We start from the raw sequence: 144,179 nt of genomic DNA, 5'->3' as shown, positions 1-144,179 counted from the left end.
TGCCCATGCTTAGTAAATACTAACGAGCCACAAACACACAAAGTTAGGGGAGGCGGCCTAGGTCAGATGTCAGACCGGTTATGTTACTCATGGTCTGCACCGTACTCCCGACAATACATACTTCTCACCATCCCAGAGGAGAGGATGAGATAGAAGAACCACACATTTCAAATTCCCATCTCTTCCTTGGCAACCCCTCTAACGTGCATCCAAGGATTACCCACCAATTGGCAGGAAAGCAGTAAGCAGTAATACCAGCCCCTTCCTCCTAGTCACAGATGTTCGCACTGAACATATCAACCATGTATCAGCAAAATACAAATCTAGAGCTCCTGCCTCCTCACATACACCCATATAATAAACCGGCTGCATCAAGCGTCTGTAATCTCGTCGGCCGTCCCTGGTGTCACATGAGGTAATTGAACACTGCCCGTGTCCGACTCTTCAGAACCAGTCCTCAAGGAGCCCTTGTCCGAACCTGCCTCCGCCAATGAGGCCGTTCCATTCTCTTGAGAGATTGCCGTGACAGCCTGCAATGCGGCAACCCGTTCCTTCTCCGTTTGAGTCTCCGTTGGTTTTTGACTAGGAGTTCGGGGTCTGCGGATGCGCAGTGATTGGCGGGGCAGCCCCTCCTCTGGCGTATGCTGGCCGTGTCCCCCTTCACCTGTGCCCGCTCTGTACATTTCTAGCCAAGCCCAAGCTTCTTCCGGGTTGTCATGAAAACATGTTTTATCATCCCACGGCCACTCTGAGGCGCGCGGGGAACATTAGAGAGTACTGGAGACGCTTGTCTCGGAGTTCTTTCTTGACAGCCAAGAACGAGGCACAGCGGTGCTGCACATCAAACGTATAATACGGGAACAGTGTCACATTACAATTATTGATTCTATAAGGGCCCGAAGACCGTGCCTTATTCAACAGAATGTCCCTGTCTGCATAATGGAGCAATCGAGCCAGAACCGGCCTGGGTGGTCTACCTGGGGCCAGTGGTTGAGCAGACACTCTATGGGCTCTTTCCAGGGTGTATAAAGAGGATAGTCCTTCTGGGGCAACTACTGTCTGAAGCCAATTTTCCAGGAAGTCCACCATATTGGCCCCTTCCACTCCTTCCGGCAGTCCCACTACGCGGATGTTATTTCGTCTATTCCTCCCTTCAGCATCTTCAGCCCTCCGCTCCAATATTTCATCCAGAGCCATGTGGGCAGGCTCTAGGGTCTCCCAGGTTACTTCCATCTGCTTTACTCTGTCAACAAGCTTAGTGTGATCCAAGCGAAGAAGGCCCAACCCCTGCGCTACATGCGCAATGACCAACCGGGGTGCATCTCTGGTGTCAGTAATGGCCTTGAGGATCTGGTCTACCTGCTGCTGAATCATCCCCTCTGAGGATTGCACAGGCACCTTCTGCTTATCCTATACTTCTGTGTTCTTGTCCAGCTCTTGGGGCGCTCCCGCATGTTTCTCCCGAGGCTTTCCCATTACTGGTTGCGTTGCAAATGCCAGGACCTGTGCATTCCCTCAACTGATCTCCTCCGGTACTCGCACCCACCGTAGCCGCTGATCTGATGCCTCCACCAGTCGGATCTCCTGCCGCTGCCTTGACTCCCTCCACTTGCCTTTCATCTTCCGCTCTCCATGGCCGCCGTCTATAAGTTCTTAGTTACTTTTCGAGAAATCTACCAGTCTCATCCAAAGTTGTCATCTAATTCAGAGTGTCGAGGAGTTTAGCAGTAACCCCTGCCAGATCAATCCACTTCTCTCCAGTAGTGTTTGCATGTGGGTAATAATGCTGTGACCCAGAGTTTAAGGTCAATCACTGCGTCCCGCTGTGACTCCGCCAATAGTAACCAGTACTCCTCTGCTCCGTCTCCTTCCCCTCAGAGGCAACGCCAGCAGTGCCTTTCAAAGCCTGGTGTCCCAATGGCTACGCTCACTCCCCACCTCCTACCGCAGCAGCCGCACCCCACAATGCCAGAAGAGCAGCCCCTCCCAAAATTTGCAGCCACGCTCAGGGAGGTTATGATGCAAGCCCCTCAGGCAGGGCCAATCGTGACATCTCACTTTAGTCTGCACTCAGAAGTCACCTCACCATACACCTTGCTGTCTGGCCATCTGCTCGTGGCCTCGTGGGTCAGCGAGCAAGGTCTTTGCATCCCGCAGCCACTCCCAGTCACCACTGTTACTGTACGCTGTCCAGGACCCTCAAGAGAATTCAGTACTGGTTTGCAGCCACCCGATAGTCTTCCAGCCGCTTTCTGTACCGCAGGGTGCAGGACTTTCCGCCTTGTTAGGGTGACCAGGAGTCCGGGATTTGCCCAGACGGTCCCCGCTTTGCACCCGCTGTCTGGGCAGATCTCGAGAAAGATAGCTCCTGTCCCGGTTTTCGGATAGGGTAGACTAAAAACCGGGGGAGGTGCCTTTCCACACTTCACAAAGCAGGGACAGTTAGCAGTTGTTGCAGAAAGCAATTCAATTCTCAGGCAAGCCACTGGGTTTAAAATTGCATCTCATGTATGCTCTTGCTGCCTGTCCTGCAATTCTCTGTTGAGGAGCACTGTCACTCTTTGGGCTCACCTAACGCACAATTATACTCCTTCCTCTATTCTAGTCAAATGTCCTGGTTTTTTGCCTCAAAATTCTGGTTACCCACCGCCTTGTGGAATATCCAAGAAAGTGCTCTGAGATGGCGGTCCCCTCACAATGCTGGCTTTCTTCTGTGGTCCAGCGGCTCCGTTCACAGTAATGCGCGCCCCCGCCTATTTGCGCATATATCCCCGCTCAGTAGGGCGGCTGTCTCCCATAGCTCTATCAATCAATCAATCAATCAATCAACAACATTTGTAAAGCGTGCTACTCACCCGCTAGCGTCTCAAGGCGCTGGAAGGAGGGGGGAGCTGCTACTGCTCAAACAGCCAGGTCTTGAGTTGTTTCCTGAAAGAGAGGTGGTTCTGGGTCAGCCGTAGGTGAGTGGGGAGGGAGTTCCATGTCTTGGCCGCAAGGTAGGAGAAGGATCTTCCTCCGGCGGTGGCTCTGCGAAATCGTGGGACGGTGGCGATGGCGAGGCTGGCGGATCGGAGCTGCGGGTGGGTGCGTAGAACATGAGGCGGCTGTTGAGGTATTTGGGGCCCATGTTGTGGAGAGCCTTGTGTGCGTGGTTGAGGAGTCTGAACGTGATCCTCTTGCTGACGGGGAGCCAGTGCAGGTCTCTCAGATGGGCAGAGATGTGGCTATGATGGGGGATGTCCAGGATGAGTCGTGCAGAGGCGTTCTGTATGCGCTAGAGTCTTTCTGTAGTTTGGCTGTGGTTCCAGCGTAGAGGATGTTCCCGTAGTCCAGCCGGCTAGTGACAAGGGCCTGGGTGACCGTCTTCCTGGTTTTGGTGGGGATCCACCGGAGATCTTTCGGAGCATGCGCAGGGTGTTGAAACATGATGACGAGACGGCGTTGACTTGCTTGGTCATCGTGAGGGAGGAGTCCAGGATGAAGCCCAGGTTGCGTGCATGGTCCGTGGACTTGGGGGCGGTGCCCAGTGCAGGGGGCCACCAGGAGTTATCCCAGGCAGAGGGGGATGGTCCCAGGATAAGGACTTCCATCTTGTCTGAGTTCAACTTCAGATGGCTGAGCTTCATCCATTCTGCGACGTCTTTCATTCCTTCCTGGAGGCTGGTTCTGGCAGCAGCGGGGTCGTTGGTGAGGGAGAGGATTAGCTGGGTGTCATTGGCGTAGGAGATGATGTTTAGGTTGTGATGGCGTGCGATGGCTGCGATGGGGGCTCATGTAGACGTTGAAAAGGGTGGGGCTGAGCGAGGATCCTTGAGGAACGCCGCAGATGATTTTGGTGGCCGCGGATCGGAAGGGGGGGAGGCGGACCCTCTGGGTTCTTCCGGAGAGGAACAAGATGATCCACTTCAGGGCCTTCCCTTGGATTCCGGAGTTTCTGAGGTGCTGTATCAGTGTGCGGTAGCATACGGTGTCGAAGGCAGCTGAGAGGTCCAGGAGGATGAGGGCAGATGTTTCCCCATTGTCGAGCAGGGGCCTGATGTCGTCAGTAGCTGCCATGAGGGCGGTCTCGGTGCTGTGGTTTGCTCTGAAGCTGGACTGCGAGGGGAAAAGGGATCCGTTAGTTTCGAGGAAGGCGGAGAGTTGTTTGTTGTCTGTCTTCTCGATGACTTTGGCAGGAAAAGGGAGGAGTGAGATGGGGTGGAAGTTCTTGAGATCCGTGGTGTTCGCGGTTGGTTTCTTTAGGAGGGCGCTGAGCTCGGCATGTTTCCAGCTCTCCGGAAAAGTGGCGGCTGCGAAGGAGCTGTTGATGATGTCCAGGAGCTGGGGTGCGATGATGGAGTCGGCTTTGGTAAAGATGTGGTGTGGACAGGGGTCGGTTGGGGAGCCGGAGTGGATGGTGTTCATTATGCGGGTGGTGTCTTCGGTGATCGAATCCTCAGCAGCAGGAGCAGCGGCGATTCACGGGAAGAAAACGCACAGACTACTGGACCCAGAATCCTCAGCTGCGAGGCAGCGGTGAACTTGCGGCAGTAGCGGCAGTAGTGGGGGTGCTTGGGCACACTCATGGGGAGTCGTGCAGTGTGTGGAGTGATTGGCCCTGAAGCAATGTCAAGGGTCACAGCTCACCACTGCGTGGACTCCACCATAAATGGCCAAGTGGGAGGGGGAGCAGCTGGGAACCGGGAGCGGGGCGGCGAATGGGAAGGGGGCTTAGAGGAGAAAGGGGCGGGGCCACAGAGGAGCAGCGGCGGGGATCGGGGAGTGGGGGGAGAAGAGCGGGAAAAAAGGAGGCGATCGGGCGAAAACAAGAAACAAAGCAACAAGTCATGGGTGGCAGATAAAGGCAAATACAGGCACAAAAACACAAAGCAAACCCAGAATCCTCAGCAGCAGGAGCAGTGGAGATTCACGAACAGAAAATGCACAGACTACTGGACCCAGAATCCTCAGCTGCGGGGCAGCGGCGAACTTGCGGCGTCCTTTGGTGTGGAGACAGGTCGTCAGTCCGCCATTCCCCACCTGATCAACGCAGCGAGTTCCAGCCCTGTTAACTCCTGGCTCCGCGGGTCAGCAATGCGGAGGGGGGGATCCCGGGATCACAGTAATCGCACTGTTTTTGTGGATCTCCACTGCGTTGTTGTTGGTTCCAGTGTCCTTCAACCAGCGCCATAGGCAGACCCCCAGTGTCTCCGCCAGCGCCATCTTGAGTCCCCCTCTGCAGTTGCAATGTTGTTCCGAGCCACCAATTTAAAAAGGCGCCCAAGTCACAATCGCCAGCAGCGGGTGTCCCCAAATCCCGCCAACACTATCGCTGCTGCTCATGGGATAGATTCACGGTTCTGGGACAGGATAATTCTCGGGATTGGCGCGGAGCTGCAGACTCACGCGTCTAACCCCATCAGCTCCTTGGCCATGCCCGCTCTAGCAACACCCAGACATGTGAGACATAGACAGGCTACAGACACCAAATGGTAAGCTCGAAAAATGGCACTTTCTGCTTCCAACATTCTGTGGAGGGCTAACAGGGATCGCTGACTGTGGCTACAACACCTTCCGTTAAATAACCTATTTGGATGTAACTTTGTACCCTACAGGATATCTCTTACTCGACAGATATATATAGCAATTTTCTGCAAGAATCCCTTTCGTAAAATCATTTTGACCTTTGCATTAAGGGGTCTTAGATCTTCATTGAAGCATCCTGTCCTGATGATGGTCTCATAGATTCACCTTGGTCGAAACTGTAACTTTGACGCTCTAACCCAATTACTTTTAGTCTCTGTTAAGATTAAAATGTGGGAGATTTTTGTTCCTATGCCTAGGACATTCTCCAAACTATATCCTCTTAGGAATGAGCTATTGTGCATAATCTAACTGTCTTGAATTTCTTTTCTGATCTGTTACCAATGTTTGAAGTATCTTCTTATGTTTGAACCCCTAATGAAACCACTTTTTTATGAATGAAAAATATAAAGATATAATAGATACATCCTGTTGCATTGATTTATTTCTTAGCTTAAAGAATCAAGATAATTTTGCTTTGAATTGGTTTTGTTATGTCATGACCAAACTTAAAAAAAAATAATGAGGGATTCTATTTGAATTGTTTTTCAAATATATCCCTTGTAAGCATATTTACCTGACGCTTATTTACCAAAGCGCACAAGGGTATACTGGGTTGCCCATTTTTGTGTAATAACTTTCTAAAAGTGGCATTTTCAAAATTGTAATTTAATATCCAACTTCATCATCGGTTAAGGTTTTTCATTACAGTTGCAAAGACACCAAACATGGACTGTTTACGTCAACCTACTTGGTATTTACAACTTATTAAAGGTGATAAGGTAACTCCAATGCTATCCCATGGTAGAGATAGGCCTTGTAATAGAGTAAAAAATGAAATTAAGAGTATGTCACTATCAGGAAATGTAAAACTAAAATGTACATGTCCAATATTTTAAATACAATGCACCATGCCCTATAGGCTATTCATGGCCTACCCTGGGGCTGACGTACATGTACATGGTTTGGGCCAGACAAAAAGGTTTATTTTTCCAGGTCAAAATTACAGTTTTGAACTGCACACACTGGCTATAATGGCAGGCCTGAGACATGGCTAAAGTGCTACTTAAGTGGATGGCACAATCAGTGCAGAAGGCCCACTAGTAGCATTTAATTTACAGTTCCTGGGCACAGGTTGTGCCACCTCACTAGGCATTTACAAGTAGATAAAATATGCCGATTGGGTATAATCCAGTCTTGCCAGGTTTTAAGGAGGGACCACAAATACTTGAGCACTGGTTAGCAGTGGTAAAGTACTCAGAGTACTAAGGCCAGCAAAAACGTAGTCAGCAAAAGAGGATGTCTGGGGGCAAACTGTTAGGGGGAAAACCACACCAAGCATGCCAGGTCTAACATGTGTCCCCCACAACTGAAAGTGGGTAGAACTACCCAGCCCCTAGGGAGTTCTTTTCGCCAAGGCGGAAACACCTGGGTAGACCAACAGCATTGGCGTGGTCTGTTCCAGTATGGTTCGCATAGGTAAACAATTTGGGGATACCTTATTACATTTAATAAGCTGTAAGCCTTAATTGGGAGCAGGTAGATATGTTGAGTTTTGTACCTATAAAATTGTAATGATAAACCATCTTTAATGATAAAGTCAGATTTTTCATTACAATTTTGAAAATCCCACTTTTAGAAAGTTATCATTTTCCTGCCCTAATCTCTTTGTGCCTGCAGCCTGCCTTGGGTCACATGACTGGGTGTAGCTGACAGTCAGAATTTGTGAATTCCTCCCATACAGTCACTTAATAGATGGATTGGGTGTGCCTCAGTGGGCTATCTGCAGCCAGGATGGGGGCAGCGGAGAAAAGCCCCACTTACACCTGAATAGCCTGTGCTCTGCCTTTACCCAAAGGGTTTAACAACCCTGTATTGTCACTGCAGTCAGCTAGGAGCCAGGGCAGGGGAGTCAGTAAATTCCACACACTTCAAAGAACCTTTTCAGATTCTTCTCCGATCTTACAGAGGAAAGGCACCAGGGTAAAAAAACAAGACCTTCAGACCCACTCTTTACTACACTTCTGGACCTGTGGATTCTCTGCCCGGAAGTAGGAGTGCCACTCTCCTGAACTGATGCTCTAAAGAAACTGCTGCCCTGCTGTGCTGAACTGCTGCCCAGGACCTGCAACTTCATATTGAACCCAGGAACCCAGAGTGACTCAAAGGGCTTGTTTGCTGGCCTCCTGATATGAGTCTCAGGGACATAACAGGGTCTCCAACAGCTCCTGACCCCCAAGTGATGCCTCTCAAGTCCCGGACTCTTAATGTGGCTCACGAGCTATTGAAATAAAGCTTTTTGGATCTTTGCAAATGGGTCTTTTCGCTCTGAAATCCTGCACAATCTGCCGCCAGCCCACCTCTTGATATAGCAGCATCAGCAGCCCGAGGGGGACCGATAGCGTGAAGCTCCAGCCTGCCCATCCACAACATATGGCCTTCTCTTAGCACCATGCTGACTGCTACCAGCAATGCTCTCCCTGCTCCTTGTGACCCTCCCCAACGTGACTAGGATGGGTTCCATGTTTAAATAATGATGTAACAAATATTGATAAAAAGAATATTGATGTAAAAATATTGATAACAAAAAAATCGCCTCCCTATACTTAAACAGGTAAGTACAATAATATCTACTCAAAAATATTGATGTAAAAAATTTGATGTAAAAAATATCGACTTTAAAAAATAACATACCTTAAATAACATTTATTTTTATAAAAATGTAATTAAACACATATGTAAATAATTTAAAATAAAATAAAATATTCTATATTTAATTAACACATTAAACTATTCAAAAAAGAATAATACATACATTTAATAACAAAATAAAAACATTAATAGTTAAAACATTGGCTAGCGAGGGGATACAAATTACTATTCCCAATCCAGTGACTGCAACAGTAGGGAAAGCGCTGGATAGCGTAGGGGTTATCTTTCTCCCTTTAACTGCCTACTCTGACTTTTTCCTATTTCTTCTCTCCTTTCCTCACTGGCCTAAGCTTTTTTTCATACTTTGGTAAAGTAAAGTGCTCAGAGTACTAAGGCCAGCAAAAACGTAGTCAGCAAAAGAGGATGTCTGGGGGCAAACTGTTAGGGGGAAAACCACACCAAGCATGCCAGGTCTAACATGTGCCCCCACAACTGAAAGTGGGTAGAACTACCCAGCCCCTAGGGAGTTCTTTTCGCCAAGGCGGAAATACCTGGGTAGACCAACAGCATTGGCGTGGTCTGTTCCAGTATGGTTCCCATAGGTAAACAATTTGGGGATACCTTATTACATTTAATAAGCTGTAAGCCTTAATTGGGAGCAGGTAGATATGTTGAGTTTTGTACCTATAAAACTGTAATGATAAACCATCTTTAATGATAAAGTCAGATTTTTCATTACAATTTTGAAAATCCCACTTTTAGAAAGTTAGCATTTTCCTGCCCTAATCTCTTTGTGCCTGCAGCCTGCCTTGGGTCACATGACTGGGTGTAGCTGACAGTCAGAATATGTGAATTCCTCCCATACAGTCACTTAATAGATGGATTGGGTGTGCCTCAGTGGGATATCTGCAGCCAGGATGGGGGCAGCGGAGAAAAGCCCCACTTACACCTGAATAGCCTGTGCTCTGTCTTTACCCAAAGGGTTTAACAACCCTGTATTGTCACTGCAGTCAGCTAGGAGCCAGGGCAGGGGAGTCAGTAAATTCCACACACTTCAAAGAACCTTTCCAGAAGCTTCTCCGATCTTACAGAGGAAAGGCACCAGGGTATAAAAACAAGACCTTCAGACCCACTCTTTACTACACTTCTGGACATGTGGATTCTCTGCCCGGAAGTAGGAGTGCCACTCTCCTGAACTGATGCTCTAAAGAAACTGCTGCCCTGCTGTGCTGAACTGCTGCCCAGGACCCGCAACTTCATAAGCATGGGCGAATTTTGCGAATCTCGCGTTCTCGAATTTTGCGGATTTGCGAACTCGCAATCCGCAAAATCCGCGAATTCTCGCGAATTTGCGGATTTTTTTTTTTGTGTTTGCGCGGGTTTCTGCCAGTTCGCAAGGGTTTTGTACAATTTCGCAAATTGCAAACTTACCTGTCGGGTCGCAAGTTTCGCGAACTTGTTGTTTCTACGTGTCCAGCCTGTTTGGGACACTCTTCTTCATCACTCCCACTCTCTGTCACCACTGCCACTCTCTGACTACTCATGCCACCCTCTGGCCCACCCATGCCACCCTCTGTTTCATCACAGCACCCTCTGGTTGTCCAGTCAGTGTACATTATTGTGGCAACGCAAGCACACCTTCCCTGCCTCAAGTGACCTGAATTAATTTGGGGCTGATTAATGTGTCACTGAATATTTTTTTAGCTGGCACCTGCTTCCTTAGTGCTTCCTGATTAGTGATCTTTTGCACTTGCTAAGTGCTTTCATTGTTGCACAATTAGTTACAACACCTGCCCTGCCCCAACTGACAATAATGAATTAGGGGCTGATTAATGGATTTGAACTTCCAGCCTGGCTCCTGCTTGTCTCCCTTAGCTGTAATTCAGGACCTTTGTGGCATATGTGTAACTATTCTGAGGTTCAGAGCAGGGTCACATAATAGTTGCAACTGGCAACTGAACTCTGGAGGGGCCCCTCAGGAAGCACTACAGGAAATGGCTACTAATGATGAGCCTGAACTTTTGAACCTGGTAAGTAGTTTCAGTTTTGCTAAGATCGTATTTCTGCAATTTTGCACTTATTCGCGGGGCGCGAAGTTGTACTGGGAAGCCGCGAACTCACGCGAACAGTGCGAGCAAAATCCGCTGCTCGCGGATTTGCGGATTTTGCAGGAGATTCGCAAATCTCGCGGATTGCGAATTTACCGAAAATCCGCAAAATCCGCGAGCGAAACGGATTTTCCGCCCATGCTTAATATTGAACCCAAGAACCCAGAGTGACTCAAAGGGCTTGTTTGCTGGCCTCCTGATATGAGTCTCAGGGACATAACAGGGTCTCCAACAGCTCCTGACCCCCAAGTGATGCCTCTCAAGTCCCGGACTCTTAATGTGGCTCAAGAGCTATTGAAATAAAGCTTTTTGGATCTTTGCAAATGGGTCTTTTTGCTCTGAAATCCTGCACAATCTGCCGCCAGCCCACCTCTTGATATAGCAGCATCAGCAGCCCAAGGGGGACCGATAGCGTGAAGCTCCAGCCTGCCCATCCACAACATATGGTCTTCTCTTAGCACCATGCTGACTGCTACCAGCAATGCTCTCCCTGCTCCTTGTGACCCTCCCCAACGTGACTAGGATGGGTTCCATGTTTAAATAATGATGTAACAAATATTGATAAAAAGAATATTGATGTAAAAATATTTATAACAAAAAAATCGCCTCCCTATACTTAAACAGGTAAGTACAATAATATCTACTCAAAAATATTGATGTAAAAAATTTGATGTAAAAAATATCGACTTTAATAAATAACATACCTTAAATAACATTTATTTTTATAAAAATGTAATTAAACACATATGTAAATAATTTAAAATAAAATAAAATATTCTATATTTAATTAACACATTAAACTATTTAAAAAAGAATAATACATACATTTAATAACAAAATGAATACATTAATAGTTAAAACATTGGCTAGTGAGGGGATACAAATTACTATTCCCACTCCAGTGACTGCAACAGTAGGGAAAGCGCTGGATAGCGTAGGGGTAAACATTACTATTCCCACTCCAATGAGTGCAACATTAGGAAAAGCGCTGGATAGGGGAGGGGTAACATTTACTATTCCCACACCAGTGAGTTCAACAGTAGGAAAAGCATTGGGTAGCCTAGGGGTAAAAATTACTATTCTCACTCCAGTGAGTGCAACAGTAGGGAAAGCACTGGATAGTGGAGGGTTAAAAATTACTATTCCTATTCCCACTCCACTGAGTGCAACAGTAGGGAAAGAGTCAATAGCAGAGGGGGAAACATTACCATTCTCACTCCAGTGAGTGCAACAGTAGCGAAAGCACTGGATCCCAAAACAATGAAAAAAAAAATCAACATTTTTATTAAATTTAGTTTCCAATATTAACATAATTAATTTGTCATCTCCTCTCACTTTTCTGTTTTGGGAGTCTTTGCTCCCGAGTTCCAATCCCTTTCCCCCCTTCTCTCCACTTCTCTATCAATTCTATTTCTCTTTACTTCTCTTTTCTCGGCAACAGTTTTCATATTTACCTTCTCTCACTCTTTTTTCCTTCCTTGAAGCTCTGTATTGCTGATTTCTACAATTTTCATGTTCAAACTTCGATCAGGCTGTTGTGAAGGTTACTACTGTCTCCTCTTTATCCCTTTGATGTTCTGATTATCTTTCTCCCTTTAACTGCCTACTCTGACTTTTTCCTTTTTCTCCTCTCCTTTCCTCACTGGCCTAAGCTTTTTTTCATACTTTCTTCTCATCTTTCACTATGAAAGGTCTTAGAACCATCTACTGGAATGTTAAGGGTCTTCGTAACCCTATTAAAAAACAACGTGTTCTGTCTCATTTAGCTCATTTGTAATATCAAGTGGCTTTGTTACAAGAAACGTATATTTCCTCACAGGATATTTCTTCATTGCGTAAACAATGGGTGGGAGAATCCTTTTGCTCCTCCGCCGTTAATAACAAAAATGGTGTTGTTATTTTATTTAATAAATCGTTGATTGTTCAAATACACAATGAAATTTCTGATTCCAATGGTAGATGGTTATTTCTAGACTATACTTTAAATAATGTTCATTTATCTTTCTGCAATGTTTATGGCCCTAATAGTGTAGATTTGACCTTTTGGAATGACTTCTCTTTATTATTCTCTTCTCAAGCGTCTGATGATTTGATTATGGGTAGTGACTGTAATCATCTTATGGATCCTTTTCTGGACCGCAAGTCAGAAGCACGCTATGTCCCCAACAAAATGCAAAAATCATTTCACAAATCTATTTCCTCCAGGGGTCTAATAGACTCATGGAGAATCTCTCATCCTGATTCCCTAGAATTTTCTTTTTCTCCTCCTGTACATTCATCACACTCCCGTATCGACTACATTTTTCTCTCACACCATGCCTTTCAATTTATGACCAACTCTGAAATAGGTTCCATTCTCATTTCAGATCATGCCCCTGTTATCCTAGACATGGACTATCCTTCACCTATTTCTGCTTCACGTCGTTGGCGTTTCAATAACACACTGCTCCTTGACCCCCAGTTCATTGATCACTTTACACTTTTTATGGGCGAATTTTTTGAAAATACTTTAAACACAACCTCAGATTTTCACTTCCTCTGGGATTGTGGTTATAGACTTTGTCTCCCGTAAAAAGAAACAAGCCCTCAAACATGCATCACACGTTCTCCAAAGCATCAAGGACCTCGAGCACCTTTATTTTACTTCTAACTCCCCTGACACACTATCTTCCCTCATCAAAGCTAAAATGCAATATAATAAACACTCCTGGGACTCTGCTTCTAATCAACTCCTTAAATTCAATGCCAAAATGTATGGTGGTCACAACAAAGCTGGCAAGTCACTTGCGAATTATCTAAAAATTAAAGATTCTCAGGGGATTTCGCAATCCTCGGACGCTAAAATTCTTGACTGCTTTGTTCAATACTACTCTTCCCTCTACACTCCTGAATCCAATCCCTCCCCTGAACAAATCGATTCCTTTTTTCACTTTCTTCCTCACTCACCCAATACTTCTGTACATTTCTTCTCCCTAGATGTTCCTATTTCGGAGAAAGAGATTGTTAATGCAATCGCTCTTCTTCCCAAGGATAAAACCCCTGGTCCAGACGGTTTTACAGTGTGTTTCTTTCTTCATTTCAAAAAAACTCTTGTACGATATTTACTTACTTTAATCAATCACTTTCTTACCTCAGGCAAATCCAAATGTTCTTTTACACAGGCAATGCTTTGCCTACTCCCTAAAAAAGATAAGGATCCTTCCCTCTGCAAGAATTATAGGCCCATTTCTCTGATAAATACTGACTGTAAAATCTATGCAAAATTGTTAGCTATGTGCATTAACAACGTCATCCCTGATCTAGTGAACATATATCAATCTGGCATTGTTAAAGGTAGGTCTATCACTGATAATTCGCGAACCCTTCTCAATATTATACATCTGGCCGCCAAGATGGACTCTCCAGTTGCTGCAATCACCCTTGATGCTGAGAAGGCTTTCGTCCGTGTTAACTAGGATTTTATGTTTGGAGTGCTCAGGTGGCCTGGTTTCAGTCCTCATTTTATCAAATACATTCAATTGCTATATTCGGATCCTAAGACCTCTATTTGGGTTAAAGGCGCCCAATCAAGTTATTTTTCCCTTCATAGAGGCACTAGACAAGGTTGTCCTCTTTCACCCCTTCGTTTTATCCTTGCCTTAGAACCTTTCTTGGAAAAAATAAGAACTTCTTCCTCCTACTCCGGCTTCGTTTATAGGGATGTAGAAATTAAATTCACTGCATACACGGATGATATTTTACTTTATATCTCCAATCCGTCTGACTCATTACCTGCACTCTTCACTTTGTTTCACGATTGTTCTTCTGTTTCTGGTTACAAGCTGAATATCGATAAATCCGAAGTCCTTCCCCTTAACAAGTTTTGTCTTTCTCACATGTTTGAAGGATCTGGTTTTGAATGGAACCCAGATGTATTAAATGTTTAGGTATCTTGTACACTAACTCCATTAGAGAAACCATAAAAATCAATCATTCTGATATACTTAAAAAAGTTTCTTCACTTATTGAAGGTTGGTACCCCCTATTTCTTTCTTGGTGTGGTCGAATGGCGACAATTAAAATGATGTTACTCCCTATCATTACTTTTTACCTTTCTATGCTTCCCATCACCCTTCCTCGCTACTTTTGTACGACTATTAATCGTCTCTTAATAAAATTCTTATGGAACAATCGTAAAGCTAGGATTTCCCTCTTTCGCCTTCAACAACCCAAAAGCCTAGGTGGTGCCAGTTTTCCTAATATTTCTCGTTTTCACTCTGCTTTCACACTTAAACAAATTTGGCCATTCCTCACTGACTCTTCTTCTTCTCCCCTAACAGCTTGGAGCACCTTAGAACTTGCACATCGTACTCCCTTTTCATTCCTTACAGCCACTCGTTTATCTCAACCTCCAATTAGAATCCTCACTCCTGTTTTTAAGCACTCTAAGGCACTAGCTCTTATGCTTTTCCGCTCTTTCCTCTCCTCTTCTCGCCTTCATGCTTTGACTCCCATTTGGTACAATAAATCCCTTAAACTCAAAAATAGAGCACTGTTTTGGAAGGAATGGATTGATAAAGGAATCATTACTTATGAACACCTGCTCAAAGATAATTCTTTAAGAACCCTTAAAGATTTACAAGACTCCTTTTACCTTTCCGACACACATTCTGCTCACTTTACCTCCCTTACGCATACACTATCTTCTCTTATTTTTCAAACCAGTCCCTCCTCCACAATCACGCTCTCCCTCATCCCTCCGCCTGACTTTTCTATTCCTTTTAGAGCTTCTGCCATTTACAAGCTATTATCACACTCCCTTGCTGAAAGGACCAAATATAGAATTTAACTTCGCAGGGAATCAGACTTAAATCAGGAATTCTCTCTACAAACTTGGGATTCTATCTGGTCTAAAACACACTCAGTCTCTCGCTCGGCCAGCACTACACAGACTTTTTATTTCTTTTATATTAGGCTCTTTTTTACACCCTCTGATTTATATAAGTTTAAAATACTCGACTAAAAAAAGTGTTGGTCATGCTCATGTGACGATAGTGACCTTCTTCACATGTTTTTCCACTGCCCATTGGTTAAATCACTTTGGTCTCGCATTTGGTCCACACTTAATAGTATTTTATCTACTAATGTTCCATTTGGCATTGTTCATGTTTTTTTGGGTGGGTCTTCCACCATATGGAATGTTCAATGCAATGTTCGTAAGTTTATTGATATGTTTATAGCGATTACATTTCAGATTATTACCACCAACTGAAAAGACACTTCTAAGATTGCCTTTTACGCTTGGTGGAATTTGTTATGCCACCACCACAGACTTGATCGCACTTACGCTACAACTGTACCCCTGTTAATCAAAAGAGACTTATTATGGGTACCTTTCACCGAATACCTTTCCCCACATGCTCTTTGATTATTTTTTAATCATTATTTTTTTTTATTTTTTTATTGTTTATTGCATCTCGGTAGCCATATGTACTGAGTTTATATCCCATGTAGCTCCTCTTTCTCTTTTCCATTCATGCTTTTCCCCTCTCGTCTTTTCCTCCTTCTCTCCTTCTTTCTTTTCTTCACTTTCCCCATATACCAAAATACCCACAAAAGCTCTTGTTATTGGTACAGTTCTACCCCCTTTTCAGGGGCATACATTTAATGGTTCTCTCTTTATTTTTTTATTTTTTTAAACCTACTTTGATTTGTACCTTTACCTTTGCAATGAGGTTTTACGTTGTATACTTCTTTTCAATAAAGCTTTTTAAACTTAAAAAAACATCAATAATATATAAAATTAAATATATTATTATTTACAAAGATAATAAAAAATTATTAATTATACATTTAACACTACAATATCCACAACACTCACCTAAAATTAATTACACAATTAAATGTTATAATGACTAATTAACTAATGAAAATTAATGTATTATTATTTATTAAATAATCAATAAAAAATTAATTACTTACCACGTTTCACACCATTTACACACATAAACACCACAACACACACCTAAAATTAATTACACAATTACAATTAATAATCACCAATTCATTCATGGTAATTAATTTTAAAATATTGAATAATTAATCAATTAATTACTTACCACCCTTCACACCATTTACACATATAAGCACCACTATACACACCTAAAATTAATTAAACAATTGAGACAATTAATTATTAATTGACTTATTGAAATGAATTAACAACTAATTAATAAACTATTATTAATAAATTAATTAACACATTAATTATTCAATACATTTTATATAATTAAATTACTTCCCACACTATTCCCCTATAAATCCACAACCCGCTATGGAACTAAAAACGCAGAATTAAACTTAAAATAAATTAAGAACTAGTAAAATTCTAAAACATATAATAAAATGACAAACAATTCTCATTAAAAACACTAAAATACATAACAATATTAATAAATCGATATTTTTGTAAACTATATTTTTTACAACAATATTTATTACAACAATATTTTTGTAATCGATAGTACTTACCTGTCAGTCGATAATCTTGTAAAGTACATTTTTGTTGTTGATATTTCTTCCCCACAATATTTTTGTGGCGATATTAATGTGCCACAATATTTCTCCGACGATATTCCTGCTCTGCACCACTAAGATGATTGGCAAAAAGCTTGAGGAGGTAAATCTGCAGCTGGACTAATCTGAGGCTGTATCCGACCCATGCTGCATTGCGGTAGGCCTGAACCTTTGAATTTGACCGCGTCTAGTACGACCAGATAGCCACAGTTGTCACTTTCTACTTTTAGGTGCTATTTTTCAGATAATTTGTCAGAAAATCATAACTCCAGTTCTACTGATGGGATTTTTGTGATATTGGTCAAATATTTTATTAAATACTCAATTTTTTAACTAGTTTGGGATTTTCTTGTGTTGTGTTTTCACTTTATAACTGTTTGTGTACTGCACAAATACTGTACACATTGCCTCTAAATTAATCCTGACTGATGCCAAGCCACTCAGCATCAAGAACAGGTTAACTTAGTGACTTTTTGTGGTTCACCCTGCAAGGGATTGTAGCTGTTGCTTGCCTAGGGTTCACACCCCAGTCAATCAAAAACTCAGTTTCTCGCAGCTCCTTATTGATGTCATGTGTAGCCTGCTATTTGCTCCTGTGTGTACTCCCAGTAATTGATCCTATGGCTATAAATACCAACACTATATTCCACCACTGTATTGCATGGTTTATATCGCATGACAAAAATATGACATCCAATAGATACACCTAGCCCCTATATTGCAAGGAAAGTCTTGCTAAGTAGATGTGGAGTTAAGAAGCCTTATTATATACTGACCTTGAATATGCAGTACTGAATAAAGTAGTAGCTGTGATATTTTTGTAGGGCAATAATATTGACCGCCTTATAGTGTTATACAACAGACGATGAGCCTAAGTGCATCCCTCCTGGATTAAGCTGTTGTTTGAGTGTACAGTGGACATTGAGGGCCTCATTTATGAAGGCCTTGCGCCACTACTACGTCACTAATTCCCATCTTAAAAGTGACGCACCAGTGGTGGAAAACCTTCATAAATAAGGCCCTGAGACTTTAGGGCCATATGTATGAATACATTTTCCCATAGACACAGAATGGGTAAAACCCTTTGATACATCTGCTCCAAGGTTTTTCTGCATGTGCAATTGAAGAAAGATGTGTGAGCTCCTATGAAAACATTAGTGAATTGGCAAACAAAACATGCACCAGTGGCGTAACAATGGCCTCCCCCGTCCCTGGGTGAGCTCCAGGGAGCCCCCTGCGGCACTGTGCACGGGTGGACCATAGATCTCCTGACAGAGTCCAGAGGTTGAGGGGGGGGCGCACTCCCTGCACTTTGCAGGGGCCCCCCTCAAGTTTCATTACGCCACTGACATGCACTTACTTAGCCGTGGAGGGTGTCATGCACAGATGTATTTTTCCCTTCAAGACAACTGTTTGTAAAGTTGGCAACGTTAAGTACGAGTCTCGCAGAGGCGAACCCCCGAAGGGACTCAGAAGCCGGCGCCATAACCCGGCAGAGCCCCCGGGAAGAAAAGGGGAGGGGGACACGGATTGGCGCGAAAAGGCAGGCGCCGGGCAAGGTGTCCCCCTCTCAGCCTCCCCCCCTGGAGGGGCAACGGCCAATCGGGAGGGCGAGCGGGGTTCAAACCCCCAAATCACCAAAGTGGCGCGAACCACGGAGTTGCAGTTGGGGGGCTTAAAAGCGCGGCTCCCCCAGGTAAGCTCCTAGCATCCAGGAGCGGGGGAGCAGCGCGACGGAAGTGCGAAGAGCTTGTTGACGACGTGGGAGGCCTTGTCGCATAGGAGCACCTGAAGACAACGGAATTGCTGGACAACGCCGCCGCGCTGCACAGCTGCCTCGACCGAAGCCTACCCGGCGAGCACAGGACCGACTCTCGCCCGGTGCCACCTGGGGAACACACAGCAGCCGGTCGACGTGACCGGACGACACAGCATCAGTTGCACGACGCGACCGGAGTCCACCCGGCCAGCGCGTGGTACGAGTGGAAGCACCCAACCCGGCCGGTGCCCACCCGGCGAGCGAGCGACCCGCGGCAGACACCCGACATGACCAGAACACCCGGGTCAACCCAGGACTGCTGGACAAGGAACCCGACGCGACCGGAGCCCACCCGGGTCAGCGCGGGACGGCAGACAAAAAGCCCGACTCGACCGGAGCCCACCCGGCGGGTGGATGACCCCTGCGGCAGAGGTAGGGGCCTGACGTGACCCGAGCCCACCCGGACCAGCGCAGGACTGTGAGCGACCGCCCGCAGCCAGTGCAACTCCCTCCCGGTCCCACAGCTCGTCACCACCGGCCAGACTAAAGCGGCGCCTCTTTCAGAGCTGCACATTTGACTCCAGCGTTGCAAGTACCCGACTGGGTAATCGTGACTGCAACTCCCTCGCAGCAGGCTTACTGGCTGGGGACGCGGCGCGGCAAGCCTGCTCCTTCCAAACCCTACGGTTAGCGAGTGGTGGGCGGACAAAGAGGGAGAGAGGAGTGTTCTCAGTGCAAGGAGCGCAGGGGAATCGAGGGACAACACCAGGCGCCCCCTAGCGGCGGGAGGGCACAGGGCAGCACTCGAGGGCAGGGCCAAATAAGCACTGACTGCTACAAGGAAGCTGCTTAGGCCTGATGAACTGCAAAACAAAGAGCAGCGCTAAGGAGCAACAGCAAGTTTGGTGCAGGGGCATTGGCGGGAGCACCCCGCCCCACCACAAGTTAATTTGGTGCATAACACCTCAGCAGCACCCTGCGCAGAACACATGGCAAGGAAAGGGGGCAAACAGCAGGAGAAGGAGGACCTGCAGGACCTACTGAGGAGGATGCGAGCAGCCGCGGCAGTGCATGGGGAGGAATGGTTGTAGCAACAACTCAACCGCGACCCAGGGGAGGGGACCAGCAGACAACAAAGCGGCGAGGGTACACCACCAGCAGAAAAAAGGAGGAGGAAGATGCCAGTGAAATTCACAAATGTAGCGAAAGTCACGAAAGCGCCTGGAAAATGGAACCAGCCACCTGCAGCCACCACGGCGGCGGAGGGACCGGTCCAGGGGCCCAAGGACGCAGCTCCTGACGGTGAGCAAATTAGCGCAATAATTCAGGAATGTTGCAGGGCTATGGCGCCAATGTTACTGAAAGGATTGGGGGTGCAAGGCACAGTGACACAAGGGGCGCAAGCAAACGCGGGGCAGGGGACGGGGCTGCCGGGAGGGACCACAAACCCACAGGGGTGGAGACCACAGAGTTACCCTGGCACTTGATCAACCCAGGGGCGGCGTGACAGCACCACTTAGGGCCAGCACCAGCGGAGTGGGAGACAGGGTCGCCCACGATAGCCTGGTGTATTGCACCGCCAGCAGCCTTGCCCACGGGTCTAGGTCCATCACCCGAAAAATATGCTCGGCCCTCGCCAGGTCCGGCATCCTTGACCACCAGAGCCACGGGGTTAGCTAGCCTCATACCCCTAGCGGTAAAAGAAAGGATCTGGAGTAAGGAGTTTATAGATATATTCTCGTTGCTGGAGATTCAGTTAGAAGGGCTGGATTTAACAACGTGTGATAAGAAGGAGGAAGATAGGAAGGAGAGAAGGAGGGAGCGCAAGGAGCGGTCATTTGACAATTGGTTAGACACATTCAGGATCATGGCATGCATTATAGTCGAAAAGTTCCCGCGCTGTGCGGCCGATCTATGGTTGTACGAAGCCACATACACAACGCACAGCGATAGTTCCAGGGCGACGCATGGCTAGAATATGACAAGGGCTTCAGGCAAAAATGCAGACACACCCTGAGATGGATTGGAACGAGGAAGACATATCCGGGTTCATCCATAAGATGATGGTAGCGAAAGAGGTCAGGACATGGGGGGGGAAAGCGATCACTTCTTTCGGCCCCCCTTTCAGAAGGGAAGAGGGAGGCCTTTTCAGCCATTTGAGAAGCATAAGGACGCCAGAGCAGGTAGAGGGGCACACACCAACGGGCCACCAGCTATATGCTGGAAATTTGAGGCTGGGGAATGTACATATGGATCGGCATGTAAATTCCAACAAACAAGTTCCACGTGCGGGGGAGGGAAAACCGCAGCGAGCTGTAGGCACAAGGACGATCCGAAACACGACGAAAGGGATAAAAAGATGCAATGAGGCAAGCAGAAGGGACGGAGAGGGGGTGGAGGAACATGACAGCCCCCCGCTAGCGTGGTCCCCCATTAACACACAGAGATTAAGGACGCTAGCCAATAGTTATCACAACAAATCAGACGCGGAGACACTAGTGCACGGCTTTGAGAATGGCTTTCCTATTTCCTTCAGCGGCCCCCTCCCCCCACCTGTGAGAAAAACCTGAAGTCATCAATGCTACACCCAGGGGTGGTGGCCAAGAAGATAGAAAAGGAGAGACAACTAGGCAGGATTGAGGGCCCCCTCCCGGCCAAAAGCGGGAAGGAACTGATATTATCACCGCTGGGAGTGGTACCGAAAAAGGAGCAAGGGCAATTCCGGTTGATCCACCATCTCTCGTTCCCAGAAGGCAGGTCAGTGAACGATGGAATTGAAGCAGAGGTGTGCTAAGTAACGTATTCCACGATCGACGACGCAATAGACCTGATAAAGACCACAGGCAACGGTACCCTCATGGCAAAGGCAGATATTGAGTCAGCGTTCCGCCTGCTCCCAGTCCACCCAGATAGTTTCCACTTGCTAGGTTTCCAGTGGGAGGGACAATACTACCACGACAACGCAATGCCCATGGGATGCTCAGTGTCATGCGCATACTTTGAGCTGTTCAGCACATTCATAGAGGGGGCACTGCACGATAGGCACCCGGCAGGCGGGAAGCTGCATTTCCTAGACGACTTCCTGTTTACCGGCCCAGCGGGGTCCCCCGTGTGCAAGGATACACTGGGGGCATTCACTCACCTAACGGGCGAGCTAAGGATACCTCTGTTCAAAGACAAAACCGAGGGGCCAACCACGAAGATCGTGTTCCTAGGGATCGAGCTTGACTCAGTCTCAGGGACATCTAGGCTACCTCCCGAGAAGGTAGAAGAATTCAGACAGGACATAAGGAAGCTATGCGGGCGAGACAAGGCCACATTGAGGGACATACAGCAGCTCATAGGGAAACTGAATTTTGCAACAAGGGTCATACCGGCAGGCAAGGTGTTCGCAAGGCGTTTGACACAGCTGACACGGGGCCTAAAGCACAGGCATCACCACATGCGGCTCGGGCCGAGGTGAAGAGGGACCTGCAGATGTGGGACACCTTCTTGGCGTACTTCAACGGGGTGCTGATTTGGAGGGAGGGCTGGCTGACCAGTAAACAAAACGAGCTATACACCGATGCATAAGGAAGCACGGGGTTTGGGGGAATTTTGAGGAAACAATGGTGCGCAGGCCAGTGGCCCAGCAGCTGGCACAGACAAAGCATAACAGGCAACATAACACTTTAGAGCTCTTCCCTATCATAGTGGCGTTAGTAATCTGGAAAGGGGAGCTACAGGACAAGAAACTGACACTGTGGTCAGACAATAAGGGCGTAGTGAAGGCGATTAACAGAGGGTCGGCCAGGTGTCCAGACACACTGAGACTAATGCGGCGTCTGGTTACATTACAGCTGGAGGGCAACATAGAGCTGCGAGCAAGGCACGTACCAGGGGTGGAGAACGACGTAGCAGACGCACTCTCAAGAAAAATGATGGGCAAATTCAGGGAGCTGGCACCCAAAGCAGAGAGGAACATGACCCCCTTCCCGGCCCAGCTATGGGAGCTGGCAAAACAGACCTGTCGGAACTGATCACACACGCTCTTGCCCCCGCGGCAGCCAAACGCTACAGTAAATACATAGAGACAGTGATGAGAGTGGGGGGCATCCAATCCCTAGCTAACAACAATGACACCAACAGGGCAGCAGAGCAGTTCATTTGCTGGGCCTACAGGGAAGGGAAATCTAGGTCGTGGGCACAGGCCCACCTAGCAGCCGTATCACACTATGCAAAACTAGAAACAGGGCACAACCCTACTGCATCCCATTACATCAAGGCAGCAATGACGGGGTGGAGAAGGAAGGAAGGAAAGGCGGTGGACACAAGACGCCCAATAGACTTTGAAAAGCTGGGAGTGCTACTAGAGGCACTGCAGGGCGTAACAACAGACGGTTATGAGTGGCTGCTCCTCCTTTGGGGCATTCCGCATCAGCGAGTTAGTAGCACCGGCCAGGGATGGGCTGGCCGAGAACTGCATTCAGGCCAGCGATGTGACGCCCAGGGCGAAGGGAGTAGAGATGGTCCTAAGGCGGTCAAAAACAGACCAGGCAGGAAAAGGAGCCTTAATCAGTTTACATTGTATTCAGGATCAGAGACACTGCGCCGTGTGCTGCCTGCGGGCATTCATGGCAGTGCGCCAAGCGGGGGAGGGGACACTGTTCGAACACAGGGACGGCACGCACCTCAGCAAATTCCAGTTCACAGCAATAATGCGCCTAGCGCTCAGCAGGGCGGGCCTGCCGACAAGGGGCTTTGGGTCCCACTCCTTCCGGATAGGGGCGGCCACGACTCGAGCACAACATGGGCTGTCCGAGGCTGGAATACAAGCGGTAGGAAGATGGCGCTCGCAAGCATACAAAACATACGTACGCCCTCAGCTGCTATGACCATATCGCGCTGTGACCGTCCCTGCTCTCTGCAGATGAGGTCACTCCCCCACGCTGCTCCCTGACCTGCCTCACCTCTGATTGGTATTGTAGCGCATCTCCGCTGCTTGCTGAGAGAGAAACTGATGATTAATATTGCTGCCTTGCATTGTATTTCTATTACCGTATCGCGCTCTGTGTTACTGCTTAACCATTTATTTTGCTGCTAGAAGGGCATCTGCTTGCTCCGTGTAAGGCCGCCGGCCATTTTGTTGTTGTTGTTGTGTCGCCCTGCCCTGGTATCCACCCCGCTCCCGCCTTCCCAGCTGACCCTCCCTCCCACGAATACTACCTGCGCAGCACTGACCATATCGCGCTGTGACCGTCCCTGCTCTCTGTAGACGAGGTCGCTCCCCCACGCTGCTCCCTGACCTGCCTCGCCTCTGATTGGTATCGTAGCGCATCTCCGCTGCTTGCTGAGAGAGAAACTGACGATTAATATTGCTGCCTTGCATTGTATTTCTATTACCGTATTGCGCTCTGTGTTACTGCTTAACCATTTATTTTGCAGCTAAAAGGTCATCTGCTTGCTCCGTGTAAGGCCGCCGGCCATTTTGTTGTTGTTGTTGTTGTGTCGCCCTGCCCTGGTATCCACCCCGCTCCCGCCTTCCCAGCTGACCCTCCCTCCCACGAATACTACCTGCGCAGCTCTGACCATATCGCGCTGTGACCGTCCCTGCTCTGTGCAGACGAGGTCGCTCCCCCACGCTGCTCCCTGACCTGCCTCGCGTCTGATTGGTATCGTAGCGCATCTCCGCTGCTTGCTGAGAGAGAAACTGACAATTAATATTGCTGCCTTGCATTGTATTTCTATTGCCGTATTGCGCTCTGTGTTACTGCTTGACCATTTATTTTGCTGCTAGAAGGGCATCTGCTTGCTCCGTATAAGGCCACCAGCCATTTTGTTGTTGTTGTTGTTGTGTCGCCCTGCCCTGGTATCCACCCCGCTCCCGCCTTCCCAGCTGACCCTCCCTCCCACGAATACTACCTGCGCAGCTCTGACCATATCGCGCTGTGACCGTCCCTGCTCTCTGCAGACGAGGTCGCTCCCCCACGCTTCTCCCTGGCCTGCCTCGCCTCTGATTGGTATTGTAGCGCATCTCCGCTGCTTGCTGAGAGAGAAACTGACGATTAATATTGCTGCCTTGCATTGTATTTCTATTACCGTATTGCGCTCTGTGTTACTGCTTAACCATTTATTTTGCTGCTAGAAGGGCATCTGCTTGCTCCGTGTAAGGCCGCCGGCCATTTTGTTGTTGTTGTTGTTGTGTCGCCCTGCCCTGGTATGCACCCCGCTCCCGCCTTCCCAGCTGGCCCTCCCTCGCCCCTCCCCCTCCACTATCCATTTATGACAGATGACTTTGCGTGCAGCATTCACGCGCAGCGGTCGCGCCGAAGGTGCGCCAAAGGTAAGCTCGTCTACGCCCGTCCGCGCCAGGACCGCGCCCAGCGCCTGTCCCCCTGGTCCCCGCCGCTCCCAACCCTCTAGAATCACATATGATGCCGCTACTCTCCTCGCCCTCAACCCCGGACGTTCACCACTATGCTGCGAAGCTACTCCAGGACATACTCACGGCCCATTCGCCTGCCTCTCCTGCAAGTTCAACTGCTTCAGGACCCTCACCAAATCCACGTCCCCCAAACACAGCTCCGACTCTAACTGCCTAAAGTGCATCCTGCTCAACACCCGCTCGGTCCACAGACACGCAACAGAACTCTGGGACCTACTCGACACTGGGTCACCTGACATCGCCTTCCTTACTGAAACATGGATGAACACATCATCAGCACCCGACATCGCCATAGCCATACCGGACACTTATAAGATTATTCTAACAGACCACACCAATCAAACAGGAGAAGGCATCGCCATCATCCAAAGGAACACCATCAAAATCACAACCAGCTCCGACGACAATCTTGCAACCGCCGAACATCTCCACTTTCAGATCCACACCGACCCCAGGACCACACTTAGAGGCACCCTCATCTACAGGCCTCCAGGTACCCGCACTCAATTCAGCGATGACATCGCGGACTTCGTCAGCCCACACGCCCTCGCCTCCGAGAACTACATTCTTCTAGGAGACCTCAACTACCACCTTGAAAACAAACACAACAGCAACACCACCACCCTTCTGGACAACCTGGCCAATCTCGGACTCAAACAACTTGTTGACACCCCCACCCACACAGCCGGACACACGCTCAACCCTATCTTCACCTCCAGCAAGCACATCTCCTTCAATTGCACTAAAGCTCTCCACTGGACGGATCACAGCTGTGTTCACTTCAGCTACAAAACCACCCTGACCCACAACCGTCACAACCTATTCCTCGGAGAAACTGGAACAAAATCACCTCCGACCAATTCCTCACATCACTCAACCAAAACCCTCCCACCCTCTCAATGGACCCAAACCAAGTGGCCACCAACCTCAGGCAATGGATTACCCACAGTGCTGACGAATTAGCACCCCTGAAAAAGCACCAGATGAAATCAGCCAGCAAAAAGGCTCCCTGGTTCAATGACGAACTTAAAAAATCCAAGAAGATATGCCGCACCCTGGAGAAGATATGGAGAAAAAACCCAACCTCGACAACATGGCCTCCCTCAAGACAGCCACTCGCAAACACCACCAACTGATTCGATCCGCCAAGAAATCAGCATTCAAGGATCGTCTCGACAACAACACCCATAACAGCAAGGAACTCTTCAACATAGTCAAAGAATTCACCAACCCCACCGCAGCATCTGACGACATCACTCCCTCCCAAGACCTCTGCGACGCATTATCCTCCTTCTACAACAAAATTGCCGACATCCACAACAGCTTCGAGAATACTCCCAGCGATCAACCCTCCCCACCCCCCTCAGATCCTACTCTGCCAACTAACAACCTCAGCGCCTGGAACCCAATCACCACTGAAGACACCATTCGCCTCATGAACTCAATCCACTCTGGCTCGCCTACCGACCCCTGCCCCCACCACATCTTCAACAAAGCTGACTCCATCATCGCACCCCATCTCCGTGATGTCATCAACTAATCGTTCAACTCTGCCACCTTTCCAGAAAGCTGGAAACACGCCGAACTCAGTGCCCTTCTGAAGAAACCCACAACAGACCCCTCTGAACTTAAAAACTACCGACCCATATCCCTCCTCCCATTCCCGGCCAAAGTCATCCAGAAAGCCGTCAACAGCCAGCTCGCCGCCTTCCTTGAATCCAACAACTCCCTTGATCCATCTCAATCCGGGTTTTGAGCCAAACACAGCACCGAAACCGCCCTCATTGCAGCGACCGACGACATCCGAACACTCCAGGACAACAGAGAAACAGTGGCCCTCATCCTACTCGACCTATCCGTCGCTTTCGACACAGTCTGCCACAGCACCCTTATACATCGCCTCAGCAACATCGGCATACAAGGAAAAGCCTTGGACTGGATCATCTCATTCCTCGCTGGGAGAACTCAAAGAGTCCGATTTCCCCCATTCTACTCAGAGGCCACCGAAGTCATCTGCGGCGTACCTCAAGGATCCTCACTCAGTCCCACCCTCTTCAACATCTACATGAGTCCTCTCGCCTCCATTGAACTTGAACCTTGTTAGTGACCGGCCGTGTTTTCATTGCTCCAACCGGCAGCAGACCGCACCTAGTCTGGGTGGTGGTCCACTCATTTGTCAGAACGAATGGAGGCGTGGTGGAAAACAGCGGGGCGTTCACTAGGGGACAGACCAACACACACATGCATCCGGTGGTTCTGTCGGTCAGGCATGCGTTGGGAACAATTGGCGGCAGCCCTCAAAGGCCTACGCAAAGACGCAGGCGGCACCCGGACGTCTTGATCATACACCAGGGAGGGAATGACCAAGCCGGGATGGGGTGGAGAGCGCTGCTCCTCTGGATACAAAAAGACCTAATCGAGACGTCCAGGGTTTTTGGGCGCACAGCAATAGTATGGTCCGAGCTAATCCGTAGAATGGAATGGCGAGGAGCAGAATCCTACAAAGGGGTGGAAAACTCAAGGAAAAAGTTGAACCTCGCAGTGAGCAAGTTTTGCAGGATAAACGGCCTGGGATCGGGCAGGCACGGATTGATACACATGGGCCGCCCAGAGTACTACGCCAGCGATGGGGTGCACCTCTCTGAGGAGGGCATGAGAATCTTCTGGGACAACCTGTGGAGCGCCATGGTACTGGCGGGGTGTCAGTAAAAAGCAAGACGTAGGGGGGGGGCGCAGGAAGACTGCAGCCTCCCTGGCGGCGTGGCGAAGGGCTATGCTGAGAACGGTTGGTACGGACGCACAACGGAGGGCCGTGCACCAGAATAGGTCCACTTACCTTCAGATGCCGCACAGCTGGGTGAGGTGGACTAAGGGAAGAGACCTTGGGATGCCTCACGGCTGGGATTCGTTGCTACAAAAGGGAGGGGGTAGCAAGCAGAGACGGCGCTCGCAGCCCAGACCCCGCCGGATGGCAGGGCACAACAAAGTCGGACAAGGTAGCGAGGTGGCCTAACTCTGGGGACAAAGGCTACCCCCTTCCTAGCGCAAACGAGGCGCAAAGAAAAATCCAACCTACCCCAAGAACCGGCCCAAAGGGGCCAAGAGATGATCACCAGAAAATGTAGAATGATATAACATGCAAAGTACAAATATAACTGTTTCCTTGTAACCCTAATAAACTGCGGCCAACAATTGACCACCACAAGACAAGAAGTGTAGTGGCTTCTCTTGGCGGGAGGGGAAATAACCGAAGGGGTAAAGATGATGTATGCATGTAGAGTGGGGCAGAGTGCGAGGGTTATCGCAGAGGCGAACCCCCGAAGGGGCTCAGAAACCGGCGCTATAACCCGGCGGAGCCCCCAGGAAGAAAAGGGGAGGGGGACACGGATTGGCGCGAAAAGGCAGGCGCCGGGCAAGGTGTCCCCCTCTCAGCCCCCCCCCCCCCGCCCCCCCCTGGAAGGGCAACGGCCAATCGGGAGGGCGCGAGGGGTTCAAACCCCCCAATCACCAAAGTGTTGCGAACCCCGGAGTTGCAGTTGGGGGGCTTAAAAGCGCGGCTCCCCCAGGTAAGCTCCTAGCATCCAGGAGCAGGGGAGCAGCGCGACGGAAGTGCGAAGAGCTTGTCCCACCCATCCACACCAAACGAACAGCGATGTCGCAGGGCTGTAAAGGGCAAACTACGTGACGGAGGGCTACGCTGAGAACGGTTGGTACGGATGCACACCGGAGGGCGGTGCGCCAGAATAGGTCCACTCACCTTCAGATGCCGCACAGCTGGGTGAGGTGGACTAAGAAAAGCGACCTTGGGATTCCTCACGGCTGGGATTCGTTGCTACAAAAGGGAAGGGGTAGCAAGCAGAGACGGCGCTCGCAGTCCAGACCCCGCCGGATGGCAGGGCACAACAAAGTCGGACAAGGTAGCGAGGTGGCCTAACTCTGGGGACAAAGGCTACCCCCATTCCTAGCGCAAACGAGGCGCAAAGAAAAATCCAACCTACCCAAAGAACCGGCCCAAAGGGGCCAAGAGATGATCACAAGGAAATGTAGAATGATATAACATGCAAAGTACAAATTTAACTGTTTCCTTGTAACCCTAATAAACTGTGGCCAACAAATGACCACCACAAGACAAGAAGTGTAAGGGCTTTTCTTGGCGGGAGGGGAAACAACTGAAGGGGTAAAGATGATGTATGCATGTAGAGTGGGGCAGAGTGCGAGGGTTATTCTCTGTACTCGTGGCAATAATGGCGCAGGAGCGGTGTCACACTGAGACTTGAAAAAACAAAGATCTTTTTCTTTAGCAACAAATCTAACAAGCGTCAGACCAGAAAGTGCCTGTTTTGTAAAAGTCTTTTGCGGAACAAATTTACATTAGCAGTGCGGGATTGATTGCTGCTATTTATCCTCCATACTGACATATGTTTGCAATCTCGTTCCCCAGCAGTCGGTACATTGCATGGCGCCATTTGGCGCGCGCTGAGATACACGTTCCTCTGCGCACATATTTCAGGCTTCTGACAGGCAGCCAGGCTGCAGTGCTAACTGTTAATTGGCACTTCCACGCGACCTACGAGCCATGCGCCAGGTGGCAATGAAACTTCGTAAATTGAATTAAAATACATAATTGTGCAACAGGCCCTCACGGTGCCGTGATATTTTGAGAAGAAGAGAGAAGGTTAATGTGCAAGGTGAGATTGCCTGCCTTTACTACTCACTACTATCACGTTGTTTCTGGAGCCGTGATTGAAAAGTACACGTCTTTTTTCATAAGTAGAATCCCTCAACACTAAAATACTAGAGACTTCCCCCTCCATTTATGAAATATCAATCGTCTTTCGCCAGTTGCATCTAAGCTCTGTAAGGCTCCCTCTGAAGTAATCAATAATAATTATTTCTATTTCTCACTGCTGGGGGTAAAACTCAGATGAAGCGGTTGTATTTAGATTCTCTTCTTAAATTGCACAACTTTATCTTTCCCTCCATTAGAACTCTGTTCCACACCAATAGCTATTCTGGGGCACTGTTTGGTTGTGTGCAAGCCCATTAGTCAAGTAAAAGTTTCATGGTGGCCAGTGCATAATCTGAGCCGGTGGTGCCTGAGGGGGGCACCGGCACTCATTTTTGGGGATGGGAACAAGCACTTATTTTTTTTCCTCTTCAGGCATTACCCGAGATCAAGAGGGGGAGATAACAAACACAGGGGAAAGAAAGAGGAAGAGAAAGATGGAAAACCCTTCTCAAAGGGAATCAGCACACTGATATTTAAAAGCACCGGATGTGAGTATAGCTTTGAGCATTGGTGCTCTTTCTTTTACAAATAAAGCACTGATTCATGGCTAGACAGCTTTCTCTACTTTGTTTTCCCGTGTATTTACTATTAAAATGCTTTATCATACATCCAGCACAAACAAAATTATTTCTGGGTACTCTCTGACACTTCGGGAGATATTTAAGAATTTTGCGGCGCAGGGCAGCACAGCAAGTCACCTTGCTGCACGACCCTGCATTAAAGGGAAAGCCAAGAATTTGCTGTATTTATCCAATACAGCACATGCCTGTCCTTCTTCCATGCGCTGGTGCTGTTTTGGCTGCCTAACACCAAGGCAGGCACCTTTGCACTATGAAAGAATTCTGGGTAACCCAATAAACCCTTGTAGGCTTGGACAATGAACAATTCAGGGTAAGGAGTGGCTACAAGGGATTTTGTTTGTCTGCTTAATTAAATTGATTTGCTATCTTGAGTCTTCAGAGTTAGTTTTCAGAAATCTAACCCAAGTGTATCCATAGGATAACCAAACTAAAGCTAGCAAATCAATTTAATTAAATAGACAAACAAAATCCCTTGTAGCCACACCTTACCCTGAATTGACCTTTGCACTACGGCACAAGGGTGCCTGTGTTATAGACAGGATTGTTCCTGCAAAAAATAATCCTGAGAGGCTTTTCCTCTTTCTATGTGTGATGCAAAATACAGCACACATAGAAAGAGGAAGTAACTAGGAGAAATAAAGATATTTATCCTCGCTACACCTCTCCTGGGGAGACGCATCCTTTTGGCGGGAAACAACCTTTACATCACGGATTTTACACCGCGATGCAATCACAAAGCAGTTGTTACAATGACTGCGCTGTAACCACGCAATACCATTACTAGGCAAGTCATTACATCGACTTGCAGTAGATGGCGGTCTAACATAAGGAATAGTATAGTTTACTATTCCAACACCTTCCCTACTGTTACGTAAGCTGGAGTTGGAATAGTAAATTATCCATTTCTAATTTTATGGAGCAATCTCCTGCAAGTCGATGTGATGACTTGCGTAGTAATGGCATTGCGTGGTAACAACGCGGTGGTTGTAACAATCTCGTTGTGAAATATCATGTAGAAAAAGCACGCATTGTAAAGCGCTGGCGCACTCCCAGGTTTACAAGGTCTTGTAAATCAGAGAATGCATCAACAAGCCATGGGAGTTGCTTGGGAACACCCATGCAATGCCCATAGAATGCCTACCCAGGGCAGTGTAAGGCAACTCAGTGATTTGTGCCATGTTGCATTACTCCAGATTATTGGAGCCACTCAAATCCACATAAAGTGGCTTCATTAATCTAGATTTAAAGTTTGCGTCACTCTTGAACCAGGTTGTGTGGTGCAAGAGCAACTCAAACTGTCATAAATATGTCTCTTAGTTATTAATGACCTAGCTTAGAGGTCCCTGGAACATGCCATTCACTGTAAATCAGGTGTTATCTATCCTGTTCCGCCTGCCTCAGTTCCCACAACTCATTTAAAGTAAGAGAAACCACTGGGTTTCCAATGCTGGCATCCTACCTGGCGGTGCTATAGTCAGGGCTCCCAGCTATGTTTTTTTCCTTTTCACAGTCATTGTGTAAGGCCCTGTGGTTGGAGAAAATTCAAGCTGACAGAGCATTGCTATATGATTTTTTGAAAACAATTACCTACTTTAGGGGTTTGTTCCTGAAATGTAAAATAAATAAGCAGGCCACCAGAACATGACAGTTCCATGCAAACATTGCATTTTCACGAAAAAAGAGCATTTTTGGCCCAAAATTCCAGCAAAATTTGAAGACTCTTTAACCACCACATTCTACACTAAAGATTACCGACCAGATATACAACCGTTTATTGCAGTCGCAAATAGGAAACCGGCCAGTTTGCGACCACAAAAAAGGGTGTTGGTATGCACAAACGCTATTTTGCAAGTCAGTGACTCACACAATAGTGTTTGCGAGTCACTATTAGGAAGGGGCGTGTCAAGGGCGTCCCTTCCTATTAGAAAGCCAGGATGGCATGTACCGTTGTTTTGCAACCGCATTTAAAGTCGCATAACCCTCACGCATTACCACCTACTTCAAGTAGGTGGTAATGTTAAGCCAATCACAAATAAGAAGAGGTACCCAGGGAAACCCTTCTTTGTGAATGGCTGCGAAAATATTTTTTTAAGAGCAGTCAGTGGTCCCATGAATCATTACCTACTCTTAACAAATGAAACAGAGAGGTTTCAATATTCTTTTTTAAATTCATCCTGTTATCCTTTAAGGAAAACGGGCTGCATTTAAAAAAAAAAAAAACTGCTATATTGAAAAAGCACTCCCAGACATGGTGGCGTGCTGGACATTCCCAATGGGTCACATTGCTGCTGCATGAATATTGATGAAGGAGGTCATTTGTGACCCCACTAGGAATCATAAACAGTGTCTGAGACACTGTTGCACATTCCATTTTGCGAGTTGCAAATTGTGAGTCGCAAAATGTTGCAATTTGCAATTTGCGACTCAGAAAATGGAATGCCCGTACATGTGGCCCTACATCTTGCATCTCTAGCTGCCTGTGATTTCTTTGCCAACGAACTAGATGAAAAGGAGGAGATTGAATGCTTTTGGTTTTACATTTTCTACAGGGCATTGTGCTGCTTTCTGCTGTTCCCGATTTTTGCCAGATTTTAAGATTCCTTTACTTTGCAGACTTTTAGGAAATTATTCCCTCAGACATAGTTTGGTCCAGCAACAAGTTTGAGGAACTGTAGGGTCTCCAATCTTTTCCCGAAATGAAAGTGATCTTTTTTTGTACCTTGAGTTAATGAAAAAATGATTCCCCTCAGTGGCCTCTGGCATAGCTAAACAGTATCAGCTGTCATTCAACCGCGACCTTGTGAGTTGTCAGGATTCATATTATGGTGAATCACACATGTTTTTTTATTATAAACCAGTATATTTCAGACTAATTGTCCAAAGTAATCTATTGCCTGACCCAAAATATGCACTTTCGAATGCAATGCGATTTACATGTGATTTGTTATTTAACTAGCACCACAGGGCTAACATTGTGACTAAAAGTTTTATGTAGAGCATTCAAAAATTCCCCGGAGGTCCCAAATACAGTGAGTTACAGTACTCCAACTTATATCCCACTCATTTTAGGCATAAAAAAATGTTTGGTCACAGAGTAAGTTGATGATGTGTGTCGATCTGTAATAGTGAACAATGGCCCAAATGCATCAATGTAGGATTTTGCATTTCTTAAATAGCGAAAATTAAGGAATCGCTATTTAGGAAATGCAAAATGCTATGCATCATTTTTTTCGGTATTTCTTTGTGATTCAGTAAAAATCGCATTTTTTACCGAATCCCAAAGAAATACCGAATTCTTAAGTTAATTTTCGCAATTTCCATTGATTCCTATGGGCCAAAAGGCCCATAGGAGTCAATGCAAATTGCGAGTGGCACTTAGAAAATTTCATGGGTGCAGGGGGGGGTCCAAAGGACCCCCCCATGCACCCCTGAAATGTATTTTTCGCATCATGTTGCACACACACATGTCCTAAGGACATGTGTGTCCGTAACATGAATGTTGAAAAAATAACATTTTAAGCATTTTTAACACTTTTTCCAAATTTACCGAGTGGTTCAACCACTCTGTAAATTTGGAACCCTAAGTGCGAATTTTCACTTGTCTAAAGTGATGATGCATTGCTTTTAAGAAGTCGCACATCTGCGACTTCTTAAAAGCACCCGCAATTTTAGAACTCGCAACAATGTTGCAAATTCTAAAATTGCTTCATGCATCCCAAAAAGCACTTTTGCATTCGCAAACGGCCGATTTTAAGGAATCGCACCGTTTGCGAATGAAAAAGTGCTTGATGCATGTGGGCCAATACCTGTAGGCACAGATGCGCTCATGGTAGGAAGACAAACAATTTCGCAAATATTTAGAAAAATGCATAATTAAATGTACTTAACATATTCGAGGCTGCATGTCCTTAAGTAGGGAATCATGTCCTGTTTTATTTTCCTTTCAATTGAATTGCAGACTTAATCATAGTGAGACACAATACACTTTTAGTCATTTATTTAGTATGTTTTCTATACTTCCCACGGTCTTTGTTGCGCCCACTGTTAGCTGGTGAGATAAGCCCTACCAGTAACTTTTATATAGGATAAAATCAGACAACCTTGAAGTCTGAAGGTGACCATGCTATCGAGCACAAGAGGTGGTTGTCCAATTGCTACTTCAGACAAAGACGGGCAAATATAAATCAGCCAAGCTCCTGTACTAACAGGAAAAAAAAACAGCCCAAACTGCGAGCCTAGTCCCCTCTGAGCTTGAATATAAGCATCTTCAGACTGGTTTTAGGTCCACATAGGCCTCATCAGTCATGTTATGCCATGTTATATTATTTTATCTGTACAGCGCTCAATCGCATTGCTTCTTGGTGGAAATAGCATGGATTAAAAACCTATCAATAGGCAAAGGGAAACTGGTTACTTGTACCAGGGAATTCGTCAGATTCCTACGCCTTCCTAAGGGAGGCATGACCAGGATAAATACCTTTATTTCACCTTGTGTTCTTAGAAAGAGGAAAACACTTCTTGTAATTCTGTTTGTGCAAGAAGGTGTCCCTTCCTGCACAAGAACAATCACCCCTACAACTGAGACACCCTTGCACCATGGCACAAGGGTGCCTGCAATGTCGCATGGCAGACCATTGTGCACCAGCTCATTGGAAAAGTAGAGGAATGCACTGTCTCTTCTAGATATGGTGTATTCCTGCCCTTTTCTGTTGACGCAGGGCAGCACAGCAGGAAGGATTTCTACGCTGCTGTGCATTAAAATATTGTAAATGAGACCCATAGAGTAAAAAAGAGATTTGAAGACCTGAGGGAATAGATAGACTGGCAGGATGTCATTTTTTGGTCCATAAAAGGGGTTTACTTCTCATATGGTTTTGTGCACTATCGACAAGGCTTGGAAAGCCACATAAGAGCCAATGTAGGGATTTAAGCATAGGTGTAACGTGCTGTACCTGCTGTTCCTGTGTCTGTGTGGGTCGCTCTTTGTCAGAAATATTAGGAAGCAAGAAGCTCTGTGAGTGCAGACCCCTCAAGACTCAACCTCTTCAATCTCCCATCTCCTAGCCTGCAGCAGTAAATTCATTGGCGTCCAACCTCTTCATCATCTCTTCAGTGCTGCTCTCCCCTCCTCAGTGTCTTTTGAAACAGGGTCTGTATCCTGGTAGGAGAGGGGCGAATTATAATTCCCCTGAGCTGAGGCAGATATATGTCACTAAGACCATTGATTTATGTGTTGCACATTGAGCTATATATATTATCACAACGTGTTTTGCCAAGATTACTGAGCGGTGCCTCTGTGACGATGTGAGACTGCTGTTGGTGCCAATCAGAAGCAATGTCTCTGTTGTGTTACTTTTCATTCATTTTCCCAGGTTAATAATGGAAGTATCACTCTTCAGTATCTTGATTGAAATGAGTGGAAAATTGGGACTGTCTGCCCCTCCCTTGAGGTAATAATTCACATTACAAATCCTGCCACTCATTGTTACTAGCTAAACAGATTTTTCACACTCAGCTTTTCCTGATACTCAGCGGAATCTCCGTGTTTGTGCCATTTATACTCAGAAAGTTGCTTCCATCCAGCATCTAACATTTGACACAACTCTGTTCAGAGTGCACATGTGGTGAATCTGTGGTTTTTGAGCCCCAGTGTGAGACAGTGTTAGAAATTGGGTTACGGGTTGGTTGACTGGGGTTTGAACCCTGGTCAAGCTGCAACCACAATCCCAGTCAGGGTAAGAGGCAGGCAAACCCTAATTTAACCTAGCTTCCATAGATGAAAATGCGAGGACCTGCATCGGAGAAGCACCGGTTCTGAATGCTGCTAGGGCAATGCAGACCTTCTGGGTCATGCCCAATCCATGCAGCAGCTGTGAAGCAACGGTTGTGCTTGAGGATGTGCCACTCGGCTGAGGAGATACATTGGTTTTGCTGGTAAGCACCTTAGGCCCACTTTCATCACTGGGGTGGCACCACTTGGCAGGGTAGACTGACAGCTGGCAGAGTCCATGTGCAGATGCAATGTTGTTGGAAGCCTGTTATGTCCCTGAGGCTTCCGATCAGGAGGCCAGTCAACTAGCCATTGGAGTCACAATTGGTTCTGGGTTCAAGTGATGCAGTTGTAGTCCTTTTCACCCGGGCAAGGAGGGTCAGCACAGCAGGGCAGCCACATTTTCAGAGCAGCAGTTCTGCAGAGTCACAATCCTTCAACACCACATCACTCCCTCTTTCTGGCAGAGTATCCACTGCTCCAGACATGTACTGAAAAGGTGATGTCTGAGGTCCAGTACATGTACCCTGTAGTGCCTTTGAAGTGGGAGAGACTTCAAAGACAAGCCATTAAAGAGCACAGATGTCCTGCCCTGTCAGCCTGAACTCAACTCAAGTGATGGTGTCTGAGGTCTAGTACTTATACCCTGTAGTGCCTTTGAAGTGGAGACACTTCGAATCCAAGCATTTGAAAAGCACAGGTGACCTGCCCTATCAGCCCTAGCCAACTACAGGGCATAGGAACTCCTTTGTGTGGGGACAGGGCATAGCCTATTCAGGTATAAGTGAGGCTGGTCCTCCTATTAAGAGGGAGGGGTTCGGCCTAGCAAAAAGTTTATTTTGCCAGGTCGAAATAGCTGTTTAAAACTTCACTAGAGGCTGCAGTTGGCAGTCCTGAAACCTGTTTAAAAAGGTTACTATAGCTGGTGGCCAAATGAGAGCTGCAGCCAACTAGCAGTATTTTATTTATAGGCCCTTTGTACAGGTAGTTCCATATAATAGGGACTTATAAGGAAATGAAATGTACCAATCAGGTATCGGCTAATTTAACCATATTTTAAGAAGAGAGTACAAACAGTTCAGCACTGGTTGGCAGGGCTAAAGTGCACAGAGTCCTAAAAGCCAACAAAATTGGGTTCAGCACAGGAAGGCAAAGGGAAGAAAAGACGCTGGGTGACCCTGCAGGGCCATGTCCAACAAATAATATCATACTGGATTATTCCACCATAAATTAATCAATAGCTTCCATTTTATGTTTGGGCTTCAAGTCATTCATGTGGTCTGAATGTTAACTGAAAGCTACCCTGTATATGACCTCTTTCCAGATGGTTTTTGAGATCATTTCCAGGAGCAAGGCCACATTGCCTGCTGAAGCACCCCTACTCTCCTAGTGTCAACCAGCGTTCATATCAGAATTAAAATCCTCTACTTTCCATGACGGTAATACTATCCCGCTCTGCATCCCTGGTCAAAAATGGTACAGAAAATAGTCAATTCAGACAAGAGTGTATATTTTCAGAGCGTTGTCATCATTTGCTTGGCTAAGGTGATTCATTCGGATACAGACCTCACCTGGCTTGACTATTCTGCCTCCAAGCTCCCTCACTGTATGATCTCCTGTCTTCCCTATTACCCTGTTGTCATTCTTGTTTACAACCCTTTTTTATGTCTCTCAGATTTACACACTGCTCATTTTTTGGTAAGGGCTAATCTTCCTCTGAGTCTTAGGGGCTCATTACAATGGTGTAACGATCACCACCGCCAGGCCGGTGGTGGCGATTGTTACACCATTATAATGAGAAATACCCAGCGCCATATTAGAATGGCGGTGGTTATAGTGGTAGACGCAAAGTCCGTCCGTCGCTTTTCCACCGGTGTCAATCGTTACACCATTGTAACGGTGACGGTACCTAGCCTATCACCGCTCGCCATATTAGGATGTGGCTGAGTATAGGCCTTTCCATGGCGCTGATGCCACCATAGAAAGGCTGGCAGAGATTGGCTTTGGGGGCCCTTTGCGGGCCCCATCTGGGAGGTGCTCTGGGTGGGACCCCCTGGCGGTTTCTGCACCAAGTGGCAGGCACCACATGGTGCCTGCCATGGGGTGCAGGGAAATGCTGTGCATGCTCTTTTACCATTGCAGGCGGTGCTGCAGCCAGCAGCAACATCCGCAGTGGTAAAAGGCAAAGATGCGCATCCACTATGGCAGGCGCATACTAATTGGGCTGGTGGGACCACTGCACATTACTGTTATGATGGCAGGGGACTGATGTCCGCCTGCCATCATAAAGTGCCCCTTAAGCCTTTTATAAGTAAAGTACAGTAAGTGAGTGTGGGAATTAATAAAAATGTCAAAACCTTATGTGTGTGCGGAAAGAGATGTTCAACAGTCACTTGTATTTTTCACTCTGAGATATACCAAGAGAATGTGACCTACCTTTTCATTACTCATTTGTACTTCTTTCTCATCCATGGCAAATGCCTCAATGAGCAAGCCGCATTTCTGTTTATTTATAAGGGCCATCCCAAACATGTTGTGACTGGATTTACCTGCCTTGTAGAGGGTGGTTTGTACCTTTGCCCTCTAAGTAGTCCATGCCACCTCCACTCAATATAAAGTCCCCTGATCCACCACACTAATTACTTTGCTGCTCATTATAAAAGAATTTATACCATAATATTAATGGTTTAAAGTCTACTAATTTGTCCTAGTTCTCCTCCCATTGAAGCGTTTGAGATACTTTGCAACACCTTTAGCAGAATGTTATGGTAGATTTACTCTTTCCACTCTAGAACAGTGCACAACCTATATCTGAGACTGATATATTGGTGTGGATTGTTCTCTAGCTTGAGAAACCTTTAATGGGGTGGGCTTTGCAGCACAATATGTCACATTGGGGCATATGTATAAGGAATTAACACCACCAGAATGTCACTTATTTTGACGTTCTGATGGCGTTAACTCCTTTGCCTTATTTACAAAGGGGCGTTAAGCCACTTTTTATGGCTTAACGCCACCTTGTAAATAAAGCCCCTGTTCATGCAGCACTTAGCGTGAAAAGAACGTGCAATCAGTATTGCAGTGGGTGGTCTGCTGCAACACCCTTTGCTTTTTGACGCTGCCCTATATTTACTAGGTATGGGGCAGCGCCAAAAATAAGACCAGGATATACCTGTTCTTAAAAAGGCGATACGAGGAGGGATGTTGTTTTGCTCCTTGTATATTGCTCTTTCCACATGTGCTGCATTCTGCAGCATGGATAGAGCAAATTGCCTGCTAAGATTATGTGCAGGAAGGTGTTCCTTCCTGCACATAAACAATCGCCCCTGCAGCACAGGCACCCTAGCAAAATGGTGCTAGGAAGCTTTATCAGCACCAACGCTGGGGAAAATGCAGGAGTGCACCATTTTTTTGTAAGTACGGCGCATCCCTGCATTTTAAAACTGTTGTAGAGCGGCGTTACCAATTTTACAGTAGCACAATTTATTGAAATATACCCCATTATGTCTTACAAGATCTCTTTTTCTACTGGCAACTGACATTGGCGAGACATCTGAGTGACGTAGTTGTACTGATCTTCTAGCCTCTTTTTAATTGCTTTTTTCCTGACTAGTTAGTTCTTAGAACAAAGACCGCTTTCCTGCCCAAAGTGGAACAGTATAACTGATGTGCTTTCTATCAATTAAACCTATTACTATTTTCTGAAAACCATATTTTAAAATAATTAAAAGAATGTATTCCTCCTAGGCATAATTCTCACAAAAAGTCTATAAAGTGCTGTAAAAAATACAAGCTCCTGGGTACATGTTTTACTTGTTTGGAATTCACACAGAAATCCAGGAGAACTCTTCGGAACCTGCAACTGTTGCAAATCCCTGGAACACTTCTATGCATAAATATTTGTCTATACTCGCCTGTTAGGCCAAAGATCATTTGCACACATATATTTTTTTGTTTGTTTCTCCAAGCAGAATATTTTGTTTCCTATCATTATTATTATTATTATATTACATTTTTTAAAGAGCGCAGCTACCCGGAGGTTTAACGGCGCTAAAAACAACAAGAGGGGAGTGGGCCAGCAGAATAGTGACTTATAGGTTAAATAACCAAGTTTTAAGATCCCTGCAGAACTTTAATAACTAGGTTCAATCCAAAGAGATAAAGGGAGAGAGTTCCACAGGGACGGGGCCAGAAAAGCAAAGGAGCTACCGCCCATTCTGGCTCCCCTGATCCTGGGGATCTGAAGCTTGTGTTGGTTGGACGATCGAAGGGTGCGAGAGGGAGAATAAGAATGAATCAAAGATCTCAAATAGTGTGGTGCCCTACCGGTGTTAATTTTGTGCACGAAGCAGAGTGCCTTAAACTTGGAACGATTATCAATGCGAAGCCAATGAAGGCTGCGTAAAGAAGGGGAAGTGGAGGACTTGTTGGGTAGTTTGCATAGCAGACGGACCACCATGTTCTGGACCGGTAACTAGTCATAATATCGAATCCAAACTATCGAATGGAGAAAATATTTTGTCAAAAATATCGAGTATAGGTAAATATCGATATTAAGACTATCGATATAAAAAATATCGAAATATATAATGTAACAAAAATATCGAGTACAAAAATATTGTGTCAAAAATATTGAGTAGACTTAATATCGTTATTTAGTAATAGGAAAAAATATCGACAATGTAGAGAAAAAAAGTAAATAATAAAAAAAAATAGTTGAAAAAATATTGATATAAATATAAAAATGTATGTTAATGTTTAGGAGCGGGATGTTGGTTAATAGGGGATAAGGGTGGGGAGTAATTTAGAAAAATGTAATGAAAATATTAAATATAGTGTAAATATTTAGATCTTTGCAAAAAAAAAGGAAATTATTATTAAAAAAATGATATAAAAAAATATATATGTTAATGTTTAGGAGCGGGATGTTGAGGTAATAGGGGATAAGGGTGGGGAGTACATTAAAAATATGTAAGAAAAATATAACAATTTTTAATTATATTTAGAAAAAAAAATATGGGAATTTCAAATTTCTAATTTTTTTTTACAATATTACACAAAATTTGTAATAAAAAAGAAAAATATATAGTGAAAAATTTAAAAAAGTTTAAATACAAATTTTTTTAAAAAAAATAAAACATTTTATTTGAATTTGAAATTTCAATTTTTTTTAACAATGTTACACAAAATTTTCAATAAAAAAAATATTGTGAAAATTTTACAAACATTTTACAAAAATAATTATTTTATAAAAAATAATAACTTTTCGAAATAACTAAATTAATTTATAATAATAAAAAATATAAATTTAAATATTTATTAAATATTTTTTTAATTGAACAAAAAATTAAAAAAATCATAAATAATGAATACATTTTAATTAATAAAATTAATAAAAACTATTCTTTTTTTGGAATTTTTAATAATTTTAAAAACAACTTTAATCTTTACATTTTTTAATCTATCATATTCCTTCATATTTGACTGACTGGAGTTGGAATAGTAAATTAGAATTGTTCAGTGTCCAGCACCTTCCTTGATATTTGCTTGATTGGAGTTGGAATAATAAATTATAATTGGTCAGTATCCACCACCTACCCTGATATTACCTTGACTGGAGTTGGAATAGTAAATTATATTTGGTCAGTGTCCAGCACTTTCCCTGATATTAGCTTGACTGGAGTTGGAATAGTAAATTATTATTGGTCAGTGTCCAGCACCTTCCCTGATATTTGCCTGACTGGAGTAGGAATAGTAAATTATATTTGCTCTGTGTCTAGCACCTTCCCTGATATTTGCCTGACTGGAGTTGGAATAGTAAATTATATTTGGTCAGTGTCCAGCACCTACCCTGATATTTGCCTGACTGGATTTGGAATAATAAATTATAATTGGTCAGTGTCCAGCACCTTCCCTGATAATTGCCTGACTGGAGTTGGAATAGTAAATTATAATTGCTCAGTGTCCAGCACCTTCCCTAATATTTGCCTGACAGGAGTTTGAAAAGTAAATTATAATAGGTCAGTGTCCACCACCTTCCCTGATATTTGTCTGACTGGAGTTGGAATAGTAAATTATAATAGGTTAGTGTCCAGCACCTTCCCTGATATTAGCCTGACAGGAGTTGGAATAGTAAATTATAATTGGTCAGTGTCCACCACCTTTCCTGATATTAGCTTGACTGGAGTTGGAATAGTAAATTATTATTAGTCAGTGTCCAGCACCTTCCCTGATATTTGCCTGACTGGAGTTGGAATAGTAAATTATATTTGGTCAGTGTCCAGCAACTTGCCTGATATTAGCTTGACTGGATTTGGAATAGTAAATTAATATTGGTCAGTGTCTAGCACCTTCACTGATATTTGCCTGACTGGAGTAGGAATAGTAAATTATAATTGCTCAGTGTCCAGCACCTTCCCTGATATTTGCCTGACTGGAGTTGGAATAGTAAATTATAATAGGTTAGTGTCCAGCACCTTCCCTGATATTAGCCTGACAGGAGTTGGAATAGTAAATTATAATTGGTCAGTGTCCACCACCTTCCCTGATATTAGCTTGACTGGAGTTGGAATAGTAAATTATTATTAGTCAGTGTCCAGCACCTTCCCTGATATTTACCTGACTGGAGTTGGAATAGTAAATTATAATTGCTCAGTGTCCAGTACCTTCCCTGATATTTGCCTGACTGGAGATGGAATAGTACATTATAATTGGTCAGTGTCCAGCATCTTCCCTGATATTTGCCTGAATGGAGTTGGAATAGTAAATTATAATTGGTCAGTGTCCAGCACCTTCCCTGATATTAGCTTGACTGGAGTTGGAATAGTAAATTATAATTGGTCAGTGTCCAGCACCTTCCCTGATATTTGCCTGAGTGGAGTAGGAATAGTAAATTATAATTGGTCAGTGTCCAGCACCCTTCCAGAAATGTTAACATAACTGTGTCATTATCTTAGAAAAAGAAGTATACCTGGATGTTTATAAAAAGTTTATTGTCAAAAAACATATCATATGAGTACTTTGGAAAGTAGTATGTGCAGAATTACAAATCTTCTTTTATGCAAATGTTGTACATTGTCCAAAAATAATATTCCACAGTATTTATACAGAAAATATGAACATTTTTCATATTTATATTTGGGTAACAAGTACTAATATTTAAAGGAAATTATATTCACTGTTGTTTAACAGCTTGTTAAATTTCTATTTAATAATGTTAATATATTATATATTAATATTATTAAATATACATTTTTAATATATACATAATTATAAAGTAACAAGAAAATTAATATTTCTTTTCAATATTTGATACAAAAAACAATGTAAAATTCTTTTGTACATAATAAATAAAATGTTCTTAATAAAGAGTACATATAAATTTATTCGTTTTATATGTATACAGCAGTTTTGGCAACAAATATTTATCATAATATATGAAATAGTAAAATAATGACTTTGTTGGCTATCATGTTTTTGAATAATTTTTACATATTTTCATACATGGTTAGAATAATTAATATTAATAATATTTAATTTATATTAATTATTAAAATTAATTTACAATAGTTAACTAATTATAACATTTATTTCACACAAAAAAAAACATTCTGCAAATACTAACTAAATTTTATAATTGTAATTGTTTATATTTCCCATTGACATATTGAAATTATATTAATAATAAAAATAAATAATAATTAATATTTATTAATATTATTAATTTACAAATGCAATATTAATGTATAGTCACATAAATAAAGGAAAAAGTAATTGCAATAAATGTACATTAATATTAAATATTTAATATATATTTATTAAGATTATAACAATTTTTTATATTAATATTAAATAATATTTAATAAATAATATTTAATATTAATTAAGAAATGATATTTTAACTCCTTAAATTGTAATGAGTGTTACAAATGTTAAAACATTTTTTTAAGTATGAGTATGTATTTTTTTTGTTATTAGAACATTGTATTTAGTATGATTACTTTTCTAATATGGTTTAAGGGGACTATTTTTTTACCGCGTAAGGTTATTTAGCTCCATTCAGGACTGGAGAAGCTCGCGGTTGGGAGCTGCTTCGCGTAGAGAGAGGTAAGGTCAATTTTAACAATTATTTATTACTGAGTAGTAGTGTTTGAGGGTATATTCGAAGTGTGTAGTGTTATTGTGTGTATATAGTCATTGTTTAGGTATGTTTTAGGTGAAAGGTCGCTGTTATGGAGGCGTCGTGTATGTTTGAGAACTGGTGTTCTTGTAAGGCTTAGGATATGTGTTTTTACATGTTTTACATTATTTGTAATGTGTATTTAGAAATGTTTTGGGGTTTCTGTGGGTGGGTTTCTTTATGTATGCTTTTTTACAGGTTCTGTTTCTTCGCAGTATAATTACATGGAATGATGCTGGTTTTTTTTGGAGAAAAGAGTGTATTACTCATAAATGTTATATTTTAACATCTATCTCCTTTTTTCGTGATTTCCAGGAGCGCATTTTATACTTTTTTACTATTTTTCGGGTTTTTGTAGGGTGTCGCATTGGATTGGGAGAAGAATATGCGCTACAGATATTTTTACAAGGTGTGTGTATATCACTTTAAATAAAAAAGTGTCCACACTTGTTTTCTCGGGATTTCCTGGAGCGTTTTTTTCATATTTACATGATTTTCGGGTTTCTGAGGGTATTGGAAATTGGATTTGTACTGGATTGTAAGGGATTGTATGGATTATATGTGGCTGGATTACGTCTTCCTCTGCTAGATAAATTGTAAGTATTTTTAAATTATTTTATTTGGGTGGGAAATGTAGATTTTTATGTAATGTGCATGTTTGATGTTATTATAAATATTGCATATTTGTTAACAAACCCTTTAAAAAATGTTTTTAATATGTTAAACAAATATGTATTATTCATAATTATTTCCAAATGGTTATGTTTTTAATATTTAAAATGATTATCAGAAGATATTTGTATTTTTGGTCTGATAATTTATAGTAGGCTTTTAGCTATTAGTGATAGGTATTCTAGTCCTCTGGTTGTAGGATATAGTGTTACTTGGCTTTGCAGGAGTCTGAACATTTGTTTGGTTTGTTTTGTTAGTTTCGGTCCAATTTGTGTAACAGATTGTTCTATTCTTAGTTCTTGGTAGCTTTGTTCTTTTTTAAAGCTTCTATTAGGTTTTGGAAGGTGGGTTTGGCTCTGCTAGTGGTAGCTTGGAATGCATTGTGCCACCCTTCAACACTGTTATTAGTTTTTGCCTCTTGGTTTAATGTACTTAGATATACATTCCACCAAGGTACATGGAATTTGGGTTGGCGTTGGTGCCCAGATCTATGTAACCTTCCCACCCAAGTATATTCAAAATAGTCCAGTAGTGGGGCCAGTTTTTCTTCATACTTTTTGTAGTATGTGCTGTCAATTAGTAAATGATAGTGTTCCACTACATCAGTAACTGGAACATAGGCTAGTGCTATCAATTTTTTTATGTGGTATGCAAAGTTGCTATCAGTTGAGTATAGAATGCTTAAGGTGGATTTCTGGAGATGTCTCCATATAATCTGATTGAAGTGATAGTAGCAACCTTGGATTGCTGTGTGGGGAAATGTTTTCAAAATGCTATTAATCATAGCTAGCTCGAAATCAATCATTATTTTTTGGGGAAAATAATTATTGATTTCATTTTTGATAACATTTAATATTTCAGTATATGTATTTTGCTGTTTGTTAGGTAACGCACAGTAAATGAAAGGGATATTATAGTGATGGTATAATCCATGTATGGAATATAGCTGATAAAATGGTTTTGGACATGGTTTAAAAGTCCCATCCATCATCCATTGGTCGCATTGTTGTATTCTTCTTAAATTTGTTGCAGTTGCAAACGTTATTATTTTGGTGCTGCATTCATTGTATAAAAGTATAAATTTTTCATTACTGTGTGTTACGCTCATTTCTGGGGAAATTATAGGGGCATATTATCAAGGGGGTTTATCTCCGCTTTTTTGGCTTTAAAAGCCAAGAAAGCGGAGATAAAATTATCTCCCTATTACCAAGCTGTCTCTAACACCAGTTAGCGACAGCTAGTAGGAGATAGCGACCATCTTGGGCCCCACTTTGCATGTCAGTGATATTTATCACTAATGAGATGCAAAGTGGGCGTGCCAAGATGTTAGAGACTGAAAACAGTCGCTAACATCGCTATCTCCTATTACCAACCTTTGGAGATATTCGCGCTAAGCGGGAATATCTCCAAAAGCTAACACCTGCCCTGAGCAGTTCTTAGCCATGTTATCCAATGGGAGGTGGATAACATGGCTAAGAGCATTTGCTCGATAATGCATGAATATCGCTGACTTTTCAGCGATATTCATGCATTTCGGCCGTTTTTTATCGCATTTGCGATAAACCTTGTTAATAGCAAGGTTTATCTGCGATAAAAATCGCCGATGTGCGGCGATAATTTTTGTCTCTAAACAAGTTAGAGACAAAAATTATCGCTAGTTGTTGGTAATATGCCCCATAATTTCTTCAAAGGTAGTAGGGTTAGGTTGTGTTGTGGTAGTTAGTCTTTTAGTGCGTGCTATTGTGCGTTTAAAGTAGTCAATAGAGGGTAGCTGACCTGAAGCATGGGCTGGAATTTTTAACAGTTCTTCTTTTAGGATTTGTGTGGTAGGTTTGTCACTCTGTGTGCTAGCAGTTTTTATACTTTCCAAAGCATCCCTTATCTCTATCTCTGTGACATTGGGGGGGTGATTGTGTTCCCTGGTAAATAAGACATTTGTCTCTTCGGTAGTAGCCCTCCCATAGCACTTGTTTGAGTAGTATTTGGTACATGTCCAGAATACTTTTCTTCAACTTTGTCTTTCCTGATTATAAACATGCCCCATATGACATACCAGCAATTTATTTTTCTGTGACATTACAAATTCTGCACCTTCTGTCATTTTGTATTACTTGTTCTAGGAAAGAGTAGAAAGAAACAAATTTAAAAGAAAAATATTTAAGTTTGTGGTGCACACATATTTATTTCAGTATTTATACTTACAGTTAGTAAATCTTGTTTTGAAAAATGCAGAAACTGTGTTTTCAAATTTATTCTTGTATGTTCTTCTTGATTTCCTGTTGGTATGAAAAGAAAGAAATGATAAGCAAATGTTTAAAAATGATTACCGTTTTTCCTAGGACAAAGCTGTTTTATCTTTTGCTTAGTAGTGTTTTTAAGGAAAAAATTAGATATACTTACTTGTTTAAATTGTTGAGTGTTTGTATTTGGTGGAGTAGATGAAGGATGTAAAGTTAATATCTGTAGAGAAGATAGAATAAACAATAAAACATTATTAGTAAATACATTTATAATGGTAGGGATTTTAAGGAAGTAAATACAAATACTTACTTGTTTAAATTTAGTAGTGTTTGCTGTAGGTAGAGTAGATGTATGATGTATTCAGAATATCTGTAGAGAACATATAATAAATATTAAATGGTGTTTAGAACATAGCTTTAGCTTTTTACGGCCTTTTAGGAAATCTAAAAATATACTTACATTTTTAAAAAGTGCAGTCTTGGCCTTTGGTATAGTAGATGTAGGATTTCTGTAGAATATCTGTAAGGAAGATATAAGACGCAAGAAATGGTGTTTAGAAATTTGATTTAGTATTTTTGGGCATTTAATGAAAAGTACATATATACTTACATGTTTAATTTGTGTAGTATTTGGATTTAGTAGAGTAGAATTAGGATGTTTTCTGATTATCTGTTAAGAAGATAGAGTAAATAATGTATGAATATTAAAAAATAGTATTTAGGAACTGCAGTTGGTGTATTACAGAACATTTACATATACTTACAATCAGATATGTGAAGAAATAGGAGCAGGTATATTGTTGTGTTTAGGAGCAGTCTATATCAGAAATGTAGAAGGAGAGGAAAAAAAATCATTTTAACAGTTAGGAGATATAGTAAATTTTTTAGCCTACTACTTGTGTATTCCAAAAATAAAGTGTAACTTATTTGAATACTTTGGGAGCAATCTGGATTAGTTATGTAGATTATTCAGGAACAATTTCGTCAAAGTGTTGGCTTCTTCTATCTACGGAGTTAGCAGCAACAAATGTTAGTAGGCATGTACTCCTTTTATTGTGTGCATTTTTAGTGTTCTCTCATTTGATTGGATGTAGAAAGAAAGGAAGCATTTTATAGGCTACTTTAATTTTTTTTACAATTAATTGGTGTGTTTGTTGATGTGGGAATGGTGATATGTGAAGAGTTCTGCATTAAAGCTGGTTAGTAGTATAAGTAATTTGAAATATATCTGATAATAATGTGAAAATATATGTATAATATGTTAGAAATATTTATAAAATAACAGCACTATTTTTTTCAGTTCAAGAAGTCTTTATTCGATTAGTTCATCATAAAAGACATAAAATACAGTTAATACATATAAATAATAATAAATATAAATAAATTTAATGAAAATAGTGCTAAATAATAATAGCACTATTTTCATTAAATGTAGGGAAAATGTTTACAAATAGAAATGTTATAAAACAAATGGTATATAATATGTTATATGTATTTAGGATTGTGTAATGTATTTAATAAGAAGATTTCTTTAGTATTTCACATATGAAATGTTTATAATCCTAAATCGATATTCATCAAAAGACGATATTATGGTTGTCAATATTTTTGCAGATGATATTTTTGTAGTTGTGGTACAGATAGAGGAGACTCTAACCACGTGTTGCCTCATGGACAACTGGTCATCAAAAATGATGCCCAAGTTGCGTGCAGTTTTGGATGGGGTAGGAAGGGTGCCCATTTGAGCAGGCCAATGGGAGGGCCCCCATAAGGCGGTGTTGTGGCCAAACAGAAGGAGTTCTGTTTTCCCTCCATTTAATTTTAATTTATTGTCGTGCATCCAGGAGGCAATGTTGTTGAGTCCTAAACAGAGGGAAGATGTAGTAGAATGATGACTGGTGGAAAGTGAAAAGATGATCTGAGTGTCATCTGCGTATGAGTAAATGGAGAGCCCCGCTTGCTCCGCAATGGCAGCCAGTGGTGTGACATACAAATTAAAAAGAAGGGGGCTCAAAATGGAACCTATGGTTTGCATCCTTCCCAAGCGCTCCACCAACATTGTTGATGCTCTTTCCTTATCCACGTACTGAAAACAAATGTATACCTTTTATTTAAAGAAGTAAATCACAGACTGTTTTCAGAACGAGAAAGTGTCCGATCAGAGGAGATTTCTACCTTTGGGCTTTTGGGCGTTGACCTACTCATATTTAATCCCCCCCTACCCCTCCTAATACATCTGAATAATATAAAGAAACAACTTATAAACCAATCTTTCAACATGTGTATTTTGTTTTCGGGCCTACAACAGTCTCATGCTTTAGCCGCAGGCGGTTTCAGTCAGCAGCACCGAGGGGGTTCAGGGGGGTGGGGGGTAGGGGAATGGGTGAGACTTCAGTCTTCTAGACACTGGGAATTGCATATTGGTGCAAAAAAAACAATGACAACGGAATGCTGAACAAATCAAACATTACCCACCAGTCACAGATCTGGGTTTAATCCATTGCTTTTTTTGTTCACCATGCCACCCCAGTTTGGACCCAGCCATATGCAAATCAGTGTTGGCACTGCTCCCCGTAGGAACAGTCCAGCCCGAACAGCCAGGCCTTGTCCTCCCTGGACCAGAAACAAGCATCTTGGGACCGGTTTTGGGGTATCATCCCTCGTCTGCCAGGGTAGCTTGAATCCAGTGGCACAGTGAGCAGGAGACCCTACTTCTGGGCATGCCCTTCACACTTAGAGCAACAAATTCAGAAAAGCAGTGATGAACAGAATGCTAAACAAATCAAACATACATCCACAGTCACAGATCCAGGTTTAATCCATTGTTATTTTTTTTGCTCATCATGACACCTGAGTTTGGACACAACCATATGCAAATTATTCTTGACCCTGCTCCCCATGTGAGCAGTCCAGCACTGAACTGCAACGCTAGGTCCTCCCTGGACTGGAAACAAGCATATTGGAATGGGTTTCGGGGTATTACCCTCATCAGTCAGGCTAGTTGAATCCAGTGGCATAGTGAGCACAGGACACATGTCTGAACTAACCCTTCCCACTAACGTTCTCACTGTGCCACTGGATTCAAGCAAACCTGTCTGATGAAGGGTGCTACTCCAAAACCACTCCCAGGATTCTTGCTTCCATTCCAGGGAGGACCGGGCTTGGTAGTTCGGGCTGGACTGTTCCCATGAGGAGCAGGGCCAACACTGATTTGCATATGGTTGGGTCCAAACTCGGGTGGCATTGTGAGCAAAAGAATGGTGGATTAAACCCAGATCTGTGACTGGGGGTGAATGTTTGTATTGTTCAGCATTCTATCCATCATCTGTTTTTTTTGCTTTTTCCGCTCTAAGTGAAAAGGGTATGCCCACACTTGGATCCCATGCTTACTGTACCACTGAATTCAAACTAGCCTGTCTGATGAGGGGTGATACCCCGAAGTCGGTCCCAGGATGCTTGTTTTCTGTCCAGTTACGACCTGGCTTGGCTGTTTGTGCTGGACGGTGAAGACTTATTTGCATATGGCTGGGTGCAAACTGGGGTGGCATTGTGATCAATTACATGATGGATTAAACCCAAATCTGTGACTGGGGGTGAAAGTTTGCATCTTTCAGCATTCTGTTCATCATCTGTTCATTTTGCATACATATTGGTGGCAGCATGGCACAAGTGTGCATGTCAGGTAAGCCCTTCTCAAGGCAGCCCGACATGCGCAGTAGAGGCTTCTTTTCACCTGCACATTTGTGACTTGCGGCTTATCAAAGCTGCAACCCCCAGTCTACTAATGAGTGGTGAGTTTGCCTGCTCAAGCCAATGCTAGTGCTGTTCTCAGGCTGTGTAACAGCAAAGGAGTATGGCCTGGATTGGCTGAGAGACGTACCTCCTCTCTCGACATTTCGGCAAAGGTCTTGGGCTGTTCACAGCTCAGAAATACTGCTATTGCAGTACAACTACCATGCACACCTTGGAGAGAGACACAGGAGAATGCAAAAGGGGTCTCAAGAGGGTGAAAGTAGGAAACTGTGATGGATGGCGTGTCACTTTTGGAAGGAGTGAGTGCAGAGGGGGTCTCAGGAAAGGGTTCAAGTGGGCTTACACACACACAAAGAAAATACCTCTATCGTTTTCCCTAAAACATCTCGTCTTGTAAAATTAGGTTTCATGGTTTTTCACCTGTTGTGCTTTCGAGTATAGTATAAAGAGAAATAATTGCATGTTTCTCACCTGCAGTTTGCATATTGAACATGTGATTTTCTCTCCTGTTCGCCTGCATGCCGCTGAACGGCATGAAAGGATTGATGTTCCCTAAAAGCATCCGACAGGATGTGCGTGGGTGTGTTTCATTCAATAACGATTTCTAATGTATACAGCATTTAGATGCTTTGGCTAATAATACACAGTTCTGACTGGATGGAAAGGCCCACTCTGAATGAGAAATCTCAATCTGCATGCAGTGCATGCACACATCACAACATGTACTTCTGTCAACTGTCCCCTCCAGTCACAAGTTAGACAATGTGAGAATGGCTTGGCTATGCAACAGAATCTCTCTGAAAAAATAAATGACATTTTGCACTCCCAGGCCCTGCAGCAACATGTAGTGGCTGCCAGCAACTGCAGCCCTGTCATATGTTCTGTATCAGGCCCGTTGTGTTTTTCCCTCTGTTAGCCTAACTGTTCATGACACAGGCCACATTAGCATTGCATTGCATTGGGGACTTCACTCTTTCGAGCCAGGCACGGACTCCAGCCCCCAGGCTCCTATGGGAGACAATTGCGTCTTCCCTTTCACGCCAGGAGGCACTCTTCGGCAGCTCAGGAGCCCAGCTGTTTGGGACCCCACTCTACAGAGCCAGGCACAGACTTCAGCCTCATTCCTTTCACACCAGGAGGTGCTCAGGAGCCCCGCTGCGCAGGACTCCACTCTACAGAGCCTTGCATGGAATCCAGCCCCAGGCTCCTACGGGAAACGACTGCATTATCCCCTTCACGCCAGGAGGCGCTTTTAAGCAGCTCAGGAGCCCTGCTGTGCATGACTCTCCTCTACAGAGCTGAGCACGGACTCCAGGCCACAGGCTCCAACTGGAAATGGCTGTGTCATTCCTTTCATGGCAGGAGGTGGTCTTAAGCAGCTCAGGAGCCCTGCTGTGTGGGGTGCAAGCGGGCCGCGCCTAGGCACAGCCCAGGTAGGGGCAGGCCTGTCCTTGCCCGTCATTGCCAGGATGAGGCAGAGCAGGGCCACCCCTCTTGTGTCTGGCTTCTTGACGGCTTCCCTGGAGACTGGCTGCCTGCACCACAAGGTACTGTTCCCCCGCTTGCTTGTTTCTATGCCTAACTCTAACTGAGGCCCTGCCCTGACTCTACCAGCCTACCTATCTCTTCGGGCACTTCCCAATTCGCCACCTGGCACCTGAGGCGTTGACATTGTGTGAGACTTTTGTCCTCGGCCTACTCAGTAAATTGTTTATAGACGCTTTGTTTATACTTCTTTGATATTGCCAATTGATTTCTGGGAAAAGGGCGTTTGGGCTTTCGAGCATTTCTCTCTTTACCCTTACATTTTTCAAGTTAATTATTTTCTGGTTTCGCTGTTTGACCTACAGGGAGGGCCAAACCACCCCGGGTGACACATAGCCTTTTGCCAGCCCTAGTGTTATAGCTTTTTATTTTGGTATAGCCACCTGTTTAGCAGCCATGGATACGCTGTGTTCTCTTGTTCCCTTTGTTTCGTATTGTGCTCCTTAGGCTTGAGATGGGAAAGAGCAAAGCAATGGAGGGTAGTGGAGGTGGGCTAGCTGGGAAGGGAAAACATTTTAAAAATCACTTAGGCGCCCGGGCAGTAACTGTGTTTTAGATTGCATCGATAGCCTGTTAAATGAATGCAAAGGTATTTTAGATGCAGAGCCAGCTACTGCATCATACACTGCTGCTAGCCAACCTGACCACCAGTCCTAGCGGCCAACAATTATCTCTGATATGTTTAAAAGAACGTTATCTAAGGAACCGTCCTTGAGGGACCAAGGGGTAGCACTCCACTTCACCACCTTTAATTCCCCCCTACTGCCCCACAAACCAGTCCGAACCTGATCTTGAATGCACCAACAGGTTTGCCCCCCTTCTGGACTTGACAGATGACCCAAAGGGTGATATCATCTGCCAGCTCTCTGACAAGCCAGGTGGAAATCCATCTGCAGCAAGCCTGGACTGTCAGAATCAGCCCATCATCGTTCTTTGAGCAGAAGTAGGGGCTATGAGATCTGCATTGGATGGCCTAACAGGGTTACTTAAACAACTATTGCAGACAGGACCACGGTTTCTGCCACCCACAGAGACAGCACCGGGAGCAGCCAACCAACTTACCCATGCCCGAGACACTCAATAGGCTCCATGCATGTCAACGTCGAACCTCCCTTCTTGTAGGCACTCTCCCTTATACCCTGTTGCCATCCCTGCACACAAGTACCACCTGAACCTAATGCTAAACAAACAAATCACCCCCCTAAAGTCATGACAGAGATTAGATACTTTAAACATCAAGGGTTAAGAATTAACAATTTGCAGCAGGGGCAAGCGCCGCTGAGACAAGGTAGGACCCAGTTATTATCACTAATCCCCCGCCTGCCATCTGCCCGTAAAATCTATATGGTTAATGTTCCCAAACTTGGCAGAAGAGCAGGATAACACACGGAAGTCGCATTAACTAACAAAGCGAGACACTGGATCCGCTACGTCAGGGGATGCCGCTCCGTAATTCGTGATGACATCATAAGAGCAAGAAGATGTACTTTCACTGACCAGCCCTTTGACTGTATTGAACTTACGCTCAAGGGGATAGAGCTGGCCAAAGATCTTCTTGCCCTTGAATACCGAACCTGCCCCCCCTGATGCATCCTCTATTCAATTCAAACATTTTATCCCGCAAGACCAGACAAATACCAACATACCATTACCCCTGGGTGGATTAGCCAGAGGCTCCCAATTAGAGACCAACGACTAGCTCTTGGTAAAGATATCCAGTACACTAGATCCCCCCTTACTCTACCCCTCCTGCAACCACCAGTGACAGCTTACTGGCTTCACTGAAGCCGGCTTTCACAAGGGGGATCGGATCTCAGTCAGCAGCACATGAGGGAAGCCCATTGGTCAATTCCAGAGGGCCAGCTTCCATCCTCAGCTTAGAATTGTATCTTGGAACGTGATAGGGCTAAGCAGCAAAATTCCTCTCCCCCACGGAAACACCCTAATTGAAGGATACAATATTTGTATGTTTCAGGAGATCTGAAGTCTGGTCAAAGTTTACAAATCTGGGTATACTTGGTATTGTTCACTGGCAACCACTAAAGGGAGAGGGTACCCAGCAGGGGGACTGATTATCTGTGTGGGGATCTCACTGAGTTGCGAGATCACTCTTCTCCCAAGTGCCAGGCCAGACATAATGGGGATTCACATCAAGGGGCCTGGGGGGGGGGGGCTCTATTGATCAGTTTAATATCTATGTGAGGTGGACCAAAGGGGGGAGACCTTTGCCTACACTCACGTATCCAGAGGAGAGCTTAGCTAACTGCCCTTCGTACTCAAGACCAATAGTAGTGGGCGATCTTGATACCTCTGTAGCAGGGATTTTGCTGCTACACAGAACTGTGCACAGAGACTCAGGACCTCAGTGAATTAGGGTGTGCCAAAACTCACCTTAGTACCCAAAATCCCCTACCAGACTAGCATCAGTGTCTCATTGGCTCTTCCATAACACCAATGATTAGTCAACTCAGAACATGGAATTTAGATTACCTCAGGCAATGTGGAACACATGAACACTCATTCGTTATACTAACAAATCAGTCCAAAAAAGGGAGTAAATGAAGACACGTGCAAGTTTGAAGTATTTATTTCTAGTGCTGTGTTCTCATGCGCAATATCTTAGATAATACAGTCAGACATATTATAAGCAACAAGATTATCAGCATAGTTACTATTCCATAAAATACAAAGGGAGAAAGCATGTTATGATGCTAAATGGTAACAGGTTTAAAATATACCTATATTTCACCCTCCCTTGCTAGTAGGTTATTTTATATCTACAGAAGGTCTCTTTGGGATTACATAGGCGGCCCCATACCTCTGGTATTTAGCAGAAGTGGATCACATCAAATTCTGCACCAGCTCTAAGCATACAAAAGTTCTCCAAGTGTCTGTGAGCATGCCCACGCAGTGCATTATTAAACGCGCTAAAATCAGAGGTGGCCACAGCTGCATATATGTTATATCTAGAACGTGCTCTGATCAGTCCGAACAAAAACCACTGTGTTGAAATAACCTTGAAGGCCTCGGCACTCACTGTTCAGACTAAGCTTACCAAGCAAGGCTGCTAGTACAGAAAAACATGTTATTCTCGTGTGAAGCAAGACACTCTGCTAAACTCTAAACATTTATTATAATGTGTGCCTTGTGCAGAAGGCAGCAGAAAGGAAAAATGACGTTTAAACTTCTAATAAGCTCATGTCAACTTAACACAGTGTGAATGCAAGGCCCAGTTCCACGACACCTCCTTCGAATCCCTCGATAAGGAGGACCGAACGGGTATGCTAGAAGACGACCTCAAATGGGCTGTCCCCCCCCCAGATCTCCCCCCAGTTAAAAAATGGACTCAGTTGGTGCTCCAAGTGAGTGCCCTAAATGTAGAATACCGGTTGAGGGCAGTAAACAGACGATCTCCCTCAGATAGACAGGGTGCTAATACGTTTAACAGAAACAGTGGCCCATCTCAAATTGACTACATCCTTCTTCATGTGAGACTCTGGAGAGACCTGGTTGACATGAAAGTGGGTGTTACAACTGACAGTGATTATAACCCTCTTTGCCTCAGCTTGAAGCCCCTTTGGGATGCTCCCCATAACTCTGCAGGCAATCCACCGCCAATCATCACCAAAGAGATCTATCCATCCAACGATAGCCGAACACTAAAATGACGGAAGATAGTCCTTCAACAAAGCAAAAGTGTCTTTAAAAAAATCACTTGGATCATCATTGACAGCTTCATCTTAATCCTTTGATCAAATGTCGTTGGCATAAGCTTGACTCAAAGAACTTTCGGGCAGCCCTTAGCACTCAGAGCCCTGGACTTTCTTCTAACATGGAGGCAGCCAACAGATGGATCACTCAAGCACTAGACAGGTGCATTCCTGACAAATTGACTCACCCTACAAGGTCTCAGGCCAATGTCTGGTTGAATGAGTCATTGACCCTAGCCAGGAAAAATTGCAAGTTCCTAGAGTGAGCCTGGAGACGCTCCTACGAACCTGCAGCCAAAACACGCTACAGAGATGTTATTAAGGCCTACCATAAATTGATTTAAAAGACATGGCCGCACACTGCGAACAAAATAAAAAATAGCAGCTACCCCACTGAAACTAATTTATCTCTAATAAAGGACATGATGAAACACTCACAAGCTTCAGAGCACACTATATCCACTAACTCTCAGTGTGAGGAAATGGTCAAGTTTTTTATTGGGAAAGTTGAGCATATGTACGACAACTTTGGTCCCGATAGTAAGGACTCAAACACAGATAAGGGACCGTCCTTAAGTCACCCTTCCCCATCTCTCTTCTTTTTCCCCCTATCTCCTCTGAAGCTCTCTTCGCTCTAGTTCACACAGTAAAGACGGGTTCCCCAATGACTCTCTTAGACCCGACCTCCTCCTAAAGTTCCAGGACTATCTGCTTCCTAGGTGTCTGTGTCTGACAAATCTGTCTTTGTCTTCAGCCTCGGTACTGGAATCGTGGAAACATGCACAAGTTATTACACAGTTAAAAAAAAACTACACTGGACACCCCTAGACTGGACACCCCTAGACTTAAAAATTTACACCCTATTTCTCTGTTACCCTTCCTCACCAAATTGACGGAATTTCATGTCAATGCTACTTTAACTCAGTTCCTGGAATCCAACTCGAATCTGGACCACTCCCATGATTTAAGACCCCAGCATAGCACGAAATTTGCTCTGTCAGAGGTCACAAAGCTTTTACAGGTCTAACTGGATGAGGGCAGATCTTCGGCGCTGATTTTGCTCAACCTGAGCGCAGCATTCAACACACTCTCTCATAAGATCTTGTGCACCGGTTGCTGGAGATTGGTATCAGTGGCAAAGCTTTTTCCTGGTTCACGTCCTTTCTGGCTGATAGACCTTTCCAAGTAATTTTCTCACCCTATCACTTCCAGACCCAATTGCTATGCAAGGGGTCTCCAGGGCTCTGCACTGAACCCCACTATTTTCAACATTTACATCCTTCCATTGGCGCGAAATCTCGCAACATCACCTTGGAGTCATTTTCTGATGATACGCAGCTGGTGTTCTCCTTCGCCATTGATCCTATGCAGAATCCTGCGAAATTTCAACAAGATTTGACCGCCATCTCCGAATGGATGTCTGCCAACTGCCTCCAAATTAATTCGAACAAATCTGAAATCCTTCTTCTAGGAATAGACACCCACCTAACGGGCAATCACTGGTGGCCTCCCATGCTAGGCCCCGCCTCAGCAGCCTAAAACAGCTGTTGAGAACTTGGGTGTCCGGGTAGACAGCACCCTGTCTTTTAATGCCCAGGCAAAATCAGTAGCAGGCATTTGCTTGGACTCTGATGAGGCTTATAGCTCATTCTGGGACTCTTTGATTCCCACATGCGCCAGATGATTATTGCAATGTATTGCTCCTTGGGTCAAACAAGATGGTGATTAAAAGGCTCCAGCTAGCCCAGAATGCTGCGGCTTGGCTTCTCTTTGCTCTTCGGAAGCATTGCTCTTTCTCCGGCCTTCTTCACCGGCTACACTGGCTCCCGGTGGATCAAAGAATTCACTTTAAGGCCCTATGTATCTCTCATAAATCCTCACGGGCTCCAGTCCCCCCATCCTGGGTCATCTCTTTCGCCCCTATGTTCCCGTCTGTGCCTTGCCCTCGGCGGACCTTCATCTAGCCCTTGTGATCCGGGTGCGAAGGGCTATAGCAGGGGGGCATCCTTCTGTGTGATAGCCCCTGCCCTCTGGAACTCCCTGCCCTTTATCACTCGGCACATCCATCAACACTGGACCTTCACATCAAATGAGTTGGAAGAATTAGTAGGAGGGAGTTGAGGAAGGAGTAATAGCGGGGAGACGAGGAGGAACTGTGCCCAAGGTCCGGCTGGGTAGGTGATGGTCAAGGGGTAAACCCAGGCCAATCTCCTCATTAGCTGTCTAACAGCTCCACCGGGTGTCAGCCATGTTGCTCAAGTCTCAACGTTCCGGAAAACCAGTTTTGAGGTTATTTGATTTGAGTAGTTTATATAGAGCTAGCTAGACCCGGAGGCATCAGAGTGCTTCACCAGAGGATAGTTGCATTACAAGGTACATCTAAAAAGGTTTATATAGAGTTGGCTAAATCCGGATGTATCAGAGCGCTAAACCAGAGGAACATTGCATTACAAGTTACATCTGATACAGTAGCGTAGTAAGGTACAGTAAACAAACAGCGAGATTGAGAGAATTTGTGGGAAAGGAGGGGAGGAAGGAGCCATAGCAGGGAGATGAGGAAGAACTGTGCCCAATTTCCGACTGGGTAGGTGACGATCAAGGGGGGAAACCAGGGCCAATCTACTCATTAGCAACTCCACCGGGCATCAGCCATGTTGCTCAGGTCTCAACATTCAGGAAAAAACATTTTGAATAGCTACATAAGCTACAGAAACAGAGTCAAGTAGTGGAAGAGCATGGCCCCACTAGAGGATAAAGGTAAATGAAGGAGGTGGGGGGGAGTAAAAACTAACCAGAGAAGGAGCTGGGGCTGCCATTTAGGTTGCTGGGGGATGTGTTTAAGGTCTGGTTGGAGTCCGGTGGTAGGGACAAATGTGGCAGCCATCTTGGGGTCAGGCAAGGGATTCGGACCTAGGAGTTAGAAACAGGCTATCTTACTGTCAGACAGTTGAGACTGTTTGACCCCGAGACTCAGCAGCTGGTCTTGCCTCTAATTCAGTGGTTTGAATTGATCAGGTTTGCTAAATATCCAGATTGAATCAAGAAAATAAGAATGTACCTAGCTCACACTGATTCTAATTAGTGTCTGTTTTTCGATATGTGTGCAATGTTGTAATTAATGCCTACTGAGCATATGGAACAATGATTTATTGGAGGCCCAGCACCACAAGGGCGACTAGGACTACAACATGCGCCAACGTTAGCTGTTTTTTACAATAAACAAATTAAATCCATTTCTCATTTACTTATTCATAAAGTTTTATCTGTATATTTGCGAAAAACTGTCGAAATGTTTTACATGAAAAACTTTTTCGCAGTTACTTTATACAATTCAATGTTTTACATTAAAAAAAAACATTTTGACTTCACACCCAATGCATTTCGTGACCAAAGTCTCTTCTTCAGGGGTACAGCTGAAAAAGAAAATATATTATGAGACCAAATCACTCAAATACCGTTGATTATATAAATTAATATTGAACTTCTCCAACCAATCAGTGTCGTGACCCAATCACCAACACCTGTGTATCACACTTAATGTAACCACAACTTACTTATTGAACTTCTCCAACCAATCAGTGTCGTGACCCAATCACCAACAACTGTGTATCACACTTAATGTAACCACAACTTACTTGAAGTCCTTAGTTATTCTCTAAATGAAACAACTGCAAAAGAAACACAATATCAACCAAAGTCCAGAAGGTAAATTCATCTCTTCTCTAATTTTAACATAGATGTTATGTCCTGCATTCAATTTACCTTGGAGATGATTTCTTATCAAAATAGGACAGCCACTTAGTTCTTCAAAAGTAGATAATGCTGCAATATTATAAAAACCTTTGTAAAAAACACAAAATCCAAATTAATTATTTTCAAAGAAAACATCTCACTAAACTCTCACCTAAGATCGTACTCAGTAGTTGATCATAAAGTAACTGCTAGTGTGTTCCAGGACGCTCTGAAAAGTAAATACAGTTTCAATAATGTATGCAATGTGCATTACAAGAAAGGAAAAACCAAGGAGTCAGTTGATTAAAGGCAGTATTATTCACCAAGGAACACAAGAAAGGAATGGTCTTTCACATATCAATACAGTTAGAGACAGCACTGTACAGAGTGGATCATGTGACAACCACGTGACACTTGGTGCAAGGTGCTATATACAATTGACAAACGTGAAGGTGCAAGTGTTTAAAATAAACAGCGTAATCGACGCATTAGCCAAATTAATACATCAAATCATGGCTCCAAAGCAGCAAGTTATAGTCACTTAAAACAAAATTATTTATATAGGAGCACAGAACGTGATATGCGTCGTATAATTCAAGCTGTACAGTCGACGGCGTTTCGACCCCCTTTAGTCGGGATCGTCATCAGGACAGGGTTGTCGATGGAAAACAGTGCTGTGGGCAGAAAGGGCAAATTGAGCGGAAGACCGACGGTTGGCACGGGAGTGGGAGGGATAGGGGAGTGGCGGAGGTGGAAAAGGTGCATGAATGATCAGGTTTAAGCTCAGGTCAGTGAGAGTGGTGGCGGTGAGGTGGGAGTGGCGTGGTGGGAGTGAGGGTCGAGCGGTGATATACTTCAGATTGTGAATTGGGGGTGTCTAGGATTAGATTATCTATATCAAGAAAGAGCCAAGGTATAAATGATAGCCAGCTAGTTTTAGTTGGCAAAGGATTGATCTAGAATAAGCTGTGTGGTTCGGATTGTTGAGTGTGGGTGACTGGGGTTTGTGTACCAACAAGGAAAAATAGACGTCTGGTAATTGGTATAATTATATAACCTGTGTTGTTGGTTGTATAGAGATTAGTGCAATTTTGGCGGTGAAATGGGGAGGGGGGAGGGGGGGGAAGTGCAATTCTGGGGTAAGCAAGGGAAGTAACTTACAGTAATACCCAAGCATAAGGGCGAGGGTAGTTGAAGTCCGGTTAGTCGCTCATTAATCGATAGCTAAGGGGAACAAAGGATGAGTAATTACAAAAAGTCACATGTTAAGGGCGTGGACTGGATTAAAGACCATTGGTAGTGGAATTACCTGATCGATGACTTTAAGGTCAGCGCGCGAAACTTGCTGTACCTACGGGGAGGAAAAGTACTGGGAGTCAGAAATGGCCGGTGGCGTGCAAGCTCGTAAGAAAGCTACAAACTCCGATCGCACCGAATGTGCAAGGTGTGGACTCACCTGAATAGATCAGGACAGCGGAAGGCAAATGGGGCTCTTCTGACGGGTAGGCTGCTAGCAATGAAGGCTGGAGCTACCTGGGCAGGTCGGAGCTCTGCATATAAGAAAGGTAGAGTCCGGGCAGCGCGGGAGGCAGGGTCGGGGGCGTGTCGTGGCGTTACCGTGGTAACTAGGCAAACAGGGACCCGCCCCTTCTCCACTCGCCGGTGAGGTCACGCGGCCTTTGACCCCTTCTACAACCCCGACGGAAACCGTGCACGTTTGCAGGTTTTCCCGCTATCTTCCCTCGGGTCCACGAGGGAGACGGAGACTGCGGTCCGGCGTCCAGACGAGGCGGTGAGGAATGCGGAGGATCCCGACCAGAGCCATAGTTGAGAGAGCAAGGTCCGAGGTGTCCGGAGGCCCACCTGTTCCGAAGCGCATGCGTAGGAGAATCGTCACCTGACGCAGTCCAGTCCAGTCCAGTTTCCGAGGCCTTCAGTGTCTTGCTTCCCGATGAGTACCGTTGTTGGGAACGCATCTAGACGGGTTCATTAATTTGTGCTCGGTAAAGACAGATTTGGGTACACAATCTGGTCCTGACGTGTTCACTTAGGTGGATACGGTCCGATGTGTCTCTTTATGAGACCGGTCTGTACTGTTTCAGCAGTGCATCTAGTAATTCAGTATTTCTCGAGAATTTTCCAGAATATGTGTTTTCTGTGTTTCAGGTAATTTCAGTCCGACATGTTTTAATGTGTTTCGATGTCGTGGTATGAATGAATGTTTTACTGTCTATTACTGTGTTTATTGTGTTCACATCCGAATCACTCTAGTCATGCCGCTGTTTTCAAAATTACGTCAGATAGGTATTAGAAAAGGGATACTCGAAGAAGCAGTTCCCGTCCCACCTAGGGACACTCCAGGATATTTTATGTACCACAAACACGGCTTAGATGCTGTGCTGTATTTAGACTTATGGGTGGAGTACACCAAGAATCTGGAAGAGAAGTTTAGATGGCCTGCCTCAGGGACATGGGATGCAGATTGCATCATGAGAGTAGAAGAAGCGTTATGGAAAAAGAAAGCCAGACAATCTCAGAAAGATGCCATAGAATTGTGGCGTAAAGAATCACATAGACGAACAGAAAAAGAAATCAGAAAAGCCGAGAGAAGTAGAGAAGAATCCGAAAAAGCCAGAGAAAAAGAGTTACTAGAAGAAGGAGAACAGGTCAGATTAGAACAATTAGACCGCCAAAGAAATGCACTCATTACAGGCATGTATCCAGTTCTGGCCGAGGGCCTGCCCAAGGCGACCCCGGAATTACCCCGTAACTTGCCACCACCATTGGTTCCGACTAAACTCCGTCACAAAAAGACCGCAGCAGACATTTTCCTTTCTTCCTATTTAGATGATGTAGCTCCAGAATATACCAATATACCCGCACAACCCGCTAATAATGTACCACAGCATGTTCCGGCTGATCAAGCCACGACCCCTCCACGACGAGATTCACTTCCTGCACCTGCTGTCACTTCCCCTTCTACTGCTGGTGCCACTGGTCCCCCTACTATTGGTCCTCACAATCCTTATGCGACAGATGCGACCCAGAGTCAGTCCCCGATACATGTACCTTTCCCACACCCCATGACGTCAAGTCATGCTCATGGTTCTGCTTCAGGAGGTGCCGTAGGAGGCCAACTTCACACCCCGCCACAATTACATCGAGTGACAATGAGAGAATTAGCAACACAGCGTACTCCGAAAGCGATGCCTCATGAAAAACTTAAACAGTATCTTACGGATTGTAGATATGATCCAGTACCTGGCAAGAAAGGAGATATGATGTTAGCCTCGTTACGACTACGACGTGTTACAGATTATCTGATGTTATTACCAGACATGCCAGAACATCTAGACAACATATATCATTTTGTTAGAACGGGGGAGAGGCCAGAATGTATACGAGAAGCCATGGCATATCAGAAAGTTGAGACACAAGGTTTACTATTACGATTCTTGATTAATTGTTTGATAAGGGAACAAGATCAGACAGGTGTTGTCCAAGAAGAGATGGATGTCCTGACAAAATGGAGTCAAAATATTGCAGACTGTAAACATGATAAACAAACCTGTATAGATGCCATGTCCAGAAAGATTCGTAAAGAAATAGTAGCAATACATACAAGGCAGAAGGCTGAAGACAAGAATGAATCCTCGGAGGAGGAAGAAATAGATAATCCAGTAGAGAATCAGGATACAATAGCGTACGTAGGTAGAGTGAAACTCCCTAAACAGTACTCTTCTGATAGACCTTTTGACAGACCGATTCGTCTAGAAAATAAGAAACGTTTCCTTTCCCCGATACCAGAGCAATGTTCTCTTGAACATGTTTTTCAAGTTACTGATAAAATACTGAAAGAAAGAATAGGTTATCATGAACTCAATACCTTACGTGATCAGGAACTAGCCCGGTCAGCAGTCCAATGGGCCGGGGATGACAGTATATATAAAGATGATTTAGTAGTGCAAACATTTTTAAGCCTTACTCCAGAAGAACAGCGACTAGCTGGTATATACATGACCCAACATCTCATTACTTTATATGAAAATCAGCAATCCGATCCAGGTCTATTGTATAATTTATTGCAAGACCTACTCCTGAGAAGATGGAGTGGCCTAGGTACTGATTTAATTGATATTATTCTGGAACAACGTCATAAATACAGAACTTTCCTGACTCCACATCTTGTTTCCGTTCCACCCCCAGTAAGACAGCCATATCACCTAGATAGACAGAACCCCTTACGAGAAGTACATCCAATTCGGAAGCCAGATAATACACTTGAACGCGTATTCGTATACACTCCTTTGACTAAAATGGAATTATTGGAAATGAAGAAAATTGTACCCTGTCACGATAAAGACCCTGCAGGATTCCACCGTGAATTAAAGGACATGTTACTTATGGGAGATTACACATATTCCGACATTCTTAAAATGCTAAAAGTATTGTTGCCATCAGGGATTTACGAAAAACTGAAAGAAAAGGAATGGAAGGTGGGAGATAAAAAGATTATTTGGACTGAATTAGAAGACAAGGAAAATAGACGTACCCCAGGTATAGGTCTTGGGGAGAAAGTTAAAGCACTACCAGGATTATTAGTACAGGTTTTGCCTAGATTATTGACAGTTAAAAAGGAAGACTGGGATGCAATCTCAGCCTGCAAACAGAAGCAAGACGAAGACACTAGTGATTTTTATTCAAGATTCGAGAAATGTTTCATTATTAATAGTGGCCTGAAAACAAGTAGCGAGTCATTCCCACATCTTTTTGTGACCAAACTAGTCGAGAATTCTTTACCCCAGGTTAAAAACAGAGTATTGAAAGTCGAAAGTACATGGCAAGCTAACACGCCTTCCCAAATGTTACAGATGTTACAGTACCACCAGAACAGAATTAGAGAGGAACACGATCATGAACAGAGACGCATGAAAGACACGAAAATGAAAGTACTAGTTGCCCAGTCTGTTCCAGCAGATGGTCAGAAGAGGGGTAACACGCAGAACACACAGATTAATCATTCTACAGGTCCTGTAAAAGGGAATTGCAATTATTGTAAGCAGCAAGGTCATTTTATAAGTGATTGTGCCGTTCTCAGACACAATATTGCTACAGGCAAAACGAAAGAAAGACCACGTCCGCCTAGACTAGAACACATTCAACAGAATATTCAACAGAATCCGCAATCTCCACAGCACGTACAGCAACAGACAGTAGCTGTACCCCAACCCCAACCCATTGCCGCCACGAAACATGTCACGTCACAAATGTACCAGTATGCACAGTCAGATTACCCCGATTATCAGCAGTACACATGAAACAGCCTAGAGAGGGAGGTTGGCTTGCCCCTTATCGAGGTTCCTGTAGATCAAGATGGTCCCTATGTACATAGTCAGGTATTAGGGAAAGACAGAAAATTTTTGATTGACACGGGGGCGAGCAGAACTACCATTAGTCATGACGAGGTTCCAGGGGCACCCCTCTCAGGCTCACAGAATGTTTCCCTTGGATTCTCAGGAAAACCTATCGTTAACGAAGTATCACAGCCAGTTCCCCTTGCAGTTGGTCCGTTGTCTCGTACTACAGATTTATTGCTTACAAAATCATGTCCTGAAAACCTGCTTGGTATTAAAACACTGAAAGCTCTAGGAGCTGTTATATGTTGTTCTCCGGAAGGAGTGAGATTGTTCCTACGTGACTTTAAGGGTCACTATGTGTTGAGAGATTTTGATGTCTGATTGAAAAATGTTCCACAGCATTTATGGGCGCAAGGTCCAACTGATGTAGGTTGTATGCACATTACTCCCTATCGTGTCACACTCAAGCAAGGTGTTGTACTGCCCCGTATCCGACAATACAAATTGCTCCCCGAGGCTGTAGCAGCCTTGTTGAAAATTATTGACGAGCTCATAGCCCAAGGAGATGTTGTAGAAACTGACTCCAATGTATGTAATTCTCCAATCATTCCGATTCTAAAACAAACTGACCCAAATGCACCTCCAGTCTATCGGCTGGTGATCGATCTTCGAGAACTCAACAAATGCATAGTACCACAATACCCAGTGGTCCCAGATATTTCCTCACTACTGACTGCCATTGATTCCGAAGCAGCGTTCTTTACTGTAATTGACCTCAAGAACGCCCTCTTTAGTGTCCCCATCCATCCGGAAAGCCAATATTTATTCGGATTCTCATTAAATGGCCGAAGTTTTAAATTTGCACGTGCACCTCAAGGGTTCACGGAAAGTCCTAGTATTTACAGCCAAGCCCTGAAACGACAACTAGACAGTATTCACATGCCTACTGACACTGCTCTACTACAGTATGTTGATGATCTACTGATCACAGCACGGACCGAACGTGATTGCGAATGTGCTTCACTGACAGTCTTGTTTTTTCTTGCCGAAAAGGGGCACAAGGTGTCCCCTTCGAAGCTCCAATTCTGTGCCCAGCAAGTGGTATACCTTGGGCACTTGCTGTCCAAGAGGGGTAGACAGTTGGCACCAGATCGCATCCAGTTAATTGCACATCTGCCACAACCCAAGACTCAAAAGGAAGTACGGGCCTTTATTGGCCTCACTTCGTACTGCAGACAATGGATTCCCCAGTATGCATTTCTAGCCAAGCCACTTATACAGTTGACTACACAGGAGGCAGCGACTTCGACTGTCCTCCCTTGGACTCAGGAACATACACAAGCTTTTAATGACTTGAAGAAAGCTTTATGTCAAGCACCAGTTTTAGCGACACCATGTTACAGCAAACCTTTTACACTTTTTGTCACAGAACGCGATGGCACAGCGTTGTCCGTTCTCACACAAGATCAAGCAGGACACCATAAGCCTTGTGCTTATTTTTCCAGTACATTGGATCCAGTAGCCCAGGCTCTGCCTGCGTGATTAAAATCAGTTGCAGCAACAGCTCTAGCTATCAGACAAAGCGATTCAATAGTGTTAGGGCATCCCTTGACAGTACAGGTTCCACATTCCGTGGAAGTACTTCTGAACCGAACCCAGACTCAGCACTTGACCATAGCACGACTGACAGGTTATGAACTGACATTGTTCCAGCCACACATAGAAATCAGACGCTGCAACATACTTAATCCTGCCACATTGTTGCCCTCGAGTACAACAGATCCAGCACCACATGACTGTGTAGAAGTCATTAATACAGTAACAAAGCCCCGACAAGACTTGACAGACATTGCATTACCCGATCCAGACCTGACACTTTACGTGGATGGTTCATGTATGAGAACAAACACAGGAGAGTTGGTGGCCGCCTACGCCGCGACCACTGAAACTGAAATCCTAGATACACATCGCATTGACACACTGTCTGCTCAGGCAGCAGAGCTCATAGCTCTGACCCAAGCCTGTATGTTAGCCAAGAACAAGAAAGTAAACATATACACTGATTCACAATATGCATTCGGAGTCGTTCACGACTTCGGAGTCCTTTGGGAAGAGAGAGGTTTTTTAACTTCTCACGGTACCAAGATCCAACATGGTCCCCTTATCCAAGCCCTGTTAGAAGCAATACACTTGCCTATAGCCATAGCCATTATGAAATGCAAAGCACATACCAAAGTCACTGACAGAATTTCCCAGGGTAACGACCTGGCAGATCGTACAGCCAAACTCACAGCTCAGACAGATATCCCGACTGACATGACAAAGACTACACTGACACATTGCCTGACAGTTAAGGATCCCATTCTAGATGTACTCGACATACAGACACATGCCACACCAGACGAAATCAAGAAATGGACTGAACAAGGAGGGATCCATACAGACCAGGGATGGATGACGAAGGGAAGAGCCACATGGTTCCTCCCCGACTCAATGGTTCAAATAATCATTAACACAGCACATAGTCCAGCACACTTAGGAGAGAAAGCCATGTTAGACAGTTTACAGAATCTCTGGTACAACAAACATTTACGAGCAGCCGCAAAACAGAAAGTGCGTACTTGCATGATCTGTTGTCAGTTCAATCCCGGAAAAGGTGTCCCCGTGGAACAGGGTGGATTTCATCCTCCTGACCATCCTTTTGAAGTCCTCCAGATGGATTATATCCAGATGGACCGATGTCGAGGATTTAAGTATGTCCTCGTAGTCGTATGTGCTCTTTCCCGATGGACAGAAGCATATCCAGTCCCAGATTACACTGCCCCGACCACTGCCAAACAGCTGGTTCGTGAATTTTTCCCGCGGTACGGCTTGCCCCGTGTCGTGTACTCTGATAATGGACAGCCATTCTCGTCCGAGCTTATGAAGCAGGTGTCACTCCTGTTAGGTTACCAATGGAAGTTCCACTGTGTCCGACATCCTGAAGCCGCAGGTCTCGTAGAGAGACACAATCAGACCCTGAAAACCCGTCTTGCAAAAATATGTACTGAGAAAGGTGTAGATTGGATAGTTGCCTTGCCAGTTGCACTCTTTTACATGCGAATGGTAGCTCATTCTAGGACAGGGCTATCCCCGTATGAGGTGGTCTTCGGTAGGCCTCCGAATATGTGGGGGACGCCTATGCCTCGTAGAATAACTGATGTTGACAGTTGTATGCTGGCAGATTACCTGGCCTCCTTGATGTCTGCACTACAATCTTGTCGTTCACAGGTCGCGGCTGCCTTCCCGGACAACACCCAAGTAAAGCCACATGAAGTCCGCCCAGGTGATTTGGTACTCGTACGGAATTTCGACCGGAAGAGTCCGCTGGAACCCAGATGGAAGCAGCCCAAACTGGTTTTATTATCTACAAGAACTGCAGTGAAATTGGAGGGCAGGAAGGACTGGGTGCACTCCAGCCATATAAAAAAAATTCACGGACTGTGTCCAGACCTGCCAATTAAGGACTGCCCACTTTCAGAGACTGATTCTAAACTTCCCCTGCTAGAGAAAACTCCCCAAGAGGAGTATCGTGCGAAGCTGAGGTCTAGTAAGTCAGACAGCGTTTAATTGTTTAAGTCCCCCTCGGGTGAAGCTGTTAGACAGGTTTCTGACATGTATAGAATAGACCCCAGTAGTCAGAGAGATAGGCACAACGAGAAAAGGAAAAAGCACTGTAAAGTTTTGCACAGCGGATGCATAATTGCCTTGATCTCAATGTTTCTTCTGAGTCTTACGATAATCTGTATAAGTTTAATGTTACACGTTTTTTTCCCTCTTGATTCATATGTACATGTTTCCTCTAATGACACTATGGAGCACACTTTCAGCAACCTGCCTCCCCACGAGTTATCCTATCGATTAGCAATGCGCAATAATACATTCATTCGTATGTTACATCACACTCACCAGACCAGCAATGCCACCAATTGCTGGGTATGTGGCCGACTCCCTCCCTATCAGAAGTACAAGGGAGCTCTGCCTCTCTTTCCTTACCCGTTCACACATAATGGTTCATGTGGTGCATGGTTCTCTTTAATGTCCTCTCTAGATAGTAAGTCCAAAGTTTCCCAAGGCAATTGGATATGGGGGAACCTGAATACAGTCATGAATAAAGCATGTTTCCCAGATGCAGACGGTCTCCCACAAAGGACAGGGACCGATCTAGAAAATGAAGTGTATGCATTAGGTAACTTCTCCCTCAACCTTATGATCCTGAACGTCCAGTCCAAGACTAATTCGAACTTGCCGTTCATTACTGTTTTGCCAGTAAGGGGTGAATTATGCGTCAGAAAGAATGGCTCAGTACATTTAGGACACAGTGATTTTAATACTGTGGTCGAATTCAGTGACAAAGGAAAGTCTACTTTCAAAGCCTCTCGCCATTCATATTTTATTTGTGGACATACAGCTTATGTTCATCTGCCCCCTGATTGGGATGGGACGTGCTATATTGCGTTCCTATTGCCACCTGTTTTCCTAGCCCCGCCTGATTATCACAGAAATTCACATCTCGTTCATGTAAGACATAGAAGGGAGATCAAGATCCCAATTGTCGATCAGACTGAAACTACATTAGAACAATACATAGATTTCAATAAAGGATTCTTTCCATTCATAGGCACTGTCTCAAATAGTAAACTAATTCGAAAATTGACCAGAACATTAGAAGCAGTAGTGAATGAGACTGCTTCTGCTTTAGGTAACCTGACCGAGGAACAGTCTGCTATGAGACTTGTTGTTCTTCAAAATCGCCTTGTCCTTGACGTCATCTTGGCAGATAGGGGCGGAGCTTGTAGAGTCATCGGATCCAGTTGTTGCGTGTTTATTCCAAATAACGCGCCATCCGTGTATAAGGCCATAACTCGGCTTCATGAAATAGCCCATCAGATGCACCAGAATCCAGGCTCCTGGTCTTGGTCCGGTTGGTTCTGGAGTGTGATATCCGCCTGGGGATGGAAATTGTTATCGTTCCTAGGAATAATATTGGCCATAGTATTCAGTTGTTGTCTCTGTCTGCAATGTGGGCCAGCGATTTGCGGCTTGTGCGCCACAGCCTGTATTCCCCATCCAAGTACACGTTCCCGCTCCCGAATAAAGAAAGATGAACAAATGATGCTTTATGAACAGATAGATGGTCTCATGAGTATAGACATATCCTGAAGGGTGTAGTAGGGTCCAAGGAGGGAATGAGGTAATAGAAATTTTCAGGTAGCTAATGTGTACCCCCACTCACACCCTATCCATGCACCCATGTTCCATGTATGTCGTGTAGCTTCTGTTCTATACATGCTAGAGAGACGCAAATACATTTGCGTCCATCCTTAGTATGTTAGCTATCCAACCATACCAGGAAATCCCGTTAATTATGTTCTTAGGCATACGGTGCCACCGTCTTTATATGGTGCACTTCTGAAATTCGCACACGTTTTCTCCATGTTTTCCTGGCCCAGTCGAGCTAGGCCCTTAAACGAGGCCTCTCTGCCTCATCTCTCCTGTCTCCGAAAGCTGTACGCATCCCTGACCCCTGCCTTACTTCCTGCAAGTGCAGCGGTGCCCGGCTCGGCCTGAACCTGCCTGCCAAATTCATGTTTTGCCTACAGGTATCTGCTCAGCCTCCTCGAAAACACATTCCAGTCTAGTGAAATGGGTAAACATATTCCCGGCTGCAGAGCAAAGGGCCCGGCCTTCCTGTCCTCCCTGCAAGTGATTTACTGAACCCGTTACCATGGTAGGCCCATGGCTCCGCGCATGGCACCAAGACACGTATGCATGCACTAGCTTTCAGTATTGAATGGCCCCTGCCCGAGAGACCTTTTACTCCAGACATTACATCCACCAAACATCAGATACCAGATATGCTATAGGTACAGGTTGCCCTGACACTCTAGACACCAGTCTCCTCCACTAGTGCTAAAGTCAAAGCCCCCAGTTTCACGTCATACTAGTTGCGCGCGCATATAGGGGAAGGGTTTCTGCTGATTCTGCAACTCTTCTCTGTGCACCCACCCACATGTGACGTATCTTGTGACGTTTCTCTGACATGTACAGTGCACGCCCATGTGTACGCCTCTTTTTCACGCTTCCTCTTACGCACATGTGTTCTTATCACTCTCTTTTCACCTGTTACGCCTACTGTATTGGATTCAATTGTAAAGTTTTACTATCCAGTCCACACCCTTAACATGTGACTTTTTGTAATTACTCATCCTTTGTTCCCCTTAGCTATCGATTAATGAGCGACTAACCGGACTTCAACTACCCTCGCCCTTATGCTTGGGTATTACTGTAAGTTACTTCCCTTGCTTACCCCAGAATTGCACTTCCCCCCCCCCTCTCCCCCTCCCCATTTCACCACCAAAATTGCACTAATCTCTATACAACCAACAACACAGGTTATATAATTATACCAATTACCAAACGTCTATTTTTCCTTGTTGGTACACAAACCCCAGTCACCCACACTCAACAATCCGAACCACACAGCTTATTCTAGATCAATCCTTTGCCAACTAAAACTAGCTGGCTATCATTTATACCTTGGCTCTTTCTTGATATAGATAATCTAATCCTAGACACCCCCAATTCACAATCTGAAGTATATCCCCGCTCGACCCTCACTCCCACCACGCCACTCCCACCTCACCGCCACCACTCTCACTGACCTTAGCTTAAACCTGATCATTCATGCACCTTTTCCACCTCCGCCACTCCCCTATCCCTCCCACTCCCTTGCCAACCGTCGGTCTTCCGCTCAATTTGCCCTTTCTGCCCACAGCACTGTTTTCCATCGACAACCCTGTCCTGATGACGATCCCGACTAAAGGGGGTCGAAACGCCGTCGACTGTACAGCTTGAATTATACGACGCATATCACGTTCTGTGCTCCTATATAAATAATTTTGTTTTAAGTGACTATAACTTGCTGCTTTGGAGCCATGATTTGATGTATTAATTTGGCTAATGCGTCGATTACGCTGTTTATTTTAAACACTTGCACCTTCACGTTTGTCAATTGTATATAGCACTTTGCACCAAGTGTCACGTGGTTGTCACATGATCCACTCTGTACAGTGCTGTCTCTAACTGTATTGATATGTGAAAGACCATTCCTTTCTTGTGTTCCTTGGTGAATAATACTGCCTGTAATCAACTGACTCCTTGGTTTTTCCTTTCTTGTAATGCACATTGCATACATTATTGAAACTGTCTTGATATAAATCCTGTTGGGAATTGTTTTTTCTTACACGTTATACCCATCCCAACAAGGTCTATGGGTCTTCTCCTGTTTTTTATACAATTATAAGGAGCAGCTGTATAGCTGCGAGAGTGATACCGCTTGGTACTTCATTCAATATACCTCAGCCACAAAGGTATTCATCTGTGTACTACCCTTCGGCCTACACACGATGTCCAAGGAGTCCCTCACCTACTCAGAGGAATATATCCAATCACGACTGACTGGTCCCTCATTACTGTCGGGCACCTCTCAGTCTGCGACCACTTCCACTGCCCCCAATTCCTCCCGTGTTCTACTGGACAAACCTAAAAAGTTGAAGAAGAAACAGATCAGGACGGATCTGCATGCTCGAATGCTTACGGACTATCTACGCTCAGGCGTCATTCCCTTAGGCCTCCAAATTCGTAACACCCCTGCTATTTTCACACAGGACCCAAAATTTAGAACCAGCTTTAGCCATCTAGCGACCACCTGCTCTCGCCATTGGATGGTTCTTGGAATAGATACAGCCATTGAACATAGCCGCTTGGAATTACAAGAAATTGAAGAACTGGAAAAACTTATCCAAGCTGACACTACCCTCACCAATGCCAAAAGTCTCCTAGACAAAATCAACAGTACCATCGCCACCTTTAACACTTTTGAAACCAATAAAAAGGTCAACAAAATAGAAAAAGACATTAAAAACTACAAAGTTGAGAATACATACCCCTACCTAAACGAGGAATTTTACAATACCCAACAAAATCCTCCCAGAACACAGAACTAGGGCCGCTACAGAAACAACCAGCGTGTCACATTCTCAGTTTCCTCTAACAGCTCTGCAGACGACGCAGACGCCGTATCCTCTGGACCACAGCCACTCCTACCACCTGGTTTTTTAGGACGAGGACGCGGCCAACAACCACCACCACAGAACCGCCAAACCAGGGCCAAACAATACCAACCACCAGTCCCAGGGTACCGCCAAACCCGCAATCGATATTATCAATGGGGACAACCACAGTAACCAATAACCAGGACGTAACCATGACTGCCATGTCCATCCCCATCTTTAATTTATCAGATCATATTCTTACCCCAGAAGAAACCAGACTTCTGTCACGTGGTCTTTCATTTGTACCGACTGTCAGAACTAATTTCCGGGAATTGCAATCTAACCTCCTAAAGTTCTTCAGAAGGATTCGGCTAAAATATTTCTTTGCTGATAAACTAGACGTTGTTACCAATCAAATTTCTCCATTTCGGCTACCCTCAACCTTCAACCCCCCATCTAATCAAATGACACCTGAAATACTGGCTTTTGAGCGGTTAGTCCTGAAGGAAGTAATGGACCTCAAAACCACACCACGCTTCATCCCCTACAATCTACCCCTAATTGAAAAAGAAGCCCTTAACACTCTCCAAAATAATCCGGCGATTGTCATCAAACCCGCGGATAAGGGTGGGGGCATTGTTGTTCTAAACAATACACAATATGACAAAGAAGTTGAACGACAACTCACCAATAACGAACATTATCGTGTTCTCTCCAAAGATCCTGTAGCAGATATCAGACAAAAAATTCTTTCCATTACTACTACTGCCAGAGACATCAACATCATTACCAAGAAAGAATTTGAGTACCTGAACAACCCACACCCCAGAACACCTGTCCTGTATGTCCTCCCTAAAATACACAAGGACGCAAGGAACCCACCTGGACGCCCTATCGTATCAGGTTGCGGCTCTATTTTGGAACCACTGGGAAAATATTTGGACTCAATCATTAAAGAATTTGTACCTATCACAGACACGTACATACGTGACACCATGGATTTGATTAATACCATAGAAGATCAACCTTTCGACCTGAATACTCAAATAATGGCAAGTCTGGACATCGAGTCCCTTTACACCAATATCCCTCATCAGGAAGGGCTCGAAGTAATCAAAAATGTACTGTCCTCCAGACCTCAACCCACGAAGATCCCGACCGATTTCATCATGGACCTTCTACGAGTGGCTCTGCAAAACAACTACTTCATGTACAAAAATATATTTTACCTGCAAATCAAAGGAGTATCGATGGGCGCTTGTTTTGCCCCCAACTTTGCCATTTTGTATGTACATGATCTGGAAAAATCACTGATTCTAAATCCCATCAACCCATATCGGCCCCAAATCCATCTGTGGCGCCGATATATAGATGACATTTTATTGATCTGGAACGGAATGGCTGATACCCTACAACCCTTCATTGATTGGCTAAATTCCTCACAAGAACATCTCAAATTCACAAGTGATACTAAATCCAATGACCTACCATTCCTTGATGTCATCATACATGCAGAAGAGGGAACGCTTGGAACATCACTTTTCCGTAAGCCCACAGAACATAACACCCTGTTACATTATTCTAGCAACCATCCAAGAGGCCTACGTGATGGACTGCCGTTCGGCCAGTTCTTACGAATTCGCCGAAATTGTAAATGGCGGAAAGACTATTTCAGAGAGGCAGACATCTTGGTGACAAAACTTGTCAATAGAGGCTATCCACGACGTCTGGTCACACAAGCAAAGAAACGTGCATGGTATAACCATCGCGAGGATTTACTAAGGCCAAACCAAAATAAAGAACCAATGACCAGAATCCCTTTTGTTTCTGTTTTCAGCCCGGACAGCACAAGGTTTCCAAAATAATCAAGAAAAATTGGCCCATGCTACGATTTGAGGAACAATTTCATGCACCACCGCTATTCTCGTATCAGAGAGGGAACAACATTGCCAACCATCTTGTTCATGCTATTACCTGGCCAACCACCACAACTGATAAACACACCATCACAGCCGCATGGGGCTTGAACCCAGTGGTTGGACATTTTAAATGTCAATCATGCAGTGTCTGTGAGCTGACATTCAACACCAAAGAATTTATTTATAATGGACATGCTCACCAACTATCACATCACTCAAACTGCAGAACACAAAATGTCATTTACGCCATCCGTTGTCCATGCGACCTTCTTCACATTGGCCAGACCACCCAAATGGTCAAACAAAGGATAATACAACATAAGAGCAGAATCAACTGCAAAGTACTTACTGCTCCATTGGTCGCACATTTCATGGAAAAATCACACACTGACACAGACCTAAGGTTGCTAGTCATTGAGAAACCAACATTACCCATTAGAGGGGGTAACATATTCAATAGAGCTGAATGTAAATGGATTGCACGAGTCGACTCGGTCAACCATGGGCTAAACACTCTTGATGAATGGACGAACACGATCACTGTTTAGTTCCATTTTTCCACATGAATACACTCCCAATGTACCTAACTGTCCGGTTTTATACCATGCTCCCTGATTAAATGTACCTAACTGCTTGTTTTCATACCTTGCTTTCTCCCATTTAAATGAGGGGGGTACATGACCACTCTACCTAATAGAGCTTAATATAAATGGGCTGCACGAGTCGACTCGGTTAATCATGGGGATAATACCTTTGACCTGAAAAGACTTCCAATGTACCTAAATGTCTCCTACAGCATGCTCTCAGATAACCCCCACCGCTTGTCTCCATCTGAATAGACCTCCAATGTAACTAACTGCCTGGTTTTATACCGTCCTTTCTGATATCCCCATGACCTGTCTCACCGTTCCTTATGATGGTTCAGCAATTATTGAGACTATATGTACAATTGTTTTGTTTTTTCGCACTCTGGAATGAAATGTACATCTAATGCAATTTGTATTTTAAATGTGCTCGTATCCATTACAACCACGACGGGAACAATCCAGCCGGCTTTCGATCCAGAACAGAAGTCCGTTTCCACGCCCCCTCGTCCCCCTCCACCCCTTGCGTCATGCCTTCAGGGTTGCCCTGACAACTATCCGGCACTTCCTGAATTTCTTCTATCCAACCATTTCCCGTTTGCCTAGTTACCACGGTAACGCCACGACACGCCCCCGACCCTGCCTCCCGCGCTGCCCGGACTCTACCTTTCTTATACGCAGAGCTCCGACCTGCCCAGGTAGCTCCAGCCTTCATTGCTAGCAGCCTACCCGTCAGAAGAGCCCCATTTGCCTTCCGCTGTCCTGATCTATTCAGGTGAGTCCACACCTCGCACATTCGGTGCGATCGGAGTTTGTAGCTTTCTTACGAGCTTGCACGCCACCGGCCATTTCTGACTCCCAGTACTTTTCCTCCCCGTAGGTACAGCAAGTTTCGCGCGCTGACCTTAAAGTCATCGATCAGGTAATTCCACTACCCGTGGTCTTTAATCCAGTCCACACCCTTAACATGTGACTTTTTGTAATTACTCATCCTTTGTTCCCCTTAGCTATCGATTAATGAGCGACTAACCGGACTTCAACTACCCTCGCCCTTATGCTTGGGTATTACTGTAAGTTACTTCCCTTGCTTACCCCAGAATTGCACTTCCCCCCCCTCCCCCCTCCCCATTTCACCGCCAAAATTGCACTAATCTCTATACAACCAACAACACAGGTTATATAATTATACCAATTACCAAACGTCTATTTTTCCTTGTTGGTACACAAACCCCAGTCACCCACACTCAACAATCCGAACCACACAGCTTATTCTAGATCAATCCTTTGCCAACTAAAACTAGCTGGCTATCATTTATACCTTGGCTCTTTTTTGATATAGATAATCTAATCCTAGACACCCCCAATTCACAATCTGAAGTATATCACCGCTCGACCCTCACTCCCACCACGCCACTCCCACCTCACCGCCACCACTCTCACTGACCTGAGCTTAAACCTGATCATTCATGCACCTTTTCCACCTCCGCCACTCCCCTATCCCTCCCACTCCCGTGCCAACCGTCGGTCTTCCGCTCAATTTGCCCTTTCTGCCCACAGCACTGTTTTCCATCGACAACCCTGTCCTGATGACGATCCCGACTAAAGGGGGTCGAAACGCCGTCGACTGTACAGCTTGAATTATACGACGCATATCACGTTCTGTGCTCCTATATAAATAATTTTGTTTTAAGTGACTATAACTTGCTGCTTTGGAGCCATGATTTGATGTATTAATTTGGCTAATGCGTCGATTACGCTGTTTATTTTAAACACTTGCACCTTCACGTTTGTCAATTGTATATAGCACCTTGCACCAAGTGTCACGTGGTTGTCACATGATCCACTCTGTACAGTGCTGTCTCTAACTGTATTGATATATGAAAGACCATTCCTTTCTTGTGTTCCTTGGTGAATAATACTGCCTTTAATCAACTGACTCCTTGGTTTTTCCTTTCTTGTAATGCACATTGCATACATTATTGAAACTGTCTTGACATAAATCCTGTTGGGAATTGTTTTTTCTTACACGTTATACCCATCCCAACGAGGTCTATGGGTCTTCTCCTGTTTTTTATACAATGAAAAGTAAATACAGCAGCCTGTCAGGACTGAGTTCTATCACGCTATTCAAAAGCCGCATACTGAAAATGATGCCTCTCCGTGCTCTAGCAAATTATTACCTATGATAAGACTAATGTCTCAGTAATCCTCCTTCCGAACCGCTATCCCGACTCGCCATGACGATGTACGAGTTCCACTATACGAAGCATACTTCCGTGTCACATGATCACAAACTGGGAGTCATAAAACTAGAAAGCGGACTGTTTAATGAATACGGAGCTCCGTACTAGTCAAAGAGGCAAACAAGCCTCAATGTTCATATATCAAGGCTCGTTCAAAATAATGGAGTTTGAGCAAATAATTACTCACTCATACAATCCTATAGCGTACCTCTATGATATTTAAAGTCAAATTCCTGACACCTCATAAACAGGTATGAAAAATATAGATCGAAACAACCTGAATCTGTAAGGCTGTCCGATAAAGAATCTGTCCCCCAAGGATTTTAATACGAAGTATAGGCCACCTCTCTAATAATAAAAAATCAGTAGATGGTAATACCAGCAAAATCATTGAAGGACTAATTCACCATTCTAGTGGTTCCATTTTGTTTCTAACCAACCAAACAACTAGTGCCTGGCCAGGCATAAAATTAAACATGAACATAAACAAAATACTGTGAACAAAGCAACAGCCTAAATTCAGATTTTCAATCAGAATGTAGATATTAAACAATGGTCAATGAATTGTTATAGAAACATAAATGACTTTAAGAATTCAATTATATCCATTCACATTGTATCAAATAAATAATCCAATAAATAATCAACATGAAATTTACGTGACATTTAATTTTAGGTGTTGGGTTCATGTGTGAATAGTTGTTTAAACTAATGATCTGTTGGAGTGAAAAGAACATATATCAGAGGAAACACAACATCTCTAATTTGTCATTGAGTCCTGTCGGATTTAGAGTTCTCAAACGTTTAATCCAGTGTACTTCACGTTGGAGGAGCTTCTTAGAATTGTCACTTTCAGGTATTTTAGCCACCTGTTCAATTATTTGAAATTTAAGTTGTGCTATCGTGTGTCTGTTTTCTTTCCAGTGTGTTACCAGTGGAGATGTGACATTTCCTGTTCTTATCCTGCTTTTGTGTTCCGAAAGCCCTGTTTTCATTTTCATTTCAGTCTTTTCGACATACAACAGCCCGCAAGGGTGTATATTACGTTCTCTGAATCACAAGTACTCTGATTCTGTAAAGTGATGCTTTCACCTGACTGTGGATGTGAAAGTATATCTCCCAGTATGGCATTATTGCAATGAATGCAATTCCAACATTTGAATGTTCCTGCTTTTTGCAATTTTTCTCTTTTCTTACTTGTAAGTAGTTCTTTGAGATTTTTTGCCCTGGTATATGCGAACAATGGTTTATTTTCAAATAGTTTATTGAAATCTTCTTCTGTTTTTCGCAAATATACAGATAAAACTTTATGAATAAGCAAATGAGAAAATGGATTTAATTTGTTTATTGTAAAAAACAGCTAACGTTGGTGCATGTTGTAGTCCTAGTCGCCCTTGTGGGGCTGGGCCTCCAAAAATTAAATATCCAGATGGGACATCAGGAGCCCCTCAACTGCTGGTTCATCCTCGCTCTACGGTGATATGTCCCTTGTGGGTGCCATTTTGAGGTCAGGCGCGACATATCCCGTGTGAAAAGATTTCAAAGTCTGTTTAATTGTAGGCTTAATTCGGGTACCCTCCATTCCTCTGAATTCCCTTTCAGATCGCCGGATGTTAACTCCGCTCCCCCGCTCACCGCCTCACAGTCCCTGCTGCGCGTCAGTTGTTAGGTGCGGGACCCTCTCCTCATCGGCGTCGTCACCTGCGAGCACCCGGCCGGTTCACCGGGCAAGGCAGAGTCTGATGAGTGTTGTCGCGGTCACTACGCAGGTACCGGAGGATCGTTGGGTCATTCTTAGATTGTAAGCAGCGAGGGCCGCATGCTGCTGGATAGGCGCTCCTGGCCGGGTACGTCTACAGCAGAGGTCCAGTGGGAGAGGGGCCGGAGCCTGAGTCTTCCCTGTTCCGACTCGCTTGCTTCCCCGTAGTTGAGGTTCTCATCGTCGGGCACTGAAAGCTTGCAGTACACCCCTAGGGGCTTTCAGCATGATTTTGTGGGCCTCTGGCAGATTCTTTTCACAGCCAGATGCAGGATATTTGGCGGTCGTGGCAGAGCACTCTGGAGTGCTCTGGAAAAGCGTTTGCTCCCGCCATCCCGCAATCCTATCAGCTATTGATAGCAGGAACTTAATCCACCGATCAATCTGGTCGTCTAGCTTTGACATGGCTCTACCATAGTTCTCACGCAGCACCATTTCAGGATCTCTGTGTATCCAGATGCCTAACTACTTTACAGGTGTATCCTGCCATTGTAGTGGGTAATCAAGTGTTGGTTTTGTTGTAGCGGGAGTGAGCGGTATCACCATGGATTTGTCCAAGTTTATAGAAAGGCCTGAATAGAGTTCAAATCTGATATACTCTCTAATAAGTTTATTTAAATTAGCATCTGGGTATCTTGTGTAGAGATCCATATAGTCCGCTTATAGCGATATACCGACAGGTCGAAGTTGGAACTGCAGTGCAGTGTCTGCATGTCTTTACCTTATCTTACATGCTAGTGGTTCCAATGTTAGTGTAAATAAAAGTGGTGACAGTAGGTATCCCTGTATCGTCCTTCAGTGTATTTTAATAAGGTCAGACGTGTTGCCGTTCACAATAATTCGTGCGCACAGCTCATTATATAATAGTGCTATCCAGCGCAGGAACGGCTCTGGAAAACCCATTCTTCTTAGCACGGCAAACATATAAGGCCATTTCACAGAGTCAAATGCTTTCGCTGCGTCCAGTAATGCAGCAGCTGCTGGAAATTCTGGGTTCAGCTGATGAAACATAGCGAATATGGTCCTCAAATTTTGCGTTGTTGATTTTGTCGGTATAAAACCGGCTTGATCTGGTAGTACCAAGTTCCGCATTAGGGTTGTATCCGCAATGCAATGATTTTTGCCACTATTTTGGAGTCTATATTTATTAACGATAGTGGGCGATAAGATTTGCATTTTACAGGGTCTTTGTCTGGTTTAGGAAGCGTGATCAGCAGCGCCTCCCTTAGTGATGTCAGCAGTATGCCTTCTTCATATGCCTCGTCATACAATGCAGCGAGATGTGGCATTAATAAGTCTTTATATTCTTTATAAAATTCCCCAGGTGGCTCATCTATACCAGGGGCTTTATTGTTTGTGAGGGAACATATTGCCTCTTTTATCTCGTCTTCTGTGATGTGGTGGCTAAAATATTCGCGATGCTTATCAGACAACCACGCTAGGGCAACGTCATCTAAATATTGGTTTATCTCAGTTGTGGATGTGCACGACTCAGCGGAAATAGGCGTTCATAATACTCCGTGAAGCAGCCTACAATGGATTGGGTGTCACATTTAGGTGTGGACTGAGCGTCTATTATTTGTGTAATGTGGGATCCTGTGTGTTTGGGGCGTATTCTGGTGGAAAGCGCTCTTCCTGGTCAACCGCCCTCTCCATAGTTGCTTGCCGTGTGCCTATGTGGGATGTATTTGAGTTCACTCTCTGTGAACTCATGGTAAGTGTCGATCTTTTGCCTGATTTCTGCCAGAGTCCTGTGGTCCAAAGTGTTCATGTATTCCAATTCTAAGTGTTTGATGTCTCTTTCGATCATGGACAGCTGTCAATAAGCCAGCATGTTTCCCTATACCGAATCCACGGATTGTTAGTTTGAAAGCTTCCCATAACATCTTAGCACTGTCTACGGAACCCACATTGCTTTCAAAATAGTCTGTGATGACCTGCTGCAGTTCAACTCTAAACACCTGATCTAACACTGCACCTTTGTGTGAACGCCACGTGTACTGTCGCGGAGTGTGCGTGGAAATTGCAAGTTCAAGACGGACCGGAGCATGGTCCAATAGAGTTTTGGGCATATGTGATATTAATGTTGTCCACATACAAACATCTGCAGTGGCCATCCAGAAGTCAATTCTGGACCATGTGTTGTGGGTGGTAGATATGCAAGTACCTGTGGCCTGGATGGCGCAGTTGCTAAACATCTGTCCTTTCATACTCCATACCCTCATGGAGCGCTTTTGAAGACTGTTTCCCATACCTGTCATTGCACGTGGACCTGTCATAGCTGGGTCAAGACAGGTGTTATAGTCTCCTCCCCAAATTGTTGCCGACAGTGGTAGTGGGCGTTATTTTGCTCATATTTGTACAAAAAAAGAAGAATTATCAGTATTAGGGCCATATATGGTAACAATAGTTATGACTGTTCCTCCAAAATTGTCCTGGGTTATAACATATCTGCCCTGGTCGTCTTTTATCGAGTTTAGTAGTGTAAATGGTGTGCCGCACTTAATAAGAAGCAGTACTCCCCTAGCGTAAGGAAACTAGGCGGACGCTAGTCGGTATGTTGCCCACTGTACACCTCTTCGACTCTCTGTAGCATCAGTGAGGTTTGCCTCCTGAATGCGGGTTATGTCCACTTTGTGGCGGTCTAAGTATGCGAGAACTTTACGAATTTTCTGCTGATTTTTCAGGCCTTCTATATTCCATTTCATAAATGTCAAAGATCTGGTGGGATGTGGTCTATGATCCATACTCTGTTAAGTAACTGAGTGGTCCAGGTAGTGTCTAAAGGGTGTATTCTCTGTAATGTATGTGGTATCTGTCATCTTATCACAACCATATTTCTTAACTTTACATCCCACCCACCCCCCTCCCACTTCGCCATCCCAATTACAGCGAAGACAGTCCCAAAAAATGTGTTCCAACCCCCCCGCCACCCAAACTATCCCATAAAGAAACTTTAATGTGTTGTGCTGCACATATGTTGGTGGGAGCTGCCAGCCGGGAACTCCTGAGACTACGTCACACAGGGAGTCGCTTGTCTAAACATAAACAATTTTTTTTAATAATACATTCGTCTTAACCTGCTTGTTTCAAAGGACAATCAGCCTACTGTCCGTTTCCCAAGCCCCATTGCTCTATGTATTCATGTACTATGCATTTACGCACTTCTCCAAACTAGCTGCATACTAGTCATAAGACCAAGTGGTTACCTTTAGCACTTATCTAAGTCCATATGGTACTTTGACTGGATTGGCCGGTGGCATTGTCCTGGCATCAATAACAAATCAGAGGGGGCGTTTTTGTTATTCGACATCTGATGTATCTGCCTGCTCTTCTGGGTCTCCTCTGAGTGATCGTCTGTGTGTGCTCTGAGAGCACTTTTGTTGTAAGTATTTGAGCACTTCCTTGGGCTCATTGTAGACCGTGCTCTTGCCACCATCCGTTACTCTCAAGCGGGCTGGATAGATCCTTGCGTATGCAATATGTTGCTATCGTAATTTATTTTTTACTGCCAGGAATTTTTTCCTCACCTACTAGACTTGCGGCATGAAGTCTGAGTAGATAGAAATGTCCATACCTTTGTGTTTCAAGCTGCCCAGTTTACGGGCCCTATGAAGCGCTGCATCACGGTCCCTATAGTTAAAGAGAGTTTCGCAATGATCGGTCTCAGCCTAGCCCCTGGTGGTGGAGCGAGGGATCTATGCGCCCTCTCAATGATGAAAACATTCCAAAAGGTGTTTTTACCCAGAAGTGTTATCAGCAAGTTTTCAATGTGGCACTCCTTGTTTCCTGTGTTTGCTGTCTCTGCTACTCCCATGAAGTGCAAGTTATTGCGGCGAGATCCTGCCTCCAAATCTTCTGACTTTGCCATTAGCACCCTCAGCATTTTGTCTATTTATTCTTGTTTAGCTTCCATTAGACGCTGTGCATTTTCAGTATCTGAGATACAGCGCTCTGCCATGTCGATCCTTTCCGTGTGTCTGTCCAGGCGCTCAGACAGGCGAGTTTTGGCACCTCCTGCCATCACAGCTGTTTAAGTGGTAGGTTGGTCTTCTGAGTTGCTTCCGATCGTCTTTTTTGCTGCTCAAAGTGTAATTTAGGTTGGGTTCTGTCAGTTTTCCCCATTTTCGCAGTGTTGTGTTTGAGAGGGATCTGCTCCTGATCGTTACCGTATGGAAGGGAGAACTCGCAGGTTTAAATCAGGAGCTGTAGCCGGTTTTGAGACTTAATGGTCGCTTTGGGCCCGGTCCACATGCTTCAGTCTTTTTTAATTGTAGGCGCGCGCCTAGTGAAGACTCGGTGGGGAGTGGTAGAGGCAATCGGCGTGTTCGTGGGGTTTTGCGCCACTTTTCCTGATGCTTGGGAATTACTGGGCCCTGCAGATTCAGCACTATTGAGCAGTTGTCACTGTGGGAGTGCAGGAGCGGCCACGGGGCCGCTCTTTGTTGCTTAACAGTATATCGTCAGGCAGAGCAGTGCCTTCAGCAGCAGTGCCAGTCACAGTCTCCCACACCACATTCCTTGCACGGCAGAGCTCTATCTACATGATTCAGCGTGATGCAGAAGTTTCCCAGCCCCTTTTCAAGTGTTCGTACCTTGGTTTGCAAATTGGGCGATGCAGACTTGGCAACAACCATAGTGAAAGCACTGAGACGCTACTCTCTATGCTGTTTTCTCGTCACTTAAACACCTTGTGCCCGCACTAGTTGCACGACACAGGCAGTGCCTGCCAGTGGGTACCGTGATCTGCCTTCGCGGTCGGTTAGTCACCGCCGCACCTTTTCATTTGCTGCATGTCCCAGCCTGTATGCGTTGTGGCCGCCTGCTTACCAACAGTATTCTCTTGCCGCAGCTCCGTTATTTAGATGCTCCTGGTCGCGTGTGCCTCTGCGGTTGTATGGTAGGACTCGCGCATCTATCTAGAGCCACCGCAGGGCCACTCTCAGCCTTGCCCTGCAGTGTGTCGGGACCGGGCGTTCTTTGTCTTCACTCCACCTCGAGTCTCCTACTTTCCGAACGTTTCACAGGGAAGGGCAGCAATGTCATTTAAAGCAGCGTCTCATATGTGGCATACCGCCGCTCGAATGGCAGAGTCGCTTCCACGACCCCACTCTCCCTTTCACCTTGGTTGTCTGCGTAGCTGGACGGCGGAGTCAAGTACATGCACGCTCTCAGGCCGTGTCTCGGCCGAGAAGTGGCAAGTGATTTTCACCTACTTTAGGGCGTGTCTGGCAGCAAAAATTGTTTCCCATGATACCATTGCCTTACGGTGTGTTTTCCGATTTTACTGCATTTTTGAGGTTATTGACGTAGGTTATATTGAGGGTTAGAAAGCGACCGAAGGAGCTCGCTCAGGAAGCTGCCATCCTCAGGCGTGGCTAGCTCCGCCCCCCTGACTTGTGGGCAGAATTAATATCCATTTTGTAACGCAGTGCTGCATAAAGATAGCAGTGCTGCATTGCAGAAACAATAAAAAACTGAGCTGTGTCGGATTTTCACTGTCGCCTGTCAATGAGAAAATCAGTGGACTTTATGCAAAAAAGGCTGTTTAGCGTGACACACACTTGTGTGGAATGGTGCAAAGGTGGACCAGCTGTGCTTCATGTTGCATTTGAACCCAAGGCACAGTTGTCTCTAACATTTCCTATGTAAAAACACCTGCATAAGTGCAACCCATAAAGAATGTGTGTGGTGACCAAGGTTCGTGATGGACTTTTCTCGTGAGGAGCAGGAGCAGTACTGATTTACTTTAGGTTGACATCTGTGGCTTATATAGAGTTTTGCTGACGGGTACTCTGGTGCAACAATGGCGGAGTACTGTGTTGGCCAATCTCAAGGAACGCTAGCCAATTTTGTAGTCAGACTTCGTTCAGCAGCCCGACATAGTAGGAGCAATCAGAAGTAAGCCACGAACCGTCCGCCTGATAAAACGTGGATGGTAAAATGGCTTTTTTTTTTTACTGACCCTCACTGCGAGGTATATCCTGGCGGTGTGGGACAGTAAAAAAGGAAAACAAACACCACGCCCGGGGAAGAATCTGGTGTGGGCGTCATTAATTTTTTTAATTTATGTTTTTTTTCAAAATTAAACTTTCGCTTTTGGGAGTTTATTTTGAAAAATAAAAATTGAGAAACATTTTGACTGATATCATGTTTGACGGAGCTGTCCATTAAACTTTTCTTACATTGACAGGAACTGCCAAGAGGAAGGCTCCTGCTGATGTGCAGAAATGTTCACTCTAAATATGACAGGAGGAGTAAAGGCAGTAAAGTCCTCTGCCACCCGATCTGCCTTTACTCCAAAAAATCCTCTTAATAAAATCAAGATGACAGGAAAAACTGAAGCAGACATAGCAGTTCCAACTCTGGACTCCCACCCAATTACTAAGCAAACAATGTATTCATTTGGGGGTGTCACACCCCAAACTCCTCCCCTGAAGTTACACCTTTGCTAAGCTATCACTTGCCCCATCATTTGTGGATAGTTTTTGTTGGCACTATGTTTTGCCATAAATCCAGGTCAGGCCCACATAGTTGATCTGGCCTTCACTTAAAACCTAGAGGAATTATTGCACGCCTGTCCCAGTTATTGTCCCTGTCGTGTACTGTATCCATATAAATGCATGAACACGGATCGATGTAGTATAAAGCCCATTATCGCCGCTTTAGCGGCAGTTTTCTGCCGCTAAAACGCCGCTAATTTTAATGCCCTGCTTGATAATATGCATCTAAATTGCTTGAAGCTGTCAGGACGACACGTTCTCTCTCCAGTCCACAGATGCTGCTCTCCACACCTTGGTATTTTATATTCCATATAAACATCAAGCCATTTGAGAGCAAACATAGCAACTATGGAACATAACAACCTCTTTGCAAGAATTAGTAGAGGTTTTGTTCTTCACAGTATAGAACTGATTCAGTGTTCCACTTAATCAGTAAACAATGTATACTTGCCCAGTGCAATGGTGTTCCAAATATCGAGCACAGAAGCATGGAAAGCAGAACCGCCATGAAGGCATTTGACCCGACATTCTGAATAGTTTTGATAAACTGCCAAGATTTGCATCTATCATCCCCGGCCACAAAAGAACTAAAATGTGCCTTTTATAAATCTATTCTCTATCTGCAATCGCAAACTTCAAAATATTATCAACTTGGCAGTTTTTATACCTCTCAGACCGAGAGACTCCCCAAATAATGAATTAACTGAACGTTTCTTCAAACTAGAAAATACTTTTTAGAATCAGTTCCCTTATCACATCTCGTGTGCTCAGAGTTTCCTATACTGAAGAAACTCATAGATTTCCCAGCAGTTTTTTTAGTATAATTTGTTCCAATTTCAAAATGCCACCGAAGGATCACTTTAACTGTGACCCTCATAGTAAAATCGTCTACGCCCACTAAAGGATAGAAACTTGAGTGATTCAAAGTCACATCATATATATAAAGAACAGGCACATTCAGAATAAACAAAATACTTGAAGTTTAAAAAATATATATTTTTCCTCAAAGTATCCGTTTATTACTATAGAGCAGGGGTACTCATAGTACGGCCCGCGGGCCGCTGGCGGCCCGGCAAGCCTTCTCTGGCGGCCCGCGGACCTTTCAGACACCTACCCGAGTTTTATTATTTTTTTTAAAAAGGCTGTCTGCAACCAGAGGTGACTCAGAGACTCTGCTGCCTGTGTGGGCCGGGCGATTGCCGCCGTAGTCAGAGTGGGGCTGCAGGGGCGCTGTGAGGTGAAAATAGCCTCATTAACATGTTAATGGTGACCATTAACATGTTAATGAGGCTATTTTCACCTCACAGCGCCCCTGCAGCCCCACTCTGACTACGGCGGCAATCGCCCGGCCCACACAGGCAGCAGAGTCTCTGAGTCACCTCTGGTTGCAGACAGCCTTTTTTTTTTAAATAAAAAAAATGAAGGAGACAGAGGGAGGGAGGGAGGGAAAGCGAGGGAGGGAATAGTGCTACATGGGCCTAATTTGTGCCGGAGCTTTCCGTGAGCACCGGCACTTATTTTTCAGGGCCGGTACTACAGCTTTATTCATGCTGTCAGGCTATCCTCAGATAGAATGTAACAGATAGTCCTAACGAACCAACCAACCATATCCCACGTTTATCAAAACACTTCCAGGAAAACATATTTTGCGCAATGCGTTTTAGAGGGCTTGCACATTCATGCACAAAACAAAGAATACAATACCCCCTTGGTTCAGGCACTACAACATCACACGAAACGTCACTTAAGGAGTTACGGCCTCCTTTTAATTACAGATCACGCCCGAGTCACGTGCCTGTGATTAGCGCAATATCCGGCTCCTGCATAGCGCACAGACTCCCGGCAGAACAAAGGTAGGAAGTGCGCTTCGGTGCTCATTGTGGCTTGTAGCAATTAGAAGATCTGCTGCATGACTTCCAATATGCATGCCCTGGAAAGGCATTTCCCCTGAGCACGGGTTGACAGTTTTATACGCAGGATCCCCTTTGAGCAATGCTAGCAGGAAACTTGGTGTGTGTGTGTGTGTCAATCTACACTACTACAGACTACCTTCCATCTGGAAACAGACAGAAGTGGGCCCGTATTTTGGTCCATGGTTTGTGGCCCTACAGGTCACACTCACTCTCACTTAGTTTTGGAAATTCCTGCAGGCCCTGCACCGATCGCTTGCCTCTCAGCAGCCTTTCCCTCCCTGGCGGATTACGTGACTCAGGCAGCCTCGCCAGATAGAGCTGTAATATTCACCTGCCTTCCATGTGGGGGCCAAGGGGACACACAATTGCACTGTGGAAGGCAATTTCAGCACCTGGAGAGCAGCACAGCTCCTCTCAGACCCTCGGAGAGTCACGCAGATTGACCCCTCCCTTCTCGGGCCAGTCCCTTTGAAAATGATACGAAGTTTCGGGTCCAGGACGACGGATTTACAGCAGTGCTGCAGTGCTCAAAGAGAGTGTCTTCTTGGCTGTCTACTCCCAAACACCGTTAAACCACCAGCATAAGGGACACACTGGAACTGACACTTGTAAGTATGTATAGCAGCAGTACCTCAATTGCTGTTAATTTCTTTTGGCATTTGGCCTCGTGCAAAATGTACATGTAAGCAGAGCAGTTTTGATGTACTGATGCTTTGCGTTCCATGGCAGTATGTTATAGTAGCAGTGGGCTGCATCAATATCTGGTGTATTGTAATTTGGGATTACCGTTTCCACATTTCGGGCGGGAGCCAGCCAAAATAAAGCACTTTTTGGCTTTAAAAATCAGGAGTCTCCCTTCTTAATCGGGAGACGGAGACAGGGGGAGGGAGAGCTAGAGAGAGGGAAAGAGAGGGAGAGGGAAAGTGAGGGAGGGAAAGGGAGCGAGGGAGGGATGGTGAGGGAGGGAGGGAAAGGGAGGCAGACGGAGACAGAGGGAGGCAGGGAGACAGAGAGAGGGAGGGAGAGAGAGGGAGGGAGACAGAGAGAGGGAGGGAAAGAGAGGGAGAGGGAAAGTGAGGGAGGGAGAGCGAGGGAGAGCGAGAGGGAGGGGAAGGGATGGGGAGGGAGGGAGGGAGAGTGAGGGAGAGCGAGGGATGGAAAGCGAGGGAGGGAGGGAAAGGGAGGCAGACGGAGGGAGGGAGACAGAGGGAGGGAGGGAGACAGAGGGAGGGAGAGAGACAGTGGGAGGGAGGGAGACAGAGAGGGGGAGGGAGACAGAGAGAGGGAGACAGAGGGAGTGAGGGAGACAGAGGGAGTGAGGGAGACAGAGAGAGGAAGGGAGACAGAGAGGGAGGGAGAAAGTGAGAGAGTCAGAGTGAGTGAGATAGAGGGAGAGATGGAGAGAGATGGAAAGAGAGAGAGTCAGAGGGAGACAGAGTCAGAGGGAGACAGAGAGAGGGAGAGAGAAAGGGGGAGGGAGAGGGAGAGGGGGGAGAGTGAGAGGGAGAGAGAGGGAGGGAGACAGAGAGAGTGAGTAAGACTGAGTGAGAGAGTCAGAGTGAGTGAGACAGAGGGAGAGATGGAGAGAGAGAGAGATGGAGAGAGAGAGAGAGTCAGAGGGAGACAGAGAGTCAGAGAGAGGGAGAGGGCGAGGGAGAGGGAGGGAGAGAGGGTCAGAGAGGGAGAGAGAGGGTGAGAGAGGGAGAGAGAGGGGGAGAGAGGGAGAGGGAGAGAGATGTGTGTCTATGCCGGGCTTGGTGGCTCAGTGGACGAAGGAGCCCGCTGCAGGGACCTGTGATCAACATTATGGTCACAGTTTTTTTGTTGCTCTAGCCCCGCCCCTTTCCCACTGACCCCGCCCCCACCGGTGCGGCCCTCGGACACAAACCACACTGTAAATTTGGCCCCCGAGAGAAAGTTTGTGAGTACCCATGCTATAGAGTAAAGGTATTTCAATGCCGCCTTTGTTCAGTTGTCAGTCATCTAGTTAAACGCTTTGCATCTCTGTCCCACAAAACATATTATTATTGTTCTTACTGATATTACTGAGGACATTTCTAAAGCGCCTACTACAATGAAATTGTTTTTAAGTGCCCCTTGTGGATCAGTTGCCTGGTGTAATTCAGAACAGCACACACTAGCTTGTTGAAATCCTTCTCTTAATGCAGTTTCAGTGGCAGAAATATCAGCCCTCGGCCACCTAAATGAGCCAGTCTTTGGCCACCTGATTTAATCCTTCACTGTTAAGTATTTTCTGTCTGTGGAGAGGAGAGTCTTACTTCCTTGTAGGGCTTAATTTCAGCAGGTCTTGTTGGGTAGCGCCAGAAAAACATGTATAGATTAGCCAACAGGAATAAACCAAATGTTTGCCTCTAATGGGAACCGATAATGCTCCCTGTGGACATATGAGGCTTACGGCCTCATTTACAAGGCACCTGTGCCACCAGAGCATCAGTTTTTGCGACGCACCAGTGGCGCTGTGTCCTGCTCCATATTTATAAGGCAGAGCTAAGCCACTTTGCATGGCTCAATGTGGCCTCGTAATTATCATTCCCTTTGATCCAGTTTTCTGCTTTAAAGGAGCGAGCAATTGGTGTTGCTGTGGGTATTCCCAGCAACACCCATGGCTTTTTCACACTGCCCCTGATTTTCAAGGGATCGTAAATCTGAGGCAGTGGAAAAAACCTACTCCTCCCCATGGTAGGTGTGAGAGTGGTGCAACGAGGAGAAATACATTTATTTCTTATCATACTTTTCACTTTCTATGTGTGCTACATTCTGCATGACACATAGAAGGAGCAAAGCACCATTAATGATTGTTTTTGTGCAGGAAGGTGTTCTTTCCTGCACAACAACAATCATCCCTGCAGTGCAGGCACCGCACCATGGTGCAAGAGTATCTGCGTTGGCTCACAGCTGCTGTTTGTGCAGCGGTGAGTATAGAATGCGCTGTATTATTGTAAATACGGCGCATTCCTGCCCTTAGTCAATGACGCAGTTCGGCGCAGCAAATTGCTTACGGCACTGCGTTGTGCCACTGTCTTGTAAATGTGCCTCATACTTACTTTTCTAAAGCCCGGATGCCAATCTCACTCTTATTTTTGTTTATTTTTGTCACTTGTTTAGTCTTTTTTGGGGATGCCTAAGTAAAGGGCATTTGTTTCCTTGCAACTATCATTGCTGTATCTCCCCCGATTGCCATGGGCATTTTCAGTATGATTTTCCTCAAACACGCAACATTAAATGTAAGAGTTTGAACTACTCTTCGGACCTGATCTTGCACTCATAGATGGATAGGTAGTAAAACTCCCACATGTTTACTATTTATTTATAAATTATTTTAGTTGAACAGTATCTGTGTCATTAATTCAGGGTGATCCTTGTTAATTAAGTTTACTTTTGTTTTGTTCTCTTTTACCTAAAGAGAGTTAATATTCACCCAGAGTTGGTAATGTTTCATGGCTTAAAAGTATTTGGATTTTCAACACCTGCTCTTATAATATTTTGGGTATTTTATATACAATCATCATTTTAGTTTGAATTTTCTGAGGATACTTAAGAGGGGGTTGAGACATACATTAAACTATCAGGGGCACAGTGGGAACCTTGTGGCACCTGCCATGGGAGCATGAATGAAGGAGCACAACACATCCACATGTGTACTACCCATTTTGTCTAAAATGGAGGAAGGACAATGTGTGGCAATACCACGGATGTATGACGTTACAACACATACTTTTACAACGCATACCTTTACAATGCATTTTTTACAACGCAACATCCATTACAACGCATTCCATTACAACGCATACTACCTTTACAATGCATACCATTACAATGCATAAGATTACATTGCATGTATGGTAAGTAATGGATAGTGTAGAGGTAAAAATTACTATTCTAACTCCAGGGGGTGCAACAGTAGGGTAAGTGTTGGATAGTGTAGGGGTAAAAATTACAATTCTAACTCCAGTGGGGTGCAACAGTAGGGTAAGTGTTGGATAGTGCAGGGGTAAAAATTACTATTCTAACTCCAGGGGGTGCAACAGTAGGGGAAGTGTTGGATAGTGTAAGGGTACTATGCGTTGTAATGGTATGCGTTGTAATGGTATGCATTGTAATGACTGCGCTGTAATGCCATGCATTGTTGTGGCATGCGTTGTAGTGTCATGCGTTGTAATGGCATGCGATGTAATGGATGTTGCGTTGTAAAAGTTTTGTTGTAATGGTAGTGCGTTGTAAAAGTTGTGTTGTAAAGGTTGTTTCCCCAATACCACTGACTCCCACAATGTCCTTCATTAGGATTCATCAGGATCTTGTGGTCCACCATATCGGAGGTCATGTAGGGGTCCAAAAGGGCCAAGAACACTACTCCCTTCACTATTGTCTTTAATAGATTACACACCATCTCCAGCAGATCAGTCTTGGTCAGTCATAGAATAGAGAAGGGACCACAGGGAGAAAGCAACGCAAACTCTTGAAATAACCATATGCAACCTCTCTCTGTGCATTTGTGGGGGTCTCATTCTGCAACCATGCTGTAGAATAATACTTATCTTGAATGTTTAGTAAAATGATTTGAAAGGACTGTATTAAGGGGTACTTGAGAGGGGTGTAAGGTATCTCCATTGTTGTTGGCATTTGTGGGCCCGATTTGCTACGCAGAGCTTCATGGTAGCTTTTTCTCATTAAAAAGACTCAGGTGAAGCTTGTTGTCGGAGGTACATTTAAAAACAAAGAGAATGTAAATACAGTTTGCAGTGTTTGCAAGTGTCTATCACTTTATGAGGCTTTATCAGAAGCCAATTAAACATCAAAGTGATGTATAGAAGAGCTCGGGAAAGATAGAGATAAGGATAGTTAGGTCCTGGGGCGCAACAAACATTGACTTAAGAGGGCTCCATCCTGACAGCTGCTATGGCCTTGGGCTGCCGGCCTGGAGTTCACCCTTACTTATAATGGGGCATATTATTAAGAAGTGCGTTAACATGATCGCCGCTTTAGCGGCAGGAAACTGCCGCTAAAGCAGCGATAATGGGATTGATAATATGCCCTTGAGAATACTCATAGAAGCCCATGTTCACACCAGAACATGGGCTTCTATGGGAATTCACAAGGGCATATTATCAAGACCATTATCGCCTCTTTAGCGGCAGTTTACTGCCACTAAAGCGGCGATTATTTTAATTCCGTTTCTTGAAAATATGCCCCAATATTCGCCAGACCCTGGAATGACATTTACTGCTTGATAAGGCACCATTTATTTTCTAATTGCTATCTGCGCCCTAACAGCAAGACAGTGGTTAAAGGTAACCAGAGAGCGATTTTGCAGTAAGACAATAGTCTGACAGGTATAAGGGCTGGACAGTCCTTTTAATCTCCCAGATATGTCCCTGATAGGCTGGAGACCTTAAAGTCTGTTTCGTTCAACATTTGAGGCCTATTCACAAAATAAATGTACAGCAATGTGGAGAGATGTATTTCCCTGCCTGAACACATTTTTACATTTATTCCTGATTCACCAGCCTTCCTTATAATAGTAGGACTGGGAAGCTGGGCCAGGTGCATATTTCCAGGCATACTCGTGAGATGGTCAAATGACTTTTCTCATGTGCTCCTATTCCCACTGTGCAGAGTTCTCCATAGTCCATACATGGTGTACATACAGAGAATGCACTGGCTGAAAGGTTCACATTAAACTTTCAAAATAGTCACTGTGGTCCTTTAAAAGAAAAGTAAAGAACACTTGATTGTTTACAAAAGGATGTTAAATGGGAGTTAAAGAAAAATATTTGCACAGATTAGGAAACATGCAAGTGTTACGAGCAAGAAACTAACATTGATAAATAAGCATCAGAACAAAGGGTGCAGAAGTGTGTAGGATGAAATGAACAGTAGAAGACACACAGGAGGGAAGGCCAGGTCTTGGGTGTTTAACTGTTCTGTGTAAGACTCCAGTTCCTGTTACCACGACGGCGTTCTGTGGTTTCAGAAGCAGTCGGAGATTCGGTCCCTTTCACACGAAAAGAGCAATTTATTTAGGTAACGCTGTAGCTGCCCTAATTGAAACGGGAGCATTGACCTCTTAGAAACGGGAGGTGGACATCTGATGGGTCGAAAATGTATTTTTTATCCACAATATACGTTTTGAGAGCTTCTAAAAGACCTCAGTGAGTGGAGTGCCTTACAAGAGATGTAGACCTAAATAAATAATTGGTTGAATTGCCCTAAAGTCCTGAAGAGGCCTGAACTAAAAGGCTGAAACGCGTCGACCACATATAATAAGGCATCAACATAAGAAAATTGTGATACAATAATTGTCATTTTATGAATAAGGAGCCTGATATTTGTTATAGGGAGAAATGAATTGACCCTTTGAAGCCCTTATTTGCTTTTGTGTTGATGACCGGATATAGGGAATGCTTTGACATAATTATAGTCAACGTCCTGCTTTTGAAATAGGTATGGGCTGTTTAGACCAGCAAATTGGTTCTTTTTGAAATGTTGTTTGTGTGTATTGTATAAATTGTGTATATTTGTGTTTTGTATATATGGCTTTGTAAAAATATGTGTTACTAAAAAGAAAAAAATAAGCTTTAACGAATAATAAATAGCGTTAATATTCCTTCTATGAGTGATTGGTATAACCTTAAGTTATATAGGAAAACAAGTACTTTTGATTTGATTCAATTGAGATTCAATTCCGTATGACCATAATCTAGGTTAGGAAAGGACAATTAGTGGTGTCTTTTCTGTAATTAAGTTATAATTTTCTAAACGTTTACCATAGGCAATGTTTCTGTTATAGTTACGACACCAAGCAAGGCAAATAGATCATCACCATGGTGGAAGGACAAGACACTTAAAGAATGTATGTTGGTATGATCAGGCTAGGCCTGATGGAAATGTCATGTATGTTCACAGTGTAGGTCATGCAAGCAGTGGATTCACAATGGTATAATCAAGGTGGTCAAATGCCATTGTGTGCTTTTGTAGGTCTCTCATTATAATGCAATTGTACATGTATAAAAAGAAGAAAATGAATTATGAAAATCGCAAATAATTTGGGCATGAATGTCATTCCATTATTGCACCCAAGGGACTGACGTTATAGCTTGTGCATGTTAAGAAATATTCAGTGGCATAGTATCAAGAAAGACGATAAAATTATTGCCACTTTAGCGGCAGGAAACTGCCGCTAAAGCGGCGATAATGGCCTTGATAATATGTCCTTGTGAATTCCCATAGCAGCCCAGGTTCCAGTGTGGGCTGCTATGGTAATTCACAAGGACATATTATCAAGGCCATCATCGCCGCTTTAGCTGCAATAATATGCCCCGAGTTCTTTCTGTGTTTTCCCAGAATTCTAGTAAAGACCTTAGACCATCTGAAGGCACGGCCTGGGAAAAGCAGGTTCCACGCGGTTCACTGGGGAACTGAGATTAATTGCATCGCAATTAGATGTGTGAATGCCTCAGCGTTATTGGTGTATTACATAAGTTAGTAATAGTGATGTCTAATACAACTATATCCTCATTACCATTCTATATAATGTATCCTTATTGCCTCATCACGAGTGGTCTGATAAATGGGCCTGACTCTCCTGACTTTCCTCATTCATCCACAGGAGTATTGGTCCACCGACCAGGGTAACTAGTACCATGGTACCAGTGCTTGCAGGAGTGCGGAACTTCCAGGCCATTATGAATGCAGCCTGAGGATCCACTAAAAAATTAAGAAAAACTGAGTAAATTGGTAATTTTGAGATTGATTCTCATGGTAAATCCGCATTTTGAGCTGAAGTTTTACGTGACAATTTTGACTGCTCTTAGAAAGCAAAATCTCTGGATGAAATTTAGATCTACAGTGTTCCAGCATTTCTCATAACTCCGAGGGGTACTTTATAATTGATGTTGTTACCAGCCCCATCAGAACTAATAGGCCATTTGTAATGAGTGTCTTCGTGTCGGTAAATATGAAAATACAAACTTTCCTTTGAGAAGTATGTAGTCCTGAATACAGAATTTGATTTACATTTCAAACATAATTGATATTTCTCATTATTTTCATCATTTTTAAAGGCTAATTTTGATGATTGCAAATAAAGTTACCTTTTTTGTGTGTGCTTTAAAAGCCTCTTTCTTTTATACCATGTATCCCTCGCCCTGTTCACCTGTTATGGTCTTGCTCACTCATGCGAGATCATCCGCTGAGGATGCATCACTCAGTAGATGTTCCAATGCAGGACTGGGAGGAGATGCATTGCACTGCTTCAGTTCTGCCCAAAAAGACCACAGCTGGGCTGGCAGAGCATGTTCAGACCCACTTTCAATGGTCCAGGACTAGGGGGCACCACTTGGGTGGTACGGCTCACAGCAGGGCTGGTCCAGGTTCAGAGGTCAAGGTGGTTAGACCCTTTTCTGTTCCTGAGGCTCTGATCAGGCACTCTGGTAGTCCTGCGATCAAGATGTAAGTCCAGTCCTTCTCCCCCAGGGAGCACCACAGCAGAGTAGCAGAACTTCTTGCAGCAGAGCAGTACAGCAGTCCTTCTTCTGAGTCTTCCACAGGTCCACATGTGTACTGCAGAGTTAGGTCAGCGGGTATACCTGGTGTCCACTTTGAAGTGGGAGAATCTTCTCGAGTGCTCCCCCTTAATAGGTTTCTGGAGTTTCCTGCCTCCCAGCTGTGACCAAATATGGTATGAGGGCACAAAAGGCTAGTGTGAAACACTGAGACAGAGGAGTTGTCATTTGCAAGTGTTTTAGGTGACAGCCTCAGCCCCATAAAGTCAAAGATGGCAAATCTTACCAACTCCTATCCCCCCTCTGTCTCGCTGTCTGGAAGTAATACACAGAGACCAACTGCCATCTACACCTAGCCATGTGACCCTGGATGCAGGCAAGCAAATGGCTGCAACAAGAAAAGGCCAAATTTCTCAAAGTGGTATTTGCAGAACTGAGACTTAAAATCCATTATCACTATTAAAGAGGGTTTTAAATTAGAATTCTTAAGAGACTACATGCAACATTCTTACCTATTTCTAATAAAGGTTATCACTTAATAAATGTAATAAGGTGACCCCATATTATCCGATGGAAGAGGCAGGACTGCCAGTAGAGATAAAACGAATGTAAGAGTTTTTCGTTATCAGGACATATAAAAGTTAAAATCACATGCCCAGCATTTTACCGTAGCAGTGACTTGTATGTATTAAAAAGGAAGGTTGAGGGCTGGCTGACATGATGAAGGGCTACTAAGTGGGTAGCACAGTCAGTGCTGCAGACCCACTAGTAGCATTAAATCTACAGGCCCTGAGGACATGTAGTACCAATTTATTAGGGACTTACTTACAAGTAGATTAAATGTGCCAATTGAGTATTTGCCACTTTTTCCATGCCAGAGATGAATATGGCACCACATTAAAAACCAGAGGTTCTCTAAAACTGGTTGGAGTGTGGCGTTGTGTACTTCGTCAATCCAGCCACCTAGCTTTCCTGAGCTACTTCCTTGACTTTTTTTTAAAAACACCGACCCTACTTAGGCCCTCGTTCGATATTATGATTACACCTGTTACTTATTTTGCATTATTTACCAGTGTGCATTTATCACATTTCCTAAAATGGGTGATAGTGCATCAATAGCATGGAGTTTTCTTCCTTGTAAGGTGTACATATTCATCATTTGCACTGTTGACCTGTTAGATTTGCACCTGTCAATGATTCTGAAGCAAAGACGTGTGAGATCACCCTTAGGACACTTGATCAGTTGTCATCTTATATCCTGTACAGTTCATTTCTGAGCAGCTGACCATCTAGATTTAAAGTTGGCCTCAAACGTTTACAAGCACCCAATCATGTGAACGTGCTTATACTTTTCATTACTGACACAGCTCAGTCTCCTTTCTGGGGTGCTTGTGAAAAGACCTTTACACCACCACTAATAATCAGCTGCCACTTACTAGTTGTATCATCATGGCCTGGTCTTGGGGGCCACTAATCTTAGTAGGAGTTCCAGTTTGAAAATGCAGTGGAGGCCGCTATTACCAGGGGGCAGTGGCGTAACTAAGGTTGGTGTCACCCAGTGCAGGTAAAACTTATGGTGTCACCCCCTCACGACTGTACCTATGGAAGATAAGTTCTTTTCTTAGGCATTGACTCCCCTTTCCTATCGATACAGTGGCAAACAAGAGCACAAGAGCAGCTGTTGTTCGTAGCAATTGAGTTTTTTCAGCAAATGTTTGATACAAATGTGTCTTTGTATCAAAAACATACGTGATGGTACATTTTGCACTAAAAAATGTCATATGCATAATTACATCGAATTTTCTAAGATTTTGCAGAATTTGAACACACCCTTAGTAAATAGTTTAGAGTCCCCAGGGGACCGTCATCCGGGCCCTTCTCTCCACAAAAGACCTGAGTGCCACCTGTCTTTGCACACAGGCTACATGTCCCAGCAGTCCCTCCTTCTGCCTTGGACTTGCGGGGCAAATCCCTTCTGCTCAGCTCGAATGACCCCTCTACACGTGCGGGTCTTAGCTCGCAGATGCACATTTCTATCCTCCAGACCTGCAGAGGTCAACGGTTTCCAGCTTCTGAGCCCTGGGCGGTCCGGGCCAATGGGCCACAGATGTCTAGTTCCAGACCCCCACTAAGGGCCCGACAGCCCCGGACGAGCCCTCCCTCTCTCACTGGCTTTATTTTCAGGATAGCACAAAGTATGCACATATAATTTTACAGCAGGGGGTACATAATCAGTAAAATGGTGCCTCAAATGAATTGCGATTCAATTACAGGTGGCTACAGCAATGACAGCACAGAATAGCCAGCATTGTCCACCAAACGAGAGAAGTAACCAACAACAAAGTGACTAAAAATACATTAAAAAGCGCTTGTGTATTTCCCAGCCACTAATCATACATAAAAGACAGCCCTTGAACTCACTCACACAACAGGATGAAGAGTCTTTAAGCCCAACCAAAACATGCACATGTGCTCGAAGGCACCAACAGCCAAAATGATGAAACGCACCATAAACAAGATGAATAATGTGACATTTGCTGGTAAGGGAGATGCAGGGGAAATGCGCTTTCAGATACCACAGACACTACCCACAAGAAGGAGGCATCCCTGAGACACTTCAAACCACCCACACAGGAAGGGCATTTAGGCTAGAAACTCTACACATGTGCCAAGAAACCCACAAGGGAACAACGTTCAAGGTAAAGGATCAGAGTTTGTTCCCAACTGCCGAATCAAAAAATGCAACCACACAGCTGGAATTAAAACGAGTCAAACTACAGGTCAGAACAGTTCTGAAGCTCCAAATCTCAACCACCAGACAATTCAGACATGGAACTGGGCAGAGCATGAAATCCAGAACAACACCATGCGAGAGCTCCCCGACAACAGCAAGCAGCCCCAAACGAACATAACAGTGATCGTCATTCACTCAGCTCAAAGACAGACTTTCATTCAGGAAATAGGAGGGCTGGATTGGATCCAGAAACAGGCCCGGGCACCTGGCAAAATAAGTGGGCCAAATACAGGCTTCACGAGCATTTGAGCCTCACGACCTCATATAAGGCCCTACTTGTTAGAATCAGGAGTCTACTTGGGAAGTTGAATAAACAAAAAATGGTTTATGCACTAAGAAACAGTGTATTGGAAGATCCTGCAATAATTGTATGGCTCACAAGCAAAGGCCCGACCTTGTGCTTTTAGTGAACTGAAGAAAATGTGCTCAAAGAGAGGCCATGTGAAGACCACAATTAGAAGGCCTTCATGAAAGGCCGGCTTCGCTAAATCAAGACGTTCAGCCACTTCAAATGACCTTGGGTAGTGTCAGAAATTTTTTTACATATACAGGAAACAGGCATGTACACTTGGCTGTGATAAGGAGCAACTATACTTTCCCACCGCTGTTTACTTGAGGAATATGCATCATGCATTTGGGATATGCCGCGTATCCCAAATGACATGCTTGCTGGGGCCGGGGGTGCCACCAATCCAGTCCGGAAGCGCGCCGATCATAGCCTAATGAGACAATAATCTTGGCTGGGGGCCGGGTAAGGATCAACAGACAGTATTGCATTTTCGTGTCACGGTGTCACCCCATGTGATGGTGTCACCCGGTGCTGTTCGCACCCCCCTAGTGAAGCCACTCCTTGGGGGTGGTGAGGTGTGGAGGATGGGGAGGGTTGTAAATGAAAAGAAAAACACTTATCTTTTGGCCGACCACTGCCTCAGGATCAGCTCGCCGCCGACTCTCGTTCCTGGAAGCATGAACAGGAAGCACCCAGGCTCCTGACTCCCCTAGCCGATCACATCGCTGCAATGCAGCACTGTGATTGGTCTGAGAACTGTGGATCGGTGCTCAGGCAGGGAATGGGAGCCTGGGGCATTTTCTGTACTCGGGCTGTAATGCAGCCTGGGTGCAGAACATGCAGAGTGCGCATGATGGTTTGGCAGGCCAGAGAGGGCCGTTTGAAGTGTCATTGCGCACCATGGAATGGGCAAACCACTCATCCCCTGCCATGCTCTGGCAGTCCAGCCCACCCTGCACCAGGAAAGGACAATTAAAATGATATTTACTACTGCTCATAGAGTGACGCTCCTCCTCCTTAGCGGAGGAGCCACCACAGTGAAAATGCCTCTAGTATCCAACTTAGTCTAGCTCTGTGCTAACAAACAATTTATCAAATCATGAGGAGTACATCAAGAGACTTATGTCGCAGGCCTCATGCCCAAAAAACAATAGTAGTGAACCAGAATGGTAAAATGAGGAGCAAGTTGTCACTTGGGCACAACTTCAGGGACATTTGACCCTACATAACAGGGCTAATATTTACAGACTTTGTGACTTATGTGTCAAAGTTCAGGTTCACAGTGACCAGGAATTCTAAATGATTATTTCTTTGAACAGTTTGCTAAAAGTGAGGCACCAATTTGCCGGTGGCTTCCATGTAATGTCCCTGCCTTTGTAAAAAAATATTGAAAATCTGAGGGGCTAAAACTCACCTCTGTAGTAGACAACTTTCAACCCCAAACACAAGGCCTTTGAAAACATTTCGGTAAAATGAACAGATTTTAAGGCACTTCACATGAACTATACTATTTTTCCTGTCTTTTCACATACATAATAACCGTGCACTTAACATTCCTGGATTTCAAATTTTGTAAAACCTAAAGCATATAAGTGGATTATCATTACAGATTAATATATAATATTGCCATGTTCACTTTGGCAATCCAGGGGATTCTCTACTCCTCATTCCGTGAAAAAGTGTCCTAATTTCACATTTTATTATTTGAGAAGCATCACTGGAAGTGAGTACCTGTGTCTCAATACAACTTCCTGCGTTTCCATATAACTGACTGATTTATTTTAAAATGTAGTTTACTCATTCATTCTGCAGAGAAAGCTCTAAATATAAATTTCAAATACCAACTTGTGTCATTAGTTCAAATTATTTCATATCTACAGTTCTACTCTCTTAATCTATATTTTACTTCATTTTTCCCTATGCTAACCTTTAACTAGCAGTATTTCTTCCCCCTCAGCGAACCTCCTCTCATGCATTTAGAGCAGGCTTGTTCAAAATGTGCATAATTTGCTTTTGCATAAATAGGCATAATGTACCCAAATGTATGGGTATGGGCAATTATGTGAAATGTCAATTCATTATTTTTCTCTATATTTTAGAGCAAAATAGAATCCTGTGTCAATTTTTGATGCAGGGACGCGTTTTAAGCAAAAAATGTGAAAAAGAGCAAACATACTACAAACAATAGCTGTTCACACAAGGCTGTTCCTGTGCATTTGCTGCAAATTTTTACCAGAAATGGTAGATTCACTGTAAAAAACGCGCAATAATGCGAAGTGGCATAATGGTGTAAATTAAGGAATTTTGCATAGCAAGAGTAATACGATATTCCTGAAATCGTGTGTTATACTGGCATAATTTGAATATGTGTCCGGCCTAATTTACAGTTTTTCACGACAACATTTCTGGGAATCTAATCATATGCAGGCTGCAGTAATGTGGTGGACAATCTTTATTATAAAAGACTTATAAACTTGTAAGAGATACAAGCGCTGGATGAAGCCAATCATCTCTTTACCAATTGGCTTGGCTAACACTTCTGAGCAGACACTCACCAATATTCACTTTAGCAATGACTGCTAGCAAAGCAAGCTTTGGGAAAGGCAATGGAGCAGGGTAGCTCTCACGAAATGTTATTTTCTGTACTTCATTGATGAATGATTCTAAGATGGCATCTCATGCGTTTAGCTACAAAGTGAAATCTACTTAGAATGGTAGAACAATAAAGTTATATGGGAACCTAGGTAGTTGTGTCTAGATGCAATGTGAAACCATGTCAAATTGGGATAACAATAAACTATAGAAAATACAGTGTCAGAATGCCAGCCTGACCCATGGCCTTTGCCAATGCATGAACAGAACGGTAAACAGGCACTGGCAATACCAGTAGCACAGATTGCTGGATCCCTTATTTGTTCTATATAGGTTCCAACAGGGGGCTTGTACATGGGCGAATCAGGGAGTGGCGGCAGACTACTTGTGTGCTACTTTAAACCATGAGTGTTTACATAGTGGGTGGAGTAGTGGGTGCAAGGCCCACTGAGAGAGTTGGAATGATGGAGAGGGAGATATTGTCAGGTGAGAGTGATAGGTTGTGATTCTTTGTTGTGGAGAACCCCCTCCAGCATATCTTGCAGGGGGGCCTCTTCACACCGTGGTAAGCCACTGGACATACTTATTCTTTGCTTTTGTCCTTCCCCTATACAGCTCTTAATGCATCATCACCGTGTTTTTGCTAAATTCTGGATTTTCTATATGTACTTATTTTCCCAGTAGTGGTGACAACTGGGTAGTTATTGTTATAGTTATAATTAGGTCTGGGTTTTCATAATGTAATGCATCGGATCGATTTATTTAAAAAATCCTGCTTTTAGGGGCCCAGCACACCACAGATCAACTGTTGCCCGCACTACCCAAATTCACAATAAAACACTTGTTACATTTTCAGAGTCACCCTCTATCAGATCAACATCGCACAGCTGCCCTCAGTGCTTCTTGTATTGAAAGCACCAGGTATGGAACAGCCTCAAACACACCTGGAAGATTGCAGCAGTAAATCACATATATCCCAAGTATGTAATGCCTAAGAAATGAGTCAAATGCACACACTCAAACACAAACAAAGGATCAGCAGAGGGTCTGCTTTTTGGCCCAAGGAAACTATATAAGAGCAACAGGCCAGTTGCATTCATCAGATAAAGCCCAAACATTGCCTAGTAGTCAAGTGTTACCCTATATTACACACACACACAACACAGCACACCTGGACTACCTCAGAATGTCCAACATTCAACGACGGCCGCTCCCATTTCAAGTGCGCAGCTGGTGCTGTGGCTTGCATGACGGAGTAGAGTAGAATGTTAGAAGTGGTTGTCCAGAGAAAAATTTGAAAACTCAAGTGACTCGCATTCGCTTACCTGCACCTTAGCACTCAAATACTGCAGGGGCGGCATTGAGGTAATAGTAATTTTCAGGTAGCCAATGTGTCCCCCACTTGCACCCTATCTATGCACCCATGTTCCTTGTATGTCGTGTAACTTCTTTCCTGTTCATGCTAGAAAGACGCAAATATATTTGCGTCCAACGTTAACATGTCAGCTATCCAGTCATGCATGAAAATCCCGTTAATTAGGCTTCTAGGCCTATGGTGCCTACGTCTTTACATGGTACACTCTCACGTTTTCCTTCATGTTTTCCTGGCCCAGTCGAGCTAGGCCCTTAAACGAGGCCTCGAGTTCTTTTCTGCCTCTGAAAGCTGCAGTTTAGGTATGCATCCCTGACCTCTGCCTTACTTCCTGCCTCAGACGAGCGGTGCCCGGTTCGGCCTGGTTCGCTTGCCAAGACGATGTTTTACCTACAAGTTATCTGCTCAGCCTCCTCGAAAACACATTCCAGTCTAGTGATATAGGTAAACATATTCTCGGCTGCAGAGCAAAGGGCCCTGCCTTCCTGTCTCCATGCAAGTAATTTATAACCCTGGGCGTAGTTCGCGGAGTCGGACTCCGCGGAGCTCCGCGAAGACGTAGTTGCACTCCGCGAACTACGCGTAGCTCCGCAAGCATGCGGAGTTGCTTGCTGGGCCCGTTCGCGCGCCGTTTTTCGTCTTCGGGAGCGCGGTGCGCGTGTTCGGGGCGTTGCCTGCATGCTCGGGATGGCTAGCGCGCTAAATTACCCCAGAGGTTTGTCCCGCCTGCTTGCGTTCCCTTATTTCCTGTTCCGGGTCACAATTAACGTGGTCGCGTTGTGCAAGACATGTTCGGGAACTCATCTTCTCGTTCGCACTACAAAAGTGCGTGATCGCGCTAAATATCGCGCGAACCTACCCATGCGGTCGCGATGGGCGCAGCCATCTTGGATCACACACTCTGGCTATGGTTTTGGGCCTACTTTTGCATCCTGTTAAAATCTCTTTAATCCTTGTCTTTTTACCCACTTTTTCTAACTTTCTTTAGTTATTACCTATTTCTCTCTGTGCCTAGGTTTATATTTTTCATTTTATTTCTACTTTTACAACTTTTCTATTGCTTTTTACTTCCTTCTTGTTCTTTTACCTTGCTTCTTCTTTCCCCTACCTTTTTGTCTTGAACTTTTAGTTTTCTTCTACCCTCCACCCAGAACCATGGTCAAGGGCGCCAGCAGCAGCGGCGGCTCAAAGGGCAAGGCGCCAGTGCCCCAAAAAACTAGGCTGCCTTGCGGCAGAATGCGCCCCCTAGGGGTGAGGCCCCGCCAACTTTTTGGGGAGGAGGAGGTGGCTGCCCTGGTTTTTTTTATCCAGCGCTACCTCCCCTTGATGTTGGCAGCAGGTGGCAGGCCCGGCTCTGGCTACCAGCATATTGAGGAGCGTCTCCGGCGGTGGGTGAAGGTGCGCCGGGCAGTCTTCCGCTGCTCCGGTATCCGGCGTACCCACCACCAGCTGACCCACCGTTGGGCAGACATTTTGGACCGGGAGCAGGACCTGTTGGACCTGCTTGGCGTCGAGGTCGTGGGTCTTGGTGAGTGGCTACCCAAAAAAAAAAAAGTGTGTGTATAATATATCTCTATAGTAGTATAAGTATTGTTGTTGTATCTTTGTAAATCTTGGCTGAATAAGTAACGCGATGACTGGTGCTCCTAGTTACATTTCCGATGTATTCCGTTATTATATCTACTGTAATTGTATGACACTGGTCTATGCTGCGCTTCTTCATCTTCACTGACTCTTGCGTGTTCAATTTGGCGCTAGCTTTTGCTGTTTATTGGTGTGAGATTTTCTTTATTGTAGAGAACTGAAGTTAGTTAATGCTATTAATAGAGTCTTGTCCTTCCTTTGTCCGTCAGTGAAATAGCCGTTGATGGATAATTGTACGTGTTTGCAATGCATATTGTATCTTTTTTTCACGGCCTTCTCTTCTGCATGAATAATACTCCTCTGGCAATGAATGCAAAAGTTACTTTGTTCTTCTTACCTCAGCCAGGGCCGGATTTAGGCATGTTCAAGCTGTGCAACTGCACAGGGCCACCAAACGCCAGGGGCCACCCCACCAATATATATCCTTAATTTAATAATCCTCAGAGGATGGATACATATTTGCGTGGCGGCCCCTGGCAGGGATTTGGTGCCTCCGGCTCTGTTCCACTTCCAAACACCCTGACTCCCCCCTCTTCACTGGCCTCCGTGCTCCGCCCCGACCTCCTCTTCCGGGCCCCCCACCTACGCTCCCTGGCCAGGAGTCCAGGACCACCATGAGCCTATAGCCGCCCCTGCCTCAGCCCTCCATAGAACTGATGTAGTTTGTTTATTGAGTGGGTAGGGCAGCAGTAGCATTCAGTCAGTAGCAAAACAAAATATGATGCCATGAACGTACAATTTCGTGTTAGTTAGTATGCACAAAGTTAAGCATGTCTCCTCCTTGCGATCTATGCATTTTGCTGGCAAAAAATGAAAAAGAAATGGCTACTTACAGATAATTGATTGATTACCCCATTCTTGAATCTGTGGTGTTGTTCAGGTCTTACTGCCTCTGTGTTACTTAGTAATCTGCAATCAGAATGTTTATGGAACATTTGATTTGTTTTCACCAAGTACACTAGTCAGTGAATCATGCAAGGCAGTAGTCATTTCGTAGACCAATGTTTGTTTCTTTTAATGTTGTAGCTGTGGTTTTTGAAATGCTTGCTGTCTATGTTTCACAGCACTCTATGTTTTCTCTTTCTTTATTATTTCTTACATGAACCACAGAACCCAGGGGCAAGCAGAAGGCTGGGACCGAGTCGGCGGGTGAACGTGATTGTGAACCACAGGCACAGAGCTCCTCTACTGAGGATCCTGCTGCTGTCCCTAGTAAGTCCAACAGTGTTTTCTTTTGGAACAATGATATTTCCCTAACTTTCTAACGGAGCTTTTTTTCCAACCGATTAATGACATTTCACCTAACTTTAGTTAAGGTATCAATCTTTTCAAAAAATCTGTGATCGAATAGCGGAAGGCACAGGGTCCACTCCTGTCTTATGCTTTTTCCTCTGTAATGTCTCTTCTTTGGCAAATGACACCAACCAAGTATGCATGCAGATGTTGGTCTACTATTTTGTAAGCGTTAGTAATGAATACCACTACTACTCTTGCGGTTATTCTTCTATGCAGTGACATACATAACTATGTATGCACCCCAAAATTGGATGTTGTTGTTGATAGGCAGGTTGGACCTTACTTACTTACAGTCTTACACCTCAGTCACAGAACTCAGAGGAACCCACAATTCAATGAACGACAACCTATATGGGCTCAGTCATTGGTCAATTATTCAATTACCCCTTTCCTGAACCCCAATATGAAGATGCCAAATGCTTTTATTACACAATCCATAACCTAAGTAACCCCCTTTTTCTCACTCTCTCGTGTAAGTCTACAAGACAACAGACACTGAAAATATACTTCCGAGTCAATGTGGTACTTCAAAACCTTTATTTTGTTAGAAGTAACTAAGTAAGTAACATCAATGTTTTTTAAGTTGTTCTGTCAAATACGTCAAGGGCAGGGCCACCAGAAGAAATCCAGAGTTAAAAAAGGCTCAATAAAAAGTATTCTACATTTGTACAGCTACCAGTGCACGATAGGGAAATGTGGGAAATGTCGGAGACCCCTCACCATTGAACGTATACTGGTTGCATATGCCTCTTGTTGGTAAGCTCTGCAAATCTTTGCTTCGTAGAAGTAAATCTTCTCATCTGCCGAAAGATAATGACAAAAGTGGTGCACGTTAGACAGTATGAAAACATTACATACATTTATTCAACTTTTTAGCTGTCATGCAAAAAAAAAGGTGTAACCTGAGGCTGTAAGGAAACTGGATTCCACAATCCACATTCAAAAAGTAAATACGGGCCTCTATTTTCCAAACTCTTCAGGTGTATGCTTTGAACTATCATGTGGCCTCAAAGGCGTCTTCTCGTACTGCGCAACAAGCTGTGAGGTAGCATGCGCAAAACTGTAGACATGTCATTGATGTACAAACTGGTTAGGTTACATGGTTCAGTCTAACTTTCCAAGGACTAGAGTAGCAGTATAGATGAGATGAGCTTGGGTACCATACCATACCAAATAAATGCTGATATGTGTAGTGTGTTACTTACTCTGCTGTACTAGGCAATGTGGACTACTAGTGATTACGTTGTACTTAACTGTTTTGCAGAACTCCGTTCTTGGTGAACAAGTAGAATGGGGGCTGTGCATCCATCTAAAAAGGTGTACTTAATTACTTATTTTTATTTTTGCAGAACCGGTACCATCCACCAGTGCCGACGGGGGCAGCGGCGCTGCAACGCCGTCAGCAGAGGCGATCCCGGAGGGGAATGGAGGACCACCAGAGGCACCTACAGCAGCACCGGCAGCAGCGGGGGAGGAGACAACAACGGTGGGCGATGGTAAGTTACATTCAATAGTGATCCGCATTACTTGGTGGGTGGGGAAAACTTCCTCACTGTACTCTGATATTTATAATGAACTTGAAGTTCTACTGGACAATATATGACGCCACTGTTCTCATTACCAAGCTTAGCAAAAGCATTACCACCGGCCAGAATTGATAAAATTAGTTATACATGCCTCTTCTATGTGACTACAACTCAGCTGTGAAAGGTTGGTGGCAGACTAAAAAAGTCTTATCCACAACATTACATGACCGCGATGGATTAACATGAGATTGATTTTAAGTATGATGAAAGGTGCAAGGAAAAAGCTCTAATCATATAATATAGAAGGATACTTTGGAATCAGCAATGCAGGTGTTTGAGAGCAGTTGGATGAGTGGGTTGTTGTGGAAGCATAGAAAGTGGAAAACACAGCTGCCTGCGTGGGTGGGAGACACATCCAATATTGGTGGTTAGTGGATAGTGGATACTAGTGTTGGCAGCGGTGTTTTGGTTAAACACAAAGGCAAGGGAAGGAGGGGACGACTGGATGCATTCCGGGTCGTTGCTGGCGAAACACAAACCACCTAACGTTTGTTGGCGATATAAAGAATGATAGTCTCTAGAGTAGACATTTACTAGTACTAGCTGGCCACTGTTAATTTAATGTTAGTTTGAGACTGTCACTTTTCCCGGAAGCACAGAGTATATGATATAAAAAAACGAGATATGAAAAAGACAGGTGTTCGTATGTGACCGTTGAAGTACACCCATGCTATGTTACTAGGGCAGGCATAATGCCGTGCCAAAAAGGCAGACAAATGAAGTATATAAGGCGTAGAATGTTCAAGATAGATAAAACAACATTTTAGGTACTCAACTTGCTTGCTATTGCTACTGTACTGTGCCGCCCACAATGTGTTGGATCCATTTTGTGTTCTTGATTTGCTGGGATTTTTGATTACAACAATTCTGTCTCTTTCTTTATAGTTACTCCTTCTAAACCAACGAGGAAGGAGCTGGCAGTCCGGGCCCGTCAGCGGAAACTGCAGGCCATCGTTGAGGCCTACCGCCGGCTGGTGGCTCAGGCCGAGGAGGAGGAGGAGGAGGCGGCGGCAGCAGCTGCTGCCTCTTCCAATGCCCCGGCCCCCAAGCCTGCAGGAGTACGTCGGCGTGGTCAGGCAGCCGCCCGCCGCCAGATTTTCCCCGCATCGTCCACCCCCCCACAACAACATGGCTGCCAATGTAGGTGCCGCCAGTTCCAGCGAAAAATTCTCCTCCGGGTAGCCAGGCTGGAGGCTCAAAGCAGTCAGACTAAAAAACAGATAGAGGAGCGTGTAAAGATCCTGGTGGATCAACACTTAAAAGCCCGCCGGCTATGAGATGGACCCTGTTTGCCCCTTTTTCAATCCTTTTGTTGGTGGGTGGGAATTGGGTGTTGGGTGTTTACTTTTTTTTTACATGACATTGAGCGTGGGAATTTGGTTGGGGTTAGGGGAGGCGGGTAGGGGGACAGCTTGGTGTAGGATTTATATATATTTTATTTTTGTATCATCTTTAGTTATATATTACATTATGTTAAAATAAACGAGACACAAAGTTATGTTAAAAAGAAAACATTTGAAGTTCATTTGCGTTTCTTGTGGGGTTGGAGGGGGGAGTGTTTCACCAAATAATGTACGTTGTGCAACCTCGCAAGGTTTAATTTGGCCATGCAGGTCGGCGGACAGTGCTTTTTAATAATAAAATATATTGTCCACATCTTTAACATGCAAACAGATAGATGCAGTAAACCCTCACCGAGTTACATTTGTAGTATTAGAAGAACGACCAGTCTGACTTGCGTTATACCTCACTGCAAACTTATCTTACCTGTGATTGCTGATGAGATGATGATGATTTATCATGAAGTGTGGCACTGCAAGGGCTGCATTTGATTTCCAAGACAATGGCGAAGAATCTGTGGTTCAGAATCAGAACTTCTGTGATAGTAGTAGACAGACCCTGCCAGTAGCGACAAAAAGAAAGAGACAGTCATTTGCGTGACAGACAATGTGGGGGTAGTATAAGTAAGTACAGTACATTGCATGGGTGACCCAATATTGCAACTGCTAAACTGAAACAAAACAATGGTTTTGGGGACTGGAAACAAAGTGCAAGAGAAGATAAGAAGTTCTACTTTACTTGTAGTACTCACGGCAACGTCAAACTTTTCTAAATCATAATGCTTTACACTTTAAACCCAAAAAATTACGCCAATTCATTCGATGCATTCGTTGTTTGATGTTAATGGTAAACTATTTGGCGTTATACACAGAGCTTGAGTTGGGAAGCCGCAGAAGATCCTGGCCATGCCTTGTTGACATTTCACTATTGTTGCTTTGACCACATCTGCCCCAGCAAGCGCGTGATCAAATTGTTGGTGTATATTTAATGTAAGAAACATCACACCTCAATGTAACCACGCAGCCCGGGGGAAGAGGGTTAGGGATTGTTTAATGGATGGGTACGGGGTTTTGGGAAAGGTTTGAGAAAGAAAAACAGTACGCATGGAGATTGGAGACAACAAAAGCAAAACAATGAAGACGATGATTTATGATGTTGATCCGCTAGCTAATGATTGTAAGCAATGGACGTAAGAAAAGGACACGCTGAATATGATTCTTGGTTTCCCGCAATCCAATTGCTTGATGATGAGGATCTGTGGTAAGGATGAGAGTTGATGCTCATACTATAAAGCAGTGGGTGAACCGTGAAAGATGTCCAGCCTGAAAAAGAAAAGGCAAATACAAAAGAATGTGAATGACCTAAACAAATTGTAATACAGTGAAGATAAAAAAAACAATATAAGAGGAGTAGTCGTATGAGAGGACTTTCAGACTGAGGCGGCTTGGATACAATTTGTATAAGTCTACTAGTTGCATATCATTTTTAATCTAGAAGTACAAAAAAAGACAGGAGCCAGCACACAACAGGCCCACGACGACACAGGTTTGGCCGTTATACAAACTGCATTTCCCTAAAAATTTCAGAGCCACAGAAAGGTGAATGAAATTGAAAAAGCAACCTAGCATTTACAAAATTAATCAACAAAATCAATGCGTCATTCTCAGTCATCAATCATACCACTATTGTACTCTACCACAGCACTGTGCACAAACATGTAGTAGCCTGGGTCTACTGTGCTGTGACTCTTATTTGTATTTATTTATTACCTTGTATTCCACTCCAAGAAACATCGTGCATCAATCAGCTCAGATCCAACTGCCTGACAGCAAAGATATGGTGGTCACCATCATTATCATCAGCAACTCAGTCTGTAGTGAGTGACTACGATAAATTAAGTCCTGACTGCATCTGTAGTAGTAGGAACACAAGTGCGTAAATAATTTCTATTATTAGTAAATAACATGGAAGAATTGGCTATCACGTGAGTCTGAACTGAAGTTACTAGTATACTTCAACTCCATGCACATTAGCTCAGAGTCAGCCAAAAAATACATCCAATGCAATGCATGGCATCATTCATTTTTATACCTGTTTTGCTCTTCTTCTCTTTCACTGTCAGAAGATTGATCACAGATGCTGCCGAGCCTTTGTAATGCGAGTCATCACAACAAGTTGACTTCAGTTGTGGATGCCTGCTCAAGTTTCTTTTGACACAGAAGAGTCGTCTCTGAATGCCTGCAGACAGAGGTGGTAGCCTTAACAGTAAGACTCAGCAAGGCAGTTATTATGAGTTGCAGATTTCAAATGAAATAGAGGATGGCTGTAGTCATGTACGGTTCACTTATTATGGAGGGACTGTTAGAGGCTACATTATTGTTATTGTACTATACTCCATCTACAACATCAAATGTATGGCTGCCAAGATGGAATTGTATTGACTTGAGTGGGAGTCAAGAAGATGCAGCAAGACTCTGAGGAGTGCAGTCAACATGGAACATAAATGCACAGGCGTGCAACTCCAGGAGGTAACTAAAAAAGATACAGCGAAAATAAATGCACAGGTGTGCAACTCCAGTAGGTACATTAAAAGAATGAGTGGTGGGGATGGATTTGGTTGAGCTTTTTATTTTAAGATTAGCAGTTTTGCACCAGAAAGTCATTTTTAATAAGAAAATAAATAACACAAATAAAAGAAGGGAAAAAGTCACAATTTAACAGCCTATTGGTCAGGGAAGAGGTGCTCGTCCTCAAACTCTGCGGGTCCGGACAGCAGTAGGTCATGTAACCCAGCAGTGATGAATTCTTCGGGCTCGCTTTCTTCATCCTGCTCTGATTCACGTACAGTATAGTCTGGTGGTATGAAGTGTTGATTCATTTTTATCATTGTCAGCCTCTCGACGCTTTTGGGGGAGAGACTGGTCCTTTTCGATGTCACAATGGCACCAGCAGCACTGAAAACCCGCTCAGAGGCGACACTGGCTACAGGACAAGCCAAATACTTTATCGCCAGCCTGCTCAGCACTGGCCACTGTCTCCTTCTTTCATACCAATAGACCAATGGGCTTTGCTCCATGAACACCTCTGTTGTGTCATCCAGATAGGCCTGAACCATCCGCTCAGTGTTCATTGGTGCTCGGCTTTGCTGCTCCTCTTTCCCCTTTGCAACAGCAACGGACTTACCCATCCCCTTCTGTAGAAAAAAAGCAGTTATGCTTTTGGTTGTGTCTGCTGAATCAGATCGTGTAGGTGCTGCTTTTGGTACTGTTGGTGCCTGCTGGGAAGCGGACGCACCGCTCTCATGCTGTGATGAACTTGCCTGAGTTGCCTCAGGAGGATGGCCTGGAGTACTTTGACTGTCCTGGGCTGGCACTGTCAGGCCTTTAAGTAACAGCCGTTCAGTTTCGAAATCATTAGCTTCCACAGCTATGGAACTTTTGTAATTGGCAACATCCCCATCAAAAAAAGGAATGACTGCGCCACTGCTGACAAACAATTTGTACCGTGGATCCAAGATTGTTGCAGTTATGTAATTTGGATCTGACACAATCATTTTAAGCCTTGCATTTACAGATAAGCGGTTGCGTAAGGCCTTGGCCAAGGTACATGCATCAACTTTTTCTTCGTCACCTTCGTATGTTTCACAGACCTCCTTCAGCTGTTGCTCGAGCATGTACAACAATGGGATGGCTTGGCCCATAGTACAGTCCTCCCTGCTAACTGCACGTGTGAACACCTCAAAAGGTTGTAGCATCTCTGTCAAGCATTTAATGATGTCCCACTGCCACATCTCAACGGTCAGGCTTTTAAGATTAACAGTAGGATCCACTAATCTTCTTGACATTACATAAGCATTCAGTGGTATGTACTGCTCAAAGAGACGCTCAAGCATGAAATAAGTCGAGTTCCAACGTGTTGGGACCTCCTGGATCAGTGCTTTGACTGGCAAATTATGCTCCCGCTGAATGACGCGTAGCAGCTTCCGCGCTTTGAAAGAATGGTTAAAATGCGTGCATATTCTTCTGCAGATGGTCAGTATGGTGCTGACTTGGAGTTCATTTTTCAGAAAGTCTTGCACGACTAAGTTAATGCAGTGTGCCAAACAGGGTACCCTGAAATACTGTCCATCTTTCATTGCCCTCACTACATTACTGCCATTGTCGGTGGCAACAAAACCAATCTTAAGGCCTCTTGGTTTCAGCCATTCAAAGACCTTGCTGTTAAAGTCAGACAAAATGTTGTCAGCAGTATGATTTTTCTCCATACCAAACATGGCTACAGTTGCATGTTTGCGAGTGTCATTGAAAATCCCAGCAACGTCAAGAAGGCCTGATGTTAACTTGTCTTTCACACCTGCAAAAGAGATCCAGTGTGCGGTGATGCACATGTAATCTGCTGTGGCTTCGCGACTGCTCCACATGTCGGTTGTCAGGTGGATACAATGGACAACACTCTGTTGTAAGGCTTTCCCAATCAATCCCAGCACGTCGTGGTGTAGTGCTGGAATAGCAACTCTTGCAAAATAGTAGCGACTGGGAACGTCCCATTTTGGGGCGAGTGTTGCCACTAATTGCCGAAATCCCACTGCCTCCACAAATGAAAATGGGAGAAGGTCCAGTGCCAACATTTTTGCAAGTTTCGCATTGTACAAACGTGCTGTTGGGTGGTTCCACTCGTACTTTCCCTCCTGCCTAAACATGCCAGTAATGGTAAGCTGCTTGGTAATTCTGTCTGTTCTGCTAGACGGACCACCTTTCAACGCAGACTTTTCACTCCTTGCCCTTGGTGTCTCCGGCTGACTCTGGTGCCACTGAGAAGTTGCTGATGCTGAGGATTTGGACTGCACCACTCCAGTGCTGGCGACAGGGCTCATTCGTGTACCACTCCCAGATAGAAGGTCATCGTCTCCCTCTTCTTCCATGAGTGGACCTTGTAGTACTGTATCCTCCCCACCAACACCAGTGCTTACATCTTTTTGTAAGCTTGCAAGGTGGTTCTCCCATACAATTGTGTGTGTTTTTTTCATATGGGTCGTTGGGCCTCCAGTACCATAGTTTGTACCAATCTTACCACGACTAACATTGGTGTGACAAATGGTGCATATAGCAATGTTCTCCTGATGTGGGTGAACCGTAAAAAAATCCCAGACTGGGGAGCTAAACTTTTGTCTCCTGCCATAGGAAGAGGAGGACCCACTTCCAATCCCGGATGAACTGGAGCCTTTTTGTTGAATTTCCCTATGTGACAGTTCAGTACTAGTACTGCCACTACCTCCTTCTGTTGAGGTGGCGCTTGCGCTGGATGTCGCACGCTGCCGGGCCTTCGCTGATGCAAAAATGGGAGCTGGTGTTACTTTGGGCGCTGAGTGTGTAGGAGTTACACGTGCTATCTGCTCATCACTAATCGCAGCCCTTCTGGATAGGGTGAAAATGCTGGTCTCTACATCCTCTGCACCAGGAATAACGCTTGTGATGATGACATTGTCAGTGTCAGACCCGTCTTTATCACCATCAGTATCCTGTTCACCTACATCGAACTCCGGAAGTTCAAGCCTTGACGGATCCTTCCTTTTTCCCAGCCTGGTCTTTTGATGCCTCTCCTTTGAATGCTCAGTTCTTCGTTGTGGATGCCAATCCTTATCAAAGTCATCTGAAGGGATGCTATGCGAAGAACTCGATGCACTGCCACTAACCCTCCTTTCCTTTCGTAAATTTAAAGACAGTAGATCACCTCCAGAAGTGGCTTCCTCTTCTTCTTGCTCGGAATGAGGCTCTACTTCCTGAACTGCCCCGACATCGGGAGGAACAACTTCCACTATTGCGTGCGGAGACGGTGGTTGTTGTTCTTGAGGAAGTACTATAGCGTGCTGTGGTTCTTCAACAACTACTACTGTGGGATTTGGTTTTTGTTGTTGAACAACTATTGCGGGCGGTGGTTGTGGTTTTTCAACAACTATTGCGGGAAGTGGTTGTGGTTGTTGAACATCTACTGCTGGCGGCGGTTGTTCAGCACTTTCATCTTGCGTGGATTGTGTGCTACTTTGAGACAGCGATAAGTTAAGTTCAGGCTCAGTATCACTGCTTTGTAACACTAGGCCGGCTACCTCTTCGACCCTCATGTGCTTGGCCCTGGGTTGGTGGCTTGTCCCCGCTAATGCGGATGTGCTGGCTCCAGCTTGCACCACGGACACCGCTGCTGCAGGCGTACGTTTTGGGGGCCCAAAAAAGGTTTGGGGGTCCATACCAGCCTTAAGTGACACTTCCTTCTTCTGTACCTTCTTCTCAGCAACTTTCTTGGTGGTGGAGGACCTGGTACCTGCTCTCTTAGGACCCATCTTCTTCTGATGTCAGCAGCACACAGCAGCACTCAGTAGCACAAATTGCAGAGATGTGTGGTCAGATGAGTCACACACCACACGTGGCGTACAATTGAAGGACGTCCGTCTGGCAGTTGAACGGGCGATGGATGAAAACAGCCAGCACCTCCTCAGTCTTTTTCTGTGCACCTACAAGCAAAGAAGACAGAAAACGTCAGTCAAACAAGCAGTAAGCCAACACATGAACAATTGAAAGACACACAGGGCAATGTATAAAACACAAAAAAGAAGACTAATACTACGAGCACCACAGCTCCCAGCCACATGAAGTCCAGAAATAACCAATAATAAAGTCAAGCAGGCCTATCATATACCAATATGGACAGAAAAAGGAGGATGCCTGCTACACATGAGTCATGACAGGTTAATGCAAGGAAAATAAAAATACCCCATGGCTAAGAGTTTGTAAAACTTCACTGCAAAAACACATACAAGTCATAAAATTATTACACACACAAAAAAGTTACCTACCCCCCTGCCCAGACAACCAACTTGGAAATGCAATGGCATACACACATGCCGTAATGATGGTAATTAAATAGACCAAATAGAAACAGCTACATAAAGCAGCCCCGCTAACTAGTAACTAACTACCACCTCTGGGACTCTGTCCTACTATCAGATCAGACCAAAAGCAGGGAGGCCAATGATAAATGCACAAAGGAAGTACCTACAAAATGGCCGCCACCACATGGCCTGTCCAGGAAGACAAAACTACAACCAAATAACACAAAAATGAGGACTTTTTGGTAGCACAGGGGACACATTAAACATTTTCGAGGAACTTTTATGCAACTCGGGACATATTGTTCGCGAGAATGCAAAATCGGCGTGTTCGGCAACGCGAATCGAGTGAAAAATCGTTATCGCGTTCCCGAGCCAGTACATTGAGCGCGCGAACAAGACAAAAAAGGTAAGGTCGCGTTCTCACACGGTGCGACGTTACCAAAACTACCCGAGCTGTATTCCTAGGGTTACCTAATGGCAGGGAGTGCCATAATAGCTACACACAAGCAACCAAAAAACTAAAAGTACCACCAGTACAAAAAATGTGAAGCAATCCAAAGCCATACACGGTGTAATTAAAGTTACACCACAAAAATAGTTGATTAACTTGAATGCACCTATGGCTGTGAGTGGTAGTACCTACAAAAGCCTTGGATGGCTATGGCAAAAGAAGAGAACAAGGGAAGGACACAGAAAATGGCCGCCTCCATAGGGCCAGGAGGACAGGGACACCCAAAAACAACATGGAAAAGGGATGCACCCAAAATGGCCTCCACCACATGGCAAAATCAGTCACAAAGGAAGCATACACAAAATGGCCGCCACCACATGGCCTGCCCACCAACAACAACATAGCAGAATCATCACAAAGGAAGTAAGTACACACAAAATGGCCCTCACCACTACATGAAAAGAAAGAGAGGACAGACAATAAATGCCTATGCCAAAGGGACAATGCTTAGCTTCACAAAATGGACACACCAGACACCACCCCCCAAATTGGTCACCCCAACCATAAACAAGAAATCATTACATAGAGGACAGAAAGGAACTGGGAGTGGCCCATGCTCCAGGAAGACAAAACTACAACCAAATAACAAAAATGAGGACTTTTTGGTAGCACAGGGGACACATTAAACATTTTTGAGGAACTTTTATGCAACTCGGGACATATTGTTCGCGAGAATGCAAAATCGGCGTGTTCGGCAACGCGAATCGGGTGAAAAATCATTATCGCGTTCCCGAGCCAGTACATTGAGCGCGCGAACAAGACAAAAAAGGTAAGGTCGCGTTCTCACACGGTGCGACGTTACCAAAACTACCCGAGCTGTATTCCTAGGGTTACCTAATGGCAGGGAGTGCCATAATAGCTACACACAAGCAACCAAAAAACTAAAAGTACCACCAGTACAAAAAATGTGAAGCAATCCAAAGCCATACACGGTGTAATTAAAGTTACACCACAAAAATAGTTGATTAACTTGAATGCACCTATGGCTGTGAGTGGTAGTACCTACAAAAGCCTTGGATGGCTATGGCAAAAGAAGAGAACAAGGGAAGGACACAGAAAATGGCCGCCTCCATACGGCCAGGAGGACAGGGACACCCAAAAACAACATGGAAAAGGGATGCACCCAAAATGGCCTCCACCACATGGCAAAATCAGTCACAAAGGAAGCATACACAAAATGGCCGCCACCACATGGCCTGCCCACCAACAACAACATAGCAGAATCATCACAAAGGAAGTAAGTACACACAAAATGGCCCTCACCACTACATGAAAAGAAAGAGAGGACAGACAATAAATGCCTATGCCAAAGGGACAATGCTTAGCTTCACAAAATGGACACACCAGACACCACCCCCCAAATTGGTCACCCCAACCATAAACAAGAAATCATTACATAGAGGACAGAAAGGAACTGGGAGTGGCCCATGCTCCAGGAAGACAAAACTACAACCAAATAACAAAAATGAGGACTTTTTGGTAGCACAGGGGACACATTAAACATTTTCGAGGAACTTTTATGCAACTCGGGACATATTGTTCGCGAGAATGCAAAATCGGCGTGTTCGGCAACGCGAATCGGGTGAAAAATCGTTATCGCGTTCCCGAGCCAGTACATTGAGCAAGCGAACAAGACAAAAAAGGTAAGGTCGCGTTCTCACACGGTGCGACGTTACCAAAACTACCCGAGCTGTATTCCTAGGGTTACCTAATGGCAGGGAGTGCCATAATAGCTACACACAAGCAACCAAAAAACTAAAAGTACCACCAGTACAAAAAATGTGAAGCAATCCAAAGCCATACACGGTGTAATTAAAGTTACACCACAAAAATAGTTGATTAACTTGAATGCACCTATGGCTGTGAGTGGTAGTACCTACAAAAGCCTTGGATGGCTATGGCAAAAGAAGAGAACAAGGGAAGGACACAGAAAATGGCCGCCTCCATAGGGCCAGGAGGACAGGGACACCCAAAAACAACATGGAAAAGGGATGCACCCAAAATGGCCTCCACCACATGGCAAAATCAGTCACAAAGGAAGCATACACAAAATGGCCGCCACCACATGGCCTGCCCACCAACAACAACATAGCAGAATCATCACAAAGGAAGTAAGTACACACAAAATGGCCCTCACCACTACATGAAAAGAAAGAGAGGACAGACAATAAATGCCTATGCCAAAGGGACAATGCTTAGCTTCACAAAATGGACACACCAGACACCACCCCCCAAATTGGTCACCCCAACCATAAACAAGAAATCATTACATAGAGGACAGAAAGGAACTGGGAGTGGCCCATGTTCCAGGAAGACAAAACTACAACCAAATAACAAAAATGAGGACTTTTTGGTAGCACAGGGGACACATTAAACATTTTCGAGGAACTTTTATGCAACTCGGGACATATTGTTCGCGAGAATGCAAAATCGGCGTGTTCGGCAACGCGAATCGAGTGAAAAGTCGTTATCGCGTTCCCGAGCCAGTACATTGAGCGCGCGAACAAGACAAAAAAGGTAAGGTTGCGTTCTCACACGGTGCGACGTTACCAAAACTACCCGAGCTGTATTCCTAGGGTTACCTAATGGCAGAAATTGACAGACACCCGAAACCTGACATACCCCACACATAAACATAAGATTTTCTAAATCAAACCAGTCCATCCATGATTTCCTAATTAGAGGTACACCAGAAAAACAGTTGATTACCTTTCATGACCCTATGACTAGTACCTCTGGCCTACTGGAAGAGTAGGCCACAAGTTTGGAGGCCTATGGCAGGACCAAAGTGGCTGGGAAACATAAAATGGCCGCCAACAACACATGGCCAGGCCAACCACAGAAAGTTATTACAATGAACTCAAACATGCCTACCTACACACTAACTACATGGAGTACTAGGGTCAGCTATTGGCTTAAAAAAATAAAAAACTTTTTCATTACACAAACAGAAATTCCACAGCAGACATTGCTATTGCATAATGATGACCATAATCCAATGCCAGCCATGATGTTTGTTTACAAACTTGAATAAAAATTTAAACACAGAATTATGATTTTACCCATGGGTACCTCTCTATGTAGCCTGGATGAAATTTAAAAAGAAATACAAGTTGGGACCTCATAAAAGTAGGCACCCATCAATAATTTAAATCAAGGAATGAATACTGTAGTTAAAAAATTTTAAATCAAACAAACACAAGTCTACAACATCATACTCACTCATACATTACTGAACTTACTTGAAAAAGAGAATTCAAAATCCAAAAGTCCTCAGTAAAATTCTAAAAAAGCAGTAATGCAGCCAACACACACAGAAAGTGATCCTGCCAGCTCAAAATCCAAATGAAAGTGACCACCTCATGGACAAAGCACTGGGAGGAGCCTGGTGGACAGGAAGTTGTAAACTCCAGAGCCCTTCCTCCTTAATATTCAAAAATAGAGTAGAAACAGAAAGAGGACTCCTTCCCCCAAAAAAATACATCCAAAGGTACAACTTTGAGGGGTTTTTCACTTGTTTGCTAACCAAAATGGTAATTTATTATTATGGTTTAACTTTTAACAGGCTCGCGAGTTATTCTGTGCAAGATTGCAGGTTCTGCGTGTTCGGCAACTCGATCTTACCAACAAACATACTCGCGCGTCCTTATGGCTTTATTGCGCTTCCAATGACGTTATCGCGTTCGCACAGCTGCACGGAAGGGTTTACAAACATGGTGGCAGACGCGACCGGGAAAAAGCGAACGCAGAACCAAGGTAAGCCATTGCCGCGCACGCGATAATGTTATTTAGCGCGCGACAATGTTATTTAGCGCGCGACAACTACGCTCCGCACCGGATAGCGGAGTTATCGGCAGCTACGCGAACTCCGCGGAACGCGGATTTGCCAAAACTCCGCAAACTCCGCAAACGGAGCGTAGTTCTTCGCCCAGGGTTAGTAATTTACTGCTCCCGTTACCATGGTAGGCCCATGGCCCCCGCACTCTACATGAAGATCCATATGCACGCACTAGCATTCAGTGATGAACGGCCCCTGCCCGAGAGACCTTTTACTCCAGACACTACATCCTACAAACATGAGATATCAGATATGCTGTATGTACAGGTCGTTCTGACACCCCAGACATTAGTCTCCTCTACTCGTGCAAAAGCCAAAGCCCCCAGCTCTCCCTGGTTACACGTCATGCTCCGTTGCGCGCGCATCCAGGTCATAAGTTTCTGCTGATCCTGCAAACTTTCTCTATGCATCCACCCACTTGTGACGTTTCTTGTGGCGATTCTCTGACATGTCAAGTACACGCCCATGTGTACGCCTTTTTACACGCCTCCTGTTACGCACATGAGTTCTTATCTCTCTCTTTTCACCTGTTACGCCTACTGTATTCACTCCATGTATACTGTTTTACTATATATAATGTGTGATGTTAATAAAATGTTGAATGTCCCTTCCTGAACCTGAGTGGTGATGGAACCCGATGTCCCATGCTTCGAAGCATTTCATTAAAGCCTGTATGACTCAGATACCACGGACTCTGCCTCTCATTTGATTGAGCTATCCTTATGACTTATAATTATATGGAAAACTGATACGGTAAAATTAATTTACCACATAATTTGGCGCCCGAATAGGTACCCCCCTTCCCCACTCGCCGGCGATGTTACGCAGGCCTTGACCCCTTCTACAGCCGCGACGGAAACCGTGCACGCCTGCGGGTTTTCCTGCTATCTCCCTCGGGCCCACGGAGGAGACGGAGACTGCGGTCCGGCATCCAGACGAGGCGGTGAGGAATGCGAAGGATCCCGACCAGAGCCCCTAGTCGAGAGAGCAAGGTCCGAGGTATCCAGAGGCCCACCTGTTCCGAAGCGCATGCGGCGTAGTAGCAGCCAGATGTCGTAGCAGTCCAGTCCAGTCCAGATTCCGAGGCCTTCAGTTCTTGCTTCCCGGTGAGTACCGTTGTTGGGAACGCATCTAGACGGGTTCATTAATTTGTGCCCGGTCAAGACAGGTCTGGGTACACAGACCTGGTCCGGACGTGTTCACTTAGGTGAATGCGGTATGACGTGTCTCTTTATGGGACCGGTATTGTCTGTACTGTTTTAGCAGTGCATTTAGTAATTCAGTGATTTAGTATTCTAGTATTGCAACTCGAGATTTCAGTATTTATGTGTTTTCTATGTATCGGGTAATATCCGTCTGAAATATTTTAATGTGGTTTTAATGTCGTGGTATGAATGACTGTTTTTGCTATTCATTACTGTGTTTACTGTGTCCACGTTTAAAGCAATCCGACAATGCCACTGTTCTCGAAATTACGTCAGATAGGAACCAGGAAAGGGATATTCGAAGAAGCAGTTCCTGTTCCGCCTAGGGACACTCCTGGACATTTTATGTACCATAAGCATGGCTTAGATGCCATACTGTACCTAGATTTGTGGGTGGATTATACCAAGGGTCTGGAAGAGAAGTATAGATGGCCTGTGTCAGGGACATGGGATGCTGATTGCATCATGAGAGTAGAAGAAGCATTATGGAAAAAGAAAGCCAGACAATCCCAGAAAGATGCCATAGAATTATGGCGTAAAGAAGCGCATAGAAGAACAGAAAAAGAACTCAGAAAAGCAGAGAGAAGTAGAGAAGAATCTGAAAAAGCTAGAGAAAAGGAGTTACTAGAAGAAGGAGAACGAGTCAGAATAGAACACCAAGACAGACAAAGAAATGCACTTATCACAGGACTGTATCCAGTTCTTGCCGAGGGCCTGCCTAAGGCGACCCCGGAAGCACCCCGTAACTTGCCACCACCATTGGTCCCGACTAAACTCTGTCACAAACAGACCGCAGCGGACATTTTCCTTTCTTCCTATTTAGATGACGTAGCTCCAGCATATACCAATGTACACGTACCACCAGCTAATAATGTACAGCAACCTATCCCGCCTGTTCAAAACATACAGCAGCCGACTCAGTCTGTTCAGCCTGTTCAAGACGCGTTACCTCCACCCCCTCAAGTCTCGACGACTTCCTCGTCCGTTGTTATTTCCCCTCCTGTCACCACTGTCCCTGTCACAACTGTTCCTGTTACTACTACTACTGTTCCTCCCACTATCGGTCCTTACAATCCGTTCGGTATACCGACAACCCAGAGTCCGCCTACAATACCTGCACCTACTTTTCAAATAATGACACCAGCAGCAACATCACAGCTAGTTGATGGTTACGCTTCCGCTTCAGGAGGCGCCGTAGGAGGTCACCTTCGCACCCCGGCGCAAGCAAAACGAACGACCCTTAGAGACCTAGCATTACAACGTACACCCAGGGCAGCGACATTCGCAGCCCTTAAAGAGTATGTTACAGACTGCAGATATGACCCAGTACCAGGCGAAGGCGGGATGGTACTGTACTCATTACGTTTACGGCGAGTTGCAAACTATTTGATTCTTTTACCAGAAATGACTAACCATCTAGATAACATATATAATTTTATTAGAACAGGGGAGAGACCAGAATGCATTCGCGAGGCCATGGCACATCAAAAGGTTGAGACACAAAGTATGATCTTACGGTTTCTGATAAATTGTTTGATAAGGGAACGAGATCGGCCAGGCACAAGCAAAGAAGAGATGGATGTACTGATAAATTGGAGTAACAATATAACTGATGGTAAACATGATAAACAGAATTGCATAGAAGCCATGTACAGAAAGATCCGTAAAGAAATTGTAAAAATGCATGAAAAAGAAAACGAAGCTAGGGGTACCGAGAAAGAGGATGAAACTTCAGAGGAGGAAGAGATAGATAATCCTGTAGAAGAAATGCCAGGAACAATAGCGTACGTAGGTAGAGCAAGACTTCCTAAACAGTATTCTTTTGACAGACCTTTTGACAGACCCATTCGTCTAGAAAGCAAGAAACGTTTCCTTTCTCCTATACCAGAACAATGTTCTTTTGAACATGTATTTCAAGACACCGATAAAATACTGAAAGAAAGAATAGGTTACCATGAACTTAGTACAATGCGAGATCAGGAATTAGCACGGTCAGCAGTCCAATGGGCTGGAAATGATAGCATATATAAAGATGATTCAGTAGCGCAAACGTTTTTGACTCTTTCCCCAGACGAACAGCGACTCGCTGGTATGTACATGATCCAGCATCTCATCACGCTATATGAGAGTCAGCATTCTGATCCAGGTCCCCTATATCATATATTGGAAGAATTACTCCTAAAAACATGGAGAGGCCTAGGTACCGATTTAATCAATACCATTCTAGAACAACGACACAAATACAGAACTTTCCTGACTCCATATTTCGTTCCTGTTCCACCCCCAGTAGGACAACAATTTTACATGGATAGACAGAATCCCTTACGAGAAGTTCATCCCGTCCAGACCACAGGGGGTGAGCTACAGCGAGTATTCGTATACACACCCTTAAGCAAAATGGAACTATTGGAAATGAAGAAAATAGTGCCCTATCATGATAAAGATCCAGCAGGTTTCCACCGTGAATTAAAAGACATGTTACTCAATGGGAGATTATACATATTCCGACATTCTCCCAGGTACTGGTCTTGGAGACATAGCTAAAGCATTACCAGTATTATTAGTACAGGTCTTGCCGAGGCTATTGGCAATTAAAAAGGAAGACTGGGATGCAATCTCAGCCTGCAAACAGAAACAAGACAAAGACACTAGTGATTTTTATTCTAGATTCGAGAAATGTTTTATTATTAATAGTGGCCTGAAAACAAGTAGCGAATCATATCCACATCTTTTTGTGACTAAATTAGTCGAGAATTCCTTACCACAAGTTAAAAATAGAGCATTGAAAGTCGAAAGCACATGGCAAGCAAATACCCCTTCTCAAATGTTACAAATGTTACAGTACCACCAGAACAGAATTAGAGAGGAACATGATCATGAACAGAGACGTATGAGAGATACGAAAATGAAAGTACTAGTTGCCCAATCTGTTCCAGCTGACGGTCAGAAAAAGGGTACAGCACCGCCAGGTCAATCTGCAGCTCCCGTTAAAGGGAACTGCAACTACTGTAAGCAGCCAGGTCACTATATAAATGAATGTTTGGTTTTGAAACACAATATTGCTACAGGCAAAACGAAAGAGAGACCGCGTCCACCTAGACCAGAACACGTTCCACAGCATATTCCACAGAACACGCAACCACCACAGCAAGCACAACAGACAGTAGCTGTACCTCAACCCCAGCCTATTGCTGCCACGCAACATGTTACACAGCAAATGTATCAGTATGCACAGTCAGATTACCCCGATTACCAGCACTTGTCATGAAACAGCCTAGAGAGGGAGGTTGGCTTGCCTCTTATTGAAGTTCCTGTAGATCAAGATGGTCCCTATGTACATAGTCAGGTATTAGGGAAAGACAGACATTTTTTGATTGACACAGGGGCGAGCAGAACTACCATCAGTCATGACGAGGTTCCAGGGGCACCCCTCTCAGGCTCACAGAATGTTTCCCTGGGTTTTTCAGGAAAGCCTATTGTTAACGAAGTGTCGAAGCCAGTTTCCCTTGCAGTTGGTCCATTGTGCCGTACTACAGATTTGTTACTTACGAAAGCATGTCCTGAAAATCTGCTTGGTATTAAAACGTTGAAAGCATTAGGAGCTGTAATATGTTGTTCTCCGGAAGGAGTGAGATTATTCTTACGTGACTTCAAAGGTCATTATGTGTTACGAGATTTTGATCCAAGATTGCAGAATGTACCAGCACATTTATGGGCACAAGGTCCAACTGATGTAGGTTGTATGCACATTACACCGTATCGTGTCACTCTCAAGCAAGGAGTTGTACTACCCCGAATCCGACAATACAAATTGCCCCCCGAGGCTGTAACAGCCTTACTGAAAATAATTGACGAACTGATTGCCCAAGGAATAGTTATTGAAACTGATTCCAATGTATGCAATTCTCCAATCATTCCAATTCTTAAACGAACTGACCCAAATGCACCACCAGTCTACCGATTGGTGATTGACCTTCGAGAACTGAATAAATGCATCATTCCTCAGTACCCAGTAGTCCCAGATATTTCATCGCTATTGACTGCCATTGATTCCGAAGCAGCGTTCTTTACTGTAATTGACCTCAAGAACGCTTTCTTTAGTGTCCCCATTCATCCGGAAAGCCAGTATTTATTCGGATTCTCTTTAAATGGCCGAAGCTTCAAATTTGCACGTGCACCTCAAGGGTTCACGGAAAGTCCCAGTATTTATAGTCAAGCACTGAAACGACAACTAGACAGTATTCATATGCCTACTGACACTGCTCTGCTCCAGTATGTGGATGACTTGTTAATAACTGCACGGACCGAACGTGACTGCGAGCGCGCGTCACTGACTGTCTTGTATTTCTTGGCCGAAAAGGGGCATAAAGTGTCCCCTTTGAAGCTACAATTCTGTGCACAGCAAGTGGTATACCTTGGGCACTTGCTGTCCAAATGGGGGAGACAGCTGACACCAGACTGCATCCAGTTAATTGCACATCTGCCACAACCCAAGACACAAAAGGAGGTACGGGCATTCATTGGCCTTACCTCATACTGCAGACAATGGATTCCTCAGTATGCATATCTAGCTAAACCACTCATACAGTTGACAACACAGGAGGCAGCGACTTTGACTGTCCTCCCTTGGACTCAGGAACACACACAAGCTTTTGACGAATTAAAGCAAGCCTTATGTCAAGCACCTGTTTTAGCGACACCATGTTATAGTAAACCTTTTACACTTTTTGTCACAGAACGCGATGGCACAGCATTATCTGTACTCACACAAGATCAAGCAGGAAAACACAATCCTTGTGCTTATTTTTCTAGTACATTGGATCCAGTTTCAGCCACACATAGAGATCAGACGATGCAACACATTAAACCCTGCCACATTGTTACCCTCGAGCACAATTGACCCGACACCACATGACTGCGTAGAAGTCATCAATACTGTAACAAAACCCAGACAAGACTTGACAGACATTGCATTACCCGACCCAGACCTGACACTTTACGTGGATAGTTCATGTATGAGAACAAGCACAGGAGAGTTAGTGGCCGCCTATGCAGTGACCACTGAAACTGAAGTCATAGAAACACATCGTATTGACACCTTGTCTGCTCAAGCAGCAGAACTCATTGCTCTGACCCAAGCCTGTATCCGAGCCAAGAACCTGAAAGTAAACAAATATACAGATTCACAGTATGCATTCAGAGTTGTTCACGACTTCGGTATCCTCTGGCAAGAAAGAGGTTTTTTAACTTCTCATGGCACCAAGATACAGCATGGTCCCCTCATTCAAGCTCTGTTAGAAGCAATACACTTACCTGCATCCATTGCCATCATGAAGTGCAAAGCACATACGAAAGTCACCGACACCATTTCTCAGGGTAACGACCTGGCAGATCGAACAGCTAAACTCACAGCCCAGATTCAAGCATACATTCCAACGGACACGACGAAGACTGAAGTATCATCACAGACACATTGTATGACAGTGAAGGATCCCACACTAGATGTACTCGACATACAGACACATGCCACTCCAGACGAAATCAAGAAATGGACTGAACAAGGAGGGATCCAAACAGATCAGGTATGGATGACGAAGGGAAGAGCCACATGGTTCCTCCCCGACTCTATGGTTCAAGTAATCATTAACACAGCACATAGTCCAGCACACTTAGGAGAAAAAGCCATGTTAGACAGCATTCAAAACCTTTGGTTTAACAAGCATTTACGAGCAGCAGCAAAACAGAAAGTGCGTACCTGCATGATCTGTTGTCAGTTCAATCCAGGCAAAGGTGTTCCCGTGGAGCAAGGTGGATTCCATCCTCCTGACCATCCTTTTGAAGTCCTCCAGATGGATTATATCCAGATGGACAGATGTAGAGGTTTTAAATATGTCCTCGTAGTTGTATGTGCCCTTTCCAGATGGACAGAAGCATATCCAGTCCCAGATTACACTGCCGCGACCACTGCCAAGCAGTTGGTTCGTGAATTCTTCCTGCCATACGGCTTGCCCCGTGTCGTGTACTCAGATAATGGTCAGCCATTCTCGTCCGAGCTTATGAAACAGGTATCACTCCTGTTAGGTTACCAGTGGAAGTTCCACTGCGTACGACACCCTGAAGCAGCTGGTCTCGTTGAGAGACATAATAAAACCCTGAAAACACGCTTAGCCAAGATCTGTGCAGAAAAAGGTGTAGATTGGATAGTAGCCTTGCCAGTTGCCCTCTTCTATATGCGTATGGTTTCTCATTCCAGAACCGGACTATCTCCTTATGAGGTGGTCTTCGGGCGGCCTCCCAATATGTGGGGTACGCCTATGCCCAGAAAAATCACTGATGTCGATAGTAATATACTGACAGATTACCTAGCTTCCTTGATGTCTGCACTACAATCTTGTCGTTCACAGGTTGCGGCTGCCTTCCCGGACAACACCCAAGTCAAACCGCATGAAATAGTTCCGGGAGAGTTTGTTTTCGTCCGAAATTTTGACAGATCAAGTCCGCTGGAGCAGAGGTGGAAACAGCCAAAGTTGGTGTTGATGACGACGAGGACCGCTGTCAAGCTGGAAGGTCGCAAGGGATGGTTACACTCCAGTCACATTAAAAAAGTTCACGGACTGTGTCCAGAGACTTCGATTAAGGACTGCCCCCTTTCGGACACAGACTCTAAACTTCCCCTGTTAGAAAAAACTCCCCACCAGGAGTATCGTGCCAAGTTGAGGTCTAGTAAGTCAGACAGCGTTTAATTGTTTAAGTCCCCCCCTGGGTGAAGCAGTTAGACAGGTTTCTGACATGTATAAGATAGACCCAAGTAGTCAGAGAGATAGGCGTATCAAGAAAAGAGAACAATATTGTAAAAATTTGCACAGTCGATGCATTATTGCATTAATTTTCATGTTTCTTCTGAGTCTTACGATCATATGCATAAGTTTAATGTTACATGTATTTTTCCCTCTTGATTCTCATGTACATGCTTCCTCTAATGACACTGTAGAGCACACTTTCAGTGACCTGCCCCCTCATGAATTATCTTATCGATTAGCAATGCGCAACAATACATTCATTCGTATGTTACACTACACTCACCAGACCAGCAATGCCACCAATTGCTGGGTATGTGGCCGACTCCCACCTTATCAGAAATACAAGGGAGCTCTGCCTCTCTTTCCCTATCCGTTCACACATAATGGTTCATGTGGTGCATGGTTTACTTTAATGTCTTCTTTAGATGGTAAGTCCAAAGTTTCCCAAGGCAATTGGATTTGGGGGAACCTGAATACAGTTATGAATAAAGCATGTTTCCCAGACGCAGACGGTCTTCCCCAAAGGAGAGGGACCGACCTAGAAAATGAAGTGTATGAATTAGGTAATTTTTCCCTCAATCTCATGATCCTGAACGTCCAGTCCGAGACTAATTCGAACTTGCCGTTTATAACAGTTTTGCCAGTGAAAGGTGAACTATGCGTTAGAAAGAATGGCTCAGTACATCTAGGACACAGTGATTGTAATACTGTGGTTGAATTCAGTGACAAAGGAAAGTCTACTTTTAAAGCCTCTCGCCATTCTCATTTCATTTGTGGTCACACCGCTTATGTACATCTGCCCCCTGATTGGGATGGGACGTGTTACATTGCGTTCCTATTGTCACCTGTTTTTCTAGCTCCGCCTGATTATCATCAGAATTCACGCCTTGTGAATGTTAGACACAGAAGAGACCTTCCTCCTGTTATTGATGATTCCGGATCTGCATGGGATTATGTTAAAGGATACTTCTGGTTCATAGGTCCTGTCCAGAACAGTAAAATAATACGCAGGTTAACGAGGACCCTTGAAGTGGTAGTGAATGAAACTACTTTTGCTTTAGGTAACTTGACCGAGGAACAATCTGCTATGAGAATTGTTGTTCTTCAAAATCGCCTTGTCCTTGACGTCATCCTGGCCGATAGGGGCGGGGCTTGTAGAGTCATTGGATCCAGTTGTTGTGTTTTCATTCCTAATAACGCGCCATCCGTGTATAAGGCCATAACACGGCTTCACGAAATTGCTCACCTGATACACCAGAATCCAGGCTCCTGGACTTGGTCCGGTTGGCTCTGGAGTGTGATATCCGCTTGGGGATGGAAATTGTTATCATTCCTAGGAATAATATTGGTCATAGTATTCAGTTGTTGCCTCTGTCTGCAATGTGGGCCAGCGATTTGCGGCTTGTGCGCCACAGCTTGTATTCCAAGTCCAAGTTCCCGTTCCCGAATGATAAAAGATGAACAAATGATGTTATATGAACAGATAGATGGTCTCATGAATATAGATATATCCTAAAGGGTGTAGTAGGGGCCAAGGAGGGAATGAGGTAATAGAAATTTTCAGGTAGCCAATGTGTCCCCCACTTGCACCCTATCCATGCACCCATGTTCCTTGTATGTCGTGTAACTTCTTTCCTGTTCATGCTAGAAAGACGCAAATATATTTGCGTCCAACGTTAACATGTCAGCTATCCAGTTATGCCTGAAAATCCCGTTAATTAGGCTTCTAGGCCTATGGTGCCAATGTCTTTACATGGTACACTCTCACGTTTTGCTTCATGTTTTCCTGGCCCAGTCGAGCTAGGCCCTTAAACGAGGCCCTGAGTTCTTTTCTGCCTCTGAAAGCTGCAGTTTAGGTATGCATCCCTGACCTCTGCCTTACTTCCTGCCTCAGACGAGCGGTGCCCGGCTCGGCCTGGTTCGCTTGCCAAGACGATGTTTTACCTACAAGTTATCTGCTCAGCCTCCTCGAAAACACATTCCAGTCTAGTGATATAGGTAAACATATTCTCGGCTGCAGAGCAAAGGGCCCTGCCTTCCTGTCTTCATGCAAGTAATTTACTGCTCCCGTTACCATGGTAGGCCCATGGCCCCCGCACTCTACATAAAGATCCATATGCACGCACTAGCATTCAGTGATGAACGGCCCCTGCCCGAGAGACCTTTTACTCCAGACACTACATCCTACAAACATGAGATATCAGATATGCTGTATGTACAGGTCGTTCTGACACCCCAGACATTAGTCTCCTCTACTCGTGCAAAAGCCAAAGCCCCCAGCTCTCCCTGGTTACACGTCATGCTCAGTTGCGCGCGCATCCAGGTCATAAGTTTCTGCTGATCCTATAAACTTTCTGTATGCATCCACCCACTTGTGACGTTTCTTGTGACGATTCTCTGACATGTCAAGTACACGCCCATGTGTACGCCTTTTTACACGCCTCCTGTTACGCACATGAGTTCTTATCTCTCTCTTTTCACCTGTTACGCCTACTGTATTCACTCCATGTATACTGTTTTACTATATATAATGTGTGATGTTAATAAAATGTTGAATGTCCCTTCCTGAACCTGAGTGGTGATGGAACCCGATGTCCCATGCTTCGAAGCATTTCATTAAAGCTCGTATGACTCAGATACCACGGACTCTGCCTCTCATTTGATTGAGCTATCCTTATGACTTATAATTATATGGAAAACTGATACGGTAAAATTAATTTACCACAGCATGATGAGGTTACAACCAATAGGTATAAAGGGGACGTATATGCATGAGAGCCTGTGCGCTTCCACTTGCCATACCTTGGACAAAGCACACATTCCATAGTGTCAACTGTCCTCCGTAGGGGTTTGTAAGTAAGATATAGTTCTGTAGTCAGAGGGCATGAGGCAGTATGGTCCACCTCAATGGCCATGTGAGGCTGAAATTGCATAGTATAAAGCCAGAAGTGTACATATTGTGCCTGTGCGCAAAGGGCATACAGTGTCCGTAGGAAGCTGGCTCTGTATATACTATATCAAAGTGAGGTATAGTGTGCACAGAGTCCAGTGGAACCCCAAAGGTAGGCAGAGGTAAAAGTAGATAATACCTCACTCTCTATTTGTGGAAGTGTGGGCGAGCAGTAAGGCTTTATCACAGGGTAGTTTAAATCATTTATTGTACACACTCAGGCAAGAAATTATGTCACACACTCAAAGACTGAACTCAGACCAATTTGTTTGAATACAAATATTATTTACTTGTATTTTATTTTCTACAACCAAGCCAGGGCTGGTATTTCAGTGAAATACAGTTTGAATGCAGCTGAAGGCAATTGGATTGGTTAAAGGTAAGTCAATTGGTCATAAAACACTTAGAATTACTTTTCAGTTACTTTAGAGATTACTTTGTATGTTACATTTCAAGTTACTTTTTCTACTCAGTGTGATATGCCTAGATATCACACTGGGACATTTCCTAGAGAAAAGGTAAGTAAATCAGTTTTTGCACATATGCAGTTCCTTAGGGTTTCATAGAAATCAACTCCCCACTTAGAACAATTTTCACAATAAAGCAGTCAATGCAGTCCTATGGTAGAAACAATGTTATCGGTTTATCGTTAAGTACTTAGATTTGGGGGTTGATTTTCTGGTGTTAGAAAGAGAGTCCCCCTAGGGTCAAGGATGCACTCTCAAAGCACCCTCTGCCTCACTAGGGCAGCTGGGTAAAAGAGTGCTGAGGCCCAATATTATCCAATCGCCGATAGGGGGTCTCTGGTTGGTGGCTGCTCACAAGGAGGCCACAAGGTTGTGGAACCAAAGCTCCCAGCCTAGGCTCAGTGCAAAGGGGAATTCAATGTAGTACACAAGGTGCACCCACAGCGGCATTGGGGCAGGCTGCTGGTTTGGTGTCTGGTGGCTGTTGTTTTCGATGGGCATTCCCTGGTTGTAACGAACACTGCAGGCTCAGGGGAGAAGATCTTCTGGATGCGACCACAGGTTGGTGAGGTGAGTTGGGATGTCTTGGGATGCCGGGACACTGTCAGTTGGGCCATTCAATGCTGTGGGACGTCAGGTGCAGGGGGTCTCTTTTGGCATCGGATTCTTCTTACCGGCTCCGGTCAAGGTGGGGCGGATCCTCCAGAAAGGATCTGCAGGAGTAGGTTGGAGACATGAGAAAGGTCAGGGATCACATGATCCCAGGTCAGGATCGCTGAGGAGACCTCCTGGTGGTGTTGGACCACTCGAACTCAGGCTGTGGGCATCGGTTGATGAGTGGTGCAGACTCATGAATTTGGTCGGAGCCAGAGTCTGCGGGTGAGCAAATCCAGTGCTCAGGGGAAACAACTTCTGGTTTGGGAAGGCAGGGCAGGTCCTCCAGGGCTGCTGGCTGCATGACACACCTAGATTTTGCAGGTCGAGGTTGGGACAGGCTGGTAGGGCTGCGGCCACGTCAGTTGGTGTCCTCCTCTTGTTCTTTCAGCACGGTTTGTCAGTCCTTCTTCTTCTCCCTTTACAGGGAGGTACAGGTCGGGACCAATGGGTCCCTTCCTTGGGTGAGTACACCACCTATTATGCCACCCTCCAGTGGGAGGGGGGAATAAGCCTGACTCTGGTTGGCTGGGTCCCCCTATCTTCAAGATGGCCGGGGCTGACAGTTGTGCTTCACCTAGCCTCCCCCACCTGAGGGGTAGATTAGTAAAGGTGGGCACACCTCTCCTCCTAACTTGGATTTCCCACCAATTCTCCTGCCCAAAGTGGAGGTCAGAACCAGTGGGGGCCAGTTGTCTGGAGCAGCAAATGGCTGGGGCACCTTACAAAGGCAGCAAGCTTTTGAAGCTTCCCCTGGGGGAGGAGGCATGGCACCTCTTCCCAGGATGTGCTTGGTCTCAGGATCCAGAGAGTGGCAGGCTCTCCACCCAGGGGTCCAGAAACATGTCTGGTGGTGGCAGCTGGTGAGCACCCACCCAGCCAGGGCACTAGAGTTAGGTCGTGTTTCAGGGGGTATCTCTAAGGTGCCCTCTGAGTGCATTTCATGTTAAATCCCACACTGGCATCAGTGTGGGTTTAATGTGCTGGGAAGTTTGATACCAAGCTTCCCAGTTTTCAGTAAAGCCATTATGGTGCAGGGGAGTCCGTAATAACAAACTCCCTGAAAATATTCTTTTTATGGCATTACTGCACTTACAATGTCTAAGAATGGACTTAGACACTGTAGGGGTATAGGGCTCATGCACCTGTACCCCCACAACTGGTATAGTGTACCCAGCTAGAAGGGAGTTTGCCTGTGCCAGGGCAGTGGATTGCAGGCATGGCACACAGGGATGTGTGCCATGCAACTCTTCACTTTGCTCTGCACCAAAACATGCAGCCTGCAATGTCCGTGTGAGTGTGTAAAGGTGCGGGCCTCTAAGGGTGGCACAATAAGTGCTACAGCCTTTAGGTTTTGCAACAGTACAGTTTAGGGAAAGAACATAGGCCCTGGGTACCTGGTTGGCCAGACCCCAGTGCATCAACATTAGGCAGAAAGTTGGGGGCAACCATGCAAAAACTGGCACTTTCCTACAGTGTCATATCTGGGGCGCCCAATCTCCCATGGGCTCATGCACCTGTACCCCCACAACTGGTATAGTGTACCCAGCTAGAAGGGAGTTTGCCTGTGCCAGGGCAGTGGATTGCAGGCATGGCACACAGGGATGTGTGCCATGCAACTCTTCACTTTGCTCTGCACCAAAACATGCAGCCTGCAATGTCCGTGTGAGTGTGTAAAGGTGCGGGCCTCTAAGGGTGGCACAATAAGTGCTACAGCCTTTAGGTTTTGCAACAGTACAGTTTAGGGAAAGAACATAGGCCCTGGGTACCTGGTTGGCCAGACCCCAGTGCATCAACATTAGGCAGAAAGTTGGGGGCAACCATGCAAAAACTGGCACTTTCCTACAGTGTCATATCTGGGGCGCCCAATCTCCCATGGTCCAGAGGCAGAGTTAGGATTTCCCAGACAATTCTGGATTGTTTACCAGTCGAGGTCAGCACAACCATATTGTATCCTAGTCATCATAGGAATTGGATGGCAAGGGGTAACAGTAAATTTATAATACGTTAAAAAAATTTGGGGAGTATCATCATTTTTCTAGGGTGATCCATCCAGACATTGATAATGGTATGCAAGACCAAACCTGGATCTGATCCTCCAGTCAGGCTACAGCACAGCAGTAGTTAGCCCTCCAAAGCTCGTCTGGGTCTCAGCTAAGCCAAATACGTAAATATCAAACCAGGTCAGAAGCTCACTGTAGCGGGTAATCGGTAGGGAATTGTTGTGCACAATCCATGAGGGGAAAAAGAGTTGATTTGAACCAATTAATGTTATTCTGGAGAATCCACCAAATCTTATGACCTCAAGTATAATTGGTGCTAGGTGTTCAGCGGGCTTGCGAATTTAGACGGTGACGTCATCTGCTTCCAGACAGACAATAAGACCCCAAGTCAAGAAGATAAAGGAATGATGAGAGTGATGCTGTTGAATGCATGCTCCAAGGAGCTCCATCGCTACAGCGAATTGAAGAGGTGGCAGTGGGCATCCCTGGCACGTTCCTTGAGTCATCGTGAATGGGTCTGATAACATACCATTCATCAGACCTGAGCAGTAGGAAGCGTGCATAGGAGTTGAATTTGTTAAATAAATCATGGACTAATGCCTAAAAGTGCTAGTAATCAAAAGAGAAACGTCAATTCAAGTGAATCAAAAGAGTTGGTGGCATCGAGGATTGCAGCCATGGTAGGTAGTTGTGGATCTAGCATGTGCATAAGGGCAAACTTTCAGAGATCATGAGAAGAGTGGCCCGGGATTAAGCCAGACTGGTCTGCCCGCACATTGGCAGGCAGCAGCGGGAGAAGGCGGTTTGCCAGCATTTTAGTGAATATTTTGTTATCAACATTGTTCATTGATAGCAGCTTAAAGGAGTCACAGTTGTTAGCTAGTTTGTATGGCTTCAGGAGGGTCAATCTGGCCACTTCATCAAGAGATGGTGGAAGAACTCTGCACTCCAAGTACTCCTTATTCATTGCTTATAGATGTTCGGTAAGCAGGAATACAAATTCCTTGTCAAAGGAGGTGGTCAATCGTCCACTACCGGCATTTTGTCACTTGGAAGGCCTTGCAAGATCTGGACTAGCTACTCCACTGTGGTAAGCGGTCTAAGTACAACTCTACAGCCATAATAACTGAATGGAGTCCAAATAGGTGGTCAGCTCAGCTGTAGAATTGACTGGGGTAGCGGTATAAAGTTTAGAATAGAAGGTGGTCATGGTACTCAAGAACCCAAGGGCATAGACTGGAGCTCCCATTTATCATTGAGTAGCTCCACCACAAACGTAGAAGAACTGGGCTTTTGGAGCAGGTCCACCAGCATTCTACCTTGACGGTGACTCTCACCATGAATCACTGACAGAATATCGAGGAGCTAAATATCGACCTACAAAAATAACGGCGTCAAAATATCGACTACCAGAATATCGAATTCCTATCTACAAACAGGAAAGTAAAAAAATATTGAATCCTAAATATCGTTGTAAATAATATAGATTGCTAAAATATCGATTTTTTTAAATGTCTTAAAAGTAATGTAAAATTAATGAAATTATAAACATAATTAAGTAAAACATACTTAAAATACCTAAATAACCTTATAGTTAATAAATAATAAATGTAAGTAAAAAAACGTGTATTTTTTAGTTTTTATTACATATGTATTAACTTCATAATATTAACAATCAATATTTTTAATAATTAAATGATAAAAACAGAATTTTAAATATAATTACATATATCTATACTACTATTATAAAGAGAGAACTGTGTCCTTTGAGCCAGGTAAACTCGAAAAGTACACCACCAATCCAAACACCCAATACATGTTTGAAAACTTCAGGACAAGCAGAAGGACATAGGCTATACAAATGTAAAAAATAAACGTTATTTAGAAAATTTATATTAAAAAAAAAGTAGTCCCTCCAAAGTAGCGCCGGCCGCGACGTGCGTGCTCACGTCAGGAGCACTGGGAGGAGCAGCGTCCAAGGAGCGGCGGACATGGCGCGGGGGAGGAGCTGTGACCTGAGGAGCATCGGACAGGCCAGCGGCGGTGCGAGCAGCGGAGAGGCGGACATGGCGCGGGGGAGGAGCAGAGAGGCGAGGAGCGGTAAACTGAGGTGAGCCTCCGGGGACAATGTCGGGGCAGGCGGGTGTCGGGCCGCAGTGAGGAGCAGAGGGGCGAGGAGCGGTAAACTGGGGAGCGGCAGATCAGGTAAGCCTCCGAAGACAATGTCGGGGCAGGCGGGTGTCGGGCCAGGCGGGGGACGGAGATCGGCTGAGGAAAGTTCACAAGATGCACAGATACTCCTGCCTCCATTTGGGGTTACTGCAACACGCTTTAATAATGAATAGATGCATGTGTGTCTTTATGGAGCACAGAGGCGAAAGTCAGAGTCTCGGGGGCATAACAATCACCACCTCATCTGTCTTCCCATTCACTGTCAGAATCTACTTGGTAGTACACCCCACCACGAAGACAGGTGAACACACCTTACACTGGGGCAGCCGGGGGTCGGGGCAGGCGGGGGACGGGGCGGGCGGGGGCACGGGCTGCTGGGCAATGCCTGGGCAGGCGGGGGTAGGGGAAGCCTGAATGCTCCCGGACAAGGTTGGGACGGACTGCTAGTATATTTATATATATATATAAACCTATAATATGAATATACAAATCATTATATATAATAAGTTAAAGCATTACAATTATTATTATTTTTGTAACCATATTTTACACTACATTAAATATAACAATACTGAAAAGATTGCATAGCGTAAAAGAAAAATTACTGAAGATTCCGTTTAGGGTTTTGAAGTGTACAAGAAAAAGTGGCTCCTATGCTGGTAGCGGTTAGTCTAGGTGAAAGTGACAAGATAAGAACGGTGCAACAAGGTCAGAGGAGACCCAAAAACCTCTGTATAGGTTGGCAAGGGTCGGATGTACCCGCCCGTCTTTTCTAATAATCAGTGAACTTTTACTGATACTCCTCGGTCATTGTACCCGTTTAAAGCTGGGTTGGAATTATCACCGGCTACACAAACCCATCAAACTAACACTACTGACAGCCCTGAAGAGTCAACGAGCTTGACGAAACACGTGTCGGCTGGTTAAGTTGTTTTTGTTTTGAAGTCATCCCTCCAGAACAGGAGGGGTCTAATACATCAAAAAAAGAAAATTTCCACATGTGTCTCATGTGTCTACCTTGTCTCATTACTACAACTTACGCTCAATAGTTTTCAAATACATGGGAAAAAAACCTGCATGATTAACCCATTATAAACGTGTGCACAGGATTTGTGTTTTAAGATAAAATTACTATTTCCACTCCAACAAGTGGTACATTAGGAAACGCGTTGAATAGCGGGAGGGTAAAACTTACTATTCCCACTCCAGTGAGTTCAACAGTAGGGAAAGCGCTGTATAGCATGAGGGTAAAAAATACTGTGGCATATTACCAAGCAATAGCGATAATTATCGCTATTGCTTGGTTAGAGACAAAAATTTACTGCAGCGCTGCGGCGATGTTTACCGCAAATAAACCTTGGTATTACCAAGGTTTAACGCAAATGCGGTAAAAATCGCCACAAAGCATGAATATCGCTGAAAAGTCAGCGATATTCATGCATTAGCGAGCTAATGCTCTTAGCCATGTTATCCACCTCCCATTGGATAACATGGCTAAGAACTGCTCAGGGCAGGTGTTAGCTTTTGGAGATATTCCCGCTTAGCGCAAATATCTCCAAAAGTTGGTAATAGGAGATAGCGATGTTAGCGACTGTTTTCAGTCTCTAACATCTTGGCACGCCCACTTTGCATCTCATTAGTGATAAATATCACTGACATGCAAAGCGGGGCCCAAGATGGTCGCTATCTCCTACTAGCTGTCGCTAACTGGTGTTAGCGGCAGCTAGGTAATAGGGAGATAATTTTATCTCCGCTTTCTTGGCTTTTAAAGCCAAAAAAGCGGAGATAAACCCCCTTGATAATATGCCCCACTATTCCCACTACAGTCAGTGCAACAGTAGGGAAAGCATTGGATAGTGGGAGGGTAAACATGACTATTCCCACTCTAGTGAGTGCAACAGTAGGGAAAGTGTTGGATAGCGGGAGGGTAAAAATTACTATTCCCACTCCAGTGAGTGCAACAGTAGGGAAAACATTGGACTGCGGGAGGGTAAAAATTACTATCCCCACTTTAGTGAGTGCAACAGTAGGGAAAGTATTAGATACCGGGTGGGTAAAAATTACTATTCCCACTCCAGTGAGTGCAACAGTAGGGAAAGCGTTGGATAGTGAGAGGGTAAAAATTTCAATTCCCACTCCAGTGAGTGCAACAGTAAGGAAAGCGCTGGATAGCATAGGGGAATAATTTAACATACCCACTCCTGCAATTTAATTAACATTATTAAACAATTAATAATTTTAAAAAAAGTACCTCCCACCATTTTCCCCTATAAATCTTACCTACAATATTGTAACATATTATTACATTAACATAATGAAGTAACAATTAATTAATTAACTAATTACAATTAACAATATAATTAATTACAATCACATCTCAATTTATTCACACAATTAACACTATAAAATAACTTGAAAATGTTTTAACATAATAAATATTAGAATTTACATTAAATATAAGCTACTTCCTATCCTACTGCCCTATCAACCCTCAATCCACTGATAAAGAGCACACAATTAACATATTTACAAATGAATTGCTAATCATTAATATCTATTTAATTACTAATTATTAAACAATGAAAAAATTTACATAATTACCAATTCATTATTAATTGTTATTAATCAACTTATAATGTATTAGTAATAAAATAATTAACGTGATTACCAATATAAATGAATAAATATTAAATTATTAAGTAATAAAATAATACATTAATTAATTTCAATAAATTACTTCAAACCCTATTCCCCTATAAAGCAACGACCCACTACAGAATTAAATTACACAAAAATTAATTACCATAAAATTCATAAATTTTACAAAATTGAAATATACATTACAAAAATAATACATACTTTTAACACATACACTAACACTTAAAATACAAAAAGAAATTCGATATTACTAACTTCAATATTGGGGAAATCGATATTTCTTATCTGCATTTCGATATTCTGCACCATTATATTTTTGCAATTCGATATTCTGTCCATTCTATATAAAAAACTCGATATTCTGTACTGTCGATCTTTTTTTCAATATTATGACTAGTTACCAGCTCAACTAGAAGGGGGAACGATATATGCTCTGCAAAGCAGCTTTTCTTTGGTCTCTGTACGAAGGTCTTGGTGGATATGACATCACTATTGGCGTAGCCTATTTGATCTACGGCCTTGCCATCCAGTTCACTGAGGTAATGTGTCACTCTCTTTAGACCTTAACGGAATGGCCAGGGTAGAAAATGAGGACAAAAAAACAAACAAAAAAAATAGAAGGGGGAATGTTAGCAACGGATCAATTTATAAAATGGTCCCACTTTTAGGAGTCCAATACACCACTTAGCAACTGTTGCCTCTGTTACCCAAATTCACAATAAAACACTTATTACAGCTTGAGAGCCACCCTTTATCAGATCTACTTAATACAGCTGCCCTCTGTCCACCGCTAGCGCTTCCTGTGATGGAAATACCAGATATGGAATAACCTCAAATACACCTGGAAGACTGCAGCAGTAAATCACATATCGCCCAATGATGTAATGCCTAAGAAACAAGTTGGTTACGCACACTTCTAAACACAAACAAAAGCTCAGCAGAAGGACTGCATTTGGCCCAAGGATGCGATACCAGAGCAAGATGCCAGTTGCATTCATCAGATTAAGCCCAAACAATGCCTAGTATGACACACATGACACACCAGCTCACCTGCACCCCGTCAGAATGTGCCTGCCAGTTGGTATTTATCGCCCTTTCTATCTGGTTTTATCTAACACATAATTTATGGTCCACTGTATCAGTATTGCCTGCCTAAATAGGGATAAACGTCTCTTCACCCGCTGCACAGTAAGGAAACAAACCATGTATCTAATGCAAGTTGAATTTCAGCACAGAACTGAAAGTGATAAACCTGCTATTCCTGGCCATTATTCTTTAATTAAACTTAAACTATTCCTGATTGTCAAGCCTCGCTGTTCTCCTTTTTGATGGTCAGAACCTACTTACAACATTGGAAAACCTGTTTTGGTTTTCATAATAGCATTGCCTCTTTGATAAAACTTCACTAAATTTTGCACAAAAAAGTCTCATCCACCTCAGCTCTTTCTTGAAATGTGATGTCCTGCACATCTAACCTGGGCTTCTATTGGAATTCTATAGCGCATATTAGCAAGCCCATTATCTGCGTTTTAGCGGCAGTTTCCTGCCGCTAAAACAGAGATAATTTTAACAAGGTTCTTGCTAATATGCCCCTTGATCTTGGGTCAGAAAGCATGCCTTTAGTGATTTGGTGTAAATCTTTTCTGTCGTTTTTGAGCGATTAGTCCACATATTCCATTGCTCCTGACATATTGCAACATTTGCAATGAAAATATTGATGAGAAAACTGTGCATTTTTATTCTCACTTCTCGCCCTTGAAATCAAAAGGTTAAAACGAATCGTTTTTTCAAAACCTAGAATGGAGTCAATTGCTGGAACAGAAATTGCTGAATGGCCTTGTTTCTTAGCACTCATTTCTTGTCCCTGTTAGGCCCTGAGTGTAAGCCAACATTGCTTTCATCGGATGCATTTCCTCCACAATAATCAGTGGATGAAGGGACAGCTGCAGTAGTGAGATTGGCTGGATGCTCTGTTTAGAGCTCTGTGAGTGATGGCGTGTCATTAAGAGAGCAGCGATCCGTGCTTTACTAACTGCCAGCAATCTTTATGGACACATTCCCTGAAAGTGAATCTTTCACATTCCTCTGAATCAACCATAGTGCTACACCGCGATAAACCAACAAAACATAGCCTGAGAAAACTTGCATCCCAACCAACACAATGCATGTTTTTTCTGGTCTTTAAATGAAAAAAAAATGGATTATTTCCAAAGCCATTTCAAAAGAGGAGGATGGAAAAAGAGCAAAAGGTTTGTCAAGGAGGAACAATTATTACAGAATAAAACCGAAAGAGAACACATGGTATTATAGATAGTGTAGTAAGGAATTGTTTTTTGTTGTATCATTTATTGGATTTGTTGGAGCAGAGCCTTCGGCTATATTTACAAAATACCCTTTTTTGGTTTATTTACAAGTCATATTGCCTATATCTTGACGCACTTCATAACAAGCATTTGCAATGCAATAGGTCTCGCATTAGGAAAGTTTGAGCTATTGGTATTGTAAATGACAAATATTTTATTTATGTGTTGGTTTTGAAAATAGCAAAATTAATAGCTTTGTCATTTACAATGCCAATAGTTTTAACTTTCGCAAATGTGACACCTATAGCATTTGTAATGCAATATGTGTTGTATTTACGTGACTTAGATGTATTGATATTACAAATAACAATGCCTTTTAATTTTTTTTAATAATGAATACTTAAATAAAAGTTATTGTAATTTATAATGGCAATAGCTTTAACTTTTGTAAATAACTTTTGTGAAGATTATGTTCGGTGTATTTTATTGTGACGTAAATCCAAGAACAGAAGTGAAATATTAACATCTTTTTGTGACATTTGTAATAAAGCTTGAAACATTGAGAGAACATATTTGAACCAGTTGTTGGTGAATGGTTGCTCAGATTGATGATGTGGTGGCTCTGAGTGATGTTGTGGTGGCGACGAGTGATGCAGTGGCATTCAGTAATGCTTTGGTAGCGCATAGTGATGTTGTGGTGCCCCTGAGTGACTCTGTAGTGGTGCTGAGTGATGCTGTGGTGATGCGATAGATAGATAGAGTGAGGGCGATAGATAGATAGAGTGAGGGCAATAGATAGAGTGAGGGCAATAGATAGATAGAGTGAGGGCGATAGATAGATAGATAGATAGATAGATAGATAGATAGATAGATAGATAGATAGATAGATAGATAGATAGATAGATAGATAGATAGATAGATAGATAGATAGATAGATAGATAGATAGATAGATAGATAGATAGATAGATAGAGTGAGGATGATAGAGAGTGAGGGCGATAGATAGAGTGAGGGCGATAGATAGAGTGAGGGTGTTAGATAGATAAAGTGAGGGCGATAGATAGATTAAGTGAGGGAGATAGATAGATTAAGTGAGGGAGATAGATAGAGTGAGGGCGATAGATAGAGTGAGGGCGATAGATAGAGTGAGGGCGATAGATAGAGTGAGGGCGATAGATAGAGTGAGGGCGATATATAGAGTGAGGGCGATAGATAGATTAAGTGAGGGCGATAGATAGATTAAATGAGGGCGATAGATAGATTAAGTGAGGGAGATAGATAGATTAAGTGAGGGAGATAGATAGAGTGAGGGCGATAGATAGAGTGAGGGCGATAGATAGAGTGAGGGCGATAGATAGATAAAGTGAGGGCGATAGATAGATTAAGTGAGGGCGATAGATAGATTAAGTGAGGGAGATAGATAGATTAAGTGAGAAAGATAGATAGAGTGAGGGAGATAGATAGAGTGAGGGCGATAGATAGAGTGAGGGCGATAGCTAGAGTGAGGGCGATAGATAGAGTGAGGGCGATAGATAGATAGATAGAGTGAGGGCGATAGATAGATAGATAGAGTGAGGGCGATAGATAGAGTGAGGGCGATAGATAGAGTGAGGGCGATAGATAGAGTGAGGGCGATAGATAGAGTAAGGGCGATAGATAGAGTGAGGGCGATAGATAGAGTGAGGGCGATAGATAGATAGATAGATAGATAGATAGATAGATAGATAGATAGATAGATAGATAGATAGATAGTGTGAGGGAGATAGATAGAGTGAGTGCAATAGATAGATAGAGTGTTAGAGTGAGGGGCAATAGATAGATAGAGTAAGGGCAATAGATAGATAGACAGATAGATAGAGTGAGGGTGATAGATAGAGTGACGGCGATAGCTAGAT

This window comes from Lissotriton vulgaris, chromosome 3_1 (assembly GCF_964263255.1).
Source record: "Lissotriton vulgaris chromosome 3_1, aLisVul1.2, whole genome shotgun sequence".
Classification (NCBI taxonomy): Eukaryota; Metazoa; Chordata; class Amphibia; order Caudata; family Salamandridae; genus Lissotriton; species Lissotriton vulgaris.
This window is presented reverse-complemented; position numbering follows the sequence as displayed.